Genomic DNA, 102,606 nt, shown 5'->3' on the forward strand with positions numbered 1-102,606 from the left:
TGTCATAGAGACCCCTGTTTTTTAGCATTTTTAGTAATTTATAAGAGTCCCTATTTATTGGGGGAGTTTTTTTGAGGAGGTTTGCCCGTGAGGTTGTAGGGTGAGTGTCTTTCAGGGATATGCCTTTCATATTTAGGTTGAGGTCACCTCCCAGGATTGCTTCCCCTTCCGTGAAGGAGAGGAATTTGTTTAGTGTCTTTTGGAAGAAGTCTAGTTGTTTCGAATTTGGGGCGTATATAGAGCCTATTGTCAGTTTAGTTTTGCCGTCTAGTGCCCCTTTGACAAAGATGAATCTGCCTCTTTTGTCCTTTAGGATTGTTGTGGCTTTAAAGTTTAGGTCTCTACTGAGTATCACTGCTACCCCTCGGGCTTTTCCTGAGCCGTTTGCCACCCACTGTTGACTGAAGCGGGGGTCGTTCAGGAGTTTGCTCCCTTTGGGTGGATTGTGTATTTCTTGTAGAAAGGTGATGTGTGGTTTCATGGAGTTTATGTATGTGGTGATGCGTTTTCTTTTGATGGGGTTTCCCAACCCCCTCACATTTAGTGTAATTGCTTTTAAGTTAGCCATCTTGCTTCTCTGTTGTGTAGGGTGATTACTTGCCAACCCGTCCGGGTCGTCCTGCCTCTCTCCTTGTGTTGTTTGGAGAACCACTGGAGTTGCGCTGACCTAGGGTGTGTTGGGTAGGGGAATAGTGGGGTTGGAGTTAGATTTGGGTTGAGGGGTGGAGGGTAGGTTGTAGAGGGTTTCCTATATGTAGTCATATAGGCGTTTGTTGGGGGAGTTTTGGACCTTTTGGCGATTAGCCGGTTGGTCCTGGGTCTCAGCTGGTGTGTGGGGGCATGTACAAGAACAAGCCGGCCCCCTTGTCTTTTGTGAAGGGAGGTGTCCAGCGAGACGATTTGAGGCGTCTTTGTGACGCCAATGACTTGTATGAGGTTCAAAGGCGATGTTGCCCGTGAAAACAGCAACATCTTTTGGGGTGTGTGTGTATTGGTACGCTCTAGTGCCACCGTTTTGTAGGTTAGGTATCAAATTTTGCCTGATTTTGGGTTGTGTTTTGAACGTTGTACGGGTTGGTTTTTCCTAGTGTGACTGAGGGGGGTAATGAGGGTGTGGGTTGTCGGGTGGTGGGAATGTAGTCGGGGTTGTCTGGACTGGTGTTGGGGGGTTTTCTGTGGGGATGTGGTGTTAGTGGGGGGGGGTGCTGTTGTTAGCTAATTTTGTAGCTTAGGGAGGGAGGGGAGAAGGGAGGGGGAATCACCAGTCCTGCGATTTGGGATGTATTCCGGTTGCTTCATTGGGTGTTGTTGTTGTTGTAGTTGTTGTTCCTCTGTGAAGAGTAGATCTGGGTGATCTTGGTCTGGTTTCTAGTGCTGACTCCTCGGCGGGGTGATTCTGTGCGTGTCCGTCTTTGGTTGTATTGATACGTCTTGTTGGGTCGCTTTCGTTGCCTTCCTTTTCGTTCCACTCTTGTCCATTTGTTTGCTGTTGTTTCATTGCCGTGGTCCTGATCCTGGCTGTTGCTTGGTGAGTCTTCCTGTTGCTCTTCCGGTGGAAGGTCAATTCCGAGGTCTTCCAGTAGTTGCTTGGCTTCTGGTACGTTGGTTGCCATGTGTTGTGTTGTGCTGGTTGTTACGATGAGGCGGAAGGGGAAGCCCCATCGGTATTTGTAACCTGCTTGCAGGATGCGCTGGGTGTATGGGCGTAAGTTTTTCCTCCGTTTTAGGGTGTCTTGTGATAGATCTTGGAAGGCCGATATGTTGTTTCCTTTGTATTGGAGGTTGTTTGAGTTTCTGAGGTTATTCCAAACCTCTTCTTTCTTCCTGTAGCGCGCAAAGCATACGATGATGTCTCTGGGGGGGGAGTCAGCTTTCGGCTTGGCTCGTAGGGCTCTGTGAGCCCTTTCCAGGTCGTGTATCTCGAGCTTCAGACCTGGGATTGTGTTTTTCAGCCAGCCTACAATTAGGTCGGCTGGACTTCTCTCTTCTGCATTTTCGGGGAAGTTGCGAAAGCGGATATTGCAGCGTCTGCTTCGATCTTCCAGGTCCGCTTGTTTGATTCTCATTTCTTCATTTTCTGTTTCCAGTTTGTTCAGTTTTTCTTTCATGAGTGTGTTTTCCTCCTGGTACTGTTCTATTATTCTCTCCTGCGATTGATTTTTGTTCTCTAGGTCTATCACTTTGGAGGTCAGCTCATTGATAAGAGCCTTCAGGGGGGTCACTGCGGTTTCTACTGCGGCTTGCAGTGCTGTTTTTAGTCTCTTTTCCATTTCTATCATTTCTTCTCTCATTTCATTTAGCGTTGCTGGGTGATCGGTTCCTTGGTGGGGTTGTGCGGCTTCGGCATGATTCGCCATCTCTTTGGTTGATGTCTCCTCGGTCTCTTTGCTGGTTTTGGTTTGGGGCTTGAGGTCTGCTTGGTTTCTTTTTGTGGTGTGATGTGTTGTGGTCAAGACTTGTGGCGTTGGTGGGTTTTGTTGTTGTTGTTGTTGAGTTGGTCAGGCGATGTTGATTGGTGGCTTTGGCAGAGCGTTTGGTTTAGGCAGCCATTTGAGTTACTTCCTGGCTGTGGCTTAGGAACTGCTTTAAGGTTTCTGTGTTCGTCTCAGTAGCGTCGCCGGGTTGGGGGGCGAGTAACTGGACTGATGGTGGTTAAAGTAGAGTGAGATGAGATGGAGGCGGAAAGAGAGTGAGGGAGAGGGAGAGAGAGGAAAAGGAGAGAGGAATAAGGAGGGGAAAAGGAACGAAGGAGGGAGGGAAGGAAGGGAGGAAGGAAGGAAAGAAGGAGGGAAAGAAAAGGAGAGGAGAAGATAGGGGTGGAAGGAAGGGAGAGGGTTTAGGCAGCGTTTTGTTGTTGTTGTTTTTAAGTTTAGTTGTTTTTTAGTTGGTTTTCCTCTTTTTTCCTCTTGGTTGGTGTAGGGGGTGGGGGAAGTGAATAAAGGAAAAGAGAGTGAAGATTATACAGGGGAAGGGAGAGGGAAGGAGAAGAGCAGGGGGACAACTGAGCAGGCAAATATGCTGTTGATATGGATAAGATCTGGATGCGGGGAGGGGGTTAGAGGAGGGAAATATGTGTATGTGGGATTAAGTAAAATGAAGTAAAGTAAGCGTTAAAAAAGATGAAAGAAGAGTCTGGATAGATAACACTTTAAAAAATGAGATGAAAATAAGGTAAAAGATAAAATAAAATGAGGGTGAGGATAGGAGTACCAATATGTAAGAGGGAAAATAGAGAGCCAGGGGACGTGGTGTCCTCCCAGGGGGTGGCTTTTTCTTGGTGCGCCAGTGGTTGCGGAGGTAGGCCTAGGCTGGGCCAGCTATTTTATGTGCCCTTCTTCTGCCTCTTTCTCCTCTTCCTCTCCTCTCCCCCCTCTCCCTCCTTCCCACTTGGTAGCTGTGGTTCTGGAGTATAGGTTTGGGTTTTCACCTGGGGGGGGGAGCAGTGCGATGGAGGCCTTGGTGGTGGTAGCAGCGACTATGGCCGTAGGGGGTAGGGGGGTTTCCGGGGGGGGGTTCTTCCCCCTCGTTTGGCTTGTGGGTGGCGAGGGGTCCTCTTCTCCCTTTTCCCTTCCCCCCCCTCTCTCCTCTCCCTTCACCTTTCTGTTTCTTCCTCCTTGGGGTTTGATGCGGTGGCGGCGGCAGCGACGATGGGGGTGGTGTGCTCTTCTGCTTCTGGCGCGCCGGTGCCTAGCAAGGCTCCCCGTTGCGGCGGCGCAGAAGCTATTGGGTCAGGGCCTTTCTCTCCGGGGGGGGGTCTTTCTCCTTCTTCTCCCCCTCTGGGGTGTCTGATGTAGCGGTGGCAGTGGCCGCGGCCGTGAGGCAGGCCCTCTCCGGGTCGCCACGTGGAGGGCGGTCAGAGGCCTCGGGGTCTCCGGATCTCGCCCGGTTGCTGGTCTGGAGCTCCCGACTGGAGCTCCCGTCTTCGGCCCGGCAGGCCCGCGGGGGAGCCTCAGCGGCTCTCCGCTCGATCCGCCGGGTGTCTCCGACACCCGCGCGGCTGTTGCTGGGGCCGTGGGTGATCGCGGCCGTCGCCGCGTTGGAGCTTTGTTGGGCCGCCGGCCGGGCGCCCTCAGCTTCGGTCCGGTGGGGTCGCCGGGGGGCCTCCAGCGGCTCCCCGGTTGCTCCACCAGGCTCTCCGGGCGCCCGTGCAACGGCGGCGGCTATCTCGGCGGTTTTTGAGGTCCGGGGGCTGGCCAGGCGGCACGGGCAGGCTGATTGCTCTCAGGAGCTATGCGTTGCCGTGCCGCTCGCCATCTTGGCTCGCCGGAAGTCCCCAGATGTGTCAATCATTTTATGTACAAAAGCCAACAGGCCTGACTATTAAATCTTACTTAACACTGATGTTCACCTCTGAAGGGCAGCTGGCTATTGTGGGGCTGTAGGGTTGGTAGCATACACATGAGCATACACACAGCTCAGCCTTCCACTGTCTTGGTGCTTCTTGCCCAGCAACTCCCTCTTGAGGCAGCCAATTCTCTGTGCCTAATGGGTGTGGCCATGATTGTGGAATCCAAAATTGCTGTAGCCATTTCAAATCATATTCCAGATTTGGATTGAGAAAAGTGGGTTTCATGATGGGATACTGGGTGGGCATTTACATGTGTAAAGAAACATGGTCAGGCTGCAGGCTTATACACATTTAACCTGTGGAGCAAGGCCCATTGAACTCAATGGCCTTACTTATGTGTAGGATTGTGGTCAGAATCAAAGTATTAATCTGCCACCAGATTTTGAAAAAAAATCATCTGAATACTGCCATAATCTTATCAGATGGTGTTAGGGATTTGATTCCAAAGCCATCTCACTCACTCTCTCTCACCCCTTCACCATTATTTCCTTTTTATCGTGTGCATTTTGTCCCTGCTTGAGAAACTGTGGGTTTGTTCTTCTTATGCCGACAGCCAGAGTATCAAAACAAAAAGTACTGCAGTGATTTTTATATTTAGAAATGTGCTAAGCATCAACGGTTATTTTTCACAATTGAAATCCTCACATACAAAACAATGCAAAACTGCCCTGTTCTTTGATTCTAATTAATGCCTTTGTTCTTGGCTTTTTATAAATCTATTGAACAAGGATTAAAGACATTGCTGAAATATGTCTGTACGTCATTTACATTCAATTCACAAATACCATCTTCTCTCCTCCTTGATTACCTCCACGCAGAGTTGTTTCTCGTTTGTGCCAGCAAGTGGGAGCAGGGCAAGGACAGAGGAAAACACATGATACAAGTGAAGATCATGTCCCAGGTGCTGTGAGAAAAAAAGGTTTGGCCGGGTCTATCTGCTGGGTTGTGCTGGAAAGGTGAACAGGAGGCTACCTTTCTTAAAGTGGATGGCACTCTCGGGACCTCTCACTGTCCCCGAGGCCTCTCACAATGTGAGAGATTGTGAAGCCCATCCCTACTTCTTCTTTACTAAAGATTCTGCCTGCATCTGAGTGGGATAGTTATAGAAGAATCCACCACCCTGGAGGGGCAACAGAGTAACTACCGGTACAAAAAGGTAAAGGTAAAGGGGTCCCTGACCATCAGGTCCAGTCGTGTCCAACTCTGGGGTTGCAGCGCTCATCTCGCTCTATAGGTCGAGGGAGCCAGCGTTTGTCCGCAGACAGCTTCCGGGTCATGTGGCCAGCATGACAAAGCCCAACCACCAGTTGTGATCTCAGGTAACATCCTTTCCTGGCCCTGAGAAGTGGGGGCCATCTCTGCATTCATAGCAACCACACCATAACAAGGCAATCTGAGTAACACATTGCGGCAAAAAGGGCGGTCAGGGTTGAACCAAATGCTGGAAAACATTGGTCTGGTCCATGTTGGACAGGCCCCTAGATTTCTATAGGCTGCAGCAGAAGAAAGAGGATTTCCCACCATTCAACCCAGTTCAAAACCCACCCCTACTCCCCAGCTGCTTCTTGATTGGGCAGGCGGGACTAGCCAGATACATCCCGTAACTTGCATCTAAGGGAGAACCCAGGACCTTTGGACCTTTGGAATTGCATTTGAGCAACTAAAATTTAGATTAAGATGTTTAATTTTAAGGACAAATTTATTAAGGAGGATCACCCAAAGAAATACTGCTAACTGTTGCAGGAACAGAGTTCTCTTTCCCAAAGGTGGTCTTGCTAACTAGCCCAGCGCTTTTGGATGAACTGAACCCTCCTCAAAATATTTCCCTGGAAATATTTCAAGCAATATAGGTAGGACTCAGAAGTTCAAGATCTCACTCCAAAAGATCTCATTACTCATCTTATGACAGCAACAAGACTAACCATAGCTTGATGGAAACATGGTTTCAACAATTGTGGGATTTAATTTTTATGGGAAAACTGGCAATGAAAATATGAAAATAAAAAACCCAGTAAGAGATCAGACAAATTTCATGCAGTTTTGACAAAAGAAGAGTTCCAGCATCTCAAAGCAACTTGTGGAAGTAAACTTTTATTTGATGGGCAATAGGACTTGACAAGCTTTTAACTCCCCCCCTTTTCAAGTATGGAGTGCTGTACTCATCTGTCGGCAGGGAGAGGGGATTCCTGTGTTGTGTTTGTCTGAAAATCAATATAAAAAGAAAAAGAAAATTGAGAAGTTAAAAAAGGACAAATCTGGGTTATAGACCAGGGGTCAGCAAACTTTTTGAGCAGGGGGCCAGTCCACTGTCCCTCAGACCTTGTGGGGGGCCCGGACTATATGATCGAATTCCTATGCCCCACAAATAACCCAGAGATGCATTTTAAATAAAACACACACATTTCACTCATGTAAAAACATGCTGATTCCCGGACCTTCCGCAGGCTGGATTTAGAAGGTGATTGGACCACATCTGGCCCTCGGGCCTTAGTTTGGGAACCGCTGTTATAGACTGTCCAAGACAACTGAAACTGGAGGTTTTGTGCTTCCTGTGCTTTGAAAACCCCACATTTTGCAAACAGGATGTGTGCTAAGCCAGCCTAGGTCTGATGTTGTTTTCTGGTTTGCCATGCCAATGTTCCAACAAAACTTGTTGACAGCTTTCAGGAAATCATGAAAATAATCTCCTCCTCCCCTGCCCCCAGTTTCTCATTTTCTATAAACAGGAAGCAGACAATATTGCTTCTTCCATATGTAGGCACAAGAAACTGGAACCATTTTGAGATCTGCCTCTCCATTGCTTCACATTGCTTCATGGTACATGTGGCAGCTGCAGCCTAGAACCAGAGCAGCTGCATCCCAGTAGAATTCAGGAGCACAGAGCTCCCTCTGCTTCCCTCTCTTTGAATCATAGAATCGTAGAGTTGGAAGAGACCACAAGGGCCATCCAGTCCAACCCCCTGCCAAGCAGGAAACACCATCAAAGCATTCTTGACATATGCCTGCCAAGCCTCTGCTTAAAGACCTCCAAAGAAGGAGACTCTACCACACTCCTTGGTAGCAAATTCCACTGCCGAACAGCTCTTACTGTCAGGAAGTTCTTCCTAATGTTTAGGTGGAATCTTCTTTCTTGTAGTTTGAATCCATTGCTCCGTGTCTGCTTCTCTGGAGCAGCAGAAAACAACCTTTCTCCCTCCTCTATATGACATCATTTTATATATTTGAACATGGCTATCATATCACCCCTTAACCTTCTCTTCTCCAGGCTAAACATACCCAGCTCCCTAAGCCGTTCCTCATAAGGCATCGTTTCCAGGCCTTTGACCATTTTAGTTGCCCTCCTCTGGACACGTTCCAGCTTTTCAGTATCCTTCTTGAACTGTGGTGCCCAGAACTGGACACAGTACTCCAGGTGAGGTCTGACCAGAGCAGAATACAGTGGTACTGTTACTTCCCTTGATCTAGACGCTATACTCCTATTGATGCAGCCCAGAATTGCATTGGCTTTTTAGCTGCTGCATCACACTGTTGACTCATGTCAAGTGTGTAGTCTACCAAGACTCCTAGATCCTTTTCACATGTACTGCTCTCAAGCCAGGTGTCTCCCATCCTGTATTTGTGCCTTTCATTTTTTTTTGCCCAAGTGTAGTACTTTACATTTCTCCTTGTTAAAATTCATCTTGTTTGCTTTGGGTGGTCTGTAGAATCATAGATGCTTCTGCTCCATACTTCTTGGTACTCATAGCTTTTAGCCTAGGCACTTGCTCTTTCTTCTGTTTGAAGTATCCTTACTGGTATCCACTGACACTCTCCTTCCCGTGCTGCAAGATGATGTACCTGGAGCTTTCATAGATCTTCTTAAACAATATATTCTCTTAAGCCAGATGTATCCACGTATATATGTACCTAAGGTCGTACACATGCATATTCTTGACAACTATGATGCTGTGCTTTGAGAATATCTAACACTCCAAGAAGAAAGAGACAAATAACATTAAGCACACTTCTTTAAAAGCATGGTTAATGCTACTACTTTTATTTTGAAGGAGACGTACCGGTAGTCCCATGGGGACCTGATCCAGATTGGGAGCATGATGCATGGGTGCCAGTTTCCTGCTGAAAATCACCCCTTCTTCATGCTCATGAGTTTTTTGGAGGGAGACCAGCAACTATCTGTCATACTCTGAATCTGGACAATAGCCAGATTTTAAGCAGATTTTAATTCTGCTTAATATCAATTGGTTTTGACCCCAATGAGACCTGACATAAGACTGAAAGCAGTTAAAAATAAAATCGAAAAAACCCCGAAATTCATCAGCAAATCAGATACTGCAAATAATGAAACTGCATCAACACTGCCTTCCTTTCCTCCTGGTGTAATAGAGGCCTGCAATAAAGGAAGCAATCTGCTTTTACCACACAAGAGAACCAACTGCAGTTAGCAGTTTGTAGAAAATCAATCTTGATACAGCCACTTATTAATTGCAATAAATAAATAAATGGAAATAAATAAATGGAAATGGACAAAAGTTAGCAACTTGCAGAAAATTTAGGTAATTGCTAATTGTCTTTTCTTCCAGAAAGTTGCTTAGGATTTGGGGTGCTTTATGAGCGAGTTTGAGATGCTACAAGTGGTCATACATCAAACATTGTTGAAACTGGACACTGCATCTGGATACTGTATGAACATAAAAGCAGAACTATTGTTTACAGAAACCTGTAGACTCCTGCTAAGAATCTTCTTGGAGGAATTGAGTTTCAAATGCACACCGTGCAAAAGGGTTCATTTTGTACTAGGCTGTAGGATCACAACCCTGTTGTAGGTACAATAGATGCCTGGTTTCAAAAACAATGCACAATGAACTTAATAGTGATTAGACCAAAGGATGGTAATGTATTTATGACAAAAAGGAGGAAATGCATTGCCAAAAGGAAAAAAGAGGCTGCAAATTGAGGTGCAAATATAGAAATTGCTCTAATTTAAATAGAAATGCTTATTTCTCACTGGTGTGGAACTCTGTGACCAGACAACCTGTGTGTCTGCTCAGTCTGTTGTTTGAGTGCCAACTGTGAAAGGCACTCCTAGCCACAGATCACCTGAGCTTCTAGTGCCAGTGATGGATCCAGTAGCCCTCCCAAGGAAGGATAACCCCTCAAAGCAAGCAACTGATCACTCAGGAACTACCCATCTACAACACTTCCATCTTGACAGGATTCAGAGTCAGTTTATTGGCTCTCATCCAACCCACCACCAAGTCAAGGCAGTGGTCCAGGGCTTGCATGGCCTTGCTTAATTCATATATTACAGAGAGATAGAGTGTACTGATGACACCTCACCCCAAGTTTCCAAATAATTGCTCCCAACAGCTTCATACAGAAGTTAAATAGCATTGGGGACTAGATAGTCCCTGTAGCAAACAACAGCAGAATAGATGGTCAGTAGATAAGCATCCAATGCTATTATCTGAAACCAACCCTGGAAATGGGATCAAAACCACCCTAAAACAGTGCCTCCAATGTGCATCTCACCAAGCTAATTCTTGATAGCCAACTTCTAAGCGCTTTAGCCTTGGTTTATTTTATTAGAGAGAGAGAGAGAGAGAGAGAGAGAGAGAGAGAGAGAGCAATATTTTCAACAGTACTTTCAAGATCTAACTTTTCTAACTTTTGTTGCCTTTAGAAAAGCTTTTACTGCCCTTTGTTTTCAAACAATGCCTCAACCTATTTGGAGGAAAAAGTATAAAAAGGATCCTCTATACTCAGCAGACATGTGTTTGTGGTACTGGGGAGGTGGAAGATGTAATGCATTCTCTTTGGCATTGTCCTTTGTATAGAGATCTCAGAGCTCTTTCGGGGGAGACCTTTTGAGAACAAGAGCTGGCTGGACCCTGACTGGTGTGCAGACAGGTTGACAGACCACAATAAAACCATTACAAACAAGGTTGCCACAAAGATGTCTGCAAAGAGGATCATCTGCAGTAGTATTTTGATATTGTTGATAATCTTTCTCACATGTGTATGTACCTACTGCCCATTGATTTTACTGGATGATCCTCATATCTAGTGTTTATATCTCCCTCTCACACATTATCTTTTTAGTATATTTACACCATTTTTTATTTTTTTATTGCAAATGCTGTAGTTTTCTTCATTACAGCCTAGCTTCCTGCAATGACTGGAAGTTGGGCTGTTGTCATTTTTGAATGTTCATTCTCATGAGGGTTACAAAATCATAGTCAAAACCACAAGTGATTACTCACCGTAAGCACTAGAAACATACTTTGTTAAGTAAAAGAAAGGTTGCATTGGTAGAACATTTCTCAGGACTTCTAGGGACACGAAGCACTACCTTCATATTGGCTGTATGTTTGCATGAATGGAATTTATACTATAATGAAGATATAAGCCATTGGCATGCTATGATTAAGAAATACAGCCTAGGTTTTATAACAGCTGATATTTGCAGTACAAAGAACAGAACTTGCCCTGACTCTCAGATAGCTTGTTAACATAAAAAAAGATAGCTTGTTAACATGTTTTACCCTACGTCAGCAAGCAAGATATTCTGTGTCTAAAGTGTTTAAGGGACCTGAGCATGAACCAAATTCTGTCCTAGATTGTGCCCCAAGATTAGGCAATGTTTTGAAATAGAGTTTAACGTAAGTCTTCCATCCTCTGAGGAGTAAGATATCATTAGCTTTACAAACAGAAAAGAAGATCATGAATTTCCCAGAGAAAAAAGGTCCCTAAGTTAAAAAAATCTTAGCAATGTCGCACTATATCTTGTTTACTTTTGTTGCAAATCTCAGGCTACTGCGTTCTACAAAAAGTCAGAATTAATGTCCGGACCACCAAGTGGCAGTTGATGCTACTTGCTAGGGATGGAGGAGAATTTTGAATTGATTCACACTGCAATGCAGATTTACCTAATGTGCAATTCCCCAAAACAATATCTGAAACATACACAGCTACTCTTTGAAATTTGCACATCTCTGAATTTTGTCATGCAGTTTTCCAACCAAAAAATGTGCACAAAATGTATATATTAGTGAAAATAATATACAAAAATGCAAAAATAACGTACAAAAACTTTGGATATGAGGAGAATTGGGCACTAAAATGCTGATAAAATTTCATGGGGACTTTAAAAAAAATTACAAACTGATGCAGGAGTGTGGTGAACTGAATTAAGATTGGAAAAATGTGAAGCTGAGAGAAAATGAAATTAACAGATTTGTCCATCCCTGAACTTGCTATACATATTACAGATATCCAACTTGGATTATCCAATTGTCAAGGTTTCACCTAGACAGTTACAGTTTGGCCATCCTGATCGTCAATGTCATGGAACGGCAAAGATGCCTATCCAAGTTTGCTTCTCAACTTTTGAAAGTTTTCAGCTAAGTTACATCTGCTGAATCTAAAAATGGCCGCATCTTTTCAGCACCCTTCCTAGTATTTTTCATCCCATTTTCCTCCACGATTTGAACTTTGAAATACTGCACTCGGATATGGCACTGTCATCACATCTATCAGCACTTTGTAGTAGTAATGTGGATTTGAATGGCTCTGTTGGACCATGTGAGTTTATCAAGTTTAATTTCCCAGTGAGAGAAAAAAACTGTAAAAACAAAACAAACTGGGAAAGGACAGAGGATTGTTCTTGTCCTGTTCCACCTGCAGTGCCAGCAAGATTCCAGCAGGGTGCTGGAGATGGCAGATGCACTACAACCTGGTTCCTGCCCTGCCACATCCCCTGCCGCCTTCAGATTGCTTAGTTAATAACCTTCAAAGTTTCCCAGTAATGATGGCTCAGTAACTGTGAAAGTGCCAGAAGCAACCTGATCCGCTTTGCTGACAAAGTAAAACGGGAAAGGGCAGGTGCTGTGTATGACATTGGCAGCTTTGTACCAGTCAATGGAGAAAGTGCGAGCCGGATGGTCTGAGAGGTAACTCAGGAGACATTTCAACCTGATAAGAGTGCCACAGAGGTTGTTTCTACTCACATATGTACAAGAAGAGGTGGCAGGAATACACAGAGGAATTATACCAGAAAGATATGGAGGTCTCGTACACCCCAGGTAGTGTGGTTGCTGACCTTGAGCCAGACATCTTGGAGAGTGAAGTCAAATGGGCCTTAGAAAGCACTGCTAATAACAAGGCCAGTGGAAGTGATGATATTCCAGCTGAACTATTTAAAATTTTAAAAGATGATGCTGTTAAGGTGCTACACCCAATATGCCAGCAAGTTTGGAAAACTCAGCAATGGCCCAATTCCAAAGAAGGGCAGTGCCAAAGAATGCTCCAACTACCGCACAATTGCCCTCATTTCACACGCTAGCAAGGTTATGCTTAAAATTCTACAAGGCAGGCTTAGGCAGTATGTGGACCGAGAACTCCCAGAAGTGCAAGCTGGATTTCGAAGGGGCAGAGGAACCAGAGACCAAATAGCAAACATGCGCTGGATTATGGAGAAAGCTAGAGAGTTCCAGAAAAACGTCTACTTCTGCTTCATTGACTATGCAAAAGCCTTTGACTGTGTCGACCACAGCAAACTACGGCAAGTTCTTAAAGAAATGGGAGTGCCTGATCACCTCATCTGTCTCCTGAGAAATCTCTATGTGGGACAAGAAGCTACAGTTAGAACTGGATATGGAACAACTGATTGGTTCAAAATTGGGAAAGGAGTACGACAAGGTTGTATATTGTCTCCCTGCTTATTTAACTTATATGCAGAATTCATCATGCGAAAGGCTGGACTAGATGAATCCCAATCCGGAATTAAGATTGCCGGAAGAAATATCAACAACCTCAGATATGCAGATGACACAACCTTGATGGCAGAAAGTGAGGAGGAATTAAAGAACCTTTTAATGAGGGTGAAAGAGGAGAGCGCAAAATATGGTCTGAAGCTCAACATCAAAAAAACCAAGATCATGGCCACTGGTCCCATCACCTCCTGGCAAATAGAAGGGGAAGAAATGGAGGCAGTGAGAGATTTTACTTTCTTGGGCTCCTTGATCACTGCAGATGGTGACAGCAGTCACGAAATTAAAAGACGCCTGCTTCTTGGGAGAAAAGCAATGACAAACCTAGACAGCATCTTAAAAAGCAGAGACATCACCTTGCCGACAAAGGTCCGTATAGTTAAAGCTATGGTTTTCCCAGTAGTGATGTATGGAAGTGAGAGCTGGACCATAAAGAAGGCTGATCGCCGAAGAATTGATGCTTTTGAATTATGGTGCTGGAGGAGACTCTTGAGAGTCCCATGGACTGCTAGAAGATCAAACCTATCCATTCTTAAGGAAATCAGCCCTGAGTGCTCCCTGGAAGGACAGATTGTGAAGCTGAGGCTCCAATACTTTGGCCACCTCATGAGAAGAGAAGAATCCTTGGAAAAGACCCTGATGTTGGGAAAGATTGAGGGCACTAGGAGAAGGGGACGGCAGAGGACAAGATGGTTGGACAGTGTTCTCGAAGCTACGAACATGAGTTTGACCAAACTACGGGAGGCAGTGGAAGACAGGAGTGCCTGGCATGCTATGGTCCATGGGGTCACGAAGAGTCGGACACGACTAAACAACTAAACAACAACAACAACAACATGTACATATAAGATTATATCCCAGATACAAGCGAAGAGGTAATAGATGAATAGATCTTTGGCAGATCTGTGTACTTGTCTCTAGCAGCTTGGATTACAAATGACTTCAAACAGTGACAGCAAGGCAAAAGGAATATAAGGTGAGAGGTAAAAGCTATGGGTACATGGGCGTACCCAGCAAGGGGCAGGGGGGACAGCCGCCCCCCTAGAAGCCAAAGAATCACCGTATTTTACGGACCATAACCCATACTTTTCCCCTCCGAAAACTGAAGGTGGAAAGTCACTGCGGGTTATGGAAATCGGGCTGTTTTCGCCCCCTCCGTGGCTGCAGCCAGCGACAGGAATGTGTGTGGGGGGGGGGGAAGAAGCAGCCTGAGCTGGGGGGTGGGCGGACGGGAGCTCCATCCTTCTGTCCATCCTTCCTTCCCCCCACTTTCTTTCTTTCTTTTTCTCTCTCTCCCACCCCTTCCTTCCTTCCTTCCTTCCTTCCTTCCTTCCTTCCTTCCTTCCTTCCTTCCTTCTCTCTCTCCCTTCCTTCTCTCTCTTCCCTCCTTCCTTCCCTCTCTCTTCCCCTCTCTTGCCCCCCCCTAGTTTTGATCCTGGGTACGCCCCTGTATGTGTATATTCAGGGCTGGATACCACAACATTTCTTGAGAAAAGAAACTTTTGGAAGGTAGTCATAAATGCTATCTGTGCCCCTTGAATGTGGCCTCTGAATTCTGCACTGGGTGCTTCACAGAAAATGCTCACAGTATGCACAACATGTAAGTGTCAAAATGCACATTTTATTTACAAAGTTTATGAATATCACCTTTGAATATATATTTTTATCTTTTAATATATAAGATCAATAGATATATAAAAGTTTTTATAGATAGCCATGCAGCTACAAAGATACCAGGCCAGAATACAAAGTTAAAGAAAAAAATAAAACAAATATACCCAATATAATGCAGTGTGTTTCTGCCGTGGATGACTAATTTGTACTGTTATAAAATAAAAAATCTGCTGGGTTTTGTGTTTTTGGTTGGTCTTTTTGCTATTGTTATTGTACATCACCTTGAGACACTTGTGTAGAAGGTGATGAGTACTAATAATCAAACAACATAATCGCAAATAAAAACACTACAGTCAGTTAAAACTAACTATACAGTAATTTATGTTCAAACTGGAAAACTGAAGTTATGCACCCCCTCCATAAAAACCCACAAATCCCACGGACAGCTGTTTGATATAGCAAGTTTTCTCTCCATTTTTTTTTATAAAAAAACCTGTGAAGTGCATCTAGAAAGTGGTTTTTAAAAACTCAGAAGAAAATATGTCTCTGCATTCTATTTTTAAATAACTCTGTTGGGATGCATAGAAGGCGTCACAGTATAGATTTTGCATGCAGTCATAAGTCATAGGCTAAACCTGCAGCTCATGTTTCTCCTTCTGCTGCTGCACTTTAGAGTAAGTGTGAGGAACTTGTGGTTCTTCAGATGTTACTGGACTTCATCTCCCACTGGTTTGGCCAATGGTCAAGGGTGATGGAAGTGCTAGTCCAGCAACATCCGGAGGGGCACAGGTTCCCCACCTCTGCTTTAGTGCAAGGGAAGTTGTGCAGGAAGGCTTTACCCTGTCACTCTTGGGACCAAGTGCAGAGCTGGTGGCAACCTCATCATCTTTGGAATGGGCCCAGAGCTAATCCTGATAGCAGCACCATTGAGGTTGGGTGGGGTGCAAGACTCACAGCAAAGATGAATATTCTGATTTTGTCCATATTTAAGATTAGATTGCAAAATAAGCAGTTGGTTTCAAATGTATTTATTATTTTGAATTTGTCTTGGTATCTCCTCCTAATGATTCTTGAGGAATCAGAGATTATAATGCACTGAAGATTCCTTATGGTTGGAAACCACAGGTTTGCAGGATATTACACATAATGTATGAAGATTCATCTGCAGAGATTTGATAGAAAGCAATGGGATCTAAGTGTGAACCACTTAACACATAATTTGAAAGGTGGCAACTGCTCATTTGCCAGGTTTTCCACTGCTTCCAGAAAACTTCAGTTTCAGAGTCATTCATAAACAGAGAAATGACAAACATCTGAGAAACTGACTTTTGAAATTCATTATTAGATCTGCCAGGAAAGATCCAATCTCTGCCCCTTATTATGCTATTATATCACTATTAGTCATTGGCATAGGCAGAACTCCCAGGTGTGAGGCTGACAGACAAAGCATAATGTCAGTATCAAAGAATGGTAATAACAAAAGGCATTCAAATGCTGATTGTTACCCTGCTCTTGCCTCCCACTTTTGGGCATATCAAACACTTTGAAAAGGTCACTCCATGCAGTCAGGTATATGCAAAGACTGGCTGGTTAATATAGGAAAGAAGCTTTCTACTGAAAGGTGTCTCAACTGTTATTGTGATATCTTGAAAGGCAATGAATGGAAAAGCCACCTATTGTTATTAACATAGCCATATTTTAAACAACCCCTTTTTCTTCCCTACTCCATCCCCAAAGGGTCATGTATCCTACTTTACAGCAGACAATCTTCTATTTGAAGGAGTCCTCTGTGAAGGACTGGCCCAATACATTTTGCTCCCTGAGGCAAATGACAAAATGGCCTCCTCCCTGCATTTCATGTACAGAAAGAAACTGAACGGTTTGGGAGCTGAGTTTACTTCAACAGTGGCAATAGCACAGGATTCTTCATGGAACCTGAGCACAGCAGGGAAGCTTAGGGGACACAGGGCAGGCGCCATCCTCTAGGGCAGGCATCTCCAAACTTCGGCCCTCCAGATGTTTTGGACTACAATGCCCATCATCCCTGACCACTGGTCCTGTTAGCTAGGGATCATGGGAGTTGTAGGCCAAAACATCTGGAGGGCCGCAGTTTGGGGATGCCTGCTCTAGGGTCTGCCTCCTGAGTTAGGTGTCACACTCTGGTACAGCTGGTTTTGATGCCTTGTTTGAAGATAAAGGACCCTAAGAAAGGAGAGCAGGGTTCCTTGAAGTTGCCTGTCAACGGTTAGCACTTAGACATCAGACCGAGCAGGTACAATGTAACAGTCTTCCGTGCTATGGTGGGATGTATTTCTGTGTAAATTATATACATTATTTCTAAATCTGTGTCTATGCAGATTTAGCATATGGAGGTTTTATGCAAATCAGTGTCATTTTTGGTGATACATGAAGTGGTTACCCTATGCAGCCATTGAAATTTGTTTGCTCATCTTGGCTTCCAGTATTGGCTTCCAAGCTATGGACCCTAGTGGGCCAGTCACATGCATTCATGCTGGCACACAAAGGACACTGTGCGTGCCATTGCAAACTACGTCTGTGCTTCATAGTGCCTCAGGAACTGAGGAAATTGTTTTGCTGAACTGCAGCCATTGCTATCTGCAGTAAATATTATATTAGCACAAAGAATACTTTCTCAAAACCAATCATTGTTAATCTCCCCAAGAGTTAACGATGCTGCAGTCCAATGGATAATATATTAAGTAATAATATGAGGCACACTTACTGGGAAGTGGAGTTTTGTTCTGAGCAAACATGCATATCATTGGGTTGCATGATAAAAGGTAAAGGTAAAGGGACCCCTGACCATTAGGTCCAGTCGTGACTGACTCTGGGGTTGCGCGCTCATCTCACATTATTGGCCGAGGGAGCCGGTGTACAGCTTCCAGGTCATGTGGCCAGCATGACAAAGCTGCTTCTGGAGAACCAGAGCAGCACATGGAAACGCCGTTTACCTTCCCGCTGTAGCGGTTCCTATTTATCTACTTGCACTTTGACGTGCTTTCGAACTGCTAGGTTGGGTTGCATGATAGCAAATATTAAAGAAAGTCAATCTTTTTATTATTACATTGGGGGTGGGGAAGGGCTCATAGCTACAGATAACCTATATGAAGATATATCAAAGAATTATGTAAGCCTGTTTTTCAGAACTCGTTCCCCAAAGGGTTTGAAGGTACCCTCGATGTGATTCTCAATATTGAGAGAGATTCCCTCTGGCAATTTAAAGCGATATTCCTGTGCTTTAAAAAAGATTCCCTTTCGTGAAGTGATTTAAACCTGCCATAATTAATTTAATAGCTTGGATTTATCTTCTTGGAAGATGCTGATTTTAATTGATACACTGTATTTTCTTAACATACTATTTTTATGTGTTTCAGCTTTATGTGTTTATGTCTAAGAATGATACATAGCTTGCCCCCCCCATTTTTGTTTGTTTGTTTTATAGCTATATATTTATCTTTCCTGGTTCTTTAACCAAGTGAAAATAAAATAATAAACATTATTTTTGTCTTTGTAGGCTTGCTTCCATTTTAATTTTTTGCCCTCTCTTTTCCAGGTGTGTTCTCTGTATCTGCTCATATTTCCTTTGCATGCATCTTGAACCAACATCATGCTTTGTGAATCATGGGATGGAGCGTAAATTTAAATTATCTGGATTCACTCCCAATTTCTTGGTTGCTTGAATAAAATGCCATATATAATCAGCATATTATCTTAAAGGTTACACTACACTCATGTTTTCTGTTTGATTCAGGAAATGTAGCCATCTCCTTTTTAATCATAGCATCACAACAGAATCAAACAAATTGGTTGCATTGACTTACTTTGAAGATATCACAGAGATCCTTCCAGAATGTTCCTGCAGGAAGAAGCAACACACCTGGAGACAAGGCAAGATAAAAATAAAAAGTAAAATCCTGCCACATAAAATTTTGTCAGACAATAAATAAAATGTATGAGGCTAATTTTTATGCACCACAGGGAAACAAACAAACAAAAACAAAAATAAAAAAGCAGGAGTGTGTGATGTGTCAACAGATGGGTCCCTCTGCATTGTGTTTTGGTTTCAAACTCTTACCTGCAGCCTGAGGGAGTTTTAACTGTCCAGGTTTTCGAAACAATGGCACCATTTCTCAGCAAAACCCTGTGATGAATTTTTGCCTGTGTTTTATAGTCCCAGGGTACATTTCTGGTCTGCCTTCAAAACTCTCTTTGCTTCACAAGCCTCAGCCCTTTAGGCCTCAGTGCTGTCTGTTGTTCAGAGACGACAACAAAACATTGTCATCTACCAGCCTGTTGTGGAACTTGTGGTTTTATAACTTAGCAACCTTGGACAAAGAGAAGTTCACCAGCACTCACTGCTTCAACCGAAGTCAATAACTGCTGTGCTGTGACTCTAGTGACACAAACAGGTGTTGTGGAAAAGGAAAGGAAAACATGACTTGTATCAGCTCATCACAGAACAATTAACAAAGCCATCCCAGCTGCAGACAAGAAAACGTTCTGGTCATTTGATTTCCTTTTGAAATGTTCCTTTTTTAAAAAAGCAAAACAAAAAAACAAAAAACCCACTTTGCAGCAAATATTGTGGACAACAAGCTATCTGTTGCATTTTAGATGCTAGGTGGAGTTGTCATGTGCTGTCTTCTCCTGCATGGTTGTTAGATTGTGCAATCTACTATGTCACCGTGAGCCACCAGCTTCCAAACTTTCCTACTACCTGTGAGGGCACAGCAAGTGAAAGCCAAATTGCACAGGATGCTAAAATATGTCTTTGCATTTAATGTTCAGGTTCTTAAAATTGCAAATAGCATCAGCTATGGAAGGAAGCATGGGCGTAGGCAGGGGGGCAGGAGGGGGCAATTGCCCCCCCTAGAAGCAAAGGCTGAGGGGCGCAGCAGTGTGGCAGCCCCAGGCTCCCGCTCCCGGCGCGAAGCTCCGTGCCTCGCCACCATCACTCAGGTCTGCTGCAGTTCTACTAGCTATCAGCCTTAACCATTGGTCCTGCTATAGCTAGGGATGATGGGAATTGCAGTCCAACAACAGCTAAAGACCCAGGTTTGAGAAACACTGGTCTAAAACATCTGGGAGGCATAAGGTTGGTGAAGGCTGATCTATTGGATAACTTGCTCCATTACTGTAGAGCCTGAGTAGTTCTTGAATGTCTTAAAGTACTAACTGGTTTTCCTCTATTGCCCACAGAGAATGTCAGGAGGCCTGTGATTCTGTGATGAAGTTCTAGTCTCACAAATGTTTGCAGTGGTCATTAAGTATTAACTATCTGTTACTTAAATCTTAGCTGAAATTGACTGAAAACAACATGTCTTAGAAAAAAGTGAACAGGACAGTCTTTTTATTTCCGTTTCTAACAGTAACCACTTAGGTTTTCCAATGAGCGGGTGCTGTTAGTACGGTGAGAACTTGTCAATTTCTCACCCAGCAACCAGTGATGGTGATGTGGCAGCTCTGCTCCAAGATCGTTCCTAGAACTATTCCCTATCACAAACATTTGCTGTCATATCAGAAGGCTGACTTCATGCCTTTGTAGCATTTGTAATGCCCATCTTATTAAAAGGTTGTGAATGAATTAATTCCACATAAAACCAAAAGGAGCTGTCCTTATCTTAATTTAGGTAGGCAAGTGCAGTTGAGCAGGCAAAAAAGGTTCCTCGCCCTTTGCACTAAAGCAAAGTAAAACATTAGATATAATACATTTTTAACAAAGAGTAATGAAGTGGTTGATGTAATCTTTTAAAATAACAAAGAAAACACACCAATATTGTTCTGAATTGCAGCAGTAGCTCTTGCTTTCTTTTATTCCAGCCAGTTGCTTGTCTACGGTAGTTTCATTGATATGAAATGGTATGTCTTTGGAACAGAATCTTAGTGATATTTGTAGCTGACATGCTTTTGTGTGTACCAGAAAAGAATGTTTGTAACGAGTTCAGTTCTGTACTATGATTTAAATTTGTGCTAATATGAAGCAACCAGAACAGCGTAAGAAATATAAACTGGAGCCATAAACACTGAAGAAGGGACATGAAGAGGAAAGCCTGTTTTGTTGGAGCTAGAAGCAGATGATAAAATAAATTTGGACAAGGATTTGTTAGCAACAAAGTCTCCATAATGACTTTGGGGGGAGGGCAAGCAGTTATATGTCTAACCACAGCTTTTACTGTACTCAAATGCGGTTTTATTCCATGTAACCTAGATTCAAAATACTGGCATTTTGTTTATTACTGAAATCTTTTGTTCAGAAGCATCCTACCAGGAGCATGTACGATTCAAGGGGAAGTGGATATGGACAAACCAACTGGAAAGTAGGAAACTATAGTTAGACTCCATATTTAATGAGTGCTAAAGGAATTAGAGAACATACTTAGAATTCAAAAATGGTTAAGTCCAGTCAAATTCGATTATGGGGTGCGGTGCTCATCTCTGCTTTCAGGCCGAGGGAGCTGGCGTTTGTCCACAGACAGCTTTCTGGGTCATGTGGCCAGCATGACTAAATCGCTTCTGGCACACGGAACACTGTAGCAAGTACCAGACCACATGGAAACATTGTTTACCTTCCTGATGCAGCAGTACCTATTTATCTACTCACACTGGTATGCTTTCAAACTGCTAGGTTGGCAGGAGCTGGGACAAAGCAACAGGGGCTCACCCTGTCAGAAAGCAGCAGTGTAGTAGTGTGCATTTCATATTTTTAAAATTTACCTTTGATCTAAAATTTCAACTTTCTGCATACATATTGTGCTTCATGATGCAAAATACGAGTTCGTAATTAAAAAATTGATTCTGAAAGACCTTTGCATCTTTATTGTACTCAACAACTAACAGTTAAATTGTGTGGTTCTTTAAATTGGCTTGTGTGATTATGTAGAACAGTGTTTCCCAAGCTTGGGTCTTGCGCTGTTTTTGGACTACAATTCCCATCATCTCTGACCACTGGTCCTGCTAGCTAGGTATGATGGAAGTTGTAGTCCAACATCAGCTGGCGACCCATGTTTGGGAAACACTGATGTAGAAGACATACCTGTAAGCACGCAATTCTAAGTATGCTCAGGATTGTGCTGTTAAACTACTTTAAAGGGGCACTCTTAGGTATCTTCATTCTCCCCAATAATACATTGAACAATGTGATCAGTGGTTGCTTCCACGCTACCCTTTTATTTCCAGTTTCCTTCCTTTTTTAGTCAACTTTTATTAAAAATGCACATTTTCAATTTGGTGTTGCCAAGAGTTTTCTGTGTTGCTCTCCCATCTCTCCCGCCCTGCCTTCATACCTGATTTGTGCTTATTTTGGGTGTGCTCCCTGGAAGGACAGATCGTGAAGCTGAGGCTCCAATACTTTGGCCACCTCATGAGAAGAGAAGAATCCTTGGAAAAGACCCTGATGTTGGGAAAGATTGAGGGCACTAGGAGAAGGGGACGACAGAGGACGAGATGGTTGGACAGTGTTCTCGAAGCTACCAACATGAGTTTGACCAAACTGCGGGAGGCAGTGCAAGACAGGAGTGCCTGGCGTGCTATGGTCCATGGGGTCACGAAGAGTCGGACACGACTAAACGACTAAACAACAATAAAATAAAGTTGCAACACCCACATTTTCATTTTGGACAGGCGGAGAACTATTGAAGCTTAAAGCTTCAGATTGCAGACAGAAGGGGAGTTGTGATGAGTAACCTTTGCATTGTCCCTTAAACAGTCTCAATTGGTCCACTGCCATTTTCTGTTCTTATCGTGACAGACAGGGCTATAATTGTTAGTTTCCTTGCATTAATTTTAAGCGTAATATCACTATTGCATTATAAAAACAGCAAAATGAAAAACTAAGGAAACAAGTAACTACGTATAACCTGCCTCTTCTCATGGAACAGAAACTGACATTGGGGCAATTAAGAGTGCCTATTCAAGAGGCTATGAATCTCTAATCCTTCAAGCACAATCAACAGGAAGCCGTGAAAGAGGCAGGGCTGCAAACAGAAATGTTAACAATTTGAAAGGATATATGCTGAATGGAATTACTTGTGCATAAACATTACAAGAAGATGTGGAAGGCTAACCACTGAAAACACCTCAGTCGATGTTTTCTCCAGTTAGATATGAAATGTACATTTGTATCAAATATGTATGTAAAAAAAAGAGGACATGGAACTTCTTCAAGGGCCTTTTAGTTTTACTGCTGCAGGAGATAAAAAAAAACCAGAACTAGAAACCCACAAGGCAATAAATGTTCTTCATTAATGATGCCCTCATTATTTAACAGACTTCTTGGTTTTCAGGCACTAAATCCCCAAACCACTCTCCCTCAGTTTAAACAACAAGCTCCCTCTTGGGGCACACAATAATACTTTTACTCAATATGACCCTGCCTGCAATGGGGAAAAACACAAGCCTCTCCTGGTGCAATGACATTTTAAAATGATCATCTTCCCTTTCACACAAACACAATGGGTTTCCATTAGCACTTTCCACAGCAGTGCTAATGCAAAAGATATTTTCCTGGCTCTCCAAACAAGCTGAGAAAATGGAATACAGCCCACTTCATGACAAATTTGAATAAGTTGCTTTCCCTATGTATGCAGCTGGGGATGTTTTCAGATTCTCGAAGCTGTATTAGTTTGGCTACGGTTGTACATACTGCAGAACCAATGAAATGCAATTAATAGGGACATTTTTATGCAGTTGACAGAGGTTGGGGAAGGACAAGCTGGTTATTTGTTCACTCTGAAGAAGGCAAGATATTAAATGGAAATGGTTAGAAGTGATTCTGACCCACTTTTTGAAGATGCTGCAATCTTAGCCTTATTACTAAACCATAGAATTAGTGCTATTTTTCTAGAAAAAGAGGTGCCGGAACTCACCAAGAACACCTCCCCTGTTCTCTTATAATGGCAATGGCACCCACCTGAGAGGTGCCAGAATTGAGTTCCGGTGATTTCTTGCACAGTAGGAAATCATCTTAATTTATCAGTCTTTATCAACTGCACAAGAAATGTCTGAAGCTGAGGACCTTATGGATTTGTGAGGCAGTTATTTCGTTACTCACCTGCCCACGTGTACTTTTTAGACAACCCAGGGACTCAGCTATACAGCTGCAAATAAAACGGTTTAAGTGTGTTTTAAGTGCTATATATAATGTGACACTAGATGGCAAGCCTTATGGAAAATTCAATGCATTTAAAAAAATACTTTCTTTTTTCTTTTTTAAAAAGCATTTTCAGAATAGTTTTTATACCCTGTTTCTCCGAAAATAAGACATAGCCATAAAATAAGCCGTAGCAGGGTTTTTAAGCATTCAAGGAATATAAGCCATACCCCGAAAATAAGACATAGTGATAGGCGCAGCAGCAATGCCGGCCGCAGCAGGAGGAGGAGGGAAAAAATAAAACATCCCCTGAAAATAAGCCATAGTGTTTTGTTTTGTTTTGTTTTTTGAGGAAAAATAAATATAAGACGGTGTCTTTTTTCCGGAGAAACACGGTACCACTTTCAGCAATCATGGCTTCTGCCAAAGTATTCTGCACGTTGAAGTTTGTTAAGGGCGCTGAAAGTTGTTAGGAGACCCCTATTCGCCACAAAGAGCCACAATTTCTAGAGGGAAGAGGGATATTAGTTAGTCTTCTGATATTGTTGATGTTACTAATATGGTGTGTCACTCCCAAGGTATTCCGGGGTGTCCAGGAAGCAATAGCCTTGTGGCCATTTCATCTACATAACCAAGCAAAGTAGCAACTCCCCAAAATTTCAGAAAAAAATGGGAGCGTTTCATTTAACTTGCACCTACCTACTTAATAGAAAAAAGAGTTTCTAGCACACATATATGGAACTAAAGGGGAAAATGCTAAGTTGCAGTTGGCAGTGTACTTTTCTATAAAAAAAATTGAAAACACACACAAAGAGAACATTTAGTTGTAGCATGGTAATTCATTTCATTGTCATCGCTCACAATCCACTTGTGTGTGTGTTTATCTGTCATTTAAACAAACTACCAAGGCAAGACCTATTGCCCAAATTATTTTTAGAATTCGTTATTTCCTTGACGTGCTGCTTATTTTTCAGTTATTATGTGCTCTCAAGTAATTGGCTCTTTGATAGGTCAGACTTGAAAGAGACAGAAACAGCCTTGTTCCAGATTGTACGGCTGGGAATTTCTGGTGTGATTGTGGAAAATAAAGAACTGCTAAAAGGCTGTCAAGTGCCCGAGCTACCATCCCATATGGCTTATTTTTGTTCTTCAGACTGTGTGAATGGGGAATAACTGGGACTTTATAAAAGGGTTTGAAAAATCCTCCTCACCTGTAAATGGAAGAAGACAAATACTCTGCAAGGCTAGATGGGGAATTGAGTAACCATTTCCCATCCCTCCCAAGATTACTAACATATATTAATTCTGAATAAATTGAGTGTACATGGAAGCCGAGAGGAAAAAGCTCCAGAGATTTGAAAGCCTGTTTATTGTCAAAGAGCACATATTTTTTAAATTATCTGTGTGCTCTCTCAGCTATAGCATATAGATACTACTAGGGTGAATAAAATTCCTACCTTGTTCACACCTCAGCTAAGATGGGAAATAGGTGTTGACTATTCCATTATGATAGACTTTAAAAAAATGAAAAGACACTGTTGTTGTTTAGTCGTTTAGTCGTGTCCGACTCTTCGTGACCCCATGGACCATAGCACGCCAGGCACTCCTGTCTTGCACTGCCTCCCGCAGTTTGGTCAAACTCATGTTCGTAGCTTCGAGAACACTGTCCAACCATCTTGTCCTCTGACGTCCCCTTCTCCTAGTGCCCTCAATCTTTCCCAACATCAGGGTCTTTTCCAAGGATTCTTCTCTTCTCATGAGGTGGCCAAAGTATTGGAGCCTCAGCTTCACGATCTGTCCTTCCAGGGAGCACTCAGGGCTGATTTCCTTAAGAATGGATAGGTTTGATCTTCTTGCAGTCCATGGGACTCTCAAGAGTCTCCTCCAGCACCACTAGACCAGGAAAAAAGCTTTTCAACATGTGGCAAAGAACCTAGACACTCCGAGGTTTGTGCTCCACCCAGTATTTTCCAGGTAATTGAATATGACTATAAAGTATGGAATGAATGAAATCTTTATTACGGCCAAAGGCCCACAATATAATCTTATGCAACACAATGTACAAAAACACTGGGCAAGACAGGATAAAATAAAGCAAGAGTAAATAAAGTTTAAAAAGGACTTAAAAATTCAATACATATAAACAGATATAATTTGCAATAATTCCTTGGATAAAATAGATGGAACAGTACGTTTGTTTCGACAAGTTTCCGCTATAAATCGGGTAATAGAACAGATTTTCAGTAATCATGAAGTAAACCATTTTTCCTTTTGTATGAGAGAACTGTAACCAAATATCTTGCTACTAGCAGTGTTCTGCTAGGGTTGCTGTCTTGTAGCAGATATGTTAACTGAGACTCCAAGTTCTCAGTCAAACTTTCTGTTATTAAGGGAAGTAGAAATCTGGTCCGGGAGTCCGTGTGCAAGGGACAACAGAATAATATATGATGGAGAGATTCTATAGTTCTGTTATCACATGCACATAATGCTGAAATTTGTCCTTTAGTAAACCTATTGCCCATAACGTTGGATGGAAAAACGTTAAATCTTGCTTTAGTAAAAGCAAATCTGTGGGCCGCAACAGATAAAGATGACAAATAAGATGGAATCTGCGGTGTAAGCCGTATACCAAGATTCAGCGGTGAGCATGTACCACTTCCCATTATGACATTTTGTTGGAGATCAAACTCATCTAGTTTTTGCGTAAGTGTTCTTTTGGCCGAGGCGAGATCTAGTTTCAATAGGTCCGATGGAGACAGTCCATAGGACACGATTTTTGTATGTATCTTCTCTGCCCATGGGCTAGCGAATTTGTCTCGCCAGAGACATTGGATAAGATAGAGTTTTGAAAGTCTGTGTCGCAAGGACAACCAATAACAAAAAATACGCCTCCATAGGGCGTTTTCTAGAGAAGGGATTTTTAATTCTAAGCGAATGGCTGAATTGCTCACACACTGGGGCAGTTTTAATAGACGTCTCAGAAATTGATTTTGGACTATCTCCAAGGACATCAGGTTTACAGAGGCCCCCCATAACGGGGCAGCATAGGCCATTGTCGCGATCACTTTAGCATTATATACCTTTAAGGCTGATGGGACATGAAGAGCTCCGTCAGAAAAGAAAAAGCGCAACAGTGCGAACGAAAGAGCTTTGGCCTTATTTAGGGTATATGCGATATGTGCCTTCCAGCCCATGTTGTACTGGAAGTAGACACCCAGATATTGAAATTTGTGAACCTGTTCAATGGGTTTCCCCTCCAGTTCCCACTTATAGGTTTTCCGACTTCTTGAAAAAATTAAAACCTTTGATTTGGCTTGATTTATAGTAAGGAAATTTGATTTACAATATGAAGCAAAAATTTTAAGGGCCCTCCTAAGTCCGACTCTCGAGAAAGAGAGAATCACGGCATCATCCGCGTATAACAGCAATGGACATCTATAATTTGCCAGGCGGGGGGCGTGGATGACTAGTTGGGATTCGGCTAAGGGTGCCCTCATGTCACTGATAAATAAATTAAACAGGAAAGGGGCTAAAATACACCCCTGTCTGACTCCTCTATTGATAGATACAGGATTTGTAAGGTCACCAGCAGGAGTGATCCTCACCCTGGCAGCCGACCCCTCATGGAGTTGAATCATCAGCCACAGTAGCCTTCCATCTATGCCCCAGCGTGCCAGTTTTTCCCATAATAACCTTCTAGGTATACTATCAAACGCGGCCTTTAGATCTATTAAGGCCGCACAAAGCTGGCCTCGCGTTGGGAATGAATATTTCCGAGCTAAATGATACAGAACTATTGCATGGTCCGTAGTTGAATGATTTGGTCTAAATCCAGCTTGTTCAGGGCCAATCAGCTGGTTTTCATCGGACCATTGAACAAGTCTGGTTAAAAGAAAACGTGCATATATTTTCCCAATAATTGACAAAAGACTGATATTTCTGTAGTTCCCCGGATCGTCTGGGGAACCTTTTTTATAGATTGGGACTATGATGGCATCCTTCCACGTTTTTGGTACGAGACCAGTGGCATTTATAGCATCGAAAATAACAGCAAGAATTTTTGCCCACCAGGCAGGGTGAAGTTTTATGGCCTCCGCTGGGACCAGATCGGGCCCGGGGGCTTTACCAGTTTTTAGTTTGGAGATTAAGTCTAAAATTTCATCCGGTTCAGTATTTGGCCAGATGGGTAGGTGCTTGATTAAATCATCAGAAGAATGAGTAGAAGGTTCTGTCAACGAAAAATATTTCTTTAGAAATAATTCCCAAACCGGGGCAGGGATAACTGTCAAAGGGTACTTCTTTGATCTTCTATTAACCAGATGCCAGAATTCCCGTGAACTTTGAGATCGGGAGGCAGCAATTAGCGCCTGCCATCGATTTTTTTGCCACTCATATTTGGCAATTTTCTGTACCTGCTTATATGCAGTTTTTGCTTGCTGATAATTCGGAGGCAATACTAAAGCACCAGATGACTTGTAATCATTATAAATGGCACAAAGGTAAGATCTAGCCTGCTTACATTGTAGATTAAACCAAGGAGCACCAGCCTTAAAATGAATCCGATTTACCCGATGTGCTGGTATTGTAAAAAAGGACGTAAAATCTTCCATGAATGAGGAAAATAAATTCAAAGTATTGTTATATTCAGATGAGTCTAACGTGGGAACGATATCAATTTGAACTATTTCTTTTTGGAAGAATTCCATATATTTTTGGGCCTGGACTACGGACCATTTTATTCCTCTCACTTGGGCGACAGCATTTATTCCCAAATGTGTGGGATGCATAGTCTCAACCGGCTGCCAATCCAAGGAGAGTTTGGCAACCAAGGGGAGGTGGTCGCTTAGCTGAACATTTTCTATTTTAAAATAAAGAAAATTTGAGAATAAATCCCTAGAGACTATTAAGTAATCGAGAACACTGTTTGAGATTGTACTCAAATGGGTGAATTCGCCAGGAATATCAGGGGGACAATTACCATTTAAAATAATTAGGTTTAGACGGATTATTAGTTGATACAGAAGAACACCCGCTTTGTTCACTCTATCATCTTTCGATAGTCTCTGTGCAAGGGGAAATAGGTCCAGGTTTTGGTGGCCAGAGGGAACCCACCACTTGTCCTTGGTTAGAGCCTCCCAATTTGCACCTGTACGAGCATTAAAGTCACCACCCAATACTGAGGGGACGTTCGGGTACTTGGTGTAACAGGAAGATAAATGATCCTCGAGGGTTTCCCATTTAAGATGGAGATCTGACAGTTGGCCCCCAGGGGGGAAGTAAACATTTGTAATCAGTAACTCAAATTTTCCTCCTGAAATCAAGCCTGTGATAGCGTAGGGAGGAAATAATTTTACAAGCGTGAGTTTTGCCTGTAGTTTGAGGGAGATGGCTATCGTCAGGCCCCCTCTAGAACGTCCACCTTTGGGAGAGGGGCATGCTGGAAGTGAAATAAGATCGTAACCATTTATCTCAATCGCCTCCTCTTCCCAGGTTTCTTGTAGGAGGATTATCTGAAATGAGTTTATAAATTTCAAGAAGTCAGGATCGAATTTCTTCCCTCTCCACCCTGCGATGTTCCAACATAAAAATAGCATAGGGGGGTATTTAGGTTGGTTATTTGATAGTCAATTCAGGTGGGGAAGGGGCTCTGAGTTGAGGGGAATTTCAGCCCCCAAAAAATCTGTAATTTTTCTTTGGGAGGGTAGCGACCGAGCAGAACATCCTAGCAGAATAGATTTGTTGGGATGATTTAGCTGCGAGGTTGGTACGCTCGTTCCACTAGAGGTAACTCCTTGGCCTGGAATAATCAGCTTTTCAGAAAAAGTTGATAGATGTAAAGGGGCATTACTCAGGGGAGTGAAGAAAGGGTCAGCAGAGGTAGTACCACTAACTGGAATTTCCTTTGGAGGTTGGATAATTTTATTTATATGGCCCATCGGATCTTCAATCAAATCCTCCCTAAAGTCTTGTAATATAGTAGTAGGATCATCCCGTGTTTGTTGGGGTGACCGAGTTCCCCTTGGTGGGCCAGATATTGAAAGAGAGCTCCTTTGAATGTTCATTTGTAGGTTAGATGTTATTTTATCTGATGTAGAAGAAGGTTCAAGATCCGGCATAGAAGAATGCGTCGAAGGATAATTTGGATCATGTCGGTGGGTAGGGACATCCTCCATCACTGGGATCTCCAGAGAAAGTGGGTCAAGATTTATTTGTAAGGGTGGTGGAGAAGCCTCTCGCAGGACAGTGTTCATTTCAGGCATCGCCTGCATCACTGGAGCTTGCCGAGCAACCATAGATTTAGGTATTGGGCTAAATTGAAGGAGGTCATCTGTTTCCAACAGACACGTTGCAACCAGATTATTTTGGTTCTTAATTTTATTATGTACTTGCAGAAATTGTGATTTGAGCATATCAAGTCTCTGTATTGTTTCTGCTTGCTCTTTCAGCGGGAGGTCACCAAAGGAGATGATAAGCGCATTTTCATCCAGGGATGTTTGCAGATTATCAGGATCAGGCCCCTCAGATGTTCGGAGAGGGGGTAGATTTGACTGGGAAGATTGGGTGTCAATCTCATTTCTTGATATGATAGGGCATTCTGCTCTTGGAGGAGTATTTCCGGCAATTCTGCATAATAGAGGTTTAATCGTGTTGTCCACAAACACCCTCGTAGGGATGATGTTAATTGTAGCTAAAGTCTTTTTCCGACGCACTATTTCAAAAGGAATCTCTGAGGAATGAAAGGCTAGTATCACTTTAAGGAGGCCATCTCGCTGTAAGAGAGGAAGCACCGCATGTAGGTCAATTTGTTGGTGCTTGATCTTTAAAATTTTGCTTAAACAATCCTTTGCCCCTTCTAAATTTAGCCATTTTCTTGTTCCATTCCAAATTGAAAGGCAGATTTTCTTTGGATGCAGGACTAACACTTGTTTATTTAATTGGTTATTTGAACAGTATTTATGCTTCCTCCTGTTTTCAACTTTAGGGGGTTGGTCAACTGGAGGCTTTCTTTCATAGGGTAGACTTTGTAATGGATTGGGTTCAGGGTTCCCAACTTTCTGCATGAGGTTAGATACTTGTAAGGATATTGCATCCATTTTTTTAAAAATACAATGAAGAGTCCTGATAATCAAATGCAACTGCTCACTTCTGAGGCATTCCGCTGGGTCTGGCATTGCTTCCTCGGCCAAAAGGGTCTGCTTGATTTTTGGTGTACTCATTTGGACTCTTGATTGAGAGAAAGAGCACTGTGCCTTCAGGGTATGGGATGTTTCAAGGTCTTCCAGAGGGAGAAAGCGGTTGTAGGTTTCTACTTCAGCCTGAGAATTTGCCTGGCCACTCCCTCCTTTGCCCCTTTGCAGGTCTGTTCTCTTTAACTTTGGCTTAGGGAGGGGCAAAGGCTCTTCCTTCTCCCTCAAACGCTTGCTGCAGCCCATGATCGACCCAAATTTAAAATGAGTTTATTAAAATTTAAATTTAAAATAAGTTCATTAAAAAAACAACAACCAGGGGGGTGACGGGGGCTCAGAGAAAGGGAGCAAACTTTGCTGCAACCACCGCAGCTTCTCCTCCTCACCTCCGCATAGACTTGCTTACCGGCAGGTCGCAGTCTCGCAGCTCCAACAACTCTGTTCGGCACGCCAGCTCACCATAAAATGAGGTAGTAACGAAGGGGGATCTTGCTGGGGTTAGGCACAGGGAATGTCTTATCCAGGCTTTAAACAAACCCACAGAACGTCCTCCTGCCAAGCCTTTTCTCCAGCTTTTGCTCTCACCTCTCCCCGATTAGAGCAGCAGCATTCTCCCCTCTCTGGCAACCTTGGCCGGCCGGCTGATAAGAGCGAGACAGGGAGCAGGCTGGAGCTGGGCCAAAGCTCTCAGAGCGTTGTTATAGCAGGGAACCGGCAGCAAATGTAAAGTGCTTCAAAGTCTTTGAAATCTTTAAAGTTGTTTCCAGGAGGTAGAGTTGGCATCCAGAGGGTCAATTAAGTTAAAAATGTAATGATTAAAAAAAGGTCCGAAGAGCACCGATAAGCACGTCTTACCTCAGCGCCATCTTGAACTCAATCTCAAGTTTTCACAACTGTTTTTATCAGATATGATTTGTGATTTCAGAATCACAGAATTGCACCCTGGGCTGGCATCCCAGTCACACAAACGAGGTTCTGCTTCTACTATGGAACTTTCCCCTGCCCTCCTCTTCCCAGTAGCTGCCTGTGCACTCTCAATGTACAAAGATGGATGCCATTCAAAATCTTGAGGATTTGTGGTTGAGCACCAAGCCACCCACGTTCTGTAATAGATCAGCTTAAGAAGTGGCTTAAGTCTGAGGAACACAAACAGATGGGGTAGCTAATTTACTAAGTGGTTTAGTATGGCAGCCCTCTAGATGGACTTTGGTCATTCTTTCTTATAATAGCAATGCCCTTGCAAGGAGGTTGACAACATAAACCCCCTATTTCCCCAAAGAGCTACTATTCCCAGAGCTCTGTAAAGAGGGCTTGACTGTTAAATCATTCCGGAAAAGGTAGCCCTGGAAATAGGGGGTCTCCTAAGAACTCTCAGGGACGTGGGTGGTGCTGTGGGTTAAACCACAGAGCCTAGGGTTTGCTGATCAGAAGGTCGGCGGTTTGAATCCCCGTGACGGGGTGAGCTCCCGTTGTTCGGTCCCAGCTCCTGCCAACCTAGCAGTTCGAAAGCACGTCAAAGTGCAAGTAGATAAATAGGTACCGCTACAGCGGGAAGGTAAATGCCGTTTCCGTGCGGTGCTCTGGTTCGCCAGAAGCGGCTTTGCCAAGTTAGCCACATGACCCAGAAGCTGTACGCCGGCTCCCTCGGCCAATAAAGCAAGATGAACGCTGCAACCCCAGAGTCGTCCGTGACTGGACCTAATGGTCAGGGGTCCCTTTACCCTTTTTAGAACTCTCAGCACCCTTAACAAACTACAGTTCCTGGTATTCTTTGGGGAACACCATAACTGTTTAAAGTGGTATACTACTACTTTAAACGTATAGTGCAGATGGGGCCTTTGTCTTGGCTCTTAAATTTACCTCACAATGCTGGCAACCTAAAGGCACACTCACACAACACAAAGTAGCATGTTTTGTGTGCTTTGCTGGGCCTCAAAGCAGCATTTGGTAATCAGCATTAGAGTGCTAGAACACCTCTGGAACATTTCAATCTGTGAAGCAGAGAACTAGACAGGGAATATATGACTAAAGCTTTCATAATGCTTGCTGATCCTGAAGGAAGCTAATAAAGTTTTGTTTTATTATAGCAGCGATTGTCAGAGTCTTCTTACTCCTAAGATACAATTCACCATTAGTATTCTGTGCAGGATGCCTCCTACACATTTGGCTAATGAACAAAGTTCAGATTTAACATCCAGTTCTTAAAATAAACAACCAAAAACCTTTTTTTGCATGGTTTTCTGGTTACATAATTTCCCCCCAAGTATCTTTGCTCTGTTTTATCAACTCAGATTGTACCATAAGAAACTGTGTCTGAGACTTTGTGTACAGGCCAAAGGAGATGAGATGTAGCCATTTGTTTGTGTAGGACACAAAGTCAGGCAGCACCTCATTATTTCCCCTATTATATTACTTCCTAATAAAGATTAAAGGACAGCAGCATGCCCTGAGCCAATTTCTAGTTTTAGAACAGATAGTAAATGCAATAGTAAAAGGGGCTATGTGAGATGGTACGATTAAGATGATTGTGGCACCTAAAAAGGTTATGTGTCTTAAGCGTTTCTTCCTCTTGGTAGTAATGAGCATTTTCACTTTACAAAAGTTTAACTGCAACCGTGGGAGCACTAAGAAGGGATATTGAAAAGAGAATGCTTGGGTTTCACCACAACTGACATACTACACTTGATGGATTATTTGCTAGAAGGAAAACTGTAATGAAAGAGTTCTAAACTCTCTCGGCGCTGTACTCCAGACTCTCTGTGTGAACCTATTCCAGGTTGCAAATGTAAAGTGGTACCTTGGTTTAAGAACTTAATTTGTTCTGGAGGTACGTTCTTAACCTGAAACTGTTCTTTAACCTGAGGTGCTACTTTAGCTAATGGGGCCTCCTGCCGCCGCCGCGCCGCCACTACACGATTTCTGTTCTCATCCTGAAGCAAATTTCTTAACCTGAGGTAGTATTTCTGGGTTAGCGGAGTCTGTAACCTGAAGCGTCTGTAACCCGAGGTACCACTGTACTACAACTGACCAGGAGGACAAGGGAAATCAGAAGTGGATGTGCCTGATGTTCACTGCTCTGCAGCTGTGTCAGCAAGAATGTGCCCTATCAACAGTTCTCCTGACTCCTGGCCCTACAGAGATGTTGTTGGACTTGAACTTCCATCAGCCCCAACCACATGGCCAATTGTCAGAGTGATGGGAATTATAGTCCAGCAACAGCCGAATGGCATTTTCCCATACAGTCACTGCCAGTCAGAGTAGACAGTTATAGGCCAGGAGGGCTAATGGTGTGACCAGGTCATGCTCCTGTCTAAAGTCAAAAACTGAAATAATGGGCTAATGCTGCCAATTTCTTCAAAAGTCCAATGCAATACAAGCAGCATGCAAGGGCACAAGATTCAAACCAGTTTCAATTGAGTATTATTAGTACAAAAAGAACACAATAAGAGAACCATATACAAACGCTGACACAGAAGCCAAAACCAAACGTCAAGCAGATAGCATATACAAATAAATACCGAAAGGCAAACCAGTCTTTATGGTCTTTGAGGCTATGTAGCGGTCAGCAAAGTGGGAACAGGTCGAACGAAGTGTCAATAATAGACAGGCTGCCGGCGTTTTTCACCTGTTTCGCCCATATGACGGGCTTCTTCAGTAGTTTCTCCTTTTGCTTTCTGTTATGTTTAATACATTCAAATTCGCATGAAACCACTTATCTTGGCTTAGGCCACAATGCTCAAGTTCTTATTTTGAAAGGTTCTCTCATGCAGCTTTGATACATTTGCATATTCAATTTCTTATGTTCAGAGTTTTCTTAGTTTGAGCATGTATTGACTAAGCCTGCCTAAAGTCAAGCATTTGATATTTTTTCACATTTGAAGGAAAACAGTTTTAGAATGTAGAAGTGCAATGGCATGGATTCCCAACCAGCTCTTTGCGAACACAAGACCACCATCCTCTTGCTGAGGGGACTGGAATCTAGTGGAGACAGGAGTACCATATGGGCGCCTGGGCAGCATTTTATGCTCTGCTCTGTGCTGCTCCCTAGACCAGTTCTCATGCTGCTCCAGAGAGTCTCCCAAGCCTTCAGAGCTACTTTCTGAGCAATAAAGGGTCTGCTGAGGGAAAAGGAGACCTGTGAAAGTCACTTCCCTTTTCCACTGATGGGAAAGTTTTATGAGCAGAGCACCTAAGTCAATGCAACCTGACACTTGCCAAATCCTAAGAGCACCTAAGTCAAATGCAACCTGACACTTGCCAAATCCACAGATATGTTAAGAAAAGGATGAGCAGCTAAAATGTATGACTTTTCCAGTATACAAGGTCCTTCAGAGTGGATTAAGCATGCAAAATTAAAGCAGAGACAAATATGTGTGGGTGGAGGGCCTGCTTCCATTTTTACAGTTCTACTAGGTCAGGCACGTCCAACAGGTAGATTGTGATCTACCAGTTGATCACTGGATGTCTGTGGTAGATCACTGCTAGATCACTGGCACCCCTAAAAAAAGCTCACCCAAAATTTTCCTCCTCCCTAAAAAAAGCTAAACTATGACCTGAAACCCTAAACAAAAATGGGCCTCCCTCCCTCTTAAAAGAAGCTCAACAAGTTTGACCTAACCCCCAAAAAACAAGGCTTCCCTTCCTTAAAAAAACTCAACAGCTTTGACCTGAACCCCCCAAAATGGGGTAGATCACTCCCAGTTTTTAACTCTGTAGGTAGATCAGAGTCTCTTGGGAGTTGGCCACCCCGTACTAGGTATAACAAGGACTTATAGCTGCACAATGAAACTTCCCTGCCCTTCCTCTCTCCATGTGATACCTAAATCTGCTTTGGGAGTTTGGGGAAACCCCACAGAACATATTTAGGGGCTTCAGGGTGGTACTTGTGGAGAGAGGGCGGGGAATTTCCATAGTGCAGTCTTTGTGCTAGTGGACCTGCTTAATTGCATAACGCCCTATGTCAGTAACCTTTCTTATTTTCTGACAGATTTGGATGCAAATTGCCAGCATGATCCCTGCTTGTGAGAAGATTTAATTATGTGCTTCTGAAATGTGCAATTTAGAGGTGGTCCTCTGACTCACAAAAGTTCTAATACAGCCTATGAAGTACTAGGAAATGATCCATCCCCGGACAAAAGGTCACTTTCTACTATGTTGGACAGATTGTGCAAAAGAACTCTTCATTTGATTCTAATCTTTTGTAGGTACTTTCTTATAATTTGGCTCTGACAACTTTGCTTAACTTGGAAGTTTCACATTCAAGTGCAAAGGAAATTGAATATACTGGAGGGAAATAAAGATGTTTGGAAATAAAGGGTTTGCTTTATTTATTCCCCAAATTAAAGTACATTTAGCCTAAATGTCACCCTTCTATTTAAAGTCTTGAGTGTCAAAGGCACAGAACAGCTAGCAGGTAGGAGTGTAGTTGATACAATGGCCTGGCTTTTGTTCTCTATTGTCTCATTTACTCATGTAGGTGTACCTGTAAAATATTAAAGTGGCCTGAGAGAATATCAAGCATAAAAAACTTCCATTGTAAGTAAACAACGGAGCTCCAGGCACCCAAGTGCTGTAAAACGAGTTATTGCTCTCTTAACATGGAAACGAGTGTAATTATTATCATTAATTTTCAAATCCACGACACAAAGGTTAATCAAAAGGGGTAACTTTTAATTTTCATTTTTAAAGTCTTCATGCTTGTGAGTTGACACTTTGTCTGAATTATGCATCAGGTGGGGATGCTTAAAGAAGAAAAAGGGAAGGCAGCAGGAAGATAGGGCTTAATACTAATTTCACCCGCGTCAGACTACGAAATGACAAAAAGGAACATTCCCCAGAACCTTCGTGGATAAAGTGAAGGTGTGAGCTGCTGGAAGCAGAAGGATGTCAAAATGTGAGGCTGTGGGAAGTTGTGGGGAATTATGGGGAAACCAGCATGGAAAGCAGAAGGTGGTAGGGAGAAAATTACGTAGCAAACTAAGAAGAGGACAGGGGCAGCAGGAGCAGGGGCATTTGGAGTGTGGTTCCACTTCCTTCCTTGTGTCTAATGCAGGCATAGGCGAACTCGGCCCTCCAGGTGTTTTGGGACTACAACTCCCATGATCCCTAGCTAACAGGACCAGTGGCCAGAAATGATGGGAATTGTAGTCCCAAAACTAGAGGGCCAAGTTTGCCTATGCCTGGTCTAATGTGTGGGTGTTGTCTAGAGGGAGGAGGATGCCTGGACAGCCAGAGATTGTGTTTCTGTCTTGCTTGCACCACTTGCCCACAGCCAGAACTGGCTTCCCTAGTGAGGTAGAAGTCTCAGCATTAGCCTCCTGGCATGACATTACTGTACTGATGCTTACTGAAAGCGGGAGGGACAAGGCTGTGGTGCACCAGTGGAGCCAATCTGGTACCGGTACTTCTGCCGCTGTGCCCAAATAGCCCTGACTTTGCTCTAATCTCTCCCTTCCTGGGCAGGTCACTTCTGCCTGCAGCACTTCTTTGAAACCCTTTTTGGGAGATGCCTGAATGTGATTTGCTTGGACTTGCCTAGGTCTAGGAATGGAAGGATCTGACAGTTTTGCTTCTCTCCGTTTTTCATTTCTCCAACATTAAATTCAATTCTCCACATTTCTTTTTTTTTCTTTTTAAAAAACCCTCAGGGGAAATTAGTATGAAAATGCTGAAGTATCTTTTCTCATAATATTATATTAAAGTCTTTTCGTGATACAGTAAGATAAAAGAAACTCATCTAGATAAAAATGAAAGGGTTTTTATCTAGATTAGTTTCTTTTATCTTATTGTATTATGAAAAAGAAAGGAAGAGGGGGGAAATGCAGTCCCCTTTAAGTTAGCTCTTCCTGTCTCACACAGGAATTGGTGGACCCTCCTAGTTCTCACCTGGGAGCTTTCCTTTCTTCTCCAGTCTCTCACCCCAGAAGATCTTCCCATCCCTGCCTCTGACCCAGGGTCCCTCCACCTACCACCTTCATGGGTATGTAATTTTGTGACCCCAGTAATGGCCCAGAACAGAGGATATCAAAGGAAAAGAAAAGAAGAGAAGAGAGAGAAGAAGAGAAGAAGAAGGAACATATATAAGAAAGAAAGAAAGAAATGCTGAAGAATTTTTCAAACAAAAATGTGGAGAACTGACTTTAATATGCATGTTTCTCTGCATGTGGTTTAGACAAATATACACATTTTTGCAAGCCATTTTTCCTAACATAATGCATTTTTGTATGTTATTTACACCAATATATTTATTTTTCATTTACCTAATATATGCTTTTTTTCTAAATGTTGTTTACTTGGAGAACTTCATTACAACTTTCAGATAAGTGTGAAGTTTGAAGTATGGCTATTTCTTGTATCATGTTGTTTAGGAAAGTGCAAATTTGATAAATTTGGCTTTCAGTGCAAACTGAATTGAATTTCATCACTAGGACTAACTATCTTCTGACCAGGAAACTTAGTATTTAATTTTGCATTGCCCCCAAACACACAAGAATGGTAGCCTTGGCATTTGTTATTTTGGAGTCAACCAGGCCTTTTAGGATTGTTTGACATGATAACATCTGTTCCTGTTCAGCTAACTTTAGCCTGCAATACATATGTTTTGCAAATTCTCTGCCCACCTACCACACAATGTGTTACAAGAAATGTGTTTGCTTTGTCAAATGCAAACACTGGCAGCTAAATGGAAAACTTATAGGTTGGAAATTTGTAGGAAATATGAGTGCTTGCGAGAAGCTGTTAATAAGGTGTGCCAGATTTTTTTTTAAAAAAGAACATGCCTTCAAAGCATTAAGGGTTTGCCGTTTTGTTTTTGTACCTCACTCCAGAGAGGACTCATTGGGTCAAAGAGCTTCGCTGAAGCCACATAAAGGAATGGGCAGTCAGTCATTACTGAACTTCAGATGACAGCTTCATCTAATTTACTGCATTGTTTTCAATGTCAGGGTGGAGAAGAATAAAAACAGCCAGGCTCAATGGTTCCTTAGCATAATGAATTCAGACTGGAAATGGATACAGCATTTGACCCCATTATGCAGTGCTCACTTAAAAAAACCACTGTATCAACAGAGCATCTTTCCAGTACTTACATTTCAGTGAGGTAACGTGTTTTTGAAGAAAAACTATTTGAAATACAGCAGGCTGACAGATCGATGGATGAAGCGCTAGGTTTGCATTCATGAGACATCAATTGACCAAATGCATTCTTCGGGGTAAAGAGAGGGGAGTGTGTTGCTAAACCAGGGGCTTAATTGTTCCAGTTATTCAGCTGGGAGTAATTCTTTTTAGGTCAGGCCCATTAAACACATATTTAGAAGGTAATCGATAATATTACCGTAGAAAGATTGACCTTCGACTCTTTAGTTCGTTCTTTGCACTTTTACCGGGAAAATGAGCGAATGCATGGCTGGCACTATCATTAGGTAGAAGTGAGGTGGCTTCCTCAGGTAGCAGATACTAGGATATGGGGAGCAGCAACAATGTGTTGGAGGACAGTTTTGTGTGTGTCAGACCACACACCTGCAGCATACATTTAAAGAGATGTCACAGAGCTACAGTTCTCTTAGTGTTTTATCTATCAATCCTGAGGGAAGCCATGGCTGTTAAAGTAGTATAAGAGTGCTTTAAATGTAAGGTGTGGATGTGGCTTTAGGCATCCCCATATTGAGCCTGCTGTCCTCAGGTGTGCTGTCCCATCACCAAGTAGTTGGACTAAGTTTCAACTACTAGACAAATCAGCTTCTGTCTACGGAATTAGGGGAGCACCATCTTGTTCAATGCCTCAGACAGCAAAATGATAAATAGGTCTTGGGTATCTTATATGACTGGTACACCAAGACTGCATTCACATGGCAGCTTATTCTATTTCCATGTTTCCATGTTATTTTGCACATTTTTGAACTTTCACACAACGCAAAAGCGGCTTCCGGAACTCTGGTAGAAAATAGCACAAGTTTAGCACTCATTCTGAGATTATTTTCCCCTGGAAGCAAATAATGCAGAAATTAGTGCCAAAATTATACTATATTCTACTATAGTTAGATTTTCTCTTTGGGGCACTGAAGACAGACTATTTTAGAAACGCTTTGCTTTCTCTGAGAGCCCAAAGGTGTAGTTTGACCTTTAAGAAATGGACCAAGCTTCTGAGATAAGAACTAATGTCATCTCTTGCTTTTAAGCTTACTTATTTGAGATTTTGTTATATGTTGTTAGCCTCTTTGGGGACTTGGAGAATGAGAAGCAGAATGTGCTAACAGGAACACTGGATGTTTCCTTATGCCAGATCAGATGATTTGTTCATTTTCGTATACTACTGTTCAAGGTTTCCGGCATTTACTGCCATGGTTTTCCCCTCAAGGGATCCTGGGAACTGTAGTTTGGTGAAGTAGCTAACAATTCTGTCAGAAAGCCTTAGGCTCCCTCACAGAATGACACTTCCCAGAGATCCTAGGGGTTTTTGAGTCTATTTCCACATGTTGGGAACAATCCACATGGCAAGCTCCTCCACTCAGTAGGGCCAGAAAATTTAGTAATTGTCACACACAGGATGTTTCAAGTGGCTTTTATCCTGCGGTTCTACATTGCTTAGTGCTCGCCCAGTTCTGAGGCATTACAATATGATTCTGAATGTTTGGCCAGATAGATCACATTCAACATCCTCCTGAAACAATCCATTAGTGCTATCTGGGAGTAAACCCAGTGCTGATCTTACTGTATGTACTGTCTGATAAAGATATTGAATCAGCAGCCAGCAAGGGCTATAAATAACACTCCTGATTTATAGGTGCTTTATCAGGCAGTAATGCTTCTAGTAAGTTGTGATTTCTGCCAGGTTATTAGAGTCTTTGATGCTGCCAACAAAGGGAGGAGGGAACATCACCTGTGATAAGTGCATATTGCTAAATGAATTGGTTAGATGTGTTTTTATAGAATTGTATGGAAAAAAACATGTTTGGTGACTAAAATGTACTCAACACACTGTTCTGAAGTTAGAAGTAACATGGGCTTCACTGCCACTACTATAATGTAAAGATGAAGTCCTGAGACAACAGATACGAAGGAAAAAAACAATGAGTAAAATGATGCAAGAATAGGATGGGGGGGAAGCAATGGTAAATAATTGTCAAATCAGGCCAGACCAGAAAGGTGGGTTTCTTTCTGTTGTTGTCGCATGCAGGCTAGCTGGCTGCTACCCGAGCCCATGAGGAAGAATCTTCCCTTTCATTGCCTGGTAAGGACATTAAGATCAAGAAAAGCAACCTGCTTAGTTTTGCCATGGAACTAATGATACCAGCCTGCGGTATCATGGAGGTTTTTTTCACTTGTGCAACCAGTGTTGTGGAATGCCCTTCCTGCTGGTTCTTAAAGATACAGTAGATCTGTTCAAATTGCAACCCCGTAATCTATTGACCTGAACTTCCTATTTGTTTCAATTGCTGTTTTAACTGTTTTAATGAGCTTGTTTTGCACATTTTAATTGTGGATGTTTATTTTATTGTTTTGATAGCATTATTAGTGGGTATTTTAATTATGTGTTTTTAATTTTTCCCGTAATTGGTTTTATATTTGTATACAGTTTAACAGCCACTTTGGCACTTAAGTGATATGTAAATGAATATAATGAGAGTCATAATAGTAATAAACACCATAGTGGCATCATCATGCAGGCTAATGGAAAATGCTCTGCTCTCTCACCTGCAAGGCTGCAGAATTGTTGGCTGTTGCTTGAGACACACTTTATTTGCATTCTCAACTTCCTTCATGATTTATCTGAATGCCTTCTGTTTGGTTGTACAGCTGTTTACTTAGCATCAATACTTTATCCATATTGTTCTTAGTTCTCCAGCTGAGGAATTAAGGGACTCTTAGGCTGCAATTCTATATAAACAAGTAACTCCCATTGAACTCAGAAGGTTGTATCCACTGAAGTTATTGCAGTCTTCCCTCAAGAAATAGAACTATCCTGTGCACACACCCAAATCTGTTCTGAGGATTCTCCAATCTTCTGGAGCAGATTTGAAAGGCTTCAATAGGGAAAGAAAGGGAGAAGAGGTTCCTTTACACAAGTGTGAGAACAATGACTTCATTGGATGCAACCCAGTGGCTTACTTCTGAGAAACCATGCATAGGATAGAACCACATGCAGTCTAACATTTTGTGTAACAACTCTGCAAATCTGCAATAATTGGCAAGGAATACAAGAGGCAATGTGAAAATTTACCACTGCCTTCCTCAAAGTGGTGCCCTCAAGGTGTTTTGGACTTCACTTTGCTGGCTGACGTTCATGGGAGTTGTACTCCAAAACGTCTCAAGGGCACCAGGCTGGAGAAGGCTAACTTGGTGTTTGGTGGAACCTTTTTTTGTCAGCCAACTTGAATCTCTGTTTCTATGTTCAAGTATTCTGGTTTAGTGTATATTATGGACTTTTGGGTTCTATAATGTACCAGCAGCTCTCATTCTTTCCCTTCTGCAATCAGTTTTTTTGGTATTTGTTTTTCACAAAGCATTTTATTCTGATCTTTCTCATTTAGCTACTTCAATAAGCTGTGCTTTCTGGTTGCCTCCCTGGTCCTTTAGTGTTTGCATGTGATCTTAGAGACTGACAGACAGGGAGAATCTTTAAAGGCATCCTACACAACCAACCAGCCTATGGCTGTTTTCTGTAAAACACTACATTTTCTGACATAGCTTATCTGTTGTCTTCTTGTTTCTTAGCAGCCAGCTGTTCCCTCTCAATGGCATGCCAAGGTGAACATCTGAGTTTCTTTTGTTTTGTTTTTACAGAAAATAGCAACATGGCTGGACACATTTGCATACCAATTTTACAGTACAGTATGCTGATTAAGACAATTTGGTCTATAGTTTCATAATGAATATTCTGGGGAGGGCAAAGAGAACTAGAATCCTTTTTGGTGTGATGTTTACATTTATCCAATGCTTAGTTCTAAATTAGTAATATTTCCCCTTAAATCTTGATATTTACCTTCAGCTGGGAAAGGCATATGGGGTGGGGTGAGGTGAGGGGAAGCTGGGCTTGAGGAGGAGCAGACAGGGTGAGGAGGAGGAGCCAGGGGCCAGTGGTTACCACACCCCTCTTTTAATACGCTTTCTTCCAACTGTTTACTTCCAGAGACCAAGTCTATGTATGTTTATGTATGGTGTTCTTCCTTGCTGCAAAGCTCTGTACATTAATTGATTTATCTGAGATGTCCACTTCTAGAAATTGCAATCCTGGCCACTGGCCAAGCAGCCTCCCAAATTTGAAAACAAACACGAACGGCTTGCCCCAGCGCCAAGAGCTGCTCAGCGGCAGAGGGGAGGTGGGGATATTGCAATGTCTAGGAATCCCAACTATCAATTGGTAGGAGACCAGGTGCCTGGGATTAACCCAGCACCTGACTCAAAGGGGAATAAAGGACAAATGTTTACATTTGCAATTGCTTATGTTGCTAGTCTTGTTCTGGGCTGAATGTGCCTGAGACAGTTTTAAACCAACCACTGTGTAAAAGAATAAGGCTAATGAAAACTACCATCCATACTGCCACAGTGCTAGAGGGCAGGCCTACAGCTCACCACAGCTTTGAAAATAGCTGGTGGGGGGGGGGGTAACTGTAGGCATAAACCACTGCCATTCTGTAACGATTATTTACCTCAGCCCTAAAGCTTAAATAGCCAACTAGTACACAAGCCAATTTCTACAACCTCTCTCTCCCATTTTTCCACCAGGGAAGAAAATTACAGCACAACCCTATACATTTATCTCCTCAGAGGTAAATCCAACCGAGCAGAATGAGGCTCACTACTCAGTAGGTATGTATAGGATGGTGCTGTTAGCTTGCCTTTATACAACAGGAGCAGGGGGGGCATAGAGCAGAGCACATGTGAAGGGTAAATCCTGAATATTTTTTCCCATACTGTAGGTGACAGATATTTTTCGGACAGGGCTATTTAAATATAATCATATATCTGTCAACAAATTTGACTGCTTAGAATGAGTTCTCCCCTCTTTTTGGAGAAGTGGTGGTCTGTAGCCAAGACTTTTCTAAAGCAATAGCTTTAAATAGAAACTACTTGTCTTTTTGTACAAAGTAGCTCCTTATTATTGACATTCATTATTATTACTATTGGCTTAGTACCTTGAAAGTACCAGTTAAGAGCTCAGACACATCGGCTGAGTGCTGCGTTACGTGCTGTATGCTCAAGTTAAGTCCAGAAGTGACACTTCACTACTTCCCACAAAGCCCCTAATTGCTTTGTAGGGCCGTTACCCTGCCAAGTTGTTCAAAGCAGCACAGGATACCCACAAGAGAATAGGGCCATTGGGATGCCAAAGGTTCCCCACTCCTGACAATATATATACTCAGTAAGACTTTCTTCATTTCTAAATGTTGAAGAACTTAGACCTACAAATTTAAGTCATTTCTGCAGCATTCCGCTAGGGCTTTTGTCCCCTTTTTATGTCACACTTCAGAGTGGAGTGCTGGCTGTAACAGAATTGCAGTTAGGCACAGAATTAGGCTGGAGCAAGAATGGGAGAAGAACTGGTGGCCAGAGGCAGATTTACGGGGGCACGACCAGTTCAGTTGCACTGCATAGAGCCTTTTGGTTCCAAAACAGTGGTCTGTGAGCCACCACTTGTCTGCAAACTTCATTCAGGGGGTCTACAACTTACTGATTTTTAATGACAGATCAGTTGTTTAGAGCGTGGTGCCGATAATGCCAAGGTTGCAGGTTCAATACCTATAAATATCTATAAAGGACAGATGCATATTCCTGCACTGGAGGGGGTTGGACGAGATGATCCTCAGGGTCCCTTCCAACTCTATGATTCTATGAATTGTATTTTGATGGCTTCTTTAATTTCTAATACTGTAACTTATTATAGTAGATGTTGTTTGATAATGTCCTTGGACTGTTTTGATGTGTAATTACTTTTAATTCTACCTTTACCTTACTGCGACTAAAGACTTCTAAATTATGTATATGGAAAATGTGCATAGTAATAGCAACTGGAATATTTGAATGCCAGAAATAGCTAGCAATTTATAAACTCCAAGCTGTAGGACACAGAAGGATTTGATGCACCTGTGCTATTACCTCTGCTTTCACTATGGTTCGTGCCAATCCTGTGTAATTACAGTAATGGCTTTATTCCTGCTGAGGGCATTATCACTGTGGAGGAATAATCACAATTATTTACAGGGTGGCATTTTTGCCAAATAACAGCATTCAAAGATCTTATGCCTCGAAGAGTAAAACTCTCGCTGTGTGACTGTTTCAGGTCAATGAGAAGTTATCCCTTGCTGTACCAAGCACCCATCCATCTGTAAACCAAATTATGCCGTTCAGACAATACTCGAGTTTCCATCGCAGCATGGGGTGCCTATCATCCTGAGGGAATTCTGGGATAAGAAGGTTATTATTTTAGTGTTTTCTCTGGAATACAGAATGCCATTGGGTGCCAGAGACACAACATTTTTGGTAGGCTAAGGTTATTTCAGAGCACAATTCTGAATGAGTCAAGAGGGGGAAAAAAGCACAGAAAGCTATTTAAAGGCTTTCCTATTGTATCACAGGTTTATTTCTTCTTGTATAGACATGGTCATTGCTTAATTTTCAGGGACGTAACAAATTAAGAATTGAGACTGTGAAGATCTTGTTTCTCCCTAAAGGGTTATTGTCTGTCTCTGTCTCCCGTCTTCTCTGCCTTTCATTCCCCCCCCCCCCGAAAAATATTCTAGTTGACAGATTTGCTGAGGTCAAAAGACGCAGGATAAAAATGAAATAATTTTGTAGTAAATTGGATTCTGTCCTGAGTACTGTCAAAAGAACCTTGTTCTCCCAAACATACAGTATGGTTTTGAATTTCATAAAGAGCTGATTATATATTTTTTTCTTTACTAGTCCGTTTGGTTTACTTTATAGGTTTTGTGTTTGATGAATACTGTAAGCTTTTCTTCTTTTTCCTAAGTGATGATGCTCTTCCATTGTTTAATTTTTTTTGTTATCGAGTGCTGTATATTTGCTACTTTATACTTCTTGTAAAATGGCACATATTTTAAGTTTCATGCCCCTGAAAAGTAAAAGGTGGCACCTAATGGTTTTATGTAGCTCTCCATGAATGAGCTGCATTACCTTATCACCAAATGGCCCACAATGATAGTGAATCAGACCTTGCATGAATTCTTTATGTGTACACTCAGCCCCTAGGCAGCTCTTTAGCATTTCAAACTAAATATTGCTAGTAGTTCATTCCTCAACAATCTTGATTTTAAAAAATCTATATTTTAAAAAATCTAACTGTAGATAGAAGCATCGCTAGATGGTTGAGGGGCCAAAACATGAAAGGATACTCTTTCAATTGAACTCTGTATTGCATATGAAATTCCTAAACTGATGACTTAATCTCACCCCTTAAGGATGCATCAACTTGTTTACTTCTGAACACTCAACAGGGAGACAGAAATGGCCGATTTCTCCTCTCATTTGGGACTCTTAATCCCCTTAATTTGTTTGCCTAAATTTTAGATGGCCAAGGAGCTGTGATAAACATAAGGATCTCCTAATCTCCTGGCCCAGTATTTACCTGCAAAGATAAGAGGAAAGACCCTCTTCCCTATAAACATCAAACCTGAACAGTGACTGAAAACGGCATGTGCTTTAAAAAATATTCAGAAAATCTTTCTGGTATTTTGTTGGATAGGAGTTAGCTTTGCTCAGGCAGGAACCATGAAGAAGCTGCGGAATTTTAATAGGTTAGAGGTTTAGGGAAAAAAACCCCAGTTTTACCTAATTTAATGCCTTCCACAGTAATGCCTTGCGCCCCCCCCCCAAAGGGACTTCAAAAGCTAAGTGTTTATTGTAGCATGCCTCTCTGGCATTTGTGAAATGTTTTCAAATACTGTGGTACATTTTTTTCATATATGGGGATATGAGGACAGATCTAAATTAAGCAGCACAAAATAGTATTTCAATTAGTCTTGGGAGTGTATATATCATGAAGCGTTTCTGTTTGGTAATGACAGAAGAATCTAGAGACTGCTGGATATTACATTTCCTGGGCAGATAATCAATTTTTCTCTTGCATCGCAGTTTGTGATTTGCATGTAAAACGATTTCCTTGGCAGATTGCTGACTAACCACAAGTTTTATAAATGTTTTAAATACTGATAATCCTTGACTTTAAGATCGCTGCATCTTACATGAAACACAGAATCCCAAGTATTGCAATGCCCTGCCCGATTTCAGTCCACTCATGCCATTTTGAATTGTGCTCGAAATCTGCCTTACAGACAATATTCTGCTGTTCTCGTTCTGCTAAATCTTCCTCAGAAGTGCAACAAGAGGATTTAAAAGGAGCAAGGATATTGATAAGCACTCATTTCATAATGGGAAGCTGTCCTTGATAGAAAATGGACATTCAGATAAGATGACGGATGGGTCAGTACAGTGGAGTTAAAAATCAATTCAATTTTTTAAAAAATAAAATGCATTCACCTCATCACTATTATAATGAGTGTCCTTCATGTTTACCTTTGTAGTATAGTTAACACAGCTGAGTCTACCTTTCTCTGGCTTTTTCGGTGTTACCTAATTTGCTGTAGATTTTTACGATTATCTGTACTAGTTTTAGAAAATAATGAGTAAATGTATTACTGGTGGGCTGTAGAAACATGAGAGACTCCAAGCTGCCTGATTAATGCAAGCATTTACAAATGCTCAATTATTTTACACATTTAAAGTGCCCCACAGATATCCTGTTAACAATCCAAGTAGGAGAGTAAGAGGCACCCCATATGGGCTAAGACTGAGAGAGGCTGGTTTGCCTAAGGATATCCTAGGGGATGTGCTGAGATTTGATTAAGGGATTCTCAGCGTACAACTAAAAATAAATAGACCCACGCCATCCACTGGACAACTTTCTAGGCTTCTCTTGCATATAAGGCTGTAATTCTGTATCTAGCCGTAAACCTCACTGAACTCAATCAGCCTTACTTCTGAGAAAAATATGCATAGGAATTGCACTAAGTTGAACATATATGGAGTATTGTTGATAGCAGGCCGCTTCCACTAGGTTTGATAAGATGCACCTAGAAGTTATACATATGTATGTTTACAGGGTATTATTCCCTGAATGAAAAAATAAAATGAAATGTGAATTCTAGTATATTTGAGCAGAAGAGTGAACCCAAGCATTGATGGAAAATGAACAATATTGTGCCAACCAAGAACAGATGGACAGTGGCAAGAGCCACCAAGAAACCTTGTGTACCTGGAACTGGGTGTGGAGTGCACCTGAATGGAACACAGCTGTGGGCAGCCTAAGGAAGGACCACTCACCTTGGTGCCTGCCCATAAAGATTTCATTATTATAAAGATGCAAGCCCTGCCATGAGACAGGAAAGCAGCTGTAGGTGAAGAGGACAGAAGGGAGCTCCTCTTCCCATCTTTTGGACACCCCTACGGTCCACACACCATGTTATTGTTGCTGTTGCATGTGTAAGCTGCCCCGTGATATTCGGATGTACAGAAATTTAATATTACATTTTAGAATGATTAACCAACCCCCCCCAACTACATACAAGTTGTGCTTCTGAGAATTCCCCCCCCTACTTTCATTTATTTTTTAAAAAAGTTATTTACACAACTTTTCCATTTCTCCTTGATTTATACATTTTCAAGTCAGGTCAGGATGCTCATACATTAATAGGCTGCATGGATCAGAAACTATCTTTGTGAAAATGGGTGCCATGTGTGCAGCCCTTGTGGTGGGCTGAGAAAGTAAACAGTTCACATTACCAAACTATTATATGCAAACACAGCACCAGTCAAATGCACTCAATACACTTTTGCAGTACTGATAAGTGCTTTGGGACTTTCAGTGGTATCCAAACTTTTTTCAAAGAGGGCAAGATTTGATGAAGTGAAGGGCCGTGAGGGCCGACCAAAGTTGTTGAGCTTTTTTAAAGGATTGAGGTTGTTGAGCTTTTTGTGATTTTTTTTAGGATTTTACCCCAGGAATTAAATTGCCACAGGGGCCGGATTAGACCCCCCCGAAACAGACTTTGAAAATGCCTGGACTTAGCAAACTGAGCCAAGGTTTCCTGCACCTCAGACAGGTGGTCTAATTGTTGCTGAGGAGACGTGTGAATGCCTGCAACTGGAAAATCCACTGCCATGTACATATTGCTCTGGATTGGGCCAATTTAATACATTTTTCAAATGTTTGTTACTTATTTTTTAATGCTCTTTTTATTTATGTAAAAAGAGGGCCGTGTTCAGAAAGTGGTGGTGGGGGATGAGTGTTCAGACCCCTGGGCGCTCACTTGTGGGGTGCCTCAGGGTTCTGTCCTCTCCCCCATGCTTTTTAACATCTATATGCAGCCACTGGGAGAGATCATCAGGGGGTTTGGGCTGGGTGTCCATCAGTATGCTGATGATACCCAGCTCTACCTCTCTTTTAAATCAGAACCAGTGAAGGCGGTGAAGGTCCTGTGTGAGTGCTTGGAGGCGGTTGGAGGATGGATGGCGGCTAACAGATTGAGATTGAATCCTGACAAGACAGAAGTACTGTTTGTGGGGGACAGGAGGCGGGCGGGTGTGGAGGACTCCCTGGTCCTGAATGGGGTAACTGTGCCCCTGAAAGACCAGGTGCGCAGCCTGGGAGTCATTTTAGACTCACAGCTGTCCATGGAGGCACAGGTCAACTCCGTGTCCAGGGCAGCTGTTTATCAGCTCCATCTGGTACGCAGGCTGAGTCCCTACCTGCCCACTGACTGTCTCTCCAGAGTGGTGCATGCTCTAGTTATCTCTCGCTTGGACTACTGCAATGCGCTCTACGTGGGGCTACCTTTGAAGGTGACCCGGAAACTACAACTAATCCAGAATGCGGCAGCTAGACTGGTGACTGGGAGCGGCCGCCGAGATCACATAACACCGGTCCTAAAAGACCTACATTGGCTCCCAGTACGTTTCCGAGCACAATTCAAAGTGTTGGTGTTGACCTTTAAAGCCCTAAACGGCCTCGGTCCGGTATACCTGAAGGAGCGTCTCCACCCCCATCGTTCTGCCCGGACACTGAGGTCCAGCTCCGAGGGCCTTCTGGCGGTTCCCTCATTACGAGAAGCCAAGTTACAGGGAACCAGGCAGAGGGCCTTCTCGGTAGTGGCACCCACCCTGTGGAATGCCCTCCCACTAGAGGTCAAAGAGAACAATTACCAGACCTTTAGAAGGCATCTCAAGGCAGCCCTGTTTAGGGAAGCTTTTAATGTTTGATGGATTTCTGTATTTTAGAATTTCTGTTTTTTTTGGAAGCCGCCCAGAGTGGCTGGGGGAACCCGGCCAGATGGGCGGGGTATAAATAATAAATTATTATTATTATTATGTACAAAAGAGAAATATAACAACAGGACAAAAATTTTGGAATAATAATAAAACACTCAAACAGTTTTAGCTCTTGGTTTTATTATATAGTTTAATATAGCTTTTCTGTTATTAGCTATCTTTGTAAAATTACCAAAGATTTCAAACATATTACTTTCTTTTCCTTTTATATAAATTTAAAAGCTCACAACCTTATTGCAAAGATTACATTTTCAAAGGCACATTCAACAGTTCACTTAAATATATTCTGGGATTAACTCTGAACCATAGAATCATAAAGTTGTAGTGTTGGAAGGTACCCCAAGGGTCATCTAGTCCCACTCTCTGCAATGAGGAATTTCAACTGGAGTGTTCCACATTAGCGAAAGATGATCTGTTGCTCTGTGTGCATCTCCCTCAGTACAATTCAAATCTGACTCTGACAGAAGCCAAAAGAATCTTGCACTCATTTGAGAAACTTTATCAGATGTATTCAAGTAACAGGAAGAGGAAGTGATAAAGCATATTGAAGTGAGGCAAATTAAAATCTAGAAATATGGGGAAAGTAGGTTCTCTATACCCTAGCAGCACTTGCTGTAGCAAGCTTGGTTTGTTTCAGGTAGCAGAAAATGGAACTGAAACCAACAGGACCTGTTAACGTTCACAACTCACTAAAGTACCAGCAACAGTGGGAAGCTTTTAAATCTGAATATAATTTAAATCTAAAAATAAAAATCTAAATTTAAAATAAAATCACTATACATAAGTTATCTGTGCCCCATGGATCCCAAAGTTCTTAGTATCAAAGCTTAAAAAAGAAAAAGGTTAATATTCATATTTTATTGAAAATATTTAAACAAGATAAAGTGAAGGAATAAAAAAGGAAACAAAAACTGCATATAAAGTACAAAATGTGAAAAGCTGAAAATGTGATGGGGTGTTAAAAGCCCTTTAATTGCAATATATCACATACAGAATTAAACTGCATTAGCTCAAACACACATAATGCTTGCGCTTAAGTCACTATAAGAATATCTTCTTCTGCATCAGAATAATCATGAAAAAGCAGGAGCATGACAAACAAATCAACTACTGTAAAACACAGCTCAAGATGTTCACTGTGAGGTTAGATCATATTTTCCCCCTTCAACGTACATAATTTTCTGCCTTCTGGAATATGACTTTCAATTTGAGATTTTCTGATAATGCATATGCTAGCAAAACACAAAAACAAAATCAGTTCCAGACCTATCTTAATTAAGGACCTCAGCCAGTTTATTTTGATTCAGCTGACTCTAGTTTAAGTAAGTTAAAGGAAAGCTATCCAGTTTACTTCCTCTACTGTAGCATCAAAAGTATATTTTCATTTTATGTCATTTATCCAACAAAGTCCAGGTGCCTTAAAAGAGTTTAAATGTCTTTTAATAAAACAAACCCACATAAAACTGGACTAGAACTTCAAACTATACTTCTAGTCAACTCTGTTAACAAATGCAAATTATAGAGAGATAAACAGAAAACACACACAAATAGGATGTCCCAAAGTGCAAAACAGCATAAGTGATCAGTGGCATTTTTTAAGCACCTGCATAGCTGCTTACTGGTTAAGTTTAGCATAAGGTGAACAACCTGCAGTGAGCCTCAGGTTCATGTGCTCCCCATAATCTCCAGCATGATCCTGAGATCAAAAGCTCTTGTTTCCAATTTCAATCAGATAGTGTAGCAGGTTGTCCAAACCATAAATTTGCTCAATGTAAACTATTGTTTGCTTAAGCCAGCCAGCTTCATAAACTATGGTTTTAGGTTAGGTTGTTATTAGCATTAACAACACTTTATCAGGTTTGGATATCAAAACAAGTTGCGGTTAATCTAAGCCAGAAGCAAAAGCTTCTCAATTCCTGCTCGTGGCCACTGTAGAAGAGGAGGGAGATGGTTCATTCTCATCACATTAAGCTATGGTATGCCATGATGTCTGAACCAGGCCAACATGAACCTGTTTATTCAATTTTATGTCAAGGAGAAGCTAAAATAGGAGGGTGGGGATAACAGGTCAGCAACACACATTTTATTGATTTTGTTTCAGTGTAATGTTCTGAAGTTGACAGAATATTTGTACAAGTGTACTGCCATTTCTTTTTACTTCTTTCCTCATAACTATCAGTGTAGTGGGTGGATACAATTTGAACCGCCCTTTTGCTCTAGGGCTTTTCACTGGACAATCATTCCGACATGTTTAAAATTGGTATGCCATCAAAGAAGTAAATGAAATAATAAACTACACTTACACAAACATTCCAAGCTGGAGTCCTTAATTTTCTAACATTTGACAAGTGCCTGCCAGCCTTTGAAAATGTTTAAACCACAACAACTGCAAGGTCAGTGTTGAAAGCTACTTGATTAGAAAAGAAAGTGGTTGAAAAATATAGCTGGTTTTGCAATGTGGGGGAATGGTATGAAAGCTGAAATCCTATTTTTACTTACCTCGGAGTATCTCTGTTGAGCTGAAAAGACATGTATAGCATAGTACCCTGGTGTCTGGTTTAGGAATAGCCAATGTAGTGCCTTCCAGCTGTTGTTGGACTTCCAACTCCCATCAGCCCCAGCCAACAGTGATGAAGGCCGGAAATGATTTGAGTTGTAATCAAATCCAGAAGGAATCACTTGAGTTACTACTTAAAGTGGCCTAATTAAACTGGTTTTTCAAAGTGTTAGCGATGCAGCTACCTTGCTGCAACTGAAAAAGTCTGGAATGTTTGTGTAAACTACCTGGAAACCACATGTATCCCATCTTGAGTTCTATGATGGAAGCAAGGCTATATATAAATGTATTAAATTAATATTAATAACTACTAAATTACACTCTGAATCCATTCTATACCACTAATCTAAAATTATTTTCCATACTCTAACGGAAGTCTCCAATCAAATGCAGTAAAATAAATATAAGTAAACTTAAGAAGATAATGCAACATTTAGCCTTTTTGTAGAAAGCAACTGCTGTGGCAAATTATCACCTACCCTTAATGGCTTTTACACAAAAGCAATAAATTCACCTTTACTCATAAAAAAGAGGCAAACTAACATTGAGTCCAGAAGAAAGTTATTTTTAGTATCCTGTCCATTGGGAATGGACAGAACCCATTAGTTTCCAGAGCAAAGAGAACAGTTTAACTTAGTGGCGTTTTCTTTGAAAAACAGAAAGCTTTTTTAAACCTAGTGATTGAAAATGTGTGAACTGGTTCCTGGATTTTAGCCAACAAAGAATTTAAAAGATCATTGTAAAAAGGCTGGAACAATTTACATTATTAAAAAAATGAGTTACTAATCACTTGCCCTTTCTTGTCACTCTGGAATAGTGCATTTTTCTCTCTGTATAAAAAAAAGCCACATGCATGAACTTACTTAAGAGTTCCAAAACCTGGCGTGAATGATAGGCCAGGAAGGCTGCTGAACTATTCAAATTTTAGACAGTGCTGGAAGAAATACTGTTATTTTTGGTATTAGAGTGACCTTTTAACTCTCAGCTATGCTGGCAAGTGATCATGAAGAGGAAGAAAAGCCATACCACACCATATGGTTTCCCCTTCAAACACAAACATTTGATAATTCTTCAGCAACATCTTAAGATAGTTTTAGAGTAGGAAAAGTCTCAGACCAGTATTCTAGCCATTTAACGTCTGAGTGTTAGTGAAGCTGTGAACTAGTTCAGAAGGGTCATTAAAATCAACATGCTGCTCCAGGTATATTCAATGTGATTTTTCCTAACTTTTGCACAGGAAGATATACCACTTTGGTGCACATCATGTGCATATGTGTATCCAAATCTGTCTCTTCAAACATATGTAAGATGCTTATTTTGAAAAGCTTTTTACAATTGTGTTTACTCGAGTTTAACATTTTTCTTTCTTTATGCAAGGCTGGTGGCAACCAAATGCAAAGATTATTGATTTACTTCCACTGAGCTTTGTGTTAAATCCATCATAGACTCCAGCAACTAATAATTTTGGTGAACAATGATTTTAACGGCCTCTTGGAAGAACTTGTGTATTATAAAAAAAACAATGATAATGATGCCCCAAGACTTTCAAAGTAACATATACTGTACCGGTAAATCTAAGTGATACTATCAAAACCTTTTGTAAAGCATTATGGTGCTAAGGAAACATGTCCATAGTCTGGCATAGATACAAAGTGTGGTTAATGTCCATTTGGTTTTAACACAGCACTGCCAAAAATCTGAACAAGAAATCTTAATATTAGGAAATAATAACTTTAGCCTAACATAATTAAATAATGAAGTTTTCACCATTATATGTGAATAGACATGGCAGTTAGTGAAAAAATACAGAATTCCACTGCTAAGTAGATAGGTAATAGAAAACAAACATGGACCTCTCATAAATTGTTATCCAGAAAACATAAGGCATAAGTTAGTTTTATATAACTGAGCTTATTTGCATAAAAAAATAAGCCTAGCTCACTTTAGGATCATTTCAGAATACACCAGTTCCTTCAATACAAAATACTATGGGGAAAATATAGTGTTTTTAATTGAGAAAAATATATATCCACATTTCAACCATTTATTCTGGGAGAAAAATACACTTTGGCTTTTGTTTAGCCCCAAATCAATCTGACCATACTTAACAGCAAATTTCTTATACAATATTACAGCATTGGGATCCTTGTTAAGAATATCCACTATTCACACAATGACCCAAAGACACTTCTGCATTTATTGCTTATGCTGCAAGAAAAAAAAGGACTAGAATTTTATTACACTTTGCATGATTCAGCACAATGCATTTCTACTTCATCTGATCACACTTATCAGAGTTATTTTCCACAAGCTTTCAAGGTGAACTTGGCACCAACCTACACGGCTAAATTTGTTATACTCTGCTGGAAGACCAGACGTGAAAAGGTGGGGGAAGGGGAAAACTGCAAATCAACAAACAATTTCTTCCTGTATCAAAAGTAGGCAGTAGTAAATAAAAGATAAATAAGTGCTTTTTTGTTTGCTTTGGCTTAGTTAAAATGCATATATAAGCTCAATCAGAGATGTTCTACCTTGGCTTGCATTAGCTATATGGAAAGTCTGGTTGAATGAGACTCCTTTCATCATGCAGGCACTGCTGTCCTTGCTACAGTAATAGAGGCACGCTTTGATTGACAGTACAACTTCAGATGAGAGGCAGTTCATGGGTATTCGCAATGGAATTATAGGCTGTTTACAAATGTCCTCAATTTCTCCATATGTGTCCTGTTCGTGAAGCAGCCATTCACTGCCTAGAAAAAAGGTATTCCCTCATTATGTTAGAGTTTTATCTTAATTTGAATGATGTATTTTCTTCTTTTGTGAAAGCTCAATCATAAAATAATATTTTAGTGCACAAAATATGTGGGCTGGGATTCAAAGAACCAAGAACAGAAGGGGAGAACGCACCAGTGCTGCTCTTTTGCAAACTTTTTTGCAATGAGAACATATAAGGGATTCTGTTACAGTATAAGAAACAGTGAATATGGAAAAGATGGGCTCTGGTGTATAAACCCTGGTGGTCCATGAATAAGTCTTTATAATGAGCCTGTACAAAGTCTTACACAAGAGTTTAAGCAAATCTAGAAACTCCTCCAGATTTAGGGTCACTTTCCTCACCTAGTGCTCTTCTGCTTTGTCAAAAACATTTTTGCTGTGAGCAGGAAAACCGTTCCACTAGCAGAAGCACACCATTGGATCCAGTTCTAAACTGGCAATTTATCTGAAACATTAGAAGATAACTTCATGGCCCATAACAATTCTGATGATGAAACGACAGCAATTTCATTCTGAATGAAAGCAAATACGGTAGGTCTGACCAGAATCTGGTTTTAACTAATACGTATGGGATCTTTTTACATTAAATCGATAAAACTATTACACAGAAAAGCTACATAGTGATTTAAAATAAATGTACTGTGATAGCTTGGCTAAAAGAGCATTAAAAAACTCAGCAGCTATTTACACTAAATAGCAACTGAGGCCCTTTACCTTCTGATGTGAGAAACCATGAACTGGGCGCTTCTTCAGTCAGTTTGGTATTTGGAGGAAGGCTGAGTTTCAGTGCAAACTGAAGTTCCTGGCCAGGGCTCACAGTCAGTGAAGGTAGCTGAAGATTTGGAGCAGATTTAGGCAGCTTTGGTAATTTTGTCGTATCAGTCTTTTGCACAGATGGACCATCCTGAGTGTCTCCGGTGTTGGCATTCTGGAGAGGTAGCTATCAAAGAAACAGAAAGGAAAGTTCATTTGTTTTGAAGTATAATTTCATATTCTAAGACGTGGAAAAGTCACAGCCAACAGTTTGATATTGTTACTGTATAGAAAATACAGTGGTACCTCGCAAGACAAAGTTTTCTATGGCCGCGCTTCGCAATACAATTTTTTTTGGCATTTTTTTTTGTTGCAAACCATGCTTCGCAAGACGAAATTATCGCAAGACGAAGTGACTCACGGAATGAATTAATTTCATCTTGCGAGGCACCACTGTATAATAATAACAACCACTGTGAAATCTGCCAAACTTCCTCAGGCTTGATCCCTTATTTCAGAGAACCAAGGCCAAGAACAGGCTCCACGCTCCATTACAATGCCTGGGAAAACTTCTGATAGGCAGTGAGAATGCATAAATTGAGATGGATTCCCAACACTATACTGCAGCCTTTCTCAGTCTTGGGCTCCCAGATGTTGTTGGATTAAAATTCCCATCATCCCTGGCTAGCAGGATCAGTGGAAAGGAGGATGTGAGCTGTAGTCCAACAACATCTGGAGGCCACAAAGTTGGCCACCCATTCAAATACTGTTTTTTCTTCATCTTAAGATGACATGAACAATGTTTTAAACAAAAGATGCTTGTTACAAATTACTATAAAGGAGATTTTACAGAATCTGGCACAGTTTATACGTTTCCAGTGTATTTGTCAGCTTTCAGGTCAAACAAAAAAGTAAATAAATATTACTTCTCTTGGCAGTTTTGACTTGTTTAGATGCAAATGCTGTATAGTCTAAACAGATACTTAGCTCCATTAGTTCAAGAAAATTCACTTGAATTTGTTAAGGAATTTGTTAAGGAAGTATCAGCAGCAGCTGATGAGTGTTATATGATAAATACATTCCTTTGAATAGTTTTATAAAAAAAATACAATCTACTCATATATCATAACAATGTACAACAATATATAGAGGTATATAAAAACAAAACCCAAATTATCAGAAAAATAATTGGCACAACTTGAAAAAACACTTATATGTAAGTAAGGCAGAGTCAAAACCTGAAGGTGGCTGTAATATTGGCTATACTTCTTTATATGAAGTATACTTAACAGTGTTATTTGTTTATCTCCCAAGTTAAAAACTGGGTTAATTTATTTAAACCAAAGCAATTCGAAATAAGTTTGTCATTTATGCTTCTTCATATGATTCCTAAACAATGATGAAAATCTGACAACTTTACCAGAGAATAAGGGTTGGAAATCGGATCCTCATCCTAGAAACCATGTGACAAATTCATGCCTGTCAGTAATCTTTTAGGACCAGAGTTGTTGTATGGTGTTAATATCCCAGTCCTATGCAAAGGCTGGTATGTGCAAGGCCATGGAGAAATAAGTGAAAGTTAAGGATGGTATTCAATTAAGTTTTATTCAGAGTAGACCCATTGAAAGTAATAGACCAAAATAGCATGTTCATTAATTTTAATGAGTCTACTCTGAGTAAGCCTTAACTATCACCCTATGAGTGACTAATTCTGCCTTGGACAAGTCTTATATTGCTGTTTCTGGGTATCTGTTGTGATGTCCAGACTCTGGTTCCAGGTGGGTTGTACTTCCTCTGAAGGAACAAGTGTGCTGCTTTGGAATTCTGCTAGACTCAGTCTTTTCTTTTTTTTTCTTTGAAGTGGCAAGGAGAGCTGACAATAGTGAAGACTTTATCCTTAACTTCCCAGACTTCATTGGGAAAGTGAAGTTCTAGTACTGTACTAGATCAAGACCATTATGAGCTGAACATGAATGTCAGTGAGAAATTGGCCTAGTTAGTAATGGGGACGGGGAGGAGCAATTCCTGAGTTCAATATCATGAGAAATGGTGTAATTCCTAGGTTTTTAGAAGAAAGCACCTGATCTGCTGCAGCTACAGGAGTCTGTTAACTTACTGTGCCAAGCTCAGAGGGCCTATTTATTTGATAGTTTGAAGCACTTTGCACATTTTATAAGTGTTTCATCTCATTTGTTTTCACAAGCTGGACCTATTATTTCCATTTTACTGGGGGAGGAGGGCACAGACATGAAGCAGAGAGAGTACATGGTGTTTAAGGCTGCTCTTTAGACTAAGATGAGACTTGAATCAGGTCTCCTATATCCAAGTTGAACAGTGCTATGAAAGCTGAAGTTTCTGTATCTCTGCTTACTCTAACTGCACTAGTGTCCTTTCCAACCTCTTAAAACAGATGGAACATTTATTTTAAGCCTAACAGGATATCCTTAACACAAAAGCTGTTCTGTTTGCCAGATCATTATATAACACGATGAGAATGCATTTACTGCTATGCTTCATGCTATCTGGGCAGTAGCATTAGGATATTTGACGAAAGATGACCCAACTATAATAACTTATCCAAAGTTGAAAGTCCCAGATAAAGTTCTATAAAGGTGGCTTACCAGTGAAACAATTTTGGTTTCTAAATCTAGCACTTTAATTTGATGATTGTTTGTGTCTGCAACATAGAGCAAACGACCTCCGTCTTCAACACACAGGCCTCCGGGTTCATTGAAAGTTGAAGAAGTGAAGCTGGAACCGATGACACTGCTCGCTTCCCCTGTACCTGCCAATGTAGCACAATTCTTCATCTTGGGATCTACAAATTTAATCTAGAGAAAAGCAAAACACAAGGAACTTTGTAAATAATAAAACAGAATCGTGTACTTATTTTTACTATACTACTGATGATAAAATTCTGAAGAAAGTAAAGTAGAGAACAGTGTCACAATAAGAGAAAATGCTGCCTGCTAAGTGTCCTGCCTTCACAGAGGGGGAGCTTGTATTTCCAGTATCAAGAAGTGTGGTTTGTTTCACTCCCAACATACTATGATCTGTAGACAAGGTCTATTCTCGACTTACTGACTGTGGCTTGTTGGGACCAAAACGAACAACAATCCCTGATTCAGACATAATGCTAACTCAGGCTTCATTGTTGTTTTCTCTCAATATGAGCAGGGAGGACCAAAACAACCAAGAAAGGCATGTTCATGGTATACCAGCAACTAACATCTACAATGAAGTGTAAACTGGGCCACTGAACAAACTTCTTGCTTGCTATGGTATTATAGGCCAGTAATAATTAAGATGTTCAAGTGTTATTAGCAGTATGAGGGATTTGAAGTACTGTACTCATAAAGTCACTTTCCTGAGTGCTTATGAAAAATATATATTATAAGTGACTCCCAAAATTTCTGCAGGAAAAGTAGTGCCAAAATGCAAGCCCTTTTCATGTTTCTTGAAGATGTGTCATTTTTTGTCAAAGTGCATATGACTGCACCAGCTATCTCTGACATGCTTTACAGGGCTCTCTGCAGCCATCATTACCATAGATCTGGATCACCACATCAGTAATACCTACAAGTGACCCATGTTTACAATGACTCAGCAGCTCTTTATGGACATGACTAGTACACAGCTGAAAGAGCTTGGGTTTGCGTCATCAGGCAAACCTAGGGAAGAGGGAATGCAATTTTTCAGTCTTCTGTGCAATTGTCCAGGACTTTCTCAGTACTACCACTGTCCACAGCTTTATTGCTTTTAGGTGTCACAAATGAGAGTCCCGACATTGGACTTGTTTCGGGGGTCCATATAAGCAAATGGGAATACAGACTTAGCACCTTTATTGCCTCTCCATATAATCAAAAGCGTCTTCCACAAAAAAGCAGAAGTCGACAAAAAAACCAACAACTTTTATAACATACATAAACGAATTATCATTTGTTTCTTAACTCCAACTAACAATTTTACTGAATACCTAAAACGTAACTTTGTATTAGTGTTGGCGAAATGAAACTCAAGCAGTTTTAAATAATGCACCATGCAGGCTCACCTTATGATTATAGGAATCTGCAACATAAAGGAGATTTCTTTTCTTGTCCCAGGTTACTCCTAAGGGATGCTGTAGCTTTGCATTTATTCCAGCTCCATCAAGATCACCAAAGGCAAATAAATTCTTTTTTCAAAAGCATATATAGAATATATATACACAGAGAGAGTTACACAATTATTAAATTGGTTCAATTATTATTATTTAGTGCAAATAAACTAAGATTCTTGCTGAACATGATGGATCTTCAAACTATCAATTCAAAGCACAATAAAACCATTAGCAGTTAAACCAGCTATATGAAGTCAACATTTTAGAATGACAGGGAAGGAGCACTACCACAGTGATCAAGTTTGTATTAACAATTGCTATCATAACTTTTATAAGACATGAATAGTCATACAAAATAAGCTTACACACCACATTGCTATTGGGCATCTTGTTAAATCAAACTTGAGTAGGAACAGGAACAAACAGCAAGAACTTACCATTGGGTCTCTTTCTCCTCCTACAAGGTGTTTCACAGCTCCATCTTTCAGAGAAATGGTGCGCAGAGTGCTGCTTTCACTGTCTGCTACAAAAAGGTAGTTCCAAGGTTCTTCAGCAGCAACAGTCAGACCAGAAGGCTGGGCAAAGCCTGCTTTATGGGGATATGCATTATTTCGGTTCTCTTCATTTCCACTCCCAGCAAATCGAAGGCAGGTTCCTTTTTTCAAGTCACTAAAGGGGAGAAATGGGCATTTCCATTGTTCCTATGTTGTTATTTGAACATGCAGCCTGTTTCCCCCCCTCTACTATCACTTACTGTAAATAACTTGGATAATTCGAATAAAGGGGAAAATCTTCCTTTTTGCTTTTTACTCATTTTGAAGTAATCAGTTTTCTTTCCTGCTACAAGCGCTTCATTCTGAAAACAAGCAGGCCTTGTCCCCTTTTCCCTCTGGTTATGCTTTTCTAATTATATTAAGCAAAAAAATACTGACCAACAAATACACTTGCTTCGCTGGAAGCAAGAGCCTTTATGAACCAAGAGCTGATTAATCAGAACTGTTTGGATAATAAAGTAAAAGATGGAGAAACGTAAATACAGAAAAGTACAGCAAGATGTGATGCCTAATATTTATTGCATTTATATCCCACCTTCTTCTGTAGGAGCTCACGGTTCTCCTCCTCCTCCTCCTCCTCCTCCTCCTCCTCCTCCTCCTCCTCCTCATTTAATCCCTACAATCCTGCTGTTAGACTGAGATGTAGTGACTGGTTCAAGGTCACCCACTGATCTTCATGGTCAAGTGAGGATTTGAACCCTGGTCTCCCGGGTCTTATTCTGACACTCTAACCACTACACCTAGTGAGTCTACACATTCCACCCACCAATTATTGGCCTGGTGTTTCTAAACATGTCTAACACTCTAGCTTACCTTCCTTTTGGTAGTTTTCCACATTCTAACATGAGTGCCCAGATTTGATGTGTTCCTGCCATGGCAATCCACAGAACATCATCTTCGTGAGTTGATGAAACTATAAAAAAGGATTAACTTTGGATGAGCCCTTGTTGGAAGCTCTTCTCACATTTTTCATTAAAAAACAACAACAACCCAGCCCGATACTTTTCAAACATTCAGCCATTCAGTAAGATAAAATAATAATATGTTAGTATTATTGAATGTACAGGGGGAAACGGAATAAATATAAGAATTGAAGGGGAAATGGTCAGAAAAGAAGTATAAGTTTTGTTCGTAAGCGGCTCATGCTTTTCAGTGGCAAGTTGATATAAAGAAAACTGCCACAAAAATGAGTACACAATGGTATTTAACATTGTGGAAGATGTGGAAAATATATAATAAAAATTAATTTGTAAATCTGTGTGGCATAACTCAGAAATATTTGCAAACTCTTTCCCACACAGTTATTATTATTTATTAGATTTATACCTCACCCGTCCTCCCAAAGGAGCCCAGGGCTGCAAACACACAAGCAACAAAACAATTCAAATACCGTATTTTCCCGTGTATAAGACTAGGCTCCCCCCCAAAAAAAATAATGTCAAAAATCAGTGGCTGTCTTATACATGGATAGTGCAGAGGGTGGACTGGCGAATGGTTGTTGCCTTCCAAAAAGGGGGCATCTTATACATGGGGGCATCTTATAGACATAAAAATACAGTATATAAAAACAATTCCAATACAGAAACCAACTGGAAATGAGTGCTCCTTAAACTCTTGTTGAAGGAGGAAGGTCTTCAGCAGGCACTGAGAAGACAACTGGGATGGCGCCTGTCTAATATTCAATGGGAAGGAATTTCAAAATAGGTGTCATGACACTGCATTGTGCAGAATGGACCTCCTGATAAGATGGCATCTGCAGTGACTGAATGGGCATCTAAGATATGTGACAATACTTCACTACAGAAACCTAAATGTTTATGTCACATAGGTTCAAAAGCACAAACATAGAAAGTTCTAGTCAGAAATTGCATCATCTGTCAAAGCCTGGTAAAATGTGTCATTCAATAGCAGAACTAAGAAGAAAACTACTCTTCTTAGAAGCACAATTTCCTTTTCCCCTGTGGGGTGAGTACAGGAAAAGGAAGGGAGAGAAAGTCATTATAATTTCCTCTGGAAACCTAGGTCAAAACCTCCACAGTCTTTCTTGGCCAGTAAAAGCAATGGCATGAGCCAATGGGACGGGATATGGAAAGAGAAAGGTACTTTGTACTAACTTAAGTTCCGTTATGCATGACTTCAAAGTCTTTAAATGCAAAAAGAGTTCTTCTTTTCAGTACTACACCTCCAGCAGTGGACAATGAAGTTCAATATACCCAAAATATTAATCTTTGTTGGATCAATCTCAACTAAAAACAACAACAAACCATATAGATTCTAAAGCCATTTCCCATTGTTTAGGTTGTATGATACATTCTAATCTTCTATTTAACACCTCTATTAAGATCTTGAACTTCTATCTTACAAAGATCCATTAAGCATTTATAAAGAACAGTTATGGGTTCAGGATCCTTCCTTTTCTGAGCAACACAGGATTTTCCCTGAAAAGTGATGAACATATTTATTCATAATAATGCTTCGTTTGAAAGCAGAGTGCATTCTGGTGGACATTTTTAGGAACTAACATTTGGGCTTGATAACTGAAACACGTTATCAACTGCTGCAATCCTATGCACCCTGGCTTGAAAATACAGTCCACTAAAAATCAGCATGGCTTATTTTCAAATAAACATGCATAAAGATTGAGATGTAAGTGTTTATCTTTTTTTTTCTTTGAAATTTTATTGATGCAAACTTTCTCTTCAAAAGGTCAGTTAGTGCTGCGGTGTCACATGCAAAAGTACAGTAGATATATTTTATGTAAAGTAAGCATGCTTAAAATTCTATAAACATAAAAGAAAACAATTAAATAGTTTTACTCTTTGATCACATATGGAATGCTAACTAAGATATGCTTTCCTCTTCTTCAACTCTCAGCTAATCAGGCAAAACCAGGGGTATGCCAACAGAGAAAGATCTGTAGCATTGCCAGTTTCGATTCAAACTGGCAATGCAAAGGAAAGTATTTCCTTTGTGGGCATAGCGCAAGCTGTGCTTGCAGACGAACAACCTTTGTATTGCCAGCTAGAATTCAAGCTGGAGATGCAAAAGAATATTTGTGCTTAAAGCAAGCCCTGCTTTGCGGGGTAGGTAAGAGACATGGCTGCTAAGGAAAAATTGGGAACCTGAAAAGTGCACTCCCAGCTGTTCCTTGGCAAGCAAGGCTTACTGTAAGTGCTTGTCAGCAAGTCTGCTTGGGCAGAGAGCGGTTGTGCTTTGGAGTTTCTGACCAGGTACTTCGTAGCACAGCTGAACCTCACTCCAAGTGGACTTTCCTCTAAGCATGGATCAACTAACTGATCCTTACAGCAAGTCTCACTTCCTCCCAACCATTTCTTTCCAGCCATGCCGCTTCCTTTACAACACCTGACATCACAGATGACATCAGGAATGGGGCAGGTAGGCATTGTTTGGGAAAAGTGGTCTTACAGGGCAAACTGGAACTTGCGCAGGGCCTAATCTGATCCATGGGCCAGAGGTTTCCTATCCTTGGGCTCAACTGAATGCTATAAATTTTTAACACAGCTAGGTTACCTCAAATTATATTTTATCTTGAATGAGATTTATGGTAACGATATTATCTGCCAGAAGATATTTACCTACTTGATTTCCCTGTACAGCAGGGATGGTCAATTTTCTATGAAAACGGATGCCACATTATTCCAAACAGCTGTCAGGTCTATAAAAAAGTTGGCAGTTGGAATCTGATAGGTATGCAGCACGTGCACTCATAACACTGTACTGGACACAAATATGTCATTAAAAAACTGCTTGAGGGGCTATATCTAAGTCACAGACTGCCAGCTGACAATCCCTGCTCTAGAGGAAAAACAAACAAAAGAGAGGAAGACAAACTTTCCAATTTGCCAGTTTATAGGCTTGATCTAACATCTGTTCCAATTACCAATCAAAATGCCACAGGATCTTGATAAATGCAATTATAGGGCTGCATAAACTATATTTCTAAAATAAAGGTGCCTATTTTGCACAATCTGCAATCTTTCCAGAGATTTAAAAAACAAAGTTGCCCTTTTTTTGTAAGCACTACACTCAATACAACACAAAGCTGCCCAGTATTTCATTATTTTATAGCACAATGTAGGATTGCAGTACATGCTATTCTTCTACCAGTTGCTTTAAAATAAAATAAAAATACTTTCATGCAGTCAACATGGGCTGTCCTTGAAACTCTTGTAGGTTGTTATTGGTGAACAATATATTACCATACACGCAGGTCCTGCTTTCTGAACACTTGCTATGCGAAAATTCACTAATCCAAACCTCATTATATGCATGTCAGATTCAGATATCCAAACAGCCAGAGTCTGCACACTTTCTTATTATTTTGTGCTTTGCTGGTCGGTGGCAGCCATTTTTGGCCAGAAACCATGCAGGGAGGGAGTGGGGAGATTGGACAAATCAGGGAACAGAAGAGCTTGGACAAATCCGTTATTCCTTTGTCTCTACAGTGGACCCTCTGGATACGCATTTAATTTGTTCCAGGGCTCTGTGGGCACACCAAAAATTCCGTATCGAGAGGTGCCGCTTCTGCGCATGCGGCGAAACCCAGAAAAATACTTCCAGGTTTGCTGCTTTCACAACCCGAAGTTTACGTTACTCGAGAGTAACGCAACCCAAGGGTCTACTGTATTTTGCTGGTTGGCTGCAGTCATTTCAGGAAGAAGCTATGGAGGGACAGGGGAGAGAGATTGGACAAATCAGAGTTTAGAAATGTTTCCACTGTTTACACCTTGTTGTTGTTGTTGTTTAGTCATGTCTGACTCTTCGTGACCCCATGGACCAGAGCACGCCAGGCCCTCCTGTCTTCCTACAGCTCTCCAAATACAAATCACGAGGTATTTCTTTTCACTTATAAAGATTCTGCCCCCTCCCTGTAATTTTGGTTTTTTGTTGCTCTATAGAAATTAATATCTATTGCAATATAGCACTGATGTACAGAAAATTGTAACATATACCTGGCCTAGGAAGTATTAAGATAATTATTATCATTGTTCAGATTTCTAGGCAGATTGTTAAATATGCATATCAAGATAAACAATCATTGTATTTTAGATTTTATGGAAGCATTTTAAATACAAAGTAGTCTCTTTCCATAGAAAATGGCTATGTCGTAAAAAAAATATTGGTCAGATCTCCCTCTAAGAAAATTACTTTTGCAAGAGATCCTAGAAAGAGTACATTTCCTACTATATTTCCTGAGAGATTTTGGAGCAAAAAGAAGTCTTTCATGACTCAAAATATGCATTCCATCACAAGAAGTGACGCAAACAACATTAAAAAAAATAAAACAGAAAACTGAAACTTGTTGGCTTTTGTCACTGAGCAAAGAAAGAAAAAGAAACTGTATTTAATCTGTGCTATATTAAAGAAAGGAAGGAGGGAAAAACAATTACCATATATAGCTGTACCTCCTCAGATATTTTATAAAACACTCACTGTATTCCACAGTTCTGAACAGAGTTATGTTGAGATTCTCACTGCTTTTATAATCACATGCAGGATATGGCAAGGGCTAAGGCCTTACTATATCACAACAGCCATTAATGGTCCAAAAATCCAGGAAATAATTGGCTTTTCTCAATGTCTACAAAACAAGAACTAAAATACAGAAGTATTTTATATAGTCTCCCTTAGTTTAAACAATAAGCTTATTACAAAATAGTTTCATCTGACCCATGAGCAAGGAATGTTATTTTTTAATCTAAAGTGGACACACTGCAGATTTTTTAAAAATACAACAGATGAGCCTTATTGAAAAATCTCAGAGGAAACCAAAATATTGTACTTAAAAACATGTCTCTCACTATGCTAGTAGAATCCCCAGTTACACTTTACAATCCTTCTATGGATTTACCTAAAGCACTTTTACTATGAAACAGCTACCCTAATAAAAATAATAAAGTAATTCCTTCACTTTTAAGTAGTTAAACTCCACATTCCAGCTAAGGAGTAGTTTCAGAGCAACAGCTTATCCTTATTAGGGAATATACATTCTCACTGCCAGCGCTGTTTGCAGTATCAAAGCATTTTATTTTTGCTTTGCGATTACAGCTGCACTGTAAAGACGAATCAACAATAAAATGCAGATAGTGATGGATTAATAATCCTCATAACTGCATTCCTTTTACCTTTCCTGTAAAAAAAAAGAGTCATTTTCATTCTATCTAAGAATTCAAGGATAACCATTTCTCTATAAATGGATTGACTCAGGTAGGCAATATACACGCCCAGCTTTCTCCACTATCAATAGTGTGCAGCAGTCCATCCTATTTACCATCCTAGTTACTGGGGGGGGGGGGATCTCCCTAGTAGTCCCAACACAACAGGCCAGGGAAACAGACCTACCTAGTAAACCTATGGCTAGGACTGTATCACTTTCATGATGGAATGCTGCACCATACAAAACATCTCTTGACACAAAAACTAAATTTGGGGAAATGGTTATGGCTTGCAATTTCTCTGGCACATTTCATCTGTGTAGAGATCTTTATTTTTTGAACACATATACCGTGTTTCTCCTAAAATAAGACACGTCTTATATTATTTTTTCCTCCAAAAAAACACACCACGGCTTATTTTCAGGGGATGTCTTATTTTTTTATTACCTAAGTACAGCATTATTGATAAGCCATTACATGTGCTTATTCCTTTTTATTTAAGATCTTCTTTAATTAAAAAGTCTGTTTTATTTGGGTTCTTTTTGTTTTTTCTTCCCCCTTTCCCCAGCGCTGCCCTTCCCCGATATTCCTTTCTCTCCTGTTTGGATCTTTATTCCTTCTTTCCTTCTGTTCCTTTGCGTATCGTCAGTCTTTTATTTATTAGTTAAAAGCTCCTAATTCCTTCTTAAACTCTATTCAGTAGGGCTTTCTTTGTCTTCTTGTAGTTCTTTCCTGACTGAATGTCACAAAAACAGATACTTTATAGCCCTTTCTAGCCTAGCGTAGCAGAAGCGGATAGTTTGTATCCAGAAAAGGTCCGCTCTCCGCACCCCTCCTCCTCCGTTGTCTCAACTGCGCTTTACAGCCTGATCCTTTCCCCTTCCAAAGGATGTGGGTACCTCTAGATCAGGCTTAGGGTGCAGGGGGGGGGGGGGTTCTTCACTTTCTTTACTGTAGCTTGGATTTCTGGGTTCTTACCATGTTTCCTGCAGCTCCCCACGGCTTCTTTTTCGCAGCTCTAGCGATTGCCGGTGCAGGAGTAAGCTCCTTTCTTTCTTCTTTTTTTTATTTTCCCCTCCAGACTCTTCTTTGTTATAGCAAGGTTTTAAAAGTTTTCCTTTAAAAAGTTCTTAGTTTTGCCTTGCTCTAAGTTTATTTTCTTGTCTTTGTAGTAGCTGCCGACATACAGAGTTCCGTCTTGAGGCAAAACGCAGGGGGAGGGTATCTCAAAAGCGTGTGGGCTCCGTCTCTTCACTGCTGTATTCAACACAATTTATAGCCCTTTTCCGCGCCGCTTTGCCCCTCAAACCTCGAAATTTTCCTTCGTAGGTCTCTCGGGAACCCTTTGCCTTAGGAATTCCCTTTCCCCCTCTGCGTTTGAATCGAATTTGGGGTTTTTTTTCACCCTCCTATTCGATCCCAGACTCAGCTCCGTCGCGGCCAAACGGCTTCACGTGGCGTGGCTGAGGCTGCTGCCGGCTGCTGCCGGGTCCTGCGGCTTCACGCGCCGCCCGCTGCCGGGTCCCGGGCTTCACGCAGCTGGCTGAGGCTGCTGCCAGCTGCTGCCGGGTCCTGCGGCTTCGTGTGATGAGATGCGGCACGGCTGAAGCTCCTGCCGGCTCCTGCGGCTTCGCCCGCCGCCCGCTGAGCCTGCTGCCAGGACCTCCCAGGTCCTGAGACTTCGCACAGCGCGCGCCAAAGCTCCTGCTGGGGCTTCGCGTGGCGCACGTTGAGGCTCTAGTCGGGTCCCAGGGCTTCACCTCTCTCTGGGTCCTGCTGGGTCGGGGCTTCGCGCTGCACCGACAGGCATCGTCCTTTTTCTACCGTAACGGAAGCGCCATCCAGACCTGCTAACAACACTACCTGGTATGGCTTATTTTCGGGGTATGTCTTATATTTATTCTACTCATGAAAAGCCTGCCATGGCTTATTTTTAAGGCCCGTCTTATTTTAGGAGAAACACGGTAGATAACATTCCATTAGGTGAGCCCTAACTATAATCTGAAGTTGTAAATCTGACACAGGTTGCCACCTCAAAGAGAATCGGGCTTCTTTCTCATTCTCCCGTCTCTCTTGGACAAAAGATATGGATCACAAACAAGGGAAACTGCAAACTGATAGCGTCTAAATAAAAATAAAAATAATAGCTGTCATTAACATCTCACTTTTCCTCTAGGAGACTCAAGACGCCATGTGAGGTTGTATTAGCCTCACAACACAGAAGGTAGGTAGTTTAGACAGAGACAGTAACTTTCCCAAGGCCGCTCTGTGACTTCATAGTTGAGCAGAGATTTGAAGATGGATTTTAAAAATCCAAAGTTAGTAACATTCTTCTGTTCTCTTTCCACCACATTTCAACCTAAAATTAGGGCCTGGTTACAGTATGCCAAAGAGCCTTTGCTTCCCTGCATGAAATAAAATCTAGTGTATTCAACACTGCTGGGGGGGGGGTCAGTTGCTTATTTTTAATCAATATTGTTGCTTGATTGCTCAAATTGTTCAATTTTATTTGGTTATCAAGTGCTTTAGGTGAGTTTATGTTAACAAAATGGTGATTAATATATTTCCATTACCTGATTCTTTATCAATACAGTGGCACTAATTCAATGAATAAGATCAGCATACATATTAAAGCAAGTTGAATTTAAATTCACCTCCAGGGAAAGTCTTGAAGGATTCTGCTCAACTTGATTTTATAGAAATTTCACAGAAGTGTAATCAACCTGTTTTTACAGAAATGAGGCAGTAATGCTCATTTACATACTGATATGGCACACAATTGCACCATGGCACAAAACAGTAACACTGCAATAAATTACTCTCCTTAAACCTGAAGTATGATGATGCACGACTCTGTCAAGTGATTTACTCATTGTTGACCTTGGCAATGTAGAAACAATTAAAGTCTGCTGAACTTTACATAGATTTGTTGTACAGTTAATTGTAGTGGCACACAGAAAAGTTTTATAACTATTGCAGGCATGGGTTCAATTACCCTTTTACAAGTGAAATGAACCTGAAGTATTGCTATTAAAATGCTGCCCGGTTCAAAGGATCAGCCTCAATTTTCTCCCACAACCCTGAAGTTCAGTTAGAAGTTCAGTTATTTACTTGCAAGCAGAGTGCATACAAATTATGATATTGCAATGAACCAGCCCTTTCTTAACTTTTCTGACAATATGAAGACAAAAAAATCAACACAAATATCTGTGATGAATTAAAATCATACTTCTACCTAGGACAGGGATGGGAGCCTTTCCCCACCCGAGGGTCACATTCTCTTGTGGGCAACCTTCTGCATAACAATGGTAGGAGGCCCAAGATGCAAAAATAGGTTTCTGTGACTCTTAACCTTGTACATTAGGTTATAGTCCAGCTACACAAAAGGTCAGTGTTCCCCCTACCACCACCACACATCTCCATCGAGGCAAGCAAGAGACACTATCACAGTATCACAGTTCAAGGACATCACCATTCAATATTACAACTGGGCAAAAGAACTCAAGGACGCAAAATGTAACTCTCAGATATGCACAACAGGAAGAAAAAAATCATAATGATAAAAAGTCTTTCCAAAATAGCAAACTGTATATAGGGAAAAGAGATCAAAAGGCGTACAGGGTACCACCACCACAATTTAAGCAGAACTCTTTTGTGCAGCGCTGGCTGATGCTTTTATAAATAGATGTAACTGTGTACCAAATTGCATATATTTTGGAATCTATGTTATACATGCAGATCACAATGCCTGGGTCATAGCTGCCTTCTTTCTGAAAGGCTCAGAGCTATCAAGAACATTTCACACTTCAATCAAAAGTGCATTTAGCACTGCTTACTTTCAGTGGCACTGAATAAAAATAGAAAAGGATGGTACAGAAAGCTGAAATGTAAATGACCATTAATAAAGTGCTAAGACTCCAAAACTATGTATATAAAATTCTGTTCAAGAACTCTAGAGCAGTAAAATATGCTACTTTAACAAAGCATGATAAAAAGGGGATATATGGTAATTGAAAGTTACAAAATGTTCAACGTTCAAACATCACACTAAACTTAGTTTAACATGATGCGAACAAGCCACAGCAAGCTTCAAGCTCGTGCACACACACCTTGCTTTGTTCCTCATGTGTACCTGGGAGGAATTTGAACCTCTCTTTCCCCCTTGCTTGCTTCTATGCTTGACTATCTGGGCTTTTGGCATTAGTATACAAAAAAGAAAAATCCCTTATAAAATATAGACAGCTGGCATAGTTAACTGAATTTCACTTGTTATTTCCTTGGGTTAGTAGTCTCAAACAGATGGGGCAAAAGAGCAAATCTTGGGCATAGCCACTGTTATGAAGTAAAAACTCTGTATCTTTAGAAGTATTTCTTGTCTCACATAATAGTCTGTATGCATTCACATTGTATGACAATTTTCTACCTACCCATTTCAATTCTCTGGCACCCTACCTGCATAACCTAGCAATTCTAAAATATAGACACGCTTTTACTCTCACAAGATTGAATGTATTGCCCTCAGCTATACTTGAGGGACGATTCCAACAGATTCCACAGGAAAAACACTTATGTCCCTGTGGAAACGGCAGTACCAAATCGGTGGTGCATGCCCTTCTGGCTTGCACTCTTTATAAAGACTTGAGGAATGAGGTTATCATCCCTCTTTTATTGTCCATTCCGGGTCGCCCAGCCACTGCCACAGTGTCCTTTCTCTTGGCAGATCAAGACGAGCAGGTGACAGCAAAGGCTGCAACGTTTTTAGCTGGGGCAATTAGAGTAATATCCACTATTTCACTATTGATTCAAACCCTAAAATGTATTTTATATAATTGACTTTTTATTTCTATTCTTTGTATATTACTGTTTTTTTTTATTGCTATGGCTGATGTCTGACGCAAATAAAGATTCATTCATTCATTCTGAGGTTGCCTGGAGTCAGGTGTGTCTGTGTGTGTGAAGCAGCAATGACTGTACTCTCTCTAAATTAGTTTTATGCCACATAACCACAGCAGCCACGCTGTGTTACGACATCACATGACAGACATTTTGTTACTTGTACTCACAGTACTTTGTCAAAATTAAAAATGTGTCTGCTGGCCCAAAAAAGTTGGCAACTCCAGAGCACCAATGAAATATAACCATACGTAACCAAATGCTGAAAGGGGACAAACTTGTTGTTTCTAAATACCAAACTTCTGAAATCTGCTTGTTTTTGACAGCTTGTGAGATTAATGTGTTAAGAGTGTGCAGTTATAACTTCATTAAAATACCTGACGTTCCAAAGACTACATCCCATGGTGAACTAATAGCCTGTTCCTCCCCTTTGGCTCCTCCTTCCTTATCTGTGCCTTGTAATCCAACTCCTGCAACAGTGCTCACCATCTCTAACTGGAGGTCAATCTAGAATGAAATCAGAATAATTTTATTTGCTTTTTATGTTATTTACCAAGTCTGGAAAAATATGCTACTCTCTATTGTCTTAATGTGTCTTTATCATATTTTATTGCATTATAAATATTATAAAAAGCCTGGATACTTTTTTTGTATAGATTGATGTACAAGTCTAGTAAATCAAATCAATTGTCTTCCATGTTCTTCAGATTTGAAATACAGTATGATGGGTAGGTAGGGGAAGCTGATTAACTGAATTTGTCTTCTACAGTTCTTCACATGGACCTATCTTTAATTCTTAAACGACTTCCCTTTGGAATATTACGGAAATGTTACTGGTTTTAAGAGAAAGGTAAAGGATGAAGTAATGTATTCCCATAAAAATAATAATGGTGTTTATTAGTAAGAGAAATATTATGATGTCACTGAAAAGAACTTCTCCAGGTTATTCAACATTCACAGGCCTAATTCATGCTGTAAAATTATAATTGATTGAAACATGTACTAACAGTACATGATAACCCGAACAGAAATCAAAAGGTAAATACTGAAATCCTAATTTTACATAATTTAAGTTGTAAGCAGCCTGAATAGCAAGGAGGCATGGTAACAGTTATTATTATTATTATTATTATTGGAGATTTAGGCCACAAACTTTGACTTGGACATCTTATGTGCTCTTGCTCATGGCACACTCCAATTCAAAATGATGTGGGCCAAACTATAATGTGCAGATTCATTTGTGAGGTGTATGTATGGTCTCATGTGAGGGGTCTGACATTCAAGTGAGCTGAATGAGATAACCAGTTTTATCCCAGCTCTATAATTCCATTCCATTGCTCTGCGGAGTAACGATGGCTTGGTATTTGACACTTGAACAACAACATGCTCTGTGTTGATCCAGCAGAGATCTGTTACAATTACAGTTCTGAAAATGAACATAAATAGAATATAGTCTCTTGCTTATATTCCTAGATATTTCCTAGAGGGAAGGGAGACAAAACACATGGTTTTGTAGAGCCAAAATGCAATTATTTAAAAATGGAACTGAGAAATCATGGCACACGGCATTATTGCATTCCATTCTCTTTAGGAAAGCGTTAAACTGTTGTACCTAATAACTTGCCTTAAAAGCATATGTGAAAAGGAAAAGAAGTCTGTTCCAAATACTTGGGAAACATGTTTATAAATATTAGACAAGATTCTACTTTTGGATACACTGCATAGTTACTTTCACGTCCATTTTACCAATGTAACTCATAAGAGAATTTGGCGATTCTCCTACAATTTTTTTCTAGCTAGGAAAGTTTACCTTCCTAATCAGATGGTTTTCTGTATCTGCTACATAAATAATATTGTTCTTTACAGCCACTCCCTGTGGAGAACTGAATAATGCTTCTGAAAATGTTCCATCTTTTCTTCCACTGTTTGGTCCTGAAAAGAAAACCAAACAAAAAAGAAATCAGCAGAATTAGAATTTGCATCAAAAGATTGACCGTACGTAAGCGTAAGAGCTGATAAGAGTTCAGGAGCAAACCTTTACCCAATTTTAGAAGTCAACCTAAAATTAGAGAGCCCTGCATTGTTCAATTATTTAAGATGTTTGCCAATTATCTTCTTCAAGGAAAATGTATATTATTTTTAAAGAATATTCAAATTTAAAATGTACTTGTGCAAATGGTCTTGAAATATGATTTGTACATTTTCCAAAAAATATTTTGTAGGCAATACAATAAAAACAAACCAGCCGTAATTACAAGAATTTTCTTTACAGCAAAGCCTCAGGTTTCAACTTTTGCAAGGCATTACACAGCTGTAAAAACAGAATTAAAAGCATCTACCTAGTTGGAAGCGCAGAGCAAGTAACAATTCATTTGTGGCAGACAACTTGCTACACTCTGCACGGAAAACAGTTTTTAATAACACTTTTACTAGTACAGTACTAGGAAGGGTACCAGCAACACAGAATTCAAGATCTGCCATGACAGCATAAAAGCTAATATGAAAGGATTTTCTACATTTAAGTTCTCCTCACCTCCAACAGTGTGCAGAATTTGACCATTTTTCCTGACAACCACAATCCTGTGATGTCCGGTATCTGCTATGACCAATCTGTCGCCAGAATTGTCCACTGTAATTTTGCCGGGAAAGAGCAAAGGCGAAGGTGGCAAATAGTCTCTATAGAGCTGTGCTCTAATATTATTAGCATTGATTTGTCCTTGTTCTCTATAATACTTTAGGGCTATGGATGTAAATAGAAATAATTTGTCCTTGTGTCCTTCACCAAGCAGAGTGAACAGCATATTCCCACGAGGTCCAACAATGATCAAGGTTGGCCAGCAGGACACTTCTAGCTCATGCCAAAGAGTTGCATCAGCATCATTTACCACAGGATGAGTGATATTGTATCTAAGGACAGCACTTTTGATGTTATCCAGAACCTTTTCATTTGGAAATTTTGCCGAATGGACACCAACCACAAGGAGACCATCTGAAAGCACAGATAAAAAACCACACATATTAAATGCTACTTAAAGGCAATAAAGGGACGCAGGTAGCGCTGTGGGTTAAACCACTGAGCCTAGGGCTTGCCGATTGAAAGGATGGCGGTTCAAATCCCCGCAACGGGGTGAGCTCCCGTTGCTCGGTCCTAGCTCCTGCCAACCTAGCAGTTCAAAAGCACGTCAAAGTGCAAGTAGATACAGTGGTACCTCTACTTACGAATAACTCTACTTACGAATGTTTCTACTTACGAATGGAGCTCCATCCGCCATCTTGGATGCGGTTTAGATAGGATTTTTTCTACTTACGAAGTTTTAGATAGGGTTGCTTCTACTTACGAATTTTTTTCTCCCAATGCATTCCTATGGGATTTGACTTACAAATTTTTTCGACTTACAAATGTGTGTTCGGAACACATTAAATTCGTAAGTAGAGGTACCACTGTAAATAGGTACTGTACCGCTCCGGCAGGAAGGTAAACGGTCTTTCCGTGTGCTATTCTGGTTTCGCCAGAAGCGGCTTAGTCATGCTGGCCACATGACCCAGAAAAACTGTCTGTGGAAGCGGACAACCATCGGCTCCCTTGGCCTTTAAAGTGAGATGAATACCGCAACCCCAGAGTCTTTCGCGACTGGACTTACTTGTCAGGGGTCCCACTTTACCTTTAAAGGCAATAATTTTTTTTAAAATAAAGTGCGGCTAAGGCTGGATCAAAGGCAAGTTCCCTAAACGGTTATATGGAACTCTAGACTAAAGCATTTTGTTGTTTTTCGGCATATGGGGGAGGAAGGACAGTTCAGCAGCTCAAGTTTTAATCCTCACAGTAAGACTGTGTTCCACTGAACATTATGGAATTTAGTTTGTAGTAGATATGCACAACATTTCACTGTTAGTATTAGGAGAATTTTCTATGTACATCTATGACCACAAGGAAGGACATATCAAAGATCCCAACTGGATGAGAAAAAGGGCCATTAAATAAATGAAACCATCAGCTATGGGAGAAGGAGGAAAGAAAGCAATCAAGAATAGGTTTGCAGGAATTGAGGAATCAAAAAAAGCATTTGTAACACAATAGTTGAAGCTTCCACACAGAAATGGGCACAACCACAACGTATGCGGGCCTTGAAACCTGGTACTGGCTTAGTAAGGGATTTAAAATTAGGAACAAAAATTAAGTGTGCTATATTTGCATCTTGCTCCTTGAAAAAAAAAATGGCTACAATCTCACCCCAAACTGCAATCACAAAAGAGCTTGCAGCAGCCTCCCTTTCTCTGGTCTTTTTAACTTCATTGACTACAGCTCCTGGTTCGCACAATATGCTAAGACAAACCTTTGCTCAGCACACGGGGCAAAAGAGACAGAAAAAGGGCTGTGAGTCATACTTGCATAAAGATGAAAGCCCATAGGCTTGGATGTGGAGGATGTTTATCTGCAATTGATGTTTAGTGCTACTGCAATCCAGGCCTGATGATCAGCAATTTGCCAGCATTTACACCAATCTTAGAGAACATACAGCGTTCAATGACCAGAGCAAGAATCAAAACAACATTGTAAAGTTTTTCCTAGTTCGATTGCAGGTATGTTACTACCTCCTCACAATGCCATCATTCCTGGAAGTGAGTTTTCCAGAGAGTCAAGCTTGTAGTTCTAAAATTCAGTTATCATGATTTGGTTTCATTGCTTTTTAAATATATTTATAAATGTAAATATATCACTGAAACCTTGCCAAGGAAACCTAGCATAGAAATATGCCCAAATTAACATTCTGCATTAAATGTTTCACATATGAATAAATGTTGCATATAATTAACCAGTAATCCATGAAGCTATTCATCTCTCTAGGAACAATAACTAATGTGCTACTCCACACCAACATCAATCTACATTTCACCAGAGTAGTTTTTTTAGCCATGGTTTTATGTTTTGCTAAAATATAGATGCTGATTTCAAAAACAAAAGCTGTTGGCTGCTTTGGAGACTGTACAAGGAAAGGAAGGATATAAATATTTTAAATTAATAATGTTGATAAAAACCTATGCTCTCAAGCATTTAAGATAAAATATGAAAAAAGCAATAATCTACACCATAAAATTTTCATGTAACCAAACTACTCTTTCTAGTTTTATAATGTTTTTATGTTTATTGACACTTATCAAAAGATATACAAAAGTTCATACCCAATACAAAGTATATTTTTATAATAACCAAAGCAAAAAGAAGAGAAAAAGAAAAAGTAGAAACAAAAAGAAAAAAAGATGAAAATAACCTTCTGATTCTTCATCAATCAGCTAAATATAGTAAATTGTTCAAAGTATTCACTCACTAAAATCCAACTACGGTATTCTATTTTCTATAAGCCAATACAGTACACATCTTCCAAGGACCATTTGTGTGTCAGCTGTACATCAGTATCTAACGTTCGTTATTTTATCTTGTGTCAATGCCCCATGAACTGCTTTCCTAAGCAACTAAACTGACAGTATGGAATTATGATGTCGATACTTTTGTGAAATTTCTCATTTTTAAAATACATGCCAATATAAACTCATTACAGGGTGAATAAAAACCAGTAACAAAATATTCCATCTGTCTGCTGCATCCAGTATAAGAACCAAGCAGACTGCAAGAGTAGGGAAGCCTCCTGCTCATTAGGCTACTGGAGAAGGAATGAAGCTCTTAACAACTCCTCTGCTAAACTAGTAACTGTTGTGGGTTTATTTGCAAGGCTGTGCTTGGCACAATCATTAATTTCAGAATGCCCTGACTCAAAGTGTAAGGGAATGCCTAATCCCAGGAACGGGACTTGGTTGTAGTTAATCAGTGTTGAGGGAAAGGCTCTTAGCACATTTTTATAGACATCACATGTCTACTTGGCTGAGCCCTGATATTAAACACAGGTTCTAACTCATTACAGGTAGAGATTTAGGCTGCAATACTAACCCCACTTATCTGGGAGTATGCCCCAATGAATGTAGTAGGACTTATATGTGAATAGACATGGTTAGGATTGAATTGTTATTTTAATTTAAAAAAATACTGTCCAATCAACTATGGCATCATAAGTCTTAAATTATTCTAAGTATTAAAGTATTCATAAGTTTTGAAAAATGGTATGAAAAAATTGAATAGTGGTGCAAATTTAAGAAGAAGGAGGGGAAAAAACCACTTCCACCCAGCCCTCCATCTGCAAACAAATGATATCAATGTGTCAAAGATTTAACCAATCTGCCCTTCCCTTCCCAAAAGAAAAACAATTATTTCAACATTCTAACAACAGCTACGTGATTTATAAAAAAATAGTTATATCACCCTTCCAGCTCTTTAAAACGGAAAATCTCACAAGAATTTCCCCTACCCTTCTGTTATGTAGTGTTGACAGAACATTACCATAAATAAGATTCTAGCAGTCTGCTCTGTTAACAGACAGAACCCTGTGGAAGGTGATAGCTATTTAATTTCAAGGCCTCTTCCCACACATAAGATAAACAATTCCAACTCTTCAAACTGCACTGCATTTAATTACATACCAAGTGGAACAGAGAACTTTAATTTCTTATTGATATTGAATTCAACTGCACCCCTTTTGCTTTCAATAGGGTCTGAAATGGGATAGCAAAACATTTCCATATTGGATGTAGTCCAGTAGTCTTTCCTCCAAGTTTGGAATCAATGTTTAAATTCTGAGCTAGGGATTTAGTAAGAATAAGTGCACGATGTAATCCTTCAAAACCTGGCAGCTTGTTGTCAGGCTCTGAAGACATGCTCAAGACTTCAGGACAAGTTCTGCAATGGAGATTCTAAATACCATTGCTCTGTCTCTGGAATAAAATGGAACCGAAAATGAGATACAGATTTAGTGCGCAGACTAGAGTTCCCAGGTGTCTACTATTCCTTCCTGTTCCACTACCTAGACCTGGTGATATGGCAGATGAATACAACTTGGCCTGCACTCACAAGCAAGATTTGTCTAAATAATTATTTTGCCTCCGGCTTATAAAGTATACAAAAGCTATAGTCCTAAGCACACTGAAGTCCTTAGTGCTGAGTACACATGCATAGGATCATTTTTTTTTTAAAAAAAGGAATAGACAACATATGCATTAAGGCTTTAACAGAAAAGATACCAAACTAAAAAATCTCTACAGATCAGATATATTACTGTAGCCGTACGCAGTGCCACTTCAAACATTAACAGAAATAAAGGCTGCTGTTTGAGCACAACATTCACTCTGTATCATGGCGAAAATATTCATGGAAGAAAACGTGCAGTAAACATTGTGCAAAGAGCTTGTTCAATGGTAGTTTCTGAGTAGTGTGCATGCCAAATGCTTTAAGAGACCTTCTCTTCACACAATACAGTAGTCAAAGCAGAAATGCACACCAGCACCTTGACCCTAGCACTTTAAACTTGCATTTCATTTATTTAATTCCAAATCAAACACCAGTCTAAGTAATTAAGGAAAAAAGTAATTCAGATTTGAGAACACTTATATCAACATAAATGCTCTAGTTGGAATTACTGCATTGCTGAGGGTTGGACTAGATGACTATTGGGGTCCTTTCCAAATATATCAAATGTAAAATTCTACTTTGTGAGGATGCAGTTGGATTCAACCTGCACTGAAAAGATTACACAATAGCAGCAAACTGGCCTTCTACCAAAGTATTTCTGTCAAGAAGCACTTCCTCATACAGTAATCCAACAGGCCATTTCTAAACTGTTGATGTGAAATGAATGTGCATTAGGGCTTAAAATAACCTTGTGAATGCCACACTGGATGCAGAAATAGCACTAGCAATGATAAGAGCAAGAACATATCTGATAAACATGCTAACTGGCACCAATTCATGTTCTAAAATACACCTACAAAATTCCAGATGTACACGTTAATTTAAAAAATGTGATGACCTTGACAGTGTCATATAACAACTCATTGGGTTTACAATCTCTTATCACGTAAATATAATAATGGACTTTTGTTTTAAAGCAGCCACTTATCAAGAGAATATCTGTAGCACAATAATATAATATATGTACATCAGAATAGCAAGAGTTTATTTTAGAATGCTAAAATTAAGATATGTATTCCAGCAAAAAAAATGATAAATTTTAATTTTGCAAAGTAGAAATTTGTACGTACCGTGTTTCTCATATTATAAGACATGTCTTATATTTATTTTTTCCTCAAAAAAACACACTATGGCTTATTTTCAAGGGATGTCTTATTTTTTTCCTCCTCCTCCTGCCGCGGCCGGCATTGCTGCTGTGCCTATCACTATGTCTTATTTTCGGGGTATGGCTTATATTCCTTGAATGCTTAAAAATCCTGCTATGGCTTATTTTATGGGTATGTCTTAAAATATGAGAAACAGGGTATAGTTTGCTTAAGGAAGACACTAAGGTTCATGCAACATGCCTATTATATACTATGCATAACAATTCCACACTTAAATATATTGGGCTGTATTTAACATAGCACTAAGGAGATAATGCTGTTAGTGCGAGAATGTTTTCTCCTCAAAATCAACAACAGAATTTGTTGACTAGAAATGTAGCAAGCTACTGGGTCTTTATGTTCAAAATGAGAACTCTGATTTAATAACTAGGATGAAACCATGAAGGAAGATTCTAGCCCATTTTCCTGGTTGGTTAAGCAATATATATCAAGCTAGCATGCCTCAGTTTGCACATAACAGGAAACTTTCACCTAATACAATCCAGGATATTCATGCTAATGTCAGGACACAATGGCAGAGGGGCAAGGGAGGAGGGCTTGGCCACAACACTTATTCCTGGCTTCACAAACTATGTTTTATGAAGAAAGGCATGATAACATGAAGTAGGTCATTCTCAGTGAAGTGTAGTTGGAATTCTAGTAAACTGTACCCAAGAGTGTACATTAATGTGTGTACCTGGAATTCTTACTATGGAACATTGTCTACGAGGCTCTATATGTCAACCATAAGAACCTGAATGCAAAATTGCAAATTGTAGACGGAATCAAGATTTATAATCTTATCAGTTCACAATCTCAGCTAGTTTGCTGTTACAAACCCTTTGACAACCAGATCAGGGTTACAGAACAGATGGCACCCTAAGATGCTGTTAAGATTCCAACACCATCATTCCCAGCCCAGCAGGGTACATCAAGCAAGTTCAAATGTTCCACTTCCCTGCAGTGGACTATGCTTCCCCACCTATGTGCAGTGCAATCTTATGCATGTGTGTTCCAATTATTTTGAGTAGGGTTTAGGTTGCAATCCAACCCTAACCCCCACTCCCCGACAGAGGGGCTTTGCAGTGGAGCAGAAAAACCATGCCATCTGTAGCCTGGCCATTCACAACAGCTACTGCAGAAGTAAGCAAATATGATTCGGCTTGATCCCTGAGCTAGCCCTGGTTTGGACCCAATGCTGATGCAAGTGAGACTGTTTTCAGATCTAGTGGATCTGAGATTGGCTCACCCTGCCTCTGGAATGCCCCATTTAAATATTTTATTCTGGTCCTCACCAGTGGGCCAACTGCCTGCCCATTTGGTAGGTGGTAGGAGGAGATTGGCACCTACGGAGTGACATAAGTTTGATTGTTTTTAATTGCTCTGCAATTAAATATTCCCTAATAAGCACGCATATGATTGCATCCAAAATTCAAACAGGAAGGAACAGAGCCAAAGGTTCTGGACTTCAGGGTATTTGTGATCAGATCAGCTTTTCATTACAAAATTTTAAAATGTTTCTTCTATATTGGCAAATATACAGCAGGGCATTACTTAGAACAGGATAGCAGAATACATGATGACATGTGTTATTCTTTCATTAAAAGAAAGTGTTTAAAAGTGTTTCAATTAGTTCTTCACAATGCCTATGAGAGCTACTGAATTTTTTCGGATCAAATGCTATAAAAGATTTCCAGGGTCATCCAGCAAATAAATAAGACTTGTTGATACCTTTCGCAGAGTACTTCTGCTCTAACTCATGGAGATCAGGCAGCAGGTGAATACAATTGATGCAACAGTAAGTGAAGAAATCTAACACCACCACTTTGCCACAAAGGTCTTTGTACAGAGACAGTGATTCTTCTGTATTCAGCCATTGTAAATCTGAAATCAGAAGGCAAATAACTCCATTACTTTCAAGAAGCAAAAGTGCAAGGAACTATGCAAATTCAAAAATAGCATATGACTACTGCTACAAATTAAAAAGAAAACTTTTCATACATACATCTACTTCATATTTCATAATCTGTACTTTTTCAGAACTCCCAAGATAACAAACCTAAGATAACACTGGAAAACTACCCTAATTCATATTCAGGCATGCTAACTTTCAAAAACAAACAGCCACACGTCCAAACATATTTTTCATTTTGTTAAAGAATCTTTTAGACAACAAAATTATATTACTCAATTTTGATGTTGACATATATGATATATAACCATACACTAACTTCTTAAGCATCCACTTTCATAACTGGCAATTTTAACTCATAAGGAAAAGTAGTTGGCAGTTACTATTCTTTGCAAGGTGAAATAATAGTGGTTGGTTGCTGTTGTTTTACTCATCTTTCTTGTGGAATACTTCTCAATATATATACAATTAAGCAGAGTTAGTTGGCATTATTACCTTCTGTTGAAATAACAGGTAATCTGTAGTAGTTTGAACCAACAAATTAGTGGGAGGCAATACCAGTCTCAAACAGTGAGAACAACTTGCATCTGCTACTTATCCAACCACCACACTGTAGTGCCCGCCTAGCCCCACTTCAATGAGTTCCACTGGTGGTAGCTTTCACCTGTCATGTGGGTGGATGCACTGGGGTGATCCTCACTGGTGGTGCTAACCCACCAGTAGAGGCAGGCAGGACTGTGTGCAGGGACACTTCAACCAAACCAGTGACTGAGTTTGGGCTTTCAAATTTCAGTGGCCCTGTGTGACACCAAAATTCGCCCCCCCCTCCATCATTGTTGCAGCGTACCCTCTCAGCTCTGTCTGTAGTGTGGGTGAACTGGCTGCACTCCCCTAAAACCACCTTTGTCCAAACCCTCTCCAACACAGATGTGTGGGTTGGGATTGCACTGCCTCTTCTGAATAGACACATATAGAATTTCAACTGTGCATGCAGCAAGATAAGTCATTGCTTTTTTATAGAATCATGGAATTGGAAGGGAACCTGAGGATCATCTAGTCCTACCTCCTGCAATGCAGCTGTCCCATACAGGGATCGAACCTTCAACCATGGTCTTATCAGCACCATGCTCTAACCAACCAAGCTATCTGGTCTCAGGCATCGGGCATCCAAATATCCAATGATTCAGAGTAAGTACAAGTTAACAAATAACTTTGGAGTAAACATGGAGTTGCAGCCTTGTTTCCCAAGATAGTGAACAAACACAACATAATTACTGCATCTGGATCAGCTACTGATAGAGATTACAGTTCCCACTTGCACCTTATGTTTTCACTGAAAGGGTGGAGGAAAAGGGAGTTGTCAACACTGATACTATTATTTTTAATCTGGAATGTGTTGCTTAACGTTGCTTGTGACCAAAGAGAGTTTAAAGAGAATGTGATGGGGGCCAGGGCCATCAGTTTATTTAATCCTGGATTGTTTTTTAAAGATGTAAGAGAGACCCAGAATAATTTTGCAGGTGCAACTGTTTCCCACTTCTGCATGCATCTCTCTTTTCTATGTAGCTGTTACCAATGCAGGTGCCTGCCCCCTTTCATTTCTGAAGAGAGGAGAAAAACAGGTGTATATACAGGAGGCGGCGGCGGGGAGAGGAATGCAGAAGAGTTCTTTTAAGTTTCAGGATTGCCAAAAACCCATTGCACTAAAAAAAAATCCATTGCAAGCGTCGTTTGCAACATCTTGTTTCAAGCACCCAGAAAGAAAGAAAGAGACGATGAGCGGTAAGGGACGACAGGAGGAAAACCAATTCGCGCTGCGAGAGCTTGAGGATGCGCGGAAAGGCGGCGTCTCAGCGCTGAGCTTTTGGCGCAGGTCCTTCGCTCCGGCGCTTTCGCCTCGCCCAAGCCTCAAAGCTCACCTGCTCCGAACTCGGGGACTTTCAAATCCCGCTCCCAGGTGTCCACCTTCCGCAGGTGCTGATATACCAGGTTCTCCTTCTCCTGAGCCGTCGTCGCTTCCTTCAGCGCGCAGTCCAGCTGGCTCTGCGCGGGCAGAAGGCCGGCCAAACCCCCGCCGGCCGCCATCTTGCCTCTCTAACTCCCTCCCTCCCGGAGAGAGGGAACCCTGAGAGGAGCACGCTGCCCGTTTACCACTCTTCGCTTTCGCTTTCAGCACTTTCGAGAGACTACACTCTGGTCAGTGGAGCAAATCGCCATCACACGTCCTACCGTGGCGGGGGAAATAGGGACGTAAAACGCAACCATTTTTCGTAACAAAAAAATAAATCAGTACAGTATTTCGGACAAAATTGTTTTTGTTTTGTATTTCCAAAACAGCATCCCAAAATCGCATATTCGACAAGAAATACCTGGTCATAATAATTCCGAGTGTCAGTCGATTCGGAAGAAACAAAAAAAAAATGGACACAATTAGTAAAATGAATAAATATTTTAAAAAAATGGTTGAAGGTGGTGTCAATTTCTTTAAAAGCAAGCAGAATGCCGGGGGTGGACATTGGCGAAAGCTCAGGGTGGGAAACGACGTTACTTTCCAGAAGCAAAAGTAGGCGGCGCGAGGGAGGCGGCAGAAGCTGACCAGGAAGGAAAGAATGGGAGGCTTTCCTTTGGCGCTGCTGTCAAACGTGTGAGTGAGGACGGAGATGGGGGGGGGGGCTGTTTGCTCGGTGTGAGAAGGGGAGGGAGGGCAGTATCCTGCACTGGTGCGCCAGGTACTGAGCTAAGTCAGAATTGTGCCCCTTGAGCAGAGAGGTCATTTATGGCTTACTGGCAGTCCAAAAGGCAAGGGTGGCGCTTGCCACTGCTGCTGCTTTCCTTCAGAGTGAGTAGATGTCAGGGGCATAGCTGCCAAGTTTTCCCTTTTCTCGCGAGGAAGCCTATTCAGCATAAGGGAAAATCCCTTAAAAAAGGGGATAACTTGGCAGCTATGGTCAGGGGGTTGCTTCCCCCTCCCATTTACGTTTAAAACAGGGGCACGTATGCAGTCGGGTTAATTTGCACAAGACTGCCCTATACCTTTACAGCCTCAAAGAATTCTGGGTACTGTAATTCACCCCTCGCCCAGTAATGATTTCCAGCAGCCCTTAGCAAACTACAATGCCCATAATTCTTTTAGGCGTGTTAATGTTCTGCTGACATGAAGAGGTTCTTTTTGTTCGGCCAGGGCTTAAAGACAAGCAGAATAAAACAACAGCAACAACTCTTGAATGGGGAAAGGAAGAAGAAAAATCCTATCTTCTGTTTAGGCTACTGTCTTTTTTGAGCCAGCCTTCAAAGCTGATGCCCTGTCAAATTTTCAGTTGTGATGGACAGATACAGAATGAGATGTAATAAGTGCAGTGTGCTCTTTTCCCTCTTTGGTGGTGGTGTATTGTGATTAAAACAAGCCTCTGCCTGCAAAATGCTGTAAATAGAAGCTCACAATAAGGTGGAAACATTTGGTTATGAGTAACTGCCAACCTAGCAGTTCGAAAGCACGTCAAAGTGCAAGTAGATAAATAGGAACCGCTACAGTGGGAAGGTAAATGGCATTTCCATGTGCTGCTCTGGTTTGCCAGAAGCGGCTTTGTCATGCTGGCCACATGACCTGGAAGCTATACGCCGGCTCCCTCGGCCAATAATGCGAGATGAGCGCGCAACCCCAGAGTCGGTCACGACTGGACCTAATGGTCAGGGGTCCCTTTACCTTTACCTAACTGTTTTCCAAAGGGATAGAAAGGAATAAATGTAAATTTTTATATAAAAAATTAGTTTAATTGTTATGTTTAACACAATGAGATTTGCAAACATGCAGCTGAAAATGTGGGGTTGTTCTGAAATTTACAGGCTGATCCTAAACATGTTCATTTCGATGCAAGATTTGTTATTCTCAATAGGATATGTATGCAGATAGTATGCTTCAAACTGCAGATAGATTGAAGTGTTGAACCTATTTTTTACTTAACAGGTTGTGAGTTTCTTGACAGTTAGCTGGGCTTAGGTTGCCATAGGAATTTTTATTCACAACTCAAAACGTATACTCAGTAACCAGAATAATCAGTCAAAGCAATAATAATTCTTAGTTTTGCAGTGCTAATTTAACATCTATAAAATCCCTGGTCTCAATTAAGATGGAATGAAATTGCCTGATAAATTCTAATCCAGCAATTTCGTGCTAAAGTTAACTCTGATTTTCAGTTATTGGACTTTAAATAGCCAAAAGACACTCAGTTTTTGCTGACTTTGCTGATGTAGACATAACATGGCCATTTCTCAGGATATGTCGTACTGTGTTAAGTGAGGGACTAGACATAATTTTGCCTCTTCTTGTTGTTTCTTATTTCAGAATCATAGAGGGAAACAAAGAAGTCAATTGTACTGTTCCAGAGTACTCCAACCAAACGTCCCATAAACTGAGATTATGACTTACTTCATAGATAGAAGAGAGAGACTTTCTACCATTCTAAGTGCACTTTAGTTTCATGTTGAAATGTAATTTATTGAACTAAACCTAAATTGAGCTTTTTAAAATTGTGTTTGGTTATTTTTGTCATGTACACCAGGGAGATAAAATCCAGTGTAGTAGAAGAAAACAATACACATTTTTTTAAAATGCTACAATACTTTTAAATCTGAAGAAGATATTTTGTATGTTGCTGAGCTGTCATGTCTGAAGTTAGCCTGTTGGAGGAAGACATTTGGGAATACAAATCTATTAGGAAGCTAAGGTCAGTAGACCAGAATTCAGAAGCTATCTGTACAAATGTACATAAAACAAATGGTAGAAAGTCACAAAGACATGGAAATAAGAAAACATCAGAAGAAAAAGAGACTTTGAAGATAACAAAGCAGGGACCAAGGCAAAGAAGTAGCCAAACACCTTTAAAACCAGATCTACCTGTACATGTCGGTGTTCCCAGTGATGACCCTGCTACACAGTCACATGATGGCATCTCATTGACTTCATCAAAGCAAAAGAAAAACTGCAAGAAGCAAAGCCCTTCAAAAGCACGTCCAGTTTATGAAGGGCATTGCCCAAGTTGCCAGATGCCATTTTCTTTGCTGTTAATCCAAACACCTCATTGGCATGTCACAGAATGTTTAGATGGCTCAAGAACTGCTGAAAAAGGTACAGTCATGGTTAGGGAGAAGATGTCTTTCAAATATATTTGCTACTGTGTTTGTGTGTGTTCATGTGCCTTTAACAGGAGTCCAAAATTCAGAAACTTAGCAGGTGAAACCTTTTCCATCACTTACCTCCATGTGAGGGAAACATTAACTTAAATTTCTGCAGCAGGCTGTAGGATGACATGTAAAAATAATAGTATCCCTTTTTCAAAGTTGGAAGAAACTTATATTTACTTTCCACAGTTGTTCCCATAGTATAAAATAAATATCGTGTCCAACTTAAATGTTGTCTAACTTAAATGTTGCCCGAAATGCTAGGTTTTACATATACAATTTTGCAAAACTAAAGTGCCAGCCTGTGCCTTGTGTTGTTTTTTGATGTCCTTAACTTAAGGACATTGATGTTAGTTGTTTCTGCCTAAGGAGGCAGATCACAATGTTACATGTTGTTTTTTCTTTCTTTCAATACAGTACAGTAGTTGAAAAGTTTTCAGTCAAGACATTGCATGCTGTCTGGCAATTTAGAGCAGGCATCCCCAAGCTTTGGCCCTCCAGATGTTTTGGACTACAAGTCCCATCTTCCCTGACCATTGGTCCTCCTAGCTAGGGATCATGGAAGTTGTAGGCCAAAATATCTGGAGGGCTGCAGTTTGGGGATGCCTGATCTAGAGTATAACAACCCAATTCTAGTAATAGTTATTTGGATGTGAGACAATTCATTTCCAAGGAACTTTGTTTCTATGTAAGAGGGGGGGGGAATTAGGACCTTGCATTTAACTCAGAATAAGCAGTTCTTGCTTGTACATCTTCATGCATACTGAATTGTCCTCTTTGAGATTAAATGCTCTCTTCTTTCAAGTGCTGCTGTCATATGACATCAGGCATTACAGTGAACTAACATCTTTCATACCTGTACTAAATCTGATACTATAACACTAATATCCAGAAGGTTGACAATTGTCATATATTTTTGTGTTTTTTAAGTAAACCTTTTGGGAACCATGTTGTTCTGTAAGTATACAGTTGTACTCAAAACACATTTTGTTTTCTTCCACTACCAACATGTTTTTGTTTCTTTTCTTAGAGTGCCCTGAGGGTCTTCTGTGTACTTCAAGTATTCCTTCTCATTACAAACGTTATAGCCACACCCTTCTTGCTGCAAGCAGAGCAGGGGAATATGTTGGTGAATTTTCCTCATCTAACATAGAAAATGATTTATTTAGTCTCGGTACTGCTTCACCCATCAACTGCAATGCCTTCAGTGATGGGGTGTTACAGGATCCGAAAGACTCTCGGAGTGTGGGAAAACCTCCAAGACAGTGCTTTCAATTGCCAAAAGCTACAAAGATTACAGAAAATGTTAAAGAATCTGAACACAGCACACAGCTTACAGATGAAGTAAAGCTGGCCAAGTGCTATGGTTCTCTTTATCAAGAAACTAAAAGTGGTGAAGATCTTGAAAGTGGCTCTTACCAACGAAGTACGGTAATCTCAGAAGCTGACCTAAGTGACTGTGATATTTCCTACTCTCCACTTAACACAGATGGGGAAGACGCTACAGAGACAGATGATGAGGAGAACATAGAGGTAGAGCATTTTAGAAAAAGGCTGTTTGATTTTGGGAGCCTAGAAGACAAAAGTGGAAGGACTGGAAGTTTTAATAAGCCACTAAGTGCTTCACAACTAAGGGACCAGGAACACAACAGTGTTAAAATAGAGCATAATTTTACAGTGAGCAGTGAATCCTGCAAACCATTAAATGCATTCCAAAGTCTGGATGGTGTTTGTAGGACTCTCTCTCAAAGTAGCAAAGTTTGCAGTTCAGCAAGTATTTTGGATCAGTTGAAACATCCCACAGAAGCCCCCACTGTTGAATATAAAAAAACTCTGGAGAAACCTGAGGAGCTAAAATTGAGTTCTTCAGCTTTTAATGCAGGTGAAAGTGGGTGGGGCAACTCTGATTACTCTAATTGGGCCTCTACGGATTCTGCTAAGGGCACATTGCTTTCAGAATTTAGAGAAGAAGGTACTAAGTCTCCTCTACCTGGCCTAAGAGATACTGTGGAAGAACCCAGTAGTAGCTTAGTTACTGAAGGTAAAAGTGTTACTGGCACATATAGAAGCAGGTTGGCTCATAACAATTCATATTCAGTATCAGAAAAAGTGGGAAGGCTTTGTAATAACATAGCTATGCCTGTTTCCCCAAGTACAGGCTCTAAAACACTGCCATATGTTTCTGCTGCTAATGCAGAAGTCAAATCCACTCCTGCCAAGGAACTAAAACAAATGGATATTGGTGTTTTCTTTGGGTTGCAACCGAAAGCCAAAATGGAGAGCAACCAAAAGAAAAATCTCTGTGAAAGTACGCAGACTTTGAGTCCGCTGGCTGCTGCAGGAAAGAGGCCCGGGTCTCGAAAGAGGAAAGCCGAAGGATCAGTGGGAGAGTCTGATACAATCAGAGAAAGTTCAAGCAAAAATGCCATCTCTGCAGATCCAACATCTGGTGGACAGAAAAGGTGGACAAAGAGGTTTAGGGAGTCCTGTGCTGCTGAAGAGGGAACAAGAAAAAAACAGTGTCCCTTCTATAAGAAGATACCAGGTAGCAGACTCTATTTTGTTTTAGAACTATAATTCTCCTTCCATTGTGTTGCTGCTGTGTCTTCTCCTTAAGTATAAAAATATCTTTTCCTCTTTTGTGCTATGTGAAATTCCTCTTTGAATCACTTCTCCATCTCTTTTTAAAGACCATAGTTCTGCTCTTAAGATAGGAGGGAGGCTCTAACAATCACCAAAATATAAGTAAAAGAGTGAGCATTGCTATGAGTACCCATTAAAAACCTTATTTTGTGGAGAAGTGTGAAACTACACAATAGGAATAGTAATAAGAGCTACTTTATTTTCTTGAAGAATAGGACTAAATAATTGTAAAAAAAATAAAAGTATTTAGGAAAATAAGTGCTATTAAAATTTAATTATGTTTCTAAATCTGAAGCTCACGAAATTCTGTAACATTGTCTCATATATTATTTAAAGCTTTCTATGAAATCGACCATTTCATATGAAACTTCTTTCTCTTCTACTACACATTTGATCAATTGTTCATGGAGCCTCATCCTGTGCATATTTCTTTGGAAATAAGCCTTACTGATTTCATGGGGCTTACTCCCAAGTAATTATGCATGGGATTGCAGCCTCAAAGCTCTTACAATCGTGTATAGTTTTACTCAGAAGTAAGTCCCATGGTATTCCCAGGTAGGTGTGCACAGGATTGCAGCCATAGTATGTTGAATTATACTAACCCACAAAAGAATGTAGCAACTTACATTTTCAAGATTGCATATTTGAAATGCTCCACTGGCTGCATTTCATGTTGAGCAATGTTAAATTTCTTGGCTATTACACCCAGAACTGGAGACTATTCTATGCATCCCTTGAGTTTTCTTAGTCCTTGCTCTTTTCAGGTTGCAGTCTCCTAAATTTCCAGCCAATATTTCTGATGTTCACCAACTCTGTGGCTCTTGAGCCCTATGCACAGGCAATCTAGGATTCTGTGCTAAAATAGTTAACTAGGTTAAATTATGCTAACTGTGTGTATTTGCATATTTAATTCTTTAAAAGTTTTCATTTGGAAGTTTGTGGTGTTTTGTGATGACTGGCCACGAAAGAGGGACTTTGATCAAAAGTGTAAAAAATTAATAAATACACAAGATGTGTTGAGAGACCTGGTACAGATCATATTTGCTCTGGCAGTTAACCTCTTTGTCTTGTATCACTTAGACCCTTCCCTTTATTTTCATTCACTTTTTAAATTGCTAGTGGTAGTTGGTTGTCCTTTGGCAATTCCAGGGCACATTAGCTGATTGGCTGTTCTTGTATTAATATGTTACAGGTACAGGTTTTGTAGTAGATGCATTCCAGTATGGAGAAATTGAAGGATGCAAGGCTTATTTTCTTACACACTTCCATTCTGATCATTATGGTGGCCTAACTAAAAAGTTTACATTCCCGATATATTGCAATAAGGTAGGTTTGGGCTCAAGGGAGATATGCACAATAAGATTTATGCAGTCTATGCAAATGTTACTGAAGCACAGCTGTTACATTTAATTTTAAAGCTGACTTGAATAAATCTGTCATTTACTTCTGGGATTTATCTTTTTTGGCTCAGCACAAATGGTGGTCAGGAGCTGCTAGAATAGCTAACTTGACCTTCACTTAGTTTTTTTAAGTCATCCTTGCCACTGCTGTCCTTTTTGCAGAACTGCAAGTTGTAATATTGAAGCAAACAGAGCACATGCCAAAATCACAATGTTCAAGAGTCTCTAGTGCGGAGGAGACAATAATCAATACCAGTGCTCCAAGCCTGTAAGATACCTGTTTGGAAAGAGCTGATTCAAGGAAAAAAAACCTATTTATTATTGAAAATGGGGCGGGGTTGAGCTTTCTCCATTCTCCATTCTCCATTCTGAATTATAAAACTGGTGATAGGTGACCTATATCAATAAGTTTGTCTCCATCAATTCCCTTGCCTCAGGTCATTGATGTGATGCTCTGTTTCTTTAAATTTACATACTAGACATTTTACAATTCTAGTTTGCACACACATATATATTATTCTATTCTGTAAGTATATAAAGAAGAAGAAAATAGGGAAAGAGACAGACAGACAGAAACAGAGAAAGAAAGAAAAGAACAAGAATGAAAAACCCATGGGGTAGTGGGGTGAGTAGTTTAACCGGAACAGAGTTCTAAAGAAATATTCTGCCAGATATTCTGACATTTATTTTATATATTTTCATGTAAATATTTGTTTGTAATTGGTGAGATTTTGGAAATCAGTCACAGTTACTGTAGCAAGCTTTGTTATTTAGTGGGCTTTAGAAGCCTTGAGCTCCTCTTCCTCTGTGCTAAAGTGATTGTTCATTTGGGTGGGTTTGGTTTTTTTCCTTGCATCAGCTACAAATGAAATCTTGGTTAATTGATAAAACAGAAATATAGTGATGTTAAACACTTTCTGTTGTTCAGATAACTGGAAATCTGGTGAAGAGCAAACTTCGAGTGCAAGAACAGTACATCCATGTCCTGCCAATGAATAGCGAATGCATAATAAATGGCATCAAAGTGGTGTTGCTCGACGCTAATCAGTAGGTATCTTTGACAGAAGCAAGGTCAATACCAAAGGAGTTGAAATGATGGATTTAAGTAGAGACCTGCTTTCAAAAACTGTAGTTCATGTTCAAAACTATGCGGATCCCAAATAAAAAATGGAATGTCTTTCTCTTCTTCCCCCTTCTCTTCTCTGGCAGTTGTCCTGGTGCTGCAATGATCCTATTCTTGTTTCCAAATGGGACTAATATATTACACACGGGAGACTTCAGGGCAGATCCTTCTATGGAGCGCTACCCTTTTCTTATCGGTCAGAAAGTTCACACAGTCTACTTGGATACAACGTAAGTTGCATTTCAGTGATATGCTCTTATCCTTGCTATGTAAATAAAAACAAAAAACTGAAAACACCACAACCTGCTTAGCTTAGACTACCTTGAGCCAGTTTGGACGATTACACACTGGCTTATTAATCTGAGATACGAACAATTGTTACTTACATAGTTCTTTGCCTCTTCTATTCACTCTGGAAAGCGTAGCAGTTGGAAGCGTCATAGCAGACGTCATTGTTGGGAATCCACCTTTGAACCTGGACTTTGAGAGGATAGTTCCCTAGAAAAAAAGAACCTATGGACTTGACTTTGGCCAGTGAAAAGTAACTTTTACATTCTTGGAAAAGCCCAATGTAACTTCTCCCATATACATTGTGATGTAGAGGAAACAATGTAATTTATGGTAAGAGCATTATAAGGAGACATTTTATCTCCTGCATCAGGTGCAGGTGCTTCTGCCACTTTTAAGAGTCTCCTTGGCAATTGGCACCTAGCCTGGAAAAAGGACAGCATTCTGCACTAGCTTCCAAGTCTCCTTTTTTGGGTCAGGAACTTTCTCTCTCACAGACACACCCTCCCCACTGCACTCTCCCCTTCTCCCAACAGTGCAGTATATGCTGGAGAGCTGGGAGCCAGTTCTAACAACTCAGGCAAATCATAGAATGTTAGAGATTATCTGCTCCAACCCCATACTTGATGTGGGTTTTACAAGATAGGATCCAACCAGAGCATCCCTAACAGGTGGGTTGTCCAAACTGCTTAAATACGTCTAGCAAAGAAGAACCCACTATCTTCCGAGGCATTCTATTCCACTGTTAAATGGCCCTTACAATGTGGAAGATCCTTCTACTATTTAGCTGAAATCTAATGTACCAAGTTGTCCTTTGCATTGATGGTGAATTACATATCCTAGGAACTGCTGTCTGTCTCAGCACACCATTGTAACTTCCAATATGTTGCTTCTGCAAAGTTGGTCATTGTTATATCTCTGTAGTGCTTGATCTCTTGTTGCTATATCTGGTGTAGGCCAATTGACAAAACTCAGTACAATGTGTCTCAAAACTGATTTTTAAAAATATGTTTTCTGTTTGCTTTTCTTAAGATACTGTAGTCCTGAATACACTTTCCCTTCCCAGCAAGAAGTGATTCAATTTGCTGTCAATGCGACCTTTGAGACAGTGACTTTAAACCCACGGACTTTAGTTGTTTGTGGCACATATTCTGTTGGAAAAGAAAAGGTCTTTCTAGGTATGTGAGTGAACATTCCACAAGAATTGCAAATATTCTTTTTAAGAGTTAATATTTTCTTAGGGAAGAACATTCAATGGAATCTATTCTGAAACTTCTACTAATAACATGGTTGTGTTTTTTTTTTAAGTATTACAGCATTTCTGTAAAAGTACTTAAATTCGGAGCACAATAGTCCTCTTGGCATGGTGCACAGAGAAGAAATAGGCTATGACATGAACAGTTTGCTGATGGCTGCCCCTTTTAGTAATGCTGCAATTTTAAAACACTCTAGCAGTATTAATAGTCCTGTAAATGTAATGCATTTTTTAAACTTTTAACCTCAGCTTCTTGGTATGTGCATTAACTTTTCAAATGCAATGTAATTTATTTCTGTGCCAAATTGGAAACAGTTGAAGCATGCATGTCAACACTTCCTGAAATCCACCCACCACCCGCTTGTAACTAAGTGAATCTTTCAACCGCTTCAAACCTTTCTTGGCCTATGCTTAAACCACTACCCTTCTAAATTGTACAGACCTATTAGCTGAATGTTTTTAATCAGACAACAGATACTGCTTTTGATGGTTCTTTTTGAAAGGAATTAGTGGGTGCCACTGGGTTACTCACAAGGGGGGCCACCACGAAAGGGTTGTCCTTCTCCTTTAAAACAACACGTACAGGCTGCCAGCTTCTAAATGAAATGTTCCTTCATTTGCTTGAATAAGAACATTTTTCTAATAAGAACCAGTACCTATTATTTCTCCGAGGTAAACCACAAAAGTACATTAATATAAAGACTCAAGCATGTAAAAATCAGACTTGGTTAATGTTTATAAAAATGCACTTCTTTAAAGCAGGACGGCAGACATTGAGAGAAGCTGGTAGGCATGTTTTTCTAACTTAGGCCAATTCCCTGAGTCTTTATCGAAAACACTATTGGATGACCTGGTGTCTTCCAGCTTTTAATCTGCCACAAGCCAAAAGCAGAAGTGACTCGGTTAAAAAACACCAACAACCTTGGACATGCCTCTGGGATGGTAACTGAGCATTAAACTGATTTTTAAGAACATTGAAGTTTTATTTTCCTTGCCCACTTCTGTTTCCATCATGTCGTAATCCTTCCCCCCCTTTTTGTAGCTCTTGCTGAAGTTCTAGGTTCAAGAGTAAGCATGTCCCAAGACAAATACAAAACATTGCAGTGCCTGGAATCAGAAACAATGAATTCCCTCATCACCCTGGACTGGAATAACACTTTGGTTCACCTTTTACCCATGATGCAAATTAATTTTAAGGTAAGCTTTAAAACTGTCACTTGTACTCATCTGGCTAATCTTAAATTGGTGGGGAGAGACAGAAGTCTGTCATCTTGTTCCTAACATCATATTTAAAATTAAGGAACAAACCACCTCTCAGTACATCTCAATCTATGAGTTTATTTTCAGTGCCAGAACTGAACAGTGCCAGTCCTTTCACACATATACCCAATGCTGGTTTTCTCCCAAGGTTTCTTCATTTTAGCAGTCTAATTTTTTTGATGGGGTGTGTGTGAAATTGTTAAACATTTGAGAGTCCAGCTGTTCAGCACCACCAAGACCTGTGCAGTTGATTTAAAGTTATTTCTAGTGGCTGTGCTTTTATTTCATTACTACAGAACATACATATTTCATTTTCCATTTTGTTCTTTATATAGACATTTCTGACTTAATAGCTTATATTCAAATTCTGTTTGATTTGGTCTGTGTCACTGCTAGTCTTTGCTTTCTATTTTATGTATTTGTAGAATCTCATTTGCCTTTACTTTCTTTCGTGCATTTATTTGTTGATGTTTATTTTCCTGCTTCTGATGTCATACAATTTTCTGAATACTAATCTTTCCAGGTATTTTCAAATGGATGCTCTTTGTACAATGACTGAACATACATGAAACAGAACTTGACATAAAAAGCATTGGTTATCTTTTAAATCCACACTAAGATTATTATGCTTTCCATGGACGAAAACAAAGCTTATGCTAAAAAATTTCATCATTTTCACTTTTTAGTGTTTGACTAGCATAAAGTCTCCATTGAGAACCCTTAGGCTATGTCAGATATATTTATTTTTTACCAATCTGACAAATGGAAATTTCAAATTTTGTTGCCACATATTATGTAAATTAAGTGAATGTTTTTAAGCTTCTTAAAACATTTTTTCTACTACTAATTGGCATTCGCTTTTGACAGAATGGACACTGAAAGTGTACAAAATGCCGCAGCTTCCATTCTTATCTAATTTGATTTATCTTATTTTACAAGACTCTGAGAACTCTTGCCATCATTTAGTCTGTTTTGCTTTGATCAAATGACTATCAATTTTTATTTTTATTTTGCAATGAATGTTTTAAATCCTTAATAACCAACTGTTCTTTTCTTTCAATAGAATTTGAAGAATCACTTGAACAAATTCTCTGAGAATTTTGATCAAATTTTGGCTTTTAAACCCACTGGTTGGACTTATTCAGATGGGTGTGGCTCTTTGAGTGATATTAAACCTCAGACCAAAGGAAATATTACTATATATGGTAACATAATTTCAAATGTTTCAATATGTTTATTTCTTTTCTGATAGCCTTTTCACATACTGTATTCTTTCTTCTTGTGGGTAATGGATGTACCTTAACAAAATTGAAATGATTTATTAATGAACATCATACTTCATTGTTAACTATCGTTGCTCCTGCTCCTGTGCACTTGAAGACAGCTTGCACTTGTGGATACAGCTTGTTGTTACCAAAATTTATTCTGTGTTGTTTCATTTGCAGGAATACCTTACAGTGAGCACAGCAGCTTCCTCGAAATGAAACAATTCATCCAGTGGTTGAAACCTCAGAAAATTATCCCTACTGTTAATGTAGGAAACTGGAAAGCCAGAAATGAAATGGAGAAGCATTTCAGAGCCTGGAAGATGGAGGCTGCAGGGTGGAACTAGGAAGAAGAGTAGATGGAATTTGCAGCTGTATATTCCCTTTCTGTTTTTTCTGTCCTTTTCTTTGGCTCTGACCTTTGCAGAAGCAATAATACAGTGACGGGTTCCTTCATTTGCTAATTATAAGGATACCGTTTGTTATCTGTAGCTGTAACGAGTAGAAACTTTGTCAAAGGAGGTATGCCCTGAAAAGCAATTTAAAGAAATGCAAAATGTTAAGCACCTCTATTACAAATCCAGGCTCCTTAGATGGCATAAAGAAATCCCTCTTGATAGGTAAGAAAGTGATGGCTACTGATTAATCCCTGTCATATTGAAGTATCTATTTGGGTCCCAGGGGGACAAACAAGTATGCAAATATTTTACTGGGGATTTCCTGCTACTTGCTTTGTGGTCTCACCACATGTTAAGTGACAAGCATCCAAATTTAAGGTTTTTGTTTCTAAGGGGCATTGTTCTGCCAATTGGCTGCCTTGCCAGTCTTAAATTGTTCAAGCTTGGGGGGGGGGGGGGCTTTTCTGAAATTTTCATGACCAAGAGTTTTCCAAACAACAATTTTTATATGATGAATTTGGTGGACTAACATCCATTGCTTAGGTCAGGCATAGGCAAACTCGGCCCTCCATATGTTTTTGGCCTACAACTCCTATGATCCCTAGCTAACAGGACCAGTGGTCAGGGATGATGGGAATTGTAGTCCCCAAACATCTGGACGGCTGAGTTTGCCTATGCCTGATCTAAGTCATGTTCCCCCCATCCTCACCCCTGAGACAGTAAAAAAATATATTCTATGAACCCAAGTTGTCCTGAAAGATGGTAGTCTGAATCAGCATCTCAGAGATAGGAGTCTTAACACTAATTTTGTAACTAATTTGCAGAGTTTACATCATTATTGCACACTACGCACAGGTGCGGAGTAGAACAATTAATGTCAAGGAAAATGTATGAATAAGAATATTTTAGGCATTTTTAAAAAAGAAATACATTTTTAATAAACTACCGAAATATATTTATGCTTTATTTGTATTTTGCATGGATGTTTTGAAATAGCTAATATAATGCATTGAAGTGTCTCCTGAGAAATCTCTATGTGGGACAAGAAGCTACAGTTAGAACTGGATATGGAACAACTGATTGGTTCAAAATTGGGAAAGGAGTACGACAAGGTTGTATATTGTCTCCCTGCTTATTTAACTTATATGCAGAATTCATCATGCGAAAGGCTGGACTAGATGAATCCCAAGCCGGAATTAAGATTGCCGGAAGAAATATCAACAACCTCAGATATGCAGATGACACAACCTTGATGGCAGAAAGCGAGGAGGAATTAAAGAACCTTTTAATGAGGGTGAAAGAGGAGAGCGCAAAATATGGTCTGAAGCTCAACATAAAAAAAACCAAGATCATGGCCACTGGTCCCATCACCTCCTGGCAAATAGAAGGGGAAGAAATGGAGGCAGTGAGAGATTTTACTTTCTTGGGCTCCTTGATCACTGCAGATGGTGACAGCAGTCACGAAATTACCGTGTTTCCCCTATTTTAAGACGTAGTCATTTTATAAGCCGTAGCAGGATTTTATGCTTTTGCGGATTATAAACCATACCCCGAAAATAAGCCATACCCCGAGCCAGCAGAACCCAGCATGCCGGCCGTGGCAGGAGGAGGAGGAGGAGGGCTGCTGAGTTGGTGCCCGGAACTGGCTACTGCTGCTGCTGCAGCGCCGCTTAGAACGAGACCGCGAGCGCCCCAGCAGCGGGACCGACAAAGCGCCCAGCAGTGCAGCACGGAGCGCCCCAAGCCACAGCAGCAGCAGGAGGAGGATTCAAAGTGCTACAGAGCACTGCTGGGTCCCGGAGGCTCGGGGCGCTCCGTGCGGCGCTGTTCCGCACCAACCCGACAAGCCTCCTCCTCTTTCTGCCGCGGCTTGGCACCCGGAGAGAAGCAGGAGGAGGCGCAAGCACTGCGCGCTCGGCCCTCTTTCGGCGCTCACGCTCACCGGGCTGTTGACCTGACACCCAAGCATTAGAAGCACAGAGGAGGCACGCACACGCACACAAGAAAGGATGGGTGGGGGGAGGAGGAGAGTGGCATTTGAGACACGCTCGCGAAAGAATGGCTGAGCGGCCGTGTGCACGGAACGGTGCTCTCCCTCTCTGTGTGTGAGAGAAAAGGCGGGAGGGAGGAAAGGAGACAACCGGGGTGGGGAAGGAGGCGGAGGACTGAGGGATGCTACTGAACAGGAAGCGCTGCCACCGAGCCAGTAGCTGCTCTGCGCTTCCCTCAGCAAGTGAGAAGAGGGCAAAGTCTGGGCTGGCGGAGCACCCCGAGCGTGCTACTGGGCGACGACCCGGCAAGCCTCCTCCTCCGGCTCCCAGAGGCTCGGGGCACTCCGTGCACGCTGCTGGGTGACCACCCGGCAAACCTCCTCCTCCTCCTCCTGTCGGCTCCCATAGGATTTGGGGTGCTCCGTGCGCGCTGCTGGGTGACCACCCGGCAATCCTCCTCCTCCTCCTCCTGCCGGCTCATAGAGCATTGGGGCGCTCTGCGCGCGCTGCTGGGTGATGACCTGGCAAGCCGCCTCCTTGTGTTGTAAAAAGACTAGACTCAGCAGCAGAATCAGAGTTTGGAGACTGCCTTTTGGCAGCTGCCATTTTATTCCCCCCAGATTGCTCCAGATCCTGCATCATCCCAGAACATTTTGCAGAATGGGGTGGCGTGTTTCAGTTGGTGCTGCCATTTCTTTGGTGTGATGGTTAGCATTCCACACACCCCACACACACACCTCCTCTGAAAATCTCAGAATGATGCCTGGGAAAATTCAGGATCAGTTTGGCTGGCACAGGCATAGAAAGTAAGAAAAGACAAGACAAGCAATCAAAGTGAATATGGGTAACAGAAGAGCATTCATCATAAAACAAATGATGAATGAACCAACTGCAATTCTAATGAAGGGCTAATGAAATAAATTTCTTTTAATAATAGAAATAAATGCAAAACTGCTTGCACACACCTAATATTTTCCTTATTTTGTTTACCACTTTGCATCTTACTTAAGACACCCACCGAAAATAAGCCACCCTGTGTTTTTTTGAGGGAAAAAAGTTATAAGACGGTGTCTTAAAAAGGGGGAAACACGGTAAAAGACGTCTGCTTCTTGGGAGAAAAGCAATGACAAACCTAGACAGCATCTTAAAAAGCAGAGACATCACCTTGCGGACAAAGGTCCGTATAGTTAAAGCTATGGTTTTCCCAGTAGTGATGTATGGAAGTGAGAGCTGGACCATAAAGAAGGCTGATCGCCGAAGAATTGATGCTTTTGAATTATGGTGCTGGAGGAGACTCTTGAGAGTCCCATGGACTGCAAGAAGATCAAACCTATCCATTCTTAAGGAAATCAGCCCTGAGTGCTCCCTGGAAGGACAGATCGTGAAGCTGAGGCTCCAATACTTTGGCCACCTCATGAGAAGAGAAGAATCCTTGGAAAAGACCCTGATGTTGGGAAAGATTGAGGGCACTAGGAGAAGGGGACGACAGAGGACAAGATGGTTGGACAGTGTTCTCGAAGCTACGAACATGAGTTTGACCAAACTGCGGGAGGCAGTGGAAGACAGGAGTGCCTGGCGTGCTATGGTTCATGGGGTCACGAAGAGTCGGACACGACTAAACGACTAAACAACAACAATGCATTGAAGGTTCCCATGGCGTTGGAGCAACTTCTGTCTCGTACTTTCAGTTCTGTTTATATCCTGACCCTTGATCTTACAATTGTATCTGCGTTAAGAACATAAGGAGAGCTTTGCGGGATTGGATGATGGGGGTCTCTAATCCAGGAGTAGGGAGCCACAAGGTGCTAGATTACAACTCCCATCATCCCTGACCAATAGCCATGCAGACTGGAGCCAACAGATGTTGGAGCCCAACAACATCTGGAAGGGCTGTGGTTCCCCATCCCTGATATATCCCATTTAGTTATCGTGACTAATAGGTAAAGGTAAAGGGACCTGTAAGAGAGAGGGCTTGCAGAGAGCAGCCCACTCTGCTTACTTCCATCAGATGGGAGAGCAGCAGCAAGTCTGGGAGTTTAAATCAGGAACAGGAAGGGTTAAGACGGGTCCAGGGCTCTGCAGAGTCCTGGTGGCTCAGCTCCAGGCTGGTAGCAGGGAAGCAGGGGAGGAGCTAGCTTCAGCAGGGGCTGGAAAGGAGGTAGACCGGCACCTCAGGAGCCTGGTTTGGGACCACGGAGGACCCATAGAGCAAGGAGGAGGGGCGTTTGGATGCCCAGGCTTAAAAGGGGGGTCAGAGCCCACGAGACGCCATTGTGGGCTTCTGCCCCATGCAGAGCAGACATGATTTGAGACATCTCACCACTGTATATAGTATGCACAATAAAACTATGAAAATCCAGAGGATGTGTGGAGTGCTTACTCGGGAGTAGCCAACACCCCATCTGTGACAGGACCCCTGACCATTAGGTCCAGTCGTGACCGACTCTGGGGTTGCGCGCTCATCTCGCATTATTGGCCAAGGGAGCCGGCGTACAGCTTCCAGGTCATGTGGCCAGCATGACAAAGCCGCTTCTGGCAAACCAGAGCAGCACATGGAAACGCCGCTTACCTTCCCGCTGTAGCGGTTCCTATTTATCTACTTGCATTTTGACGTGCTTTCGAACTGCTAGGTTGGCAGGAGCTGGGACCAAGCAACGGGAGCTCACCCCGTCACAGGGATTCGAACCGCCGACCTTCTGATCAGCAAGCCCTAGGCTCAGTGGTTTAACCACAGCGCCACCTGGGTCCCAGATCGTGACTAATAGCGGTTACCTAATCCCCTTTCAAACCAGTAGCCATCACCATATTTTGTAACACCAGATTCCATAAATTACTTATAAGTTGTGTGAGTAAGCATTTGCCTTTTGATCTTTACGTTTGCCCTTTTATCTTCAGCACCATTGTGCAAGTAGAAGTCCTTACACAGGGCTTCCTTAGGTGACTCCTGCTCTCTTGGCTACCTCTCTGGTATGGAGGCCAGCTTAATGACATGGCTGGCTTTTTTTGTTTTAAGTTAATTATTTCCACATTTGGGAATTTTAGTTAAGTGTATGCTACCATCGCCTAGTAACTTATTTAATTTTTAAATGTGTCACTCAAGTTATAAAACTTTTGTCACCTCTGTGATGGCTGACATCCTTGTACTTGACGGATGGCTGGTATAGCTATGCAAAGAATTCGTTTTGAAATGGGGACAGTCAGCCTTAATGACCAACACATTTAACTGTGCTAGCATGTAGTTAGATAACAAAATTCAGCAGGAGGGAGACTAATAACACTTTCTCACATCTTTTTCAGTATTGCAAGAGGAGAAAGTCTTCTCCATCTTGCTGGGTTTTGAAAGGATTGTGCTGTTGAGAATGAACAAGCCACAAAAGCAGCTGTCTAGACACTGGGAAATCTTGGAAAACTCTTGTTGTGATTGGCCGGAGTCAGCATGACCACGTCATTTTTTAGCCAATTAATTTGGTCTTGATTAAAGCCTGATTCCAACAGTGGT

The 102,606-nt window shown here is 40.9% G+C and overlaps 2 protein-coding genes and 2 long non-coding RNA genes across 7 annotated transcripts; 2 read left to right on the plus strand and 2 right to left on the minus strand.

The window, feature by feature from the left end:
• Positions 1 to 6,419: 6,419 nt before the first annotated feature.
• Positions 6,420 to 19,018, minus strand: LOC148685665 (uncharacterized). Its single transcript, XR_015950229.1, has 3 exons — positions 18,827 to 19,018; positions 18,573 to 18,628; positions 6,420 to 6,549 (listed from the first exon to the last, which is right to left on the minus strand). It is a non-coding gene; the product is annotated as an uncharacterized LOC148685665 (long non-coding RNA).
• Positions 19,019 to 41,177: 22,159 nt separating this feature from the next.
• On the plus strand, positions 41,178 to 73,027 carry LOC148685666 (uncharacterized). Its single transcript, XR_015950230.1, has 5 exons — positions 41,178 to 41,254; positions 43,750 to 43,833; positions 64,446 to 64,501; positions 65,874 to 65,958; positions 72,944 to 73,027. It is a non-coding gene; the product is annotated as an uncharacterized LOC148685666 (long non-coding RNA).
• On the minus strand, positions 50,468 to 93,972 carry NHLRC2 (NHL repeat containing 2). 4 transcript variants are annotated; one of them, XM_088670561.1, is made up of 11 exons: positions 93,037 to 93,972; positions 82,126 to 82,278; positions 74,708 to 75,163; positions 73,985 to 74,106; positions 72,552 to 72,681; positions 61,919 to 62,018; positions 60,989 to 61,220; positions 60,504 to 60,626; positions 59,074 to 59,283; positions 56,414 to 56,639; positions 50,468 to 55,674 (listed from the first exon to the last, which is right to left on the minus strand). In XM_088670561.1, the coding sequence occupies exons 1-11, from the start codon at positions 93,101 to 93,103 to the stop codon at positions 55,418 to 55,420; spliced, it is 2,076 nt and encodes a 691-aa protein (XP_088526687.1). In that variant the 5' UTR covers positions 93,104 to 93,972; the 3' UTR covers positions 50,468 to 55,417. The 4 variants fall into 4 exon arrangements, with proteins under 4 accessions (XP_088526687.1, XP_034989104.3, XP_088526688.1 ...); XM_035133213.3 differs by lacking the exon at positions 93,037 to 93,972 and adding an exon at positions 84,226 to 84,408; XM_088670562.1 differs by lacking the exon at positions 93,037 to 93,972 and adding an exon at positions 83,370 to 84,408.
• On the plus strand, positions 84,895 to 98,082 carry DCLRE1A (DNA cross-link repair 1A). The gene is made up of 10 exons (XM_088670560.1): positions 84,895 to 84,948; positions 86,649 to 87,431; positions 88,515 to 90,029; positions 91,320 to 91,453; positions 92,456 to 92,574; positions 92,737 to 92,880; positions 93,971 to 94,116; positions 95,236 to 95,390; positions 96,517 to 96,658; positions 96,899 to 98,082. Exons 2-10 carry the CDS (start codon positions 86,969 to 86,971, stop codon positions 97,063 to 97,065), a joined length of 2,985 nt encoding a protein of 994 aa, XP_088526686.1. The 5' UTR covers positions 84,895 to 84,948; positions 86,649 to 86,968; the 3' UTR covers positions 97,066 to 98,082.
• Positions 98,083 to 102,606: the final 4,524 nt, after the last annotated feature.

Source organism: Zootoca vivipara, chromosome 5, assembly GCF_965207765.1.
Source record: "Zootoca vivipara chromosome 5, rZooViv2.hap1.1, whole genome shotgun sequence".
NCBI lineage: Eukaryota > Metazoa > Chordata > Lepidosauria > Squamata > Lacertidae > Zootoca > Zootoca vivipara.

Bases quoted from the DNA above. Each gene is read 5' to 3' on its own strand.
- DCLRE1A (XM_088670560.1), top strand. From the start codon at position 86,969: ATGTCTGAAGTTAGCCTGTTGGAGGAAGACATTTGGGAATACAAATCT. The intron at 91,454-92,455 runs GTAGGTTTGGGC...TCTGTTGTTCAG, and splicing joins TCCCGATATATTGCAATAAG to ATAACTGGAAATCTGGTGAA. The intron at 94,117-95,235 runs GTATGTGAGTGA...CCCTTTTTGTAG, and splicing joins AAAAGAAAAGGTCTTTCTAG to CTCTTGCTGAAGTTCTAGGT.
- NHLRC2 (XM_035133213.3), bottom strand. From the start codon at position 84,391: ATGGCGGCCGGCGGGGGTTTGGCCGGCCTTCTGCCCGCGCAGAGCCAG. The intron at 82,279-84,225 runs GTGAGCTTTGAG...TTCTGATTTCAG, and splicing joins AGTCCCCGAGTTCGGAGCAG to ATTTACAATGGCTGAATACA. The intron at 59,284-60,503 runs GTGAGCCTGCAT...GCTTTTCTCTAG, and splicing joins CAGATTCCTATAATCATAAG to ATTAAATTTGTAGATCCCAA.